This window comes from Lissotriton helveticus, chromosome 4_1 (assembly GCF_964261635.1).
Source record: "Lissotriton helveticus chromosome 4_1, aLisHel1.1, whole genome shotgun sequence".
Taxonomy (NCBI): domain Eukaryota; kingdom Metazoa; phylum Chordata; class Amphibia; order Caudata; family Salamandridae; genus Lissotriton; species Lissotriton helveticus.
Window position 1 is genome coordinate 179,773,844 of NC_136063.1, and position 144,179 is coordinate 179,918,022.

General features: G+C 43.2%; 1 protein-coding gene across 1 annotated transcript; it reads right to left on the reverse strand.

Annotated features, from left to right (window-relative positions):
• Nucleotides 1-22,674: 22,674 nt before the first annotated feature.
• LOC144827970 (eosinophil peroxidase-like) lies at nt 22,675-91,223 on the reverse strand. The gene is made up of 13 exons (XM_078686123.1): nt 91,220-91,223; nt 61,608-61,701; nt 56,183-56,358; nt 54,443-54,563; nt 47,961-48,090; nt 45,790-45,996; nt 41,550-41,865; nt 36,432-36,592; nt 34,492-34,750; nt 32,298-32,468; nt 28,299-28,536; nt 26,839-27,050; nt 22,675-24,287 (listed from the first exon to the last, which is right to left on the reverse strand). Exons 1-13 carry the CDS (start codon nt 91,221-91,223, stop codon nt 24,265-24,267), a joined length of 2,112 nt encoding a protein of 703 aa, XP_078542249.1. The 3' UTR covers nt 22,675-24,264.
• Between the last annotated feature and the right edge of the window lie 52,956 nt (nt 91,224-144,179).

A 144,179-nucleotide genomic window follows, 5' to 3' on the forward strand; every position in this document is an offset into this window, starting at 1 on the left:
AGAGAGAGGGTTGCAATCAATCGGGAAAAATTTAATGAACATGTTTCAAGCATTCTCAAATTAATCTTTGTAATTCAGACATGGCAAGAATTAAAACAATTACAAGATAAGGCAGATGATGAGGAAAAAATTGGATGGCTGAGACAGGGTTGTAAACAAAGAGAAGGTGATAAGATTTGGGTTTACAACGATGACAGATGGGTCATGCCAAACAGCATCATTTCAGATATGGCTCGAATGTATCATGGGGAGGGTCATGTAGATCGAGATGACATAATGAAAATGTTCAGAAAGACATGGTACAATTCAAAGTTCAGATTAGTTGCAGAGTCACTCTGTCAAAGATATCTGACATGCCAGAAACACAATCCAGGTCAAAAGACAATTGAGAGTTTGTAAACTATAGGCCGGGAGGGTGGTCCATTTACAAGTATTCAAATAGATTTCATTGAAATTCCCCAACATAACGTATTGAGGTATGTCCTAGTTATCATTTGTTTATTTTCAAAATGGGTAGAAGCTTTTCCAACAAGAAAGAATGACAAAATTACTGTGGCAAAGTTGCTTTTGCGTGAATTCATTCCACGTTATGGCTTTCCAGTGACTGTAGAAACTAACAATGGAACAAGAATTGGAAATGAATTAAATGCAGATGGTTTGTGAAGCATTTGGTGTTGAACAAAAAATACATTGTGCATAAAGACCGGAAGCATTAGGAGATGTTGAACAAGTAAGTAGCTCTATTAAGAATAGACTTACAAAATTGTGTGAAACAACAGGTATGAAGTGGACAGAAGCCTTGCCACTTGTGTTGAGTACTCTAAGAAACATACCTGACAAGACAGGTTTGAGCCCTCAAGAAAAATTGATGGGAACGATCATGAGGCAAGCTTTTGTTCCAGCAAACAAGTTGTTAAGTATAAATGACAGTGCTATCTTAGACTATTGCAAAAACTTATCTGATGTGGTAACTACTGTATTCAATCAAGTGGGAACTGAAGTGATCTCAAAGGAGAGCGAACAAGGACATGATTTGATCCCAGGTGATTGGGTTAAAACAAAAGTGTACAGAAGAAGAAATTGTCTAGTACCCAAATGGCGGAAGCCAAAACAAATAATTCTGGTAAGAACAAATACTGTAAAATGCAAAGGTATGAAAAGGTAGATACAGGTCAGTCATACTTTGCGTGTACCACAATTAGAAAATCAAGACGAAGAGGATACCACAGATGATTCAGACTCTGAAGAAGATGATTATGAAGAAAATCCAGAACTTGAAGATCGACAAGAAAGTCAACATCTGGAAAATGCTGATGTGAATGAAACATCAAATGAGAAAATAGTAATAGAAGATTCTGAAGATGAGAAAACTGAAATTTTGCTAGATCAAGTAACAGAAGAAAAAGAAGAATCTGATCAAGAGATTCAAGAAATTCAAGAACCAGATCAGGAGAATATCGAAAAGCAGATTGAAAACTCTGGAAATAAGAACAAAAATTCTGAAACTGGGAAGTTAGCAGTAATTCCAGAAGAAGAAGACGAATTACCAAGTACCAGCTATAAGGATGATGTTCCAAACAAAGTATTAAAACTGCTGATTAGAGAAGATCGTGAATCAAAGAAGAAAACTGAAATAATGAAATTATTCAGCAGAAAAAGAAAATCAGCTGAAGACACAGAATCTGAAACTAGTGACAATGATGATTATGTAAATAAGCCGAGAAAGAGAACTTGGAAAATTGAAAGTAATTTGACAGAACACAAGAAAAAAATCATTAATAAAAGAGATGAGAATATGATATACAAACTGGTAAATAAAGAAGATAGTCAAACAATTGGAGTTAAAAGTCTAGAATACAAGTTGGTGAATAAAAATGAAGAACAAGTGAATGAAATTTCAAGTCAAAGCAAAGAAGAGCTAAATGAAAAGTTCCAAAAAGAAGGAAAAATTGAAGTGTTAAATAGAAGAAAACAAATGAGAGTGGTCAAAACAAATCAGAAAAATAAGTCATCAAGGCAGTTCAATATAATATTTCCACCTGTAATTGAAAGTTTAATTGACTAGGTCGAAGAGCTCTTGTTAGTTGACTAGGTCGAAGAAACTATGTTTTAGTTAGAAAAAGAAACTTTGTTGTATGACCTAGGTCGAAGAAAACATGTTTTAGAATTTGAAAACTTAAAAAAAAAAACAAAAAAAACAGAGGGGGTATATACTAATTTTTCAAAATTAAAATTTTTGTTTTGTTTTTTAGAGGGGACAATGCTCAGATTAATATTTGTTTTGTTGGTGCAAGTCAAAAATGTAGATACCTATAAATTCATTGGGGTTGGGGATTTAAAGGTGGAAAGGATACAATTTAGTTGAATAAAGAAAGGGTAAAGGAAATAGAATTAGAAGAATTTAGTAGAACTCAATATGAGAATTGCAGAAATATGGATGAAATTAGGGTTTAAATACTAATCCTGAGTAAGCCTGAAACATGTTCAATAGAAATAATTTGTGAAATTCTTGGGTGGTGTTTGGTGATTTTAAAATCACCAGATGAGGGAGTTGATGGAGCAGGTTAATGAACAATATTTTGTTCAGGCTTGTGAAGCCAAACGTCCATAATGTTTAATACAACTAATATGTTTGCTGCATGTTATTAAATCAACCTAGAATAAACTGTTCAACATGAACATATGGGACTAACATTATGCTATTTGTGCAAAATGCAAAAAGAAATAATACAATAATTATTGTCTATTGTCTTTGTCATACACTAACTGATGCTCTCAAAAATAATAGCATGTGCTTTTAAATGTGCTTTTGTTTTGTCTTTTGTGACAAATGTATATGCTGCTTAAATGTGCTTTTTGCTAGGTAACATAATGAATGGGTTAACATTTAGCAAAGGGGGTGGATAACAGAACAAATGTCAATTCTTTAATTAATTGATGTTTTATGTTTGTTTAAATAATAGTTTTCCAAATGAAGCTTAGAGTTGGCTGCAGAAAAAGAATGCATTTTAAAAAGTGACGCAAGAAAAAGTGGTGCAGATAATTGACGCTTTCTGAAAAAGAGGCCTGCTGATGTAAAGCCACAAGAGAAAACTTATTTTGAAAAAGATGAGAAGCCTATAAACTTTTATTGTGAAAAGTTTTGCAAAGAACTGCCAAAGGCGACTCTGTGGAGAGGTTTGTTATTGTGCCACAGGAAGCTCAGAACGGACAGGCTCAAGGTTGAGAGGAAGAGCCGCGGCATTTTTGTGCATTACATGAACATCTTTGCTACAAAATGTAGCAGCCTAAGGAAGTGTCGCCAGGACTTTGTGCATGAACAATGGGTTAGTGAAAAAGCCCGGACATGAGGTGGAAGATGTCACAATTTACTGTGGCATGAGGTGTTTCAGCCAATGGGGAGCCAGAATTTAGCTGTTGGAATGTGAAAATAGTTAGTTTAGCCTTAGTTTTAGGGTATAAGAATTGGCTCAAGGAGCAGACATTTGCCTACGCTTCTGGATTCCAGAGGGTCGTGTTCTGCTGATGGACGAACACACGTAAGGACAGGAGATTTTGATAAAGACTTTGTTTTCAGGCGATGAGGGTAACAGGAATTAGTTAGGGTTTGGAAATGCTCATTTTCACTTATTTCTATTAATGAATAATATTTCTTAAATTAAGCTCTCTTTATAAATGCTGAATAAACCTTTTTTTATGACATTTTCTAATACATGTTTAATAAAGTTCCAAAACCTAAGTTTTCATGAATATGTTTGAATAAACTTACTAAATGACAAGCAGGTCTTGATTATTGTGGATAATTTAAACAACATATATAGATCTAATCGCCTCATGATTCAGTCGCTCTGTTGTTGATATGGGCCTGGTATTGTATGATAAGTTTGATGGTAGTAGGTAGAGTCATTTATGCAAAATTTTGGTAGGAGCGCTGGATCAAATTTGTTATGTTATGTTATTGGTGTTTTGTAAAGCGCATGAATCACCCGGGGGCATCTCCGCGCTACCTAGTTCAGTTGCCGAGAGCAGCGAAAACCCAGAGCATGTCATCAGTATAGGAAGGCTTTCAGATGTTTCCTGAAGGTCAGGTAAGAAACATACAGCCAACAAGGAAAAATCTTTGCAGAGACTAATAGCATGTGTAAAATTATAATAAAGTATCAGAAAATGTACAGCACCACTAATATCAGTGTACGGTGTAAGAGCATTTTACATCACACATATTACACAGAGAAAATCAATCATAAGTGTGTAAATCACTGCTTAGGAAATGTTACATAAGAAAAAGCGCTACAAGTTGTAGGAGTCATATGACAACCATAATAGTGGGCAGCATAGTGATTGGTATGGAGAAACACATTCTTAGCAGCAGGCCCATTAACCCTCTGTGCTTTTTTTCCATGAGTCAAAAAGTCCGAGATGAAATACCATCTGTCTACTAAGAACATTAATCACTGGAGTTATCATGCCATTTTTATTGTTGCCGAAAATTGGTGGAGGCCAGGAAGGAGGCAGCAAGTGCTCTTAAAAATACATTTTATACTTACAAACACGACGCCCCCACCTGAAGTCCGTGCCAACCGCTGTCCGTGCAGGTAACAGCAGTGGAGTGATGGGGCCGGTTAAGAGGGGATTTCAAGGGACGGTGCAGAGGGGAAATTAATTACTTATGGAATTTTCCCTCTGCATCGTCCCTCGTGATCCCTCTTAACAGCACCCCTCTGGACCACCGCTGTTACCTGCACAGACTGCGGCTGGTCAGCGCCTGGTGTAGTCACACTGCCCGAGAGCCTCCCTGCTCAAGGGCCCTGTGAACTCAGTGACAGTCACCATCAGTCTAGGGTGTGCTGCTTCTTAGGCCTGCCTTTAAGACTGGAGGTGAACTTCTGAACGAATCGTAGCGGACAGGCTTTCAAGGTTAACAACCCACACTAGCCACTGCTAGGGTCAACCTGCTGGTGCTAAGACACCAGGGCTTTTAAGATCTTGCGGGACCTTCTAAGGTCTAGTATGGGAATGTGCTCCCTTGGGGAGAGTGGTCTGGTGGACTGGTCATGAAGTCTGAACATGGTTCCCCAGTTCCAAATTCAGCAGCTAGGGGCAAAGTGCCAATATCCTGTCCCGCACTGAACAGCATACTGCGTAACTGAGAGAAACGTGCACTGCACTGACCCGCTATAAACACCCAGATGTGAGACAATTCAAATTACGCACTAGACAAGAGCAATATGCTGCCTTAAAAAAATTAACAGCATCTTAGAAAAAAACAAACACTCATAGGGAATGTAAGATTAAGTAAAGCATGTGAAATGTAAGCAGGAACAACATGGTTACCTTTTTCTTTTTACACTAATTATTCAGAACTTAGTGAGTGCTTTTGCCTCAAAAGTTAAGGCCATGACTAAAAGGCCCAGAAGGGACCGCTTCAATGCACATTGCTTATAGACCACGTTTGTGTATACAAAGCCGCAGTACACATTTTGTTTTCCAATTCATCCAACAAGCAGGTATTTCAGTACCTCCAGGAATATTACACTTTTCCACCCAGGGGAAAAAACGTTGTTCAAAGAGCGAGGAGACAACAAAAGTAGCGCTTCACTGCAAACACTGTGAAGTGGCGCTAATGTGTTTTGGTGTGAATAAATCAATCTGGCCACCTTGCATCCACTCTGTCTTGGTATAGTTAGTTATTTTTCATATTTTGAAGATTTTATTTCTCTCCACCCTGAGGCTGCACGAAAGGTGGAAAGAAAAGGTAATGCCTGTTTCTTGAAGTCTTGGTTTTTACTACATGCGGAGGAGAGAGACGGGAAGAGAGGGACAAAGAGGGGGGCCACTGCCAGCAGTGCAGTTGTGCTTCCCCCCCGCAGTCTGACTCGGACTCACGGAGTCAATCACGGCCCGAAAATAGGCCGCACTCAGCCCCAGCAAAACCGGCCCCCTCTGAAAAAAATGGCCTCCACACCATCCGACCTACAGGGGGATTGCCCGGTGCCCGGAATCGCCATTCCGGCCCTGGGAACAATAAATGAGCTGGAATAGGGCCTGTAAAAACGAGTGTCCCGTCAATGCATTAAGGTAAAAAATAATCTAATATTAATGAAAGAAAGAAAATGTAGTTAGCAACCTAAATGAAGTGCAAGATCAATATATTATTGGCATTGGGATATGCCGGTTACGGCGGAAACGTAAAAAATTGAGAATTTATAAGCAATTACCTGATAGGTAAAGGGCTTTGAAAACTAGACCCTTAGAAATGGGATTTGAAATGGTATGAAACCATAAAATCCAGATACTCGAAGGGCATTTGATCTACTTGTAAATAAGTTGTAGATATACAAAAACTTTTTTGATTACTTCTTTAGAGTGTAACTATAGAACAGGGTCACCACTCTATCCACGAGGTTGGAGCATCATTGATGGAACTTTAAGAATGGCACAATACAGGGCGCAGGGTTCTCAGTGGGAACACGGAGGTTACATTGAGTGTGTCGCTTTGCATTGGAGGTCTTGGTCCTGGGTGAAGAGTTGGCTTTGGGCACTCAGCATCTGCAGGGCAAGTATTCATTGTTGAAGTCAACAGGCAGGCTGGAAGGTTGGCGCCAGGTCAACTACTGACTCTTCAGTTCCTGCAGGATGCAACTATTCACGTCTTTCGTCTTTCAGGTCTGCCGGATCGGTTGTTCTGGTGCCAGGGGCTCCCTTAATTACTGAATTTAGGGGCATTAGGGGAGTGTAGGGTAGTAGCCAATAAGCTAGTGACCCTTGCGGTCACTACGCCCCCTATAGGACTACTTCCTAAAGGAAGTGGCCATAATCCCGTCTCAGAATTCCTAAGTATGCCATCACAAAGATGGCTACTAATGAAAAGTTGTGTCCACATGGGTTTGGGACACTGTAGGGGTGGTACTAGCCTGGTGGTGGCAGGCCTACCTGACGAACACATTTTCATGCTTTGTCCAGGTGCCAAAAGGGCTCTAAACAAAGTGGGTCGGCTTCCTCTCCTTTGAGGGGAGCCAGATTTACATTTGAAAGGCGGCAGCTCTTTGAAGCTTGCCAGCCTATGGAGGCTATCAGCAGGTCATTTTGTGGGAGGGGTTTTGACACCCTTTTCCTAGAAATGCTTTTGTTCTGGGACTCCTCAGAGCAGAATGCTCTCATGCTAGGAGGTCAGAACAGTGTCTCAGCAGTCAGGCTGGCAGAAACCAGTCAGCGAGCACACCAGAGGCTAGTAGGTTTTTAGGGGGCACCTCCAAGGTGCCTTCTAGGTGCATGTATTGGTAAATCCAAGACTGGATCAGTGTGGGTTTATCGATATGAGATGTTTGATACCAAACATCCCTATTTTCTTTTTTTTAAACTTTTTATTGTTACTTGAGAAACAGTGGTGTGCATCACAATCATACAGTGATAAGGATTACAATTGTACCGTGGGGAATTCAAAGCAGGAAAAGGGTAGTTCAATACAAAAAACAGTATGCAATACAGTTCATCATCATACATTCACCAATGAGAGTGGTTCATCGGCCCGGGAAATCTGGCAGGGTTTGCATATGTGGCCCCTATACTCGTTCCAGCTGGACCAAACATCGACCCATTTCTTCGGGCATCCCCTAGCCACATAAACAGTCTTCTCCTGGAGCATGCACCAGTCCATATCTTTTTTCCAGGAACCAAGCGTCGGTGGCTACGCAGCCCCCCCCAGCCCCCCCACAACCTAGCAATGTTCCTTATCTCTATCGCGAAGCCCAGCGTGGCCCAGGCCCTACCGTGTGTAGACAGATCAGTTGGTTCCCATATATTCAGTAGACATCTCTTCGCCTCAACTCGGAGCTCCACCTCCCTCATGCAGCAGTGTATCCGCTGCCAATAAACCTGGAGCAGTGGGCATTCCCATAAGATATGGAAAAATATCCCAACCTCACCACACCCCCCTCCGGCAGAGCCCGTTCACACTGCGGCCCATCAGTTGCAATCTCGTTCTTGATATGTATACTCGATGGAGGATCTTCAACTGTATCAGGCGAATCCTGGCTGATATGGCCACTTCCTTAGGGGACGCTAGCGCACTCCTCGTCTATTTCTAACCCATCGGACTCCCACTTTCTTTTAAGGGGTTGTAGTATATCCGGGGAGTTGTTGATAATTTTTTTATATGTGAGGGAGATGGCATGTTCGGGGAGGTGGCCGTCAAGTAATCTGTCCTCTAGAGGGGAGGAGGCTGGGGGTAGCGTCCCATGGGGAATGTTGGATTGGAGGGCGTTAGACCTGTAGGTAACGGTAATATTCGGTTTGTGCGAGCTCATATGTGTGTTGGAGGGAAGCAAAGGAGAGAACACCCCCAGTGCCCCATAGGTCTCTTATATGGGAGATCCCAATCAGGAACCCTTTAGTACGGCTTGGAGTGCCCAATCTTTCAGAAGCCCATAGCGTGGTCGCCATAGTCAAAGTATCAGCCCAACCTAGTTTCCGTTGTTCTATGTGCCAGATTTGTACCGAGTGTTTGGTGGGCCCGGTAAGTGGGTACCTGCCTAGCCTAGAGTATAGTGCCGCCTCATAGTTCCCCCCAGGTAGGAGCCATCGGTCCATTCCGAACCCTGGATCATTACCGTTTCAGTATGTGCCCTGATTAATGGCCGTAAGATGGGCTGACCAGTAATACTTACGAATATCCAGGAGCGCTATACCCCCATCATACCAGCCAAACGTCAGCTTCTGAAGGGAGATACGGGGTGCCCCTGCCCACAATAACTCTGAGCGTGGTTTCGAGAGATGCAAAGTACAACTGCGGCACCAGGTCAGGGTAATTCTGCAGGGCATATAAATATCTCAGCAGTGCCATCATTTTGAAGAGTGATGCTCTGCCCAACAGCGACAGTGGGAGCTTCTGCCTGGAGGCCGAGTCCCTTTTGAGCCGTTGCATGGGGGCTGGAGGTTTTTCTCATACCGGGTGGCCGCGTCCTTGGAGACAAAAATCCCCAGGTATTTAAATCCATTGGTTGCGATCCTGATCGGGCAACGACTTGGGATAGTCGGGGGTCGCCATGTAGAATATACATTACAGACTTGCCCCAGTTTATACTGTATCCCAAGTTTCTCCCGAAACTGGTGAAAATGTCCATGGCCACCATAAGTGACTTGCGAGGGTTCGTGATGTATAAAAGGATATCGTCCGCGTAGAGAGATATCCTGTCCTCCCAACCATCTGCCCATCGGAGCCCCCTGATAGATAGGTCTTGCCTGATCCAGGCAGCTAGTGGCTCAAGGGACAGGGCAAAAAGCAGGGGCGGGAGAGGGCACCCCTGTCGCGTTCCCCTTTCCAAACAAAAGACCCCCGAAAGTTTGTTATTTACGGTGACCTGGGCCAGGGACTCAGCGTAGAGGAGCTGCACCCACCTTATGAATTCGGGACCAAAGCCCAGTTTCCAACGGACCGCCATCATGTATGGCCACTCTAAAGTATCAAACGCCATGGCAGCATCCAGCGATACCACTACTGCGTCCTCCCGAATGGTGTGGCAGCGTCCCAAAACACCATGTAGTCGACAGAGATTGAGTGCAGTGCTACGATGCGGCATAAAGCCCGACTGATCAGGGTGAACCAGTGTTGGGAGGACCTGCTTAAGCCCGTTAGCAAGAACCTTGGCCAGGATCTTGGGTTCAGCGTTAAGCAAAGAAATAGGCCGATATGAGGCACAAGAGTCTTTGGGTTTGCCTTCCTTCGGGATAGCCACAATAGTGGCGATACGCTGGTCTCTAGGTAGTACGCCCTGTTCCTTACTTGCCTCAAACATCCGTTTGAGATACAGGCTAAGGCCATCGGAGTTGAGCTTGTAAAGTTCAATGCGGAGCCCGTTGGGTCCCATGGCTTTTTCCGAGTGGAGGTCGCAAATAGCACGACACAGCTCCTCCGTTGAAAGCGGAGCCTCCAAGAGTTCACGCTCCTCCTCTGAGGGCCGGCAGACGAATATCTGCCAGCAAATCAACAGAGTCCTCCTCAGGCCGGTCCGACCCTCTACTATAAACCTTCCAATAGCGCCTCTCAAACTCCGTTACAACCTCTCGGGGTTCGGTTATGATCACTCCAAACATCCCTATTTTCAGTGAAGCCATCATGTAGATGGGGGAACTCGTTTTCACCAGTGTCCAGCACATGTTCTAAAATGACTTCCTTGGTGACTTGCACAGTCAGTAATGGATGTAACCAAACCCAGTGCATATCTAATCATGCAGGTATGCCCTCACATGTAATGCCAAGCACCCTGCCTTAGGGCTGGCGTGCCTGCTCAGGGCTGACTTACAAGTACTACATGCAGTGTTAGGGGGTCTGGCACACAGGGATGTGTGTCAGGTTGTGTTTTCACTTTTGGCTGCACCATAACACACAGCCTGTGATATCAGCACTGAGTTTGGGGAGGGGTCACTTATGGTGATGCAGTTTGTACTGCAGCACTTGGGGGACCCTCTTTAGTACCACCAGCCCTAAATACCAGGAGTACCATTTACTAGGGACTTATAGAGGGTGCTAAAGGTATTGCTAATCTGGGGACCTGGTTAGCAGGCACCCTATGCACTTCCAGTTGAAATCACATCATGGACCAGACAAAAAGTGTTGATGACCATGTCAAAAAAGAGTACTTTCCTAAATAACCCCCCAAACTAAAGAGTATGAAACAAACCTTTCTCAAGAGATGCCTAATTTTCTAAGTGAAAGAACCTTGAAAGGCCATCTACAATGGCATGGTCAGTCCCAGGTTAGTGTTCCTTTGTTAAGTCAATACCCAGTAAAGAAATGGACCATGTCAACAGTTTGTGGTTTTCACCTTTTATTTGCATTGGCTATCCGAGAGGCCTGTGGTTAGTTTGAACAAGGAAGTGAGAGCTAAACAAGTATGGCCTCAACGTCTTCAGGGACATAACCACAGGAAATGCTTCCTTCTCAATGGTACTCCAACGCTGCTCCCTGAGGAGTAACCTCCTGCTAATGAAACCAACAGGTTGGTCATGGCTATCATCATTGATCTGGAATGGGACTGCTCCTATGAATCGCTTTCAGAATAGGTGCGTAACACATTGCTCCCTTCGGAGTGTCAAAATACTTTTGACAGCTCATTGTCCAGTTCACTTTCTTTGGCATATTCTTAGAGGTCAATTCGGGTGGCGGGGACAATGATCCCATATCCCCTCACACACCTCCTATAGTACCTGGTCAAGCAAAGGAATGCCCTGACGTGAGTCTGGGTGGTTGGAGCTACCCATTACACAATTTTCTGTATATTGGGTTAGAAGAGTTGAACTTGAACTACACCTATAAGGTGACCCAAGTATACAACTGACCCTGCTCTAGCTGGCACTTGCTTGTCATGATAGTAATCCCTGCACTTCTCATAGACTCAAGGACCTTACTAAGGTGGATAAGGTGATCCTACCAGGTGAAACTATAGACAGCAATATCGTCAAGATAAGCTGCACAAAAATATTCTAGCCCATTAAGGACTTTGTTCACCAACCTTTGGAAGGTGGCAGGGGCATTTTTTTTGTCCAAAGAGCATAACGTGGAACTGATAATGCCCATCTGGCGTCGAGAATGCGGATTTCATTTTTGCTTCAGGTGTCAGATTAATCTGCCAGTAACTTGACGTCAAATTAAAAGTAATGAGATACTGGCTGCCCCTAACATGTCAATTATTTGTCAGCCCTAGGAATTGGGTGTGCATCTGTCTTGGTTACTGCATTGAGTCCCCTACAGTCTATACACAAAACCTCAGATTATTTCTATCACCTTGGGTGTAAGGTTGGGGACTAAAACAACTGGGCTGGCCCAGTGGTTCTCAGGTATTTCCATGACCCAGCATCTTGCTTACTTCAGCTGTGATGCTCTCTTTGACATGATCATACTGCCTGTAGATCTAATTTTTGACAGGTAGTCTCTGTCCAAGTCACGTGTATACCACTTAGTCTTACCAGGGGTCAAAGAGAAGAGTTCCGCATACTGTTGGCAAGAGACGGGGTCTGAGAAGACAACTCTTTCCACTGACCCATCTTTAGGATGGTTATAGCTGGTCAGGGAGAAGTTTACTCACTCCTTCCTGGTCCTCATCTGTGACCGTCAGCATGGTCATCTCAGCCCTGTCATGGTAGGGTTTAAGGCAGTTTACATGGATGAACCTTTTGGGGTTTCTGCAACTGACAAGGACCACCAAATTGGTGATCTCCCCGTTTCTTTCTAGGATAGGGTTGGACCCACTCCATTTGCTGTGGGCGGCTCCATGCAGTCTGTTTAAGCCTGATAACAGGGGGTCAGCAAATGTTCTTTCACTAGACCTTTAAATGAGGATAATGAGCAGGCAGGTCTGAGAAGCTGGGAAGGATGGAAAAAGAAAAGAACTTTTGTGAATCAACAACATAAAGGCAAGAAAGATGTATTGAATTCTTGTTTTGATCTGGTCACATTTGCTGTGTGATGGCAGACAGAGGTAAGAAGTCAGTTTACAATGACCTTTCCTTCTCTGACTGCAGAGTTCCAGGATTTTGTAAAGTGAACTGTCTGACCTGCAGTAAGAATATGAAATAAAAGGATGAAGGGTATCAGGTTTTTCCTAACACACATTTAATTAGCTAATAAGTCAACTGTATAAACATCGAAATATATTTCAGTAGTTGTGAAAGCCCATTTTTAGGTCGAGGACCGTAGGCTGCGCTTGCGCAGTTCGGTCCAAAGATTTAATGTTACTTAGAATGGGGCTTGAACCCGCCCCTCTTCTCCATTGGCTGGCCTCGTAAATGCTGGTCAGCCATTGGAGGAGAGGGGCGTCACTCTTCAAGCCCCGTCTTTTTCAGATTCGGGGGCGTCTTCTTTGCTTCGTTCTGGTTTGCGATCTCTCCTCTTCCCATTGGCTGGAATTTTACCTTCCAGCCAATGGGAAGAAGAAAGAAAACCACTCCCCCGAATCAGAAAATTACGCTGCTTTCTCCTAGGCATTTCTGCCGCGCCTCGGAGAAAGATGGTGGTGTCATGGCGTTGTGCAAGTAAGTTTTTTGCCATCTGTACCCTTGTTGTGCATCTGTTCCCTCGTGCTTTCCGCCCCCCGTCGTTGTGCATCTGTTCCCTCATGCCGCCCCTAGTTTGTGCTTGCTCTCCTGCCCCCTCGTTGCGCGTCTGTGCCCTGCTATTGTATTGCCCAACGAGTCGCAATCCAATGGAGGCGAATTGTGTCAGGCGCCGGCGTGGGGATCCCCCCTTTCCATGTTTTATCTCCGAGCAGGTGCCTACCCTGCCGGATTGCTGCTGTGTCGATATCTGGGAGGCCCGGGTGCCACCCCCGCCAGGAACTTTCTATTTTTATTAGAACGGGAGCCTACCCGTGTTTTCTTTGCCCAAGAGTCTCACCGGCCGGCCCGCAGGAAGTCAGGCAGCCCCACCGAGGACATATGCGGGGCCACCAGGAGACCGGAAGGAGAGAAGGTGTTGCATCCCCCAGCCTGTCACCACGAGAAGCAGAAGCCGGCATCTCCCACGGGGCTCCCAAGAGCCAGGGAGAGCCCCGTGGTGATCAGCAGAGTAGCCTGCGGCCTGTTTCGGCAGAGGGAGGGGCGCGAGGCACATTGAAAAGAATCCCAGTAGCAGGGACCACAGAGGAGCGGCGCTGAGGAGCCCCCGCCCCAGTGAATGGGGACCCATTGTGTTCATTTGGGGGAGAGGGAGGGCGTCGGGGCACATTCCCGGTGCCCGCCCCCCACTCTCCCACCCCCACCCAAATACTTGTTTATACTTCTGTGTGATGAAAAAAACATTTTAACTGAATAAAAAACAAATCAGCACACTTTACTTGGTGAGTGCAAATGATAAATACATTTTGGAAACCCAATGTTCATAGATTATTGTTAATATCTGAAAGGTAGTGTAATGGTTTTTGCCCATTTCTTGGAAATGTACTGTCTGTAAATAACAGTGCACCACCACATCATGTTATAGAACTATATTTATTAATAGTGAGTGTTCAAACATGAACTGAGAAACACTCCTGCCCCGATGGCTACGCTAGCAGTAAGCAGAGAAGCAAGTCAGGGAACATGTGTACCCTATTTGTGGGCTAGATTCTTATTACACATGGAGCAAACATTTAGCCTAATCAAACAAGAGTTTTTTTAGTACAGCAGAAATGCCGAACTCACACATTTGAAGGTGCACTCATGTGAGAATAAAGAAAAAGGCAACTCTAAAACAAAATATTTGCCAATGGTCACACAATTTGAGACCAGTTTGCAGGTCAAGTAGATTATTCAAGTTACTCAACCTGCAGGTCTAGTAACATTTTTATGATTTTTCAAGGCCTGATTAGCGGTAACAGTGCGACTTTTAGCTTGCCCCTAGTGACCCTCGGTAGTCCACTTGCAATCTGTCCTGAAAACACAGAGGTGCAGCACAGTATTAGATGCAGAAGGTAAATACGATTTGCAGCCCTTTTCAGCTTCAGCGCTGGAATGGACGGTATACACCCGTTACAACGCATCTTTTACTCCGCACTACCATTACAACGCGACTTTTACTCCGCATACCATTACAACGCATTGCGCTGGGGGGCGCTCTAGGATAGGGAATAAGTATAATTTACTATCCAACACCTTCCCTAGGGTCCACGGGGACTGGAGTTAGAATAGTAAATTATACTTACCACTATCCAGCGCCCCAAGGCGCTATGCGTTGTAACGGTATGCGGAGTAAAAGTCGCGTTGTAATGGTCTGCGGAGTAATAGTATGCGTTATAACGTCATACATCCGGAATGGACTGGCCTCTGCTACTGGGAATACCATAAAGCAAACTTCCTCCTACTTCGCTACTAATGGACAATGCAGTTTTCAGATTGTTTCCTGCTCGAAAGGGGTGAGGGAACTGACGAGGACAGAGTGTCGTGGAGGGGGGAGTGGGAGGAGACTGCTCCGAGATGCATTTTAGCAAACGTCTTGTGCCTGTTAAAATGATTTCTCTGGGAAATACTCTGCGTTCTGCTGCAGCGAAACAACCAACAGACTAGAAGAGTAGCAATGAAAGACAGTCAATAAGATTTCATTTTTTAACCCATGATAACCTGTAAATTAGCTGCTGAAAGAAAACTAGTAAACCAGCAATTCGGACCCATTACATTTTTAATTTGCAAAGCCTTGCACATAGAAACTATGTCCCAGTACCCTCTCCAGTTCTGCAACAACAGTTCATCATGTGGACAGGTGCATTAACAACCAGGAAGGCTCTTAGGGGGCATGTGAGGTTTTATATAATCCAGCCTCATGAGTGAAGATCCACCCGGATTATAGACTCAAAAGTCTATATAGATGCACAAGAGTATCACTGACATTGTGAGACCAATCGTAATCCAGCATGCTAAGTGCCTACCCAGTACACCTGCAGCTACTTCTCAGTGAGTGGTTACCATTATGAACTAGAACTAAGCGGTAAATAAAGGGAGGGAACGGGTCAGTCTAGGACCTAGCACCATTGTGTGGCTTGGAAACATTGTGGTTTAACACCTTCGCTGCGGTGGCTATTCCACCGCAGCCCTAAGGGAGCGGGGGGGCCGCGCAGCACGCCTATGCTGGTGACGGAACCACTCCATCACCAGCCTCGGTTGAGCTGTGATCATGACAGAGCGGTTCAGTCATGTCCCCGCCCGCTCAATAGAACACACCGCGCAGGTGCAAAATCTGCGCCACGCAGGGGCGTTCTATTGGGCAGGCGGGGCCATGACGGAACCGCTCCGTCATCAGCACAGCGCTACCGCGGCTGATGACGGAGCGGTTCCATCATCAGCACGGAAGTGGTTAAGGTGTATACCTTGAATATGGCTACACACCTGGCACTTATGTTTCCTTTTTAAGCCTATGATCACTTTCTAGAATTTTACATCTGGACCTGGCAGGTTAAATAATGTACCTCTAGTGTATCGATGCAACTCCGTTTGTAATGTTTGAGCAGCAACTTAACGGTATGATTTAGTTACTTTTTTTATATTTAATATTTAAATGATATTGTATTTTTGTAGGTTGTCAGCGATGTCACTTCTGTTTTACCATCAGGGACAAAGGCCATGTGTTATCATCACCTGAAAGGATGTGTGATGACATCCTGTGATGTCATCAGGTCAAAGGGCTTCTAATGTCACCTTCGCTACCCCTGACATTTTGATGAATTGACGGCCATGACAAATACCAACAAAAACCACACCAGATTATTATTTTTTTAAACAAACTTTATTGAGCACCGCAGGAAAATTTCCAGTTGACATAGCAAATACATTGGAGCAGTTTTCGGTTTTCTTCACGTGTCCTTCATGTCTATTAATGTTCTGCTTGCATAAACCAAAGTGATGTAGTCAGTATGTCTAAGAAACAGGAGTCCATACATGATACCAATATCGCATTTGGTTCGGTATGCAACATCTTTACAAATCACTCCTCTAACATAATCCCTCCCTCCCACCCTCTACCAGTCTCCTGGCATGTTGGTTCCTACTCTTCCCACAACCGTGTGTATTTGGGTATATGCACCGCTTGGCACAACGTACTGTTGGTGTGCGGATGATCATGCCATTTTGACACTGTGCAATTATTTAAATCTTGAACTGCATTCAATGGGTTTAATGTGGGGTAACCGTGATATGCAGTGGGAGAAGAACTAGGGGCATATTATCAAGTGGGGCGTTAAAATTATCGCTGTTTTAGCGGCAGAAAACTCCCGCTAAAGCGGCGATAATGGGCTTAATATGCCCTGGATAATAGCAATAGAAGACCAGAACATGGATTTCTATTGGAATTCACAAGGCCATATTATCAAGCCCATTATCGCCGCTTTAGCTGCAGTTTTCTGCCGCTAAAACTGCGATCATTTATAATGCCCTGCTTGATACTATTCCCCTTAGTAATTTAAAACCTTCTACCATGATATCCCATTCCATGGGGATGGGGTGTTCTTAATCCGGGCACCTCTTCGTGCCTAATTCCTCCACTTTCAGCCCAACACCAGTGTACCACCACCACTTCCTGCCACATACATAAAGTGGTGCATCTAGGGGATTTCCATCTCATGGTGATCGCCCGTATGGCCAATAGGAGGGCTAGATGAAGGAAGCGCAACTGGACCTTCATAGAACTTGTGCGTTTGCCCAACAAACACTCTAGAGTGTTGTCTACGTTCTGAAAATGTAAAATCTCCCCAATTGCGGTTCGGATCCCTGCCCAATAGTCGCGAAGTTGAGGGCAAGCCCATAGCATGTGAATACAGCCCACCTCCTCGGATCTGCAACATGGGCAGTGGTGTTTGGGAACATGTGATATTGTCTCTTTGGAGTTAAATAGGATGTGTGTAATAAAATACTTTGTATGAATTTAAATTTGGCATTGCGGGATACCCGCTTGGGATGCTCTAGGATACTCGCCCATGCTTTGTCAGTTATTGCAACTTTAGTTGTCTCCGTCCATTTTGTCCTGAGGTCAGTAAGTTGAATAGATGCCTGTGCCCGAATACCAACATATAACCATTTAATTAAATGGCGACCCTCCCACATATAATACAGTGAGCGGACCAGAACCACATCCAGCTATGACCACAATATTATATGTAGAAGGTATACAGGGCTTGCAGCCCTATTCAGCTTTAGTGCTGTAATGGACTGGCCTCCGCTGCTGGGAGTACCATGAAGGAAACACCCTCCTCCTTTGCTACAAATGGACATTGCAGTTTTCAGTTTGTCTCTTGCTTGGAAGGGTTGAGGAAACCGACATGGACAGAGTGGTGGAGGGAGTAGGGTAGTCTGCTCTGAAATGTATTTTAGTGAACATTCATGCTTGTTAAATGCATTCGATACATACACAACATGGGTTAATATAACATCAAAAGAATGCTTAATATACTACAGCACAAATGGAGAAAATCAGGAGATTAAGCTAACCATAGCACACTAGAGCTCTATTGCAAAGCCTACAAAAGAGCCATCAGAACCACAAAAATAAACCATTACCACACATGCATATCTGAAGACTGCCCTTCCAAACAACTCCATACAATTATAGCAGAATTCCACAATCCAGAGTGCCTAAGCACAGAAACAACCAGCCACAAGAATTGAGACAAATTGTCCAAATACTTGATCTCAAAATGTACAAAGTCTGAAAGTTACCTAAATGAAAACAGAAACACCACAACAATGCCTAATCAAACAACCATAGAAAGACAATAACCATCCATCAGTGCATACCATCAATACTCTGTTTTAAAACGTTTCCTCAATACGATTATTGCAACCAGACCATTAGGATCACCATCAGATCCTGTACTGCAAGAATCTTTCACTCAACCTGTGCAGGAAAGGTAGCCAGATGCCTACTCAACCAGTCCCTGGAACACTGTTCATTCCCACCGGAATTAAAAACATCTACGTCAGGGCCATATCAAATGGACCATTCTTAGGAAAAGATTTTAAGAGAGCAATGTTTACTCAACTCTAATTTTACCAAACAATATGGCTTACTGTCAGACCAACAGCCTGGTTTCAGACAAGGTAGAGGCACAAAGTCAGCCCTTATATAATTGCAATGATCTAAAACTCAGTGGACAAAAACAGATCAACTGTCTCATTACTTCAGATTTTATCAGCTGCATTTGACACTGGCCACCACCACACCCTACTGTAAAGACTACACAATATCAGAATTTGTGAAAAAGATTTCAAATGGATTGCTTCTTATCTCAGACAAAGTGTAGTGCAAGTACGCCCTTTCACATCGTCCCAAAGAGTGCCTTCTACATAATAACCCCAGCAATATCTTCATACCTTGCATATCAACATAAACTGCAAGCCATCCTTACACTCTCAATCGGCTATGCCAATAACCTATACATTGGTGCATCCGCATTCATTATATGCAAAATACAACTCATCCAAAATGCTGCTACAAGGCTTCTTCTCCACCTTCACCCAAGAGAACACAAACCCCTAGTGACCTATAACTAGAAAGGCAATGTTCAAGGCACTATGCACTGTCCACAGATTTCCCAAGGAAAAGCACTGCTATACCCACAAGTTAAATTAAGCTTGTACCACTTATTGTATCGCCTTACCATAAGAAATCCGTAGGAGGTACTGCTTTTTCTGTACTTGTGCCATGCTCTGGAACTCCATCAGCCAGCATTCTAAGCACCCAAGAGCATAAACACTTCCAAAGACAGATGAAAACTTGCCTATTTCCTAGATAAATGCATCACTATCAGACGGGACACAGATCCCAGAAAACCGTCACAGCCTCACGCTCAGTCCTCAGTTTACAACCAATAAATTGCAAACAACTCAACCTGCAAACTAGACTGCTTTCATTATGTAGGTAAGCCAAAAGGGCTGAACTTTGGCTCGCCATGACATTATATAGTTATGTACTTCTATATATACACATGCGAAGGCCCACAATAATATAAAAAAGCATAACATGCAGTTTTCAGCAACAACTTGTAACTTTTTACTATCAAATTCACTTAATACATACTGGCTATGAGGGTGTCCATCACCAGCACTGTACAGCTAAAATTAAAAAACACCAAATGAACAGCATGGAATAAATTAAGAGATCCGTCACACAGGACAGTTTTGATGGACTTTAATGTAGTCCATACACTGCAGGTCTAACATATCAATATAATCTGATCCCTTCTTTCCATCTCACATAGGCACTCCGGTATAGCATGATAATAAAAATGCTCATAGATTTAGATCTCTCCTCTTCGCTCGTCCTGCAACCATGCCAGATTAGGACCACATCTATATACAGAATTTCAGTGCAGTACACGCTAAGCAGATTATATCATAAAACATTCTATAAAGGGACCTGCAGATCTGTACAAAGGTAACAGCATACTGAAAATCATAAAAATGCATATCTATCTCTTACGCTTAATCATCCAACACACTGTTGCGTGCTGCGTCCATAACACGATAACACACATGACACAGAAACGCTACCCAGATAGGATCAAAACAAAAACATCCTTCCAGCCACACTCTACATGGTGTAGCATGCTACTCAAGTTGGCAGGTGCTTCTGCACCCCACATAGTAGTAAGCAGTATACAAATGCTGCAATATATTACAATTCTACCTATGAAGGCTCTTGTTTCATTGCTTCAGTGACAGGAGCCCAGCAGTGACACCTCTCCACTATGTCCTTCAAATGGTTTTAGTCAGGTTCAGACAAGCCCTGGCTGTGATGGGTGTATAGTGTGCTTGTTGCACTAAGTTGTAATCCATGGTGAAGCACAGGAGCAGCAGATGTCTTTTCAGGCTGAACCCAACACACACATAGCAAACACATCATGGACAACAACAGTGAAAGCTTCCGTCTTGGCACATTCACCCGATACAGCACAATACTTGCAGTGCAAACCTCCTTCCACATACTAGAGGCAAGTATCGACAGCCTGATCACCAGGGGGTAGAGAAATGAAGTTTAAAATATTTTTTCCAGCAGTCACCAGGGAAGCTATATACAGGACAAATGCCCAATCCGCGCTAGGCATGAGAGGGTAGTGAACTCTACTAGAGCTACATGGCCATGAACACTGCACAACAGAGGCACTCCTACAGTCCTGTGAGAGACAGGAAGCAGTCTTGCAAGTGGCTCAATACAGACAACCCCGTAAAGGTGTTAAAACACAGTTGGGAGGCAACAAAACAGCACCCATTCAAACATTTGTACATAGGACACCAGGAGTCAATGAAATGAATACATCCTTTGATTGTTTCTGCGACTTGTTAATTTCTTCTTCACTGTATACAGATAAGTGCAGCTGACATGTTTCACCTAGTTACAAGCCTGCCCTGGGTAAAATCATGTGTCAGGTCAAATGCACAGTTCTAAACAGACATGGCATTGCAATTGGCTTACAAATATTCCAAGAAGGCGCTTACGGCAGCAATAAGCTCCAAAATTCTGTAGGCTGCGGGTAGACTTAGGAACAGGCTTCTTTTGAGTGGGTAATGACATCCATCCATGTAGGGCCATATTCAGCAAGGAGTGTTCCAACAGTCAGCATTTTGCGTGTGTAATACTCAACCATAAAGCCATTAGGGCCAGGAGGGAGGAAAGGCAGTGTTGCGTAAAGAGTGGCAATCCTACACATCACACTCCAACTTTGTTGCTGTCTGACGTGGGCAGCAGGAGCATTAAAGGAACTGCTGGTGTGAGGCCTGAGTACACTTGTGTCACTGGGGCTAGAAGTCAGTGCAATGTAGCACGGAAAGGAGACAGCCTCGGAAGGTGATAAGCTTGTAAAGTGGGTGCATGCTGTGCTGCTCTCTTGTGAATGGCATCACAAAAGTGGCTGCTGCAGGGCAAAGGAGTAGCTCATTCAGACTTAGTGAAGCGTCCAGGCAAAAGCACCTATCTTTTAGCTGCTACAGGTGCAGGTTCCTAGCCAGGACTGGCAATGTCACCCAAGCGTTCTAGGCAATAATGTGCTCTCACCAAAAGAACTCCGCTAAAGAACTAGTAAGCATTTCTCTGAAAGTACCATGCTGCAGTACACCACTCTTTGAAGTCCAACAGCCAAAAATGGTGGAAATAGGTGAGCAGAGAGGCCAACTGACATGGTTTTCTTCCTCAACTTGTTTTTCCATGTTTATTGAATGCACACGCAACGGATCTAACTGCAACGTAACTGCAATTGATTTAACGCTGTAACACGCCTTAATCCTCATGTAAAGCGCTCTGATACCTCCAGGTCTAGCCTGGACTTCCTAGTCTCCTCGCTGTGTCTCCTACCCCCTCCCCCATCTCTCCCCTCCTTCATTCTTTGCCTGCCTCCCCTATTCCTTCCCTCTCTCCCCTGAATCTTTCCGCCTACCTGCTTTGTTTATCCCAGTGCCTATGCTCGACTCCGTCTCCCTCCCGTCACCCTTTTACATTATCCCCATACCCTTCTACACACCTTGAACAAATGGATGTAACTCGTAATTGACGTACCTTCTGAATAATGTGTAATTTGTAACCTATGCAACCCTACCAGCCAGACTCCCTATTATGGCCCCCTCTAGTATGCCCTTGTCCAAAGCACTCCTACTCCCCTTGTTGGGAAGGGATCCAGCATCTATGCCCTGGAGTCTCAGTGACCCCGCTGAGAGAGAGTACACCGTGACAAGGGAATCACAAAATAGAAAACTAGAAATGATCCCTTTACCGCGGGGAGCAGTCTCCCACCCAGCCAGACATCAGACAGATACTTGCTGTGTCTCCTACACCCCCACCACACCCTTTCCCTCCTTGCCTCCCCCATTCTTGTCCTTTCTCCCCTGAATCTCTCTCCCTACTTGCTGTTTTTATTTGTGCCAATTCTCTGCTTCATCTCCCTTCCCGTTGCCCTTTTACATTACCCCCTACACACCTAGAACCAACTGATGTAACTTGTAATGGACATACCTTCTGTAACAATGTAAGTTGTAACCTATGTAATTATCCTCATGTAAAGCGCTCTGATACCACTGGGTCTAGCCAGCGCTATATAAAAGTAAATAAATAAGCAGAGTTCTCTCCCAGCCAAACAAAACAAGCAACGGTCCTTGCATTATCTCATGTCTCGTAGAAAATATTTTTTCCAGAGTGTTAATGCCATGAAGAAGAAAGTGTTAAAATAGAAATCGAAAAGATTAAGACTCAATAAGCATATTTATTAGTAACAAAATAACATTAAGTTGATTGACTTGGAATAATAGCAGTATTTGGATAGTTGGCCCTGAATATGCTGCAAGACAATTAGCTGAGCAGACAACTAGAAATACAGGGAAGAATGTTTCCAGCTTTATCTTGTGCAAATACCGCATAATAAACAATTGCAAGGAAGAACAATATATGCTCTATGAAACCATATGTCCTTCATGATCTCAGTAGTAGGAGCAGGCTTGCAGGATCTTCTGACTTCATGATATGTAAAAAACATCTGAAAGAGACTTTTCCTCTAGCCTACCTGAGGGCCTTCTAGATGCTCTTTTGTCCTAGAATTTGGATTCAAATCAGATAAACTTCATGATTCATATCCTTTTAGATTCTACATGCGACCACACACTGATCCACCGCTCACACAAGTGATGCAGAGGTACTCAGGTGGAGTTGAGAAGAGGAATCTTGTTGCTGAATGGATTATGAGACATGGACATATTGAGGCCTAGGACTGATAAATGGCAGTCTTCACAAAGGAAAGGATTTAAATAGTCTCTCATGGCAAAGGTCTATCAATTCAACAGTATAGACTATAAGTGTGTTTCATTATTAATATCTCTCCATGGACTAAGACCGATCCTGAAATCTCAGGCTTGACATTTCTAACTAGAGTAGACTGGAGTATAGAATAGCTTGTTTCAGTAGCCATGACTCCATGTCGGCCCAGTGGATGAAAGTCTCTATATACACTTCAATGAGGTGCAGTATTTAAGGATGAATGTCACCCAAACACTAGGATTGAGTGCAGGATTTCATAAAGAAGGTCTCTCCACCCTTTAGGATTTGGTGTAGGATCTCGGAGTGAAGTTCTTTCCAAGCACTAGGATTAGGTGTAGGATTTCAGGATGAAGAAGCACTCACTATGCACTATCATTAGGTGTACGTCTCAGAAAGAAGGTGTCACCTCTCTCCAGGATTTGGGTTAAGGATTTTAGAATGGAGGGCTTTCCAAACACTAGTATTAGGTGTATGATCTGAGGATGAAGGCCTCTCCATGTACTCGGATAGGATCTCAGTACAAAGGCCTCTCCAAGCACTGGAAATAGCTGTGAGATGAGGAAGAAGGTCTCTCCATGTACTAGGGTTAAGTGTAGAATCTCAAGCAGAAGGTTTCTCCATCCACTTTGATGACGGCATGAACATATGATAAAGGCGCAAGTATATACTGGGACTAAGGGTAGAATTACAGTAGTAAAAATCTGTCCATACATTTTTGGGATCTTGGTGAAGGCCTCACCATACATGAGAGTAAGTGTGGCTCAAGAAAAAAATCTCTCCAGACACTGGAGTTAAATTGTAGGATTTCAGGATAATGGTCTCCCCAAGGAACATTACAAATGGTGTTAAGATTGTAAGGTTGAAGTTTCCTCCGATGTAATTAAGAGCACCGTCACTCAGAGGTAGAGAACCAATGACAGGAACATGTAGGATCAAAGATAAGATAAGACTTCCTCGATCACAATAACAGATCAATGTCTTGTGGGTTTCGTTCTGGATATCGCTTGCTCCTATAGAGCGGAATCTTCATCCTCTGCGGAAGAAAAAAATGTGTTAATGGAGAAATGAAGAAACATGCCACCAATGCTAAATGAATGAGGGGAGGTAGGTAGGGTTAAGAAATGAGGGGAGAGTGAGTGGAAGGTAAGTGAGATCAACATACTCTAGGTGTGAGTAGGACCGGAGTCTGGTGTGGGAAGGAAGGCAAGCAAAAGTAGGATACATCATATGCCGAATGTAAAAGTGGGCATGTAGGAGGAAGATAGCATGTGTGGTAGTAGTAATAGTTTAATATTGATTACAATCTTACAATATTAAAAAAGGAATAAAAACATCATGAGGGAAATCAATTTAGCCATGATTATGAAATCACTGAATGTCATTATAATTATTATTACATATTTACATTGATCAGAAACCGACCGTACATATTTCTACATTATATTAATTCAGGAAACATTCATTGCTAGGGCTGAAAGTGTGATCACATAGTATATGCCATTTTTATTTCCACTGCCCTCATGAATTTTACAAATGTACATTTCAGTGCTGTATCAGATGATTTAAAACATGTTATCACAGCTTGTCTGCATGAACAAATGGCCCGCTGATTAAATGGTATCCTACATAACCTCCATCTTCGTTCCAATAAGGCTGGGCATGTACAGATTAAATGAATGAGGTTTCTCTTTACCAAGTTCACCCAGCCTATAAGAGGTTGGTCTTGTTTATTGTAACCAGGGTATTGTGTGCACAAGGCCTGGAAGTATTCGAAATCGTGCTCGTGAACCTTTTTTGTAGCGGGGACCATCCAGACTCTAAATAGTAATGCGATTTAAGCATTTTAAATTCATTTATAACCATCCAGGCATGCAACCTAGGTGCAAATAAATCCTTAGCCTTTAGTATTGAAATATTTTTTGTTAAACATTTGATGTTTTTTTTTTTCATTGCTGGAGCCAGATGCTTTTCCTATAAAGAATGAATAAAAAAAACAAAAAACTAGTGCCTCAATTAAATACTTCCATATTGGTGACTATGGATTTGTTTGAACTTCATGCCAAAACGTTTGGTTAAACTGATTTGAAATATTTGATTTTATTCTTCTCCAGATTTTGGCGAGCTATCCTTTTTGTGCAAAAATTTGGTTTAGTGGACCAAAGTCTAATCTGATTCGAGCTGGCGAGAAATTGTATTGAAGGTTAAAAAGATCTAAATATTTTAGCGACAGTTATATTTAATGTTACTGCATCTGTACCCGTATTGTCTCACTTCAATACAAGATCGTTCATAAGTGTTCTGCAGATATTTCTTAGTAGTGGTTGGTGGCTAGGGCCTCCTAGTGACCTCTGTAATGAACGGAATGCCAAGAGTAAGGTGTCTCCTTTCCTCTGTAAATCCATCTTATGTTGCTTCAAGGAGTCCTTCTCATCATATATTACTCCAAGATATTTATATGTTTTAATTTGTTCTAGTTGCCGTGTTTGTAGGTTCCACTTACATTTTTTAGCATGTGTGAAACTGAATGTAGATAAGAGACAAGGGTTGGATGTGAACAGAAATGTGAGTGGTAGAAATCAATGTCTAGATTACTTATTGGCAGTGGAACATATGACTGAATATCGTATTCCAAAATCGATGGACAGAATATTTTATAACAATAGGCCAAAGTACCAAAAGGTCAGTTCATAGAGTAAGGTACGCATTTAATAATCTTAACTCCACATCTATGTACCGTGAAGATATATATCATCAAGGTACGTATATGTGGAATTAGGTATCGAAAATGTATAGAAACGTAACTTTCTGACCTTCACAACTGCAAATAAAAAGAACAATTGCACCAGCAGAAGTGTTTTTTTAATATGGGTTGCTAGGTACCGACTCATCTCGCAAAATGAGAAATGTAACATTAAAACCTTGTGCTAGCCTTTCCCGGCACCACTAAGCGATGGGACTGCGGACCTCAGTGGCTTCCAAGCAGCACATTCGGAGACAAGAACTAGCTCCCTTCCCTAGCCCAGCACATGAGCGGGAACAGTATCTCGGAGCACTGCACTGAAAATGTATCAGCAGTGTGAGATGAAATACAAGCACGTACATTAAAAAAGAAAAAGCGTCTAACCTTGAACTGGAAGTCTTGGAAGGGAGGGGGGTATTTATACCCCTTAGCAATATAAATTAGAGAAAGGATCATACTGTGCTTAGTATGTTTTTTAGACTTTGGGCAAACTGTCTGGGATGGGGCCTCTACACTAGTAGGGAAGCCTGGGATCTGAGGACAGGCAAAGAGGTAATGGAGTACTCAGGCATTTGTCTGGATTCGAGGAATTACAGTGAACTCAGTCAACATGGAAAGAGTGGTGTGTCTTCCATCTCGTATACACCTTGGGACACTCCAGTAATACTAGGACTATCTTCCACTTAGTAACCAAACCCTCACCAGCAAAAGAGTAATATCGGGGATTCTGTTGCCAGTGCCATGCAGCACCAGTTGGGTAATCTGCAAGAATCCCCTATTGTAGAGACAGCTTGCAAACCTCTGGGAAGAAAATCACAAAGATTATGTATCATCCTGAACTTACCAGGCTCAGTGCCTCGGCTCCTCCAGGGACTTAAGTCGAGGATAGGAATCTGGTTGCAACGCACAAAATCTCGTGGGTAACTGTTTGCCATAAAGACATTTCTTGGCACTTCCGTGATAGCTGTGTTGTCACAGATGACTCGCGCCAGTGTGATCCTTTCCAGAGAGCGTTGTTGGGCACTGCTGAAAACACCGGGACTCTCATACCAAAACCTGAGTTGGAAAGAGAGTAACACATATGGTGAAGGTCTGCTTACCATACGAGGCACATTTCAGAGACATTTCACACCAGTGCTATCGGCTACAACTGCCATTATCACATTCCTGCTAGTCCACGAGGAGTACACCAAGTAAACTCCAAACCTAGAATTTGCACTGCATGATAATATGCACATCCAGGTAGCCTATGCCTGAACCAGAAACCACCTGCACAAGCACATGGCCAAATGTATTGCTGCAAGCAATTCACAAAAGATGACTTTGCAGCATTAATGCCTTTACTCATGCACAGTATTACCCATAAGTGTGTAATCTTGCACTCGAGTAAACCCCTTTTATGGTGTGAGTGATATGCTCCTGCTATCAACACCTAGCATTATTGTACAGCTGGGAAATGTCAGATCAAATGGTAAAGTTCTCAGCAGAGTTTTGCCGGATTACCCCATTCCAATACTGGACTAGAGATGAGCTTACAAGAGGAGTCCCTAGCACCACGGACCCCATGTTTGAGATGTGGGTTTCTTTTTTCAAAACAGCGCTTTTAGACATAGTTCAATTGGGTTAGTGGCTGGTTCTGGAAGTTGCACTTTAACTGCTACACAAACAGAGGTCAGGGCGGTAAGAACCAGAGGTTTGCAGAATCGGATACGAACAGTGTTTAACTGCTGTGTCATTGTAAGCATGTGTTTCTTCTCCTTCGTCATTACCAATCATTCTTCTCCTTTGTCATTACCAATCATTGATCACCCACCGGTCTTTAAAGGACAGATCTAAGGAGGTCTATCCTGACAGATATAAGCCTTAAGGGAACGCTCCTCACACAAATTTACCTAAAGAGGTCTATCAGACACAGGCCTGAAAGGGACTCTTTTTACACATATATACCTAGAGAGTTTTATCCCAACAGACAAAAATCTGAAGGGTATTTTGCCAACAGCTATATATCCAAAGAGGTCTATCCCAACAGACACCTGATGGGGAATTCTCTTTACAGATACAAACGTAAAAGGGTGTATGCCAACAGATACAGATCCAGGCTATAATCCCAAAGATAGTTATAGACAGAGGTACACAATCTGTTCCCAAAGACACCTAGCTATCTCTAAAATGTCCCCAAGGGCCTCTCACCACAGATCAAGAGCCACTACATCCTGAGAAAGACAAAGGGGTTGTTTGTTTACAGGGAGTTCAGCTATCTCTTCACACAAACATACAAAATATTCTAAAAAGTGATGCATTTACCTGTCACCATCCCGGGCCACACGGAACTGGTTTCCAATGATGCAGGCTAGAAGAGGTCCAATTTTCCCACCAGGAACAAAAGGTTCTGCCACTCCTCCAAGCCAAATATCAATATTTTTGGGAGTCCCATAGAGGTCTATCAACTTTCTGGCGAGGTCACCATTATTCAGGACCCTTTGGAGTTCTGCCAGATTTTGTGGCTCAGAGAGTCCACAAAAACGCCGCCACGCACCGTAATCTATTGTGAGGGATAGACAGTAGAGGATAGACAGTAGAGTGGTGAGAATAATGTAATTTTCTAAATGTATACCCTGAAACAGCAATCAATTACATTTGTATTGGGTGGTGGGAAGTTGAAAGAAACTTCCAAAATCACTAGTGTTGGTCAACATACCATTGCATTGTTGTGCTAGGGGCACAGCTGTCAATTGTTCTCATGTCATGACACCTTTAATTTGATTTGGCTTCTTACCAAACAAAACGTTGAATTCTGCATTATTTTTAATTTCATACTTTACATAAACTTTTAAAGTGAAACCACATGTCCCAGGATGAAAGGTGCATATAGTTAAAAGCGTGGGCTGGCTGAAGGGATACAATTCTGTAATAAAGGAGTGTCAATGTAAAATCTTAGATCCCCTGTGTTATATGCTCATTTTGAAGCCCATAGTGCGAAATGGCTTTCTGACCAAATACCCACCCGGGTGCATGTTTCTTAATTTTCTCACTTCAATTGTTGATTCTTGCCCATTTATCGAAATATTAAAGTTTCTTCTTTGATTTAGTGGCTTTGTCCTTTGCATAGGTCAGGCGGTTTGTTAAATATCTTGGTGCTAACCATCTTAAAACCATCTTTCATAACCACCGTAGGAGTTCACTAAAGGTTAGAGACCTCAGCCTGCTTTTTAAATGTTATTACCTTAACCACATTTAGGGCTGTTTTTCTAGTAAGAAAATACTTTCTGGTGAAAAAAAAACGGTATGGCACCGTTACTCCGAATTTTTTTCCGCAGACTTCCAGTCCGCATACCATTACTCCGCGAGGTTATTGACCTCGCATACCATCACTCCGCATTTTTTCACAACGCAGCTGCATTTACCATGCATGCCTTTACAACGAATTAAGTTGTAAAGGCATGTATGGTAAATGCACATGCGTTTTGAAAAAATAATAGAATTCAAGAAGATGGAACCAGGACGACCAGTGAGGTAAGGGGGTTTGGGTTAATTTTTTAGGGGCGGGGTCGTGCTGGGGTAGTGATTGTGTAGTGTAGAGTTAGTGTAGAGTTAGTGTAGTGTTGAGATGGTTGTGTAGTGTAGGGTCATGCTGGGGGTAGTGTTTTAGGGATTAGGGAAGTGTTGTAGTGTTTATGTAGTGTCATGCTGGGGGTAGTGTTTTAGGGATTAGGGAAGTGTTGTAGTGTTTATGTAGTGTCATGCTGGGGGTAGTGTTTTAGGGTTTAGGGTAGTGGTGTAGTGTTTGTGTAGTGTGGGGTCATGCGGGGGTAGTGGTTTAGGGTAGTGATGTAGTGTGTAGGGTCATGCTGGGGGTAGTGTTTTAGGGTCGTGTTTGTGTAGGGTAGCGTATGTGTAGTGTCGGGCAGTGTTTTAGGGTTGTATTTGTGTAGGGTAGTGTATGTGTAGGGTAGTGTTTTAGGGTTTAGGGTCGTGTTAGTGTAGTGTGTGTAGGGTAGTGTTTTAGGGGTTAGGGTAGTGTTTGTGTTGTGTAGGGTAGTGTATGTGTAATGTAGGGTAGTGTTTTAGGGTAGTGTTTTAAGGCTTAGGGTAGTGTTGGTGTGGTTTATGGTAGGGTAGTGTTTGTGTAGTGTAGGTAGTGTTTCAGGGTTTAGGGTAGTGTTAGTGTAAGGTAGTGTAGGGTAGTGGGTAGTGTTTTGGTGTAGTGTAGGGTAGTGTTTGTGTAGGTTAGTGTTTTTTGCAGGGTACTCACTTACCTTTAAAACATTTACAATGAGTATACCTTTAACATGCATGCCTTTGCGTTGTAAATTTTGTACAAAAGACCGGAGTATAGACCCTTCAACCTTGTTGGGATTGTGGTAGAGAGATATATATATATAGAAAACAATATCCCAACTGGTATTATTTCTGGACAAGTAAACAGGATATCCATACAGTATTATCCATCAAAGAACAAGGAAACTCATTTTGATTTTCATATGTGCCTACGGCATCATTTTATCAGCATTTATAAGCAAAGGTAGGGCAATTGTAGTTACAGTTGATATCAGCACTAATTAATAAAAAACAAGTGACAGCCCAAAGATGTACAAGGTGCACGAGTGCAAGAAGTGGGTGACAGTACGGCGACACAAGTGACAGTGAAAACAGCGTGGACGGCGCGAAGCGTATGGTGATAGAATTATATACAGTGATTAATATACAGTGATTAAAACCAGACAAAGTGGTTTATCAAACAGTTCAATTTTGTTTTACATTTTTTAAAATTTTTCAAAACCACCAAGTACAGGGCGCCTAATGTCTTGCTGAAAAGTCGACGGCGTTTCGGTCCATATGATTAAGGATCATCATCAGGACTGAGGGGCTGTAAGCAGTGCGATGAAAAACGAATTTGGAAGCAAAGCTGGGGTTCAGGCGGTTGGAGAAGTCTCGAGGGACGTCTCAAGTCTGAGAAACTATTGTGCCCGTAGTATCATCCGAGTGCTAGGGAGCAAGGGTGGAGGTCAAGGATGTCCGGGGCCGTTTGGTCCGATCGGGGTAGAGTAGATCACGGGGTGGGAAAATGGAGCTGTATATGAGGAATGGAGCGTGGTCCGGGTGTTTCTGTAATGTTCGGACCCTCGAAAGTGGTCGGTGACCGATCTCGGGATGGAAAGGTAGTTGAGGCGTTGCATGGCAATCCGGACCACGAGAGAAAGTAGCTTTCTCTCGTGGTCCGGATTGCCATAGCAACTCCCGGACTGCGCGCTTCACTCGCCTCCCGGACAGCATTTCACTCGCCAGACTGAATTTCCCGAGGACTGATTCATTCGCCTCGAACACCTTTGCCACTGGATTCAAGCAAGCCAGGTTGAAAACGGCTGGAATGCCAGAAACCGGTCCTCGGAAGCTTGTTTCCGTCCAGGGAAGGCATGGCTTGGCAGTTCGGGCTGGACTGTTCCCATGAGGTACAGGGTCAGACTGATTTGCATATGGTCATGTCTGAACTGGCATAGTGGGCTAAAGAACGGTGATGGATCAAACCCAGATCTTTTGACTGGGTGTGAGTGTTTGGTTCTGATGCTCCGTCCATCACCACCCCCTAATGTACCGCACATTTTGATGGGCAGCAACACACTATCTAAAAAGCACTGTTTTACTAATGGCAAACATAATGTTGAGCTGGGCAGCCAGTATTACTGCTGGGTATTTAATAATTTTCTAATAGGCACAGTTTTATTTTCAAAAATGGTGCTATAAAAATGTGTCGTTAACTCAGATTGTTTTCTAAACCTGGTTAGAAAATAACCGCACTGACAATGCTCTACTTTACTTGATGCAGTAAGAGGCCGGTATAAGTAGCTGTACTGCACTCCAACCTAACTGAAATGTCACCACCTGCTGCGGTCACCTTCTACACGGACATTTTTAGGTAAAAGCCTTTACTTTCAGCTTAACAAGTCTGTTTAAGGCACATCTACAAATGAGTGCTCTTACTCTGGAGAACAGAGCTTCCCCAGAATTTCTTACCTGAAAACCATGTTGTTGTACCCTAGGCTACTTACCTAGAAGGCTTAGATCTCTATCTTATGGTTTAATGACTGAAGGCTCGAGTTTAGGAATTTTTCTCCCTCCTTCCCTGGTTTTTTACCTGTGAAGCCTTATTCTCTCTACCATTTGTCTTTTACCTAGAATTCATGTTCTCTCGGTCTTCTAGTCCCTTGTCTGTGAAGCTGTATTCTCTTCCATCTAGCTCCTTACCTGGGATACAAGTATTTTCCCACTCTGATCTTTGGGCCCAAACCTTAAAAGGGTCAATACCTGGGATTGCGTGCTCTCGGCCTCGTTGCATGTTGATAGCCGCTAGATCAAGTCCAATCCTCTTCAATTGTTTGAAGAGACGGTCTCGCAGTTCATCCACCACCATTTGATTCTGCCTGTTCAGCTTTGCACGATTTGACATGAGGCCACGGAGGACAGGGTCAATGCCACCTGCGAAACAAAATTATTAATATGATTAATACATCTGTACTGTGATTGTGACAAACTATATTGAGTGAGCTAGGACGTTTAAAAAAAAAAAAAAAAAAAAAAAAACTAGTGTAGCTGAGACGTGGCCTGTATGATGGGAAATGAAAGCTACACTTTCTGGTTAGCTTTTAGTGGTAAGCATACCATGCATGGCCTTCTGATTGGATACTGCAAAAACATTTGCACAATATATGTGCTCATTTAATCACCTTGTAAATTTTGGGGCATGCCCCAGAAAATAGAGATTGGTTTTAGAGAGCACATGTATGGTTTGTGCTTGGGTTATGCATGAGCACTTGCAATTTTTGCATTGGACTCCATGATACTGATCGTTTGGGGCTACTGAATTATCCCTCTTCAACTTGAGACTTGGGTTTACACATCCATTTGCAACTGGACCGGTACATGGTTTTACCTTTTGGGTTTTTGTAATATCCCTTAAACCGCTGACTGGGCCATTAAATGCCGATTGTGGAGTTTCACTGTGGCTGTAAACTAGAAAAGGCACATTTTTAAAAGCGTTCAGTGCAGCCAATCACATACCTCGGAAAGTTAGTGAATACTTATCAATGTTGAATCACCTTCGAACCTACACTTGGGTTTTTATTCCCTACATTTGGTCTTTTGAAAGTTGAGGTTGATTTCTCCTCACTATAAAAAAGCATTGCAATGCAATTCCCAGGGCCAATATTTGACACCAACTGGGTGTAAATGTGCTACACCCATGCTACTTACCTAAATCACAGCTTCAGGTGGGAGAAAACAGACACTGAAAAATTTGCATTAAGACTTCTGCCTGCTTAGCAAATGTTAATGCAGTTAGTCAACAAGTTGAAAATTCTAAATACTTGGGGTGCTTAGGAGTTACGCAACATCTCTTATGTACTGACTGTGAACCCTTAGCTGTGCACAAGAAATGTCTGCCACTTATGTAAATCCTTTTCAGTTGCAGATAGCCTGATGAGCTGTGACAAGATTGACGTTTTCCTTAACTATGAAAAACTAAATTAATAAACAAGTAAATCTACTTTCCATATATATGTTCACCTTTACGATACGTTACAATATTTAGTAATTGATATTCCGGACACAATATTATTGCACATCAATAACATAATACTCAATATTTTGACATTCTATTAGGATGAGGCATTTTTTAGAGTAAATGTCTGGTGGACTTTGCACCAGTAACTTTGTAGGATGGTGGTATTAGCATATGGATTATTAAAATGTACCCCCCAAAAGTGAGGCAAGGAGTCAATACCCGCACACAATGTCTCCCTAGCATTCAGGTAAATTTCCATGAATGTTTTCAAAAGTTTAATTATGTTTTCATGATAGTTCACTAGCCTTTTAAAGAGCAATCCGTCATGATGCTGGCTCTGCAACACTTAGTGGTGCATCTGATCTGTCAAAAAGGGCGCTGAACTAGGACCATTTTTGATGGAGCTAGCTTGGCTGGCTCGGTGCTGGGGATGGAAGTGTGTGTGCCATAAACTGAGCTCTAAATTGGGCAGCTAAGCCCCTAGATAAATTGGGCAGAGCCTTCATTGTCAGTGTCCTGTACATGTGGCTCATTAAATTTGTAAGATCATATCCAGAGATGGCCACCCCTCATTGAAGATTATTGTAACAGGGAGTGGCCTTGTAAGAGGAGTCTTTAAGAGTTACCTTCCCACCCCTACAAGATGCTTTATCACAAATTTGATTCCTATGGCCGGTTTTGTTTAGTAGCCTCAGTTTGACAGAGCTGTGCCTCCACTACCGTTTTTGTCAACATTACTAAGTTGGTAATTACTTATAATTGATAGGTGTAGCCCTCCAAAATAACACATCACTGTCTGCTCATGACTCCATGGACATATGTTGGGCAGCCTTCCAGTAGATTTCCTGTGCAACCCGCTGTCCTTTACCCCCTTGTAGTATACTGTGTGTGGAGGAGTTGTACGTGCTGTTGTGCAAGAAAGATGGGGTACTTTCTTACCTTCCCTCACGATCCTCCAGCTGTTGAAGAAAGTCAGGTGGAGTGGAACTTCAGAAGCTGCCCCAGTCAGCGGGCGGTACCCATCCGCCAGGCGGTAGATTGTGGGCTGGATGGAGGCATGAGCAAAGCGGAAGGCGAGGGTGAACACGTTTGCTACTCGTGGGTCCACCGACTCATTGTATCCCCGGTAGGTACCAATAATTTGTGCAGCTGCTTCATAGCCCAACAAGAGGGGGATGTAATCTTTGTAGGTGATTTTCTGGAAGAAAACAAACATTGCAAGGGTTTTACCCGATCTGGAACTGCATTGTGCCTACAGTGTTGCAGAAATATGCACATGGAAAGACTAGATGTGTCTGGTGATCTTTGTCTGCATAAATACAGAAAGGTGCTGAAGTAGTTTATGCATTAGGATAGCTATAACTGACCCCTTTAGTCCTGTGGTACAGAGTTAGAATGCCTAGCTTATTGACATCCGCTGCTTTTCAATGAGGACACGCTAATATGAGATTCAATTTTCGTAGTCTCATGGTCAGGCATGCTTTGTGAACTCACAATGTTACACAGTATAGTTTCACCAGCACAGACTCACTCACTGTTACACAGGATTGTATCACCAGCACAGGTTCACTCATTCTTGTATAGTACAGCATCACCAGCACAGGTTCATTCTCATATAGTATAGCATCACCAGCACAGGTTCACTCATTCTTGTATAGTACAGCATCACCAGCACATATTCACTCATTATATAGTACAGCATCACCAGCACAGGTTCATTCTTATATAGTACAGCATCACCAGCACAGGTTCATGCTCATTCTTATATAGTACAGCATCACCAGCACCGGTTCACTCTCATTCTTATATAGTACAGCATCACCAGCACAGATTCACTCTCATTGTTACACAGTGAAGTATCACCAGTACAGGTTCAGTAACATTGTTCCACTGTATAGTATCACCAGCACAGGTTCACTCATTGTTACACAGTACAGTAAAGCTAGTACAGGAGCTCGCTCCCCATTACCAGCACACGGTCACTCACTGTTATAGAGTGCAGCATCAACAGCTGTTCATAGCACAGTATCCACAGCATATAATGCCTCTCACTTTTACTAAATACAGTATCACGAGCACAAAATAACTCACTGCTACACAATACAGGATAGTATCTCAAGCACAGAACTACTATCTCGGTTACACAGATAACTCTGAAAATTAGACATTCAATACAGTATCACCAGCAGTGGATCACTCACTCTTGTAAACTATAGTATAGTTTCACAAGGAATAGATCGCTCTGTGTTACAAAGTACTCTCACTGCTTCACAGGCTGTACAGTGTACCCTGCACGGTTTCACTACCATTATTACCCACTACAGTGTACTCAATACTAGATCATTACCATTGTTGCACTTGCGCGGAGGTTTCCACCCCGCTTGGAAAGGATTTAGTTTGCTCTTTGACTCAGTCACAAATAGGACTGTCCAACCAAGAAAGCTGCAGTGCAACAGGCTTTAAAGGTGGATGTACCATGTAGTACGGTTTAGCTTTCCCTGTTGGTCAGTCCTGCTTTTGTGCAATAACGAATAACATTCAACCTGGATACAACACTACAAATGCACCAGTTAATATACAAAACACTTCCCTTCTTCTCCCCGACACCTCTTGCAGAAGTAAATTCAGTCAAATCGTACTGTGAAATATCTGCTGAAGTTGACACTAAAGCTGGTGCAGCTAAAATTGTTGTCAGTATCTGGATGCATAAAACAGCCTCACAATAGTATTAGGTATAGTCAGGCCATGATATTCAATCAGAAGTTCTCTACTTTCAGGCACATTATATGTGCTAAACCCGCACAGATTGTTTTTGGTGTTGCCAACGCAAATTCAACAGAGTTTCAAATTCAGTCAAATAAATGTACTTTTTGGAATACCTGGAGAATGCCTCCTACAACTTTTCTGGCTTCCTGGTAGAGCGTTTCTCCTGTCCATCGCGGGTTCATCCGCCGCAGCTCCCTGGCCACACGGTTGTGTTCTCGCATGAAAAGTGCGTGGAAGACTGTGAGGCCTGGTTGCTCACTCGTCCTGGGATCACCTTGATGTAAAGAAAAGCATTACATACAAGATTAGCAGTCCTGTCATTTAACAACAATAATTCAGAGCAAACTATTATTTTCACCTCCGAGGTTGCATGGACGTCAGACTGGCAGGTGTTGGAAATGCCCATCCTTTGGATGGTATTCCCCCAGATTGGGGCATTGGCTGTAGAACTCTTCGCACTTTGCCCTTGCTAACCAGTGGAAAAAGTGCCTGTGTTCCCTCTTTCAACATGATGAAATTGGCATACCCCTAATTTGCATATTTTACTTACCTACAAGTCCCTAGTACATGGTCCCCAAAGTGTATCCAGTCACGGTTAGTTAAATCTCTCCAGTGGACTACAACCCTTATTGTGCTGCCACTGCAGTGTTACAGCAATCCCGACCCCAGGTCTACCCTTGGCAAAGCAGTTTTAAATCTGCCAATTCGACCTTTCAAAATATACCCTTTGAACAGACCCAAGTCTTCATTTGAAATACTAATAAGTCATCCCTATGGTAGGGCTTAGTGCCCATAAAGACATAATGTATGATATTTAACATGAGGACATATAAAAGTTTAATGTCCCACACGGTGAAAACCCCTAAAAGCTATTTTCATTGTGGCAAGGCTGGCTCCTTCCATATAGAAACATTGGATTACTTCATTAAACTTTGTAATGCTAATTTTGGTTTCGTAACAGCAAAACAAGTATTCCAAAGACTCGTTTTAATAGTTAGACTAAATCAAAGTTAATGATAGAGTTGGATTTTACCTATTAAGGAAAAGGTATTTTTGAAAAATCACCTTTTCACTGCCTAAAGCCTGTAAGGCTGTAAGTAGCCCAACTGTCACCTGCCAGCTGATGGCTCCCTGGTAGTGAGGTTTAAATTGATCCCATGAAAAGGACAGGGACTTGGGTGTAGGTAGGTGTTCTACTTTCCATGAAAGGATGGCTTGAAAAATGTGCCCAGGCACTTGGTGAACCTAAAGGTCGACCTACCCTGTCTAAGGTAGATGTAGCTATCGCCTAGGCCAGACCCCTCTGGATTGACCCTCTAGTAAGGCTGGTCCCAATCCCTGAAGGAGAGGGAGCTGCCTCAGAACCGCAGGGGAAGGGCTGGCCATTTCCATAGCCACACCTCTAGGTGGGCACAGGTAGCTCTGACTAGGGGAAGAAATGTTCTGCCATATAGGATTTAGGGAGAAAGGGCACTGTGGGATTGTTTGCAGTAGACCACAAAGGAAGTGCAACAAAAATAGGTAAGTTGTTGGTAGGGTGTTGTGCACACACAAGAAAACCCAAGGATGTGTAAGGACCAAGGATTGTATTATGTTATAGTGAACAAAGTTCCCTAAACAGAAATACAAAAATATAATTCACTGAAATATAAATAATGCCCAGGAACCATCCAATCAACTTTTAAAATATCATCTTAACAATAAAAAAGTTATCCTCATGGGGTGCACTTGTAAAGGTATCAAAAACACACAGGCAAAAAAGTGAGAGACAAAAATACACAGAATTAAAGTCACAACTCCATAAAACACAACACTGCTGCACCTATTAATTAATTCTATTTAATAAGGATGGTAAGAGTGATTAGGTCGACAACCTTTCCTACCACTCAAACCTAGGGATCAGCACCAGGCCAATACAATGTTTGCCTGGATACATAAACCAATATGACAAGAAAATAAATCAATATGAAAACCCTTAGGAAACATCGTCATGTATCATACAATGGCAGTATGCCAAGGGATTACATCGCCCAATGCAGACTCGCAGGGATATTCCAGTAGAGTGTGCTCCCCCACCAATTAAGTTCCCACACAGTTGATAGCGGGAAAACTATATAAAGTTGTCATCAATGTGAAAAACCCGTACGAATCACTGGAACTAGTAAGCGGGATCGATACGATAAATAAATTCAGTCCTGGACATACCATGAATTCAAAGCCCGCCTTGGCTTCGCTGTATCCGCACAGTTCACAGAGAAGAAGTGTTGTGTTTTACAGAGTTGTGACTTTAATTGTGTATTTTTTGTCACTCAGTTTTTTTCCTGTGTGTCTGTTTTTTTTATACCTGTATAAGTTTTCCCCATGGGGTAACTACCCGTACATATTTTTTAAATGATTTATTAATAAAATGACATTTTAAGAGTGAATTGGACAGCTTCTATGTATTATTTATATTCCCTGTGTGGTATAATTTTCTATTTCTGTTTAAGGGCCTTTGTTCATTATAACAAAAATATGTAGGGTCACCCCTGGGCACTACTACCCCTTTGCTTAGGAAGTTGCTAGGAGTTGCCCCAACCACAGGCTGGTGCCAGTCATAGATATGACAACCTCATTACCTTCCTCGGATCACCTCTAGGGCTGTGGAAGAACAGAAGAGGACTGGACCTTGCATCTGGGACCAGAGAGCAGCTCTGTAGACTGAACTTGCTCGTTCTTATGTATCCAGAACAAAGAAGTGGACTCCAAGATTCATAATGCTGACCTCCTGATTGGGCTATAGGGATACACAAGCTTCAAGATGTGTTTTTCCTGCATTTCCAGCTCACCAGTAAAAAATTAACATGCCCTGGACTCTTCTGCTGAAGTGAGTATTGCTCAGCAAGTGCTATCCTTGTGGTCCTGGACACTTGGCTGGTGTCACAAAGTGTACTCCTTTAAAAAAGTTTGCTGAAGCCTGGGACTAAAAACTTTTTGCTATCTTTTTGCCCTGAGAACCAGCGTGGGACTGGGAACAACCTGCCAAGCTGATCCATTGAGTTTGCTGCAGTCCTGATGTGTTCTCCTCCGCAACAGCAAATCGTATTCAGTGGTACCACCATCGACCAGCATCAGCCGTTGTCCAACCCTTTGCAACTACTGCCTGCAGCTTTTTCCCCATGGAGGAAATCCCAACTCTAGAAAAGTTTGTATGTTCAAAGTCAAAAATATATTCACTGAACCAAGGTGCCACTGTATCCGATAAATTTCAAGAGCTATTAAACGCAAAACCTGAACTTTTCCCACTCTTCACTTTCCCTCCTTAGTCAAATCCTTCACAAAAACGATGGACTTTGGCTTCCCGTTGGTGGTGAGCACAGCTTTGACCACAGGCTGCTGACTTGCTTAAGCGGTTTTGGTCCATAAAAGTTTAAGTGCGAACCTAACTTTTTGACTGAAACAAATTCGGTCCTTGTATCCCAACCTTGCTCCATCACTTTCAACGTTAATACTCACCCTTGTCCCGGTCATGTGCAACCAGATGACTGGTTGGCGTATAACTCTTTTGCAATAATTTAAAATTCTGAATTCAAAAATGAATACCTCTTGTTCTTTTTTTTAGGTTGTGTCAATTCAGTGTCATTTTATTTATTAAATTCACTCTATTTTTCTAAATTAGTGTGGGATTTTGTTAGTATTGTTTTTTGACTTAATTATTGTTTGAATACTGCAAACGTAATTTACACATTGCCTCTAAGTTAAGCCTGTCTGCTCCGTGCCATAGCTGCCAGGGGATTGGGCTCATGTTAGTTTAGTGACTTTAAGGGTTCACCTCCACAAGGATTATGGTAATTATTTGATGTGGGTACTCCTCCCCCTCAACTAATACCCCAATTTCTTATAAAGTTGGCATTTGAATCTGATGCCGAGGTTGAAAACAGTACGAGCATCACAGGTATATTAAAGGAGCACACATTCCGCTCCTAAAGAGGTATCTTGACTGTATTGACAGATAGGATATGCTTGCCATTGCACAACTCACTGTCACTCATCAAATCGCCCTCTGGAAGATTAAAGCCACATTAGACCCACTGGGTATGGTTTAGGTCTGAGCTAGTATGGCTTGGAAAGCAAGTTTCTATCACCCATCATGTAAATGGGAACATCCTCATTGTTGCCAAAGAGTTCTGCATCACAGTATCTGTTCCTTAGTTTTTTATTTTTGCTCCACCTGTCTTGTTTAAGTGCCTCAGACTTCTTGGTGGGTACTACGATCAATTGCGGTCATTAACTGATCGGATTGACTAGGTCACTGTAGGTCAGTTCTGATTCACTGATTTTGTGTAATGGTTGAGAAGGTCATCATTACTATAGGTGCTAGTTTCATGCCATCCCAGTTAACACCAACAAAAAGATCCAGCTATTTCGGTCTATCCAGTTTTACAAGGTTCCGATAGAAATAAACACGAGACAGATTAACATTTCTGCAGTCTGACAGTCACTAAAAAATGCAGGTTAAAGTCCTCTCCAGGGCCAACAGGTCTATCATGGGCATTTTATATAAAAAAAAAAAACAGAAAATCAGGAAACTAAATTGGCCAACGATAAATGTGACTATTGGTAACATGGTTGTCGCCACAAAACATCAGTTCCAAAAGTGTTTTTTTTACTTTGTTCCTTTATTTATGATATGTAAGTGTATTCATTCATCCATTTGTTCTCATATATCTAGATAATAAATGGCAAAGAAAAGGAGTCCTTAAATGACAGCCATGAAACTGAGCTCATAGCACCATAGTTAAAGATATTCCTGAACATTGGCTGTTTCCCAAAGCCATTTTGTTTTGCTGTCTCACACAAGACTCTTGTTTATTTCCTTCATTTCACAATTAGACCTCTATTTTTCTCGCACTATAAAAATCAGTTGAAATTTTGGACAATCTAAAAATCGTAAAGAAATAAATAAAGACAATAGCATGGAGGAATGAGAGAACTAAGGAGATCCAGGACTGATTGTACATTGATCACCCCCTAGAGGCCCCATGATATTGTAAGCTTATGGCAACTGGCAGAACACTGTCTCTAAATAATGGTAATAAGGGTTGGGAAGGAGACCTTGCATTTCTGGTGCTCAATAATAACACCGACACAAGTGAATATTTTCAAGCACATAAAGATACACTTCAGTGTTTTCAGAAATAATGAATGTAAATGGAGTCTACAAATCCAATGAAAGCACAAATGCTACTTACCACTCAAGAAACATGGAATGCCCGAAGATCTGTTGGTTTGGACGCAGAAGTCTTCTCCCATGGTGTTAAAGGGAAGATGCTCCCGGCCGTTATCAGTAAATCTCTGGTTAACAGCCAACAGCCCAAACTGGTTTGTCGGGTCCCTAAGTCTGGTTGCCAATGCCATATCACTTCCATACACTTGGCTTCCATCAATAAATGATGTCAAAATGTTAATCTGTTCACGGACAGTTGATCCTTCGTTGCAAGCTGGAGCAGAGCGAAATAAAGGAATGCAGTCACTTCTGTTTGAAATCCTTGGATCATTGGGAGGAATCTGCATTAACAAGGACAAGATGGTCTGTTATTCTGATATATGATGGCAATTTATTATAGGACTATATGACATCTTAAGGTAAATGCACAAAGTCAGTTGCAATCGGAGTATAAATGCCTCTGAAGGAACTGGATATTTGGTATGTACTTGACCGATTTATCTAGGATAGAGCTTACCTGATGAGTTGTTAGAGGTAGAGAAAGGGCAGAGGTTTAAGAGTGTGGTTATTAGCAGTGGAGATATAGAAACGTCGTACAAAGTAGTGGTAGTTTGTGGGTTGCGTGGATTGAAGGAGAAGACTCTGAACCTCGAACGAGCCTGGCTCCTCAACCGGACCACCGACCACATGACCGCCCTCAAACACGCTACCCGCAAGCACCACCAGCTCATCCGCACCATCAAGAAGAAATCCCTGATGGAACAACTGGACAACAACACCCACGACAGCAAAGAGCTCTTCACTATCGTCAAGGAGTTCTCCAACCCCAGCACCGGCACCAACGACATCACTCCGTCACAAGACCTCTGCGACTCCCTCGCCTCGTTCTTCCACCGCAAGATCGCTGACATCCACAACAACTTCGGCGCCCCACCCACGCACCCAACCGTCGAACCAACGCCCCCCTTCGCACCTGGACCACGGTGACCACCAAAGACATAGCCCGCACGATGAACACCATCCACTCCGGATCACCGACCGACCCCTGCCCACACCAAGATCGCCGACATCCACAACAGCTTCGGCGCCCCACCCACGCACCCAACCGTCGAACCAACGCCCCCCACCGCCACCCTTCGCACCTGGACCACGGTGACCACCGAAGACATAGGCCGCACGATGAACACCATCCACTCCGGATCACCGACCGACCCCTGCCCACACCACGTCTTCAACAAGGCAGACTCCACCATCGCACCCCAACTCCGGAACATCATCAACGCCTCCTTCAACACCGCCACCTTCCCGGAGAGCTGGAAGCACGCCGAGATCAGCGCTCTCCTGAAGAAAGCTACAGCGGACCCCACCGATCTCAAAAACTTCCGCCACATCTCGCTCCTCCCTTTTCCTGCTAAGTCATCGAGAAGATCGTCAACAGACAGCTGACCGCCTTCCGAGACGAACGGATCCCTCGACCCCTCGCAGTCCGGCTTCAGAGCCAACCACAGCACCGAGACCGCCCTCATCGCAGCCACCGACGACATCCGGACCCTGCTCGACAAGGGGGAAACAGTGGCCCTCATCCTCCTGGACCTCTCCGCTGCGTTCGACACGGTCTGCCACCGCACCCTAGTCCAGCGCCTCAGCAACATCGGTATCCAAGAGAAGGCACTGGAGTGGATCATCTCGTTCCTCGCCGGAACACAAAGAGTCCGCCTCCCCCCATTTCGCTCCGAGGCCACCGAAGTCATCTGCGGCGTCCCGCAAGGATCTTCACTCAGCCCCACCCTCTTCAACATCTACATGAAACCTCTCGCAGCCATCGCACGCCAGCACAACCTCATCATCTTACGCCGATGACACCCAGCTGATACTCTCCCTCACCAGAGACCCCGACACCGCCAGAACCTGCCTACACGAAGGGATAAAAGACGTCGCCGAGTGGATGAAGGACAGCCGCCTGAAACTGAACTCTGACAAGACGGAAGTCCTCATCCTGGGATCTTCGCCCTCCGCCTGGGACGACTCCTGGTGGCCCCCAGCCCTGGGCACCGCACCCAAGCCAACCGACCACGCACGCAACCTGGGCTTCATCCTGGACCCCTCCCTCTCGATGACCAGACAAGTCAACACCGTCTCCTCATCGTGCTTCAACACCCTGCGTATGCTTCGCAAGATCTTCCGCTGGATCCCGACAGAGACCAGGAAGACTGTCATCCAGGCACTCGTCACCAGCCGACTGGACTACGGAAACGCCCTCTACGCCGGAACCACAGCCAAGCTACAGAAAAGACTCCAGCGCATCCAGAACGCCTCCGCCCGACTCATCCTGGATGTCCCCCGACGCAGCCACATCTCCAGCCACCTGAGGAACCTGCACTGGCTCCCCGTCGACAAGAGGATCACGTTCCGGCTCCTCACCCACAAGTCTCTCCACGACCTGGGCCCCAAGTACCTCAACGACCGCCTGACCTTCTACACGCCCACCCGCCAGCTACGGTCCACCAGCCTCGCCCTCGCAGCCGTACCACGCATTCGAAGAGCCACCGCTGGTGGAAGATCCTTCTGTTACCTGGCTGCCAAGACTTGGAACACACTCCCCATCCACCTTCGGCTGACCCAGGACCATCTCGCCTTCAGGAAACAACTCAAGACCTGGCTGTTCGAGCAGTAGCATACCCCTCCCCCCAAGCGCCTTGAGACCCTCCCGGGTGAGTAGTGCGCTATACAAATGGCATGATTGATTGATAAGTAGGTGAGGTGTGGGTGATGATTCTTTGCATGTATTAATTCAGGAGATTTAAACATGCCTCTATGGGAAAGAAGAGAGATCTTGTATGGCTTCTATGGATAGAGCTTTGATTGTGGTGATCATAAACCTCCAAGGATGGATTTTAAGAGGTAGATATATAGTGGATTGGTGTTCTTTGATTAGGCTACCAGAGATATAGGGGCATCAGTAAGAGAAAATTGATGTACAACTCGTATGGGAAGCTTTGTAAGAAACATTGAAAGCAGAGCTCTGAAAGCTCTAAGGTAGTTCCATGGATAGGGTAATGAAGAAGAAGACCTTGACATCTTAGATGGCATTTATTTATTCAATCTTAAACCATTCTTTATTAGCATACTTGGCTACATTTAAATGTAGTTTTGCTAAATGGGAGATTCAAAGACTGTTCGATTTTGATATGAGATATTTCAGATTCTACAGATAGGTTGTCCCAGGTGGCAATATATTAATGGTTGTATGGATTGGTTATTGGCATTGAATGTCTGGAAGGTCTTTGATGGACATTTTTTTAAAGTAACATCTCAAGGTTCCTTTGATGGAGCAACATTGGAGTGTTACTGGAGGTGAAGACATACTGGTGGTTACTGTGGTTGTTCATTGGCAAAACGGTCAGATGACCCTTATACTTACAAGAGGGAAGTGTCTGACAGATAAACTATAACTGGGTTGTCCAACATAAACCCGGAATGGCTGGATCAGTGCACATTTTCAGGATAGCTATAAAATACGCACATTAGTTCTGTTTACAGTCAATATATGTAGATTTGTGGAGATTCTGAATATCTACCAACAATCACACCCCCAGATTATAGGTTGGGCACTCCTGACTTATCATGCTTGGTTGCAATTTGAAGGCTTGACATCTTCATTTTCTTACTTCAAAATCAAATCTGGAATCTCTAATAAACAATTTGTATTTACTTCACACACTTTGTAAATTCAAGCAATCTCCAGCAAAGATAGAGTGCTGTAAGTAACAATGTAACAGTTGGGTTCTCAATATAACAGTGAAGATTGTGCAGCCAGATAAGTCATGTCCAATGCATTAGAACCCTGGTTTAAAGTTTAAAGATATTTTAAGAAGGAGAATTTTTGCATTTTCTCCGAGCACTATCAGAGTGGAGGCGATCCAAAGCTCTTCAAGTAGCGCTACGTAATTTAAGAGCTGGTTCTGAGAAAGCCCGAGAAACTGTTATGCATCATTTTAGCCATTAGGAGAAGGAATCGGGTGCAAATTCCAGACCCTCTTCATATTGAAAACTTTTTTGTTTGTGGATTGTTCCATTACAGCGGTCTTGAAGATGACAGCCTTAATTGTTCATTTAATTGTTGCATTATTGGATAGCTTCTGGAATAACTCACTTAACTAATTAAATTGTTAATTGATTGCATTAAGCATAGGTGAGCAGCTAGAGGAAGCCTAATCCGATCATGTGAACAGATATAGTACAGTAAACATTGGTCTGCAGAATACCCTCAATGGGAAGCAAGGTGGTGCCTTGACACAGGTGTGGTCACAGTCCAGGCCCTCAACAAAGGTGGCTCTGGCTGGAGTCTCTGGAGAAAGGTCCAGGTCATGGTCTGTCCACTGACCAAACTGCATGAAGGTGAGGGACCGCTCATTATCCAGTGTGATTTCTTGGTTGGGAAACTGGACAATCTGGTTTGAAACCGCACGTGCCTGGAATAAAGAACAGAGAAAGGTGATGGCCCTCCTTCTACAAACACAAATTGCTTAAACACATTCTTAATTCTTCAGACTCATCTTCTAGAAATGAGATCAACCCTCTGCTTACAGCTAGAAGGCCACTCCTTCCTAATCTAGAAAATAGAACATTTCCACTTCCTCTCAAAGTCACTTTTTCCTTTCCTCGTCTAGACTGGAGACCCCACACTCTCTGAAAGTGAGACCACAAACTACTCTCCTGAAAAATTGATCATCTCTATTCTTCTGGAAGAGTGACCCACCTTCTCTAATGAGACCCCCCCACGCACGTTTTTGAAGTGAGACCTATATTCTTCCACAACCAATAAGACCTCATTGTATTACTGACAAGAAGCCCACTTTCTCATTCTCTGGAAGTGAGACCGCCTTCCCATTTCTAGCATGGCTAGACCGGTTACTCTCAAAAAGTGAGAACACTGCCTTCTCTGCTGGGTGTGTGAACACCCATCCTCTCCTTTAAAAATATTCCCTTGTTTTCAGGAAGTGGGTCTATCCTTTCCCCTTTTGGATGCATCATAATCTCTCCTTTTCCAAGCGTTCTCTGAAAAAGAAAGCACACCATTTGAATGTGTTGCCACTTATCATATTCTTCTGGAAATAGGATCACCACATCCTGCTCTGAAAAATATTTTCCTCCCCTCACCTGAAAGTGCGGACACCCTTCTTATTCTGGAAATGTGAACTTCACTGTTTTTCTTGAAGTGCGACACCCCTGCCCCATATCGGACATGAACCTAACATGCCATGCCATGAAGAGCCTAAAGAAGATGAAACTTTTCTTTGGAAAGTGTCATGCAGTTCTATGTGCAGTGCCAAAGTTAGTAGCGAAACGCAAAAAAACGTTTTCAATGGAAAGTCTGATACTTAACCAAGACTACACCTCACGATAAAATATACATGTATAGGTGAGTGAATATTATATATATTTATGAACCTACATGTAGATTTTCTAAATGTATCAGCTTTAATAAATTCTTTTTTTCTCTTTATTGCTGTACTCGTGTTATGCTTGATTCTCAAAACGTTATATTTCAACATAATATTATGTGTTCACTTAAATAGCCATTTAATCTAGTTTAAATAAATGTTAATACTATTTATCTCCTTAACCCTTTTCCTATGCTTTCATTATTTGTAAAATACTTACCTGCACTGATATGTGGAGCAAAAAGGAACCCAATGTAATGAATCACAATATAAATGTAGCAACTCACCAGCTAAGTAATGATACTTTATATATTTTATGAGCGTTGTCATGGAGGTACACTGCTTAAGCGGTGATGTGTGCATGGAATATTGTGAGTGTTGTGTATGGAATGTTCTCTGTGAGAGTCAGTAGGATCGGGAGGTTTGCTCCAAGTTGGGTGTCCTATCTACATTTTACTGACTACTTTCCCTTGGAGCATATGTGGCACCGGATATACTGCAGTAACCTGCCTGATTTGGTGATCCGTACTATGTACCCACTACAGAAAGTGGTATGTACAGCCCCTTTATTGTATGGTCTCCTGCCTTAAATCCTTAATCCGCACAAACACCACGCCAGTTTACATCCTCAAACTTGCTAATACTCTCCGTTCACGGATACTTCGAAGCTAAGACGTGCACAATCTCAAATTGATTCTTATTGCTCAGAACAATTCTCTACTCCGCTTGTATTCCTCGAACTGTTACGCTTTGTTACTTGGTATGGTTTGTTTTTGTATGCCATGTTTTTACTAAATGTGCTATTCATACCTTGCTCCCTATGTAAAGCGGTCTGATACCGTACCTTTGGTCTGGTTCCTGCTATAGAGAACTCTAAAAATAAAATTATGGTAGGCAGACACCTTCCCTCTTAACCACTGGCTCTACCATCAGTCATATCACAGAGCAGAAGCCCTCCAACTTCACCATAGGTCCAGCCCCTCATACTCTACCAGAGGAAGTGCAAATCCATTTATTCTTCTGTTCTCTGTCCATCCTTTGGGGAGGGAATGTCCATCTTCATATTCCGCTGGAAGCCAACGAGCAAACCCCCTGTTTGAAGCACCGAGAAGCGGATTCCTCCTACAACGAGAATGTAAGACAAATGCAACGAATGCTGGGATTAGGCACTGCTAATCTTGGTGTTAAACATTGCAAGGTCAACCATATTGAGATACCCACCTATAAAATGCTGCTGTGAAGAACAGTTTTTGAACTGAAAGTTTTGAGACATAGTAATAAAATAGTATTGGGTTGAAATTAATTGAACAGAATGCAAAAGAATGTCAGGGAACACCAACTTCAATTCCATTAGCTTAGTAAACACAAAATTGGTTCGGAAGGTAGAAAGTAAGAAAAAGGAACTGGATAGAAAACACTAAAAAAAGTGAGTCTATTAGAATTTCAGAAGAAAATATTTATAACCACCACTATTAGGGTTCGAGACCCATTACTCTAAGGAGGCCTTGGATAATTGTTTGAAAGAGCGTGATGCACAGCTGTCTAGTTCTTTTGTTAAAAATATGGATTATGCAGTCATTTTTTAAAATTTATTTTCCAATATCCTATAGGGCAAACGTGGCCCAAGGAAATGAGAGCGCTGTACAAGAGAATGCTAACTAATGTGGACAAACAATGGAAACCAAAAGCTGCAGAACAACAGTCAAGAAGAGGCAATGGCCATTGGGTGGTGGAGTTAAGAGCAGTCGGTGACCAAAGAGTCTTTGGAAGAGGAGGAGGGCTTTAAGATCCTATTTTAAAGTAACCCTGCATGGGGGCTTTGTGTTGAGTTGGGTAAGAGAGTTGCAGATACTAGTAGAAATACTGAAGAAGGACTGCCTCTTATTTGAATATCAGGAGTTTGAGTAGGAGGGATTCAAATGTCCTTGATCACAGTTGTGCGCACTAGAGATTTGCAGTTTCTTAGCCTGATAGGATTTGGAGTTGTGCATGACTCAGAGCAAGGCGCACCGTCTTCAATAGTGCCCGTTCTTCAATATGAAGCCATTCACAAGTGAGAAGGATAAGAGATTTGGTCAGTTTGTTTGTACCCTGAAACAAAGAAAGATGCAGTTTGAAGAACAGCTCTGTGGGAGGCCAGGTTAACTTTAGTGAAAATCAGATAGAAGGAAGTTCCCATAGTCCAATTTGGAGAGAACTAGTGTCCTGACTAGGGACTTAAAATCTTAGTTTGTGATGACCTGTCTGATCTCGAAGTAATCTAAGGTGGTAGCATGAGTTCGTAGACATCATCCAGATATGAGATTGTAGATTAAGCCAACTGTCAAACATGAATCCTACTCATTACACGTGCAACCCAGGAAAGACAGATTACATCCGCTCTTGGACAGACACAGGACTCTGTGCAGCATCATTAAAAAGAGTTATGTTTTAGTTGGGTGTGTTTTAGGTTGTGGATGGACATCCGCTTTTGGATTCTGGACAGGGTGTTAGTAAGTTGTCATCAGCATGATGGTGATTGAGAAATCCTCAGTAATGATGGTACACTCTAGGAGTCTCTAGATAAACAGAGTATGAGACAATATTAATTCCTGAAGGATAAGGTTAACTTCACTTGATATGGAACTCACTGTTTTAATCACTTGGAAGTGGTTGGAGAGATAGGAGGTAATCAAATTTTAAATTTTTGCCTTGGTGCCCATTTATTCCTTAAGGATATTAACCGTATCAAGGTCATCTGAAAGGTATAGTAGAAGATGATGGCAGGGGTTTCTCTATTCGATGAAACAGAGTGCTTCCTCAAGCACTTGTTGTATTAAGGTCAGTGTAATGCAGCCCTGCCCAATTGCAATAGTCTAGGAGGTTGTTTTTCTGGATATCAAAAGTTGTGAGACTACCCAGCTTTCTCTCATATTGCCCAGGAAGGAATGGTTTATGGCAGGCCGGTAGTGGTTTAAGGTCCTGGAGTCTGCACAGGCTTTTTCAGAAGCCTGGAAACTGTCCAACTTTCAGACAATCTGGGAAGGTGTCTTGCATTGCTGACATTCACTAAAGTGGTCCAGAAGGGTAGCAGCTCTTTGGCAAACTCCTTACTAATGGATCGTTTCACAGTGCATTGAAGTGACTTGGCAGTTTAGTTTTGAATAGCTCCGTGTTCGATACTGCATCAAAGTCAGACCAGCATGAATGTGCCTTACAGGTGAGCTTTTGGTCATCACGATCAACAGATCGGGTGAAAGAGACCTCAATAGAATGCATTTACTTTGCAAAGAAGAAAACATTCTTCACACTTATCTTTCGGACCATGAGCAGTGATGGAGGGTTGGTTGTTTGACTGTTTAATCACTTGGAAGAGAAGCTTTGAGTGATTCTTGAAGTCATCTGTGATATCAGAAGGACTCATGGGGTTGCCAAATGGACAATGGCCACCATTTCCTGCATGAGGATTGGAGAAGGGCTGAAAGTGTGGGAAACAGGGCACTTCAGACTGGGAATTTGCTTGTAGAGAAGAGGAGACAAGCTCAACCAGGAGTAAAGTGGGCATCCCCAATAAAGTATAGATTAGTCCAAATATCTGGGTCCATGTCCTCTGTTCATCTCTGCTTAAAGAACATAACATCATTAAGAATAATTTAATGAGAGGACTTATAACTGAAAATTAGAGATTCACAGCTTCCTGTGTCAGCCCTAAGTTACAAGAAAGCAAAAGACACACAAATGATGGACGGAATGTGGAACAAATAAAACAATCCCCCCCAAGCCAAGAGATCTGGCTTATTTTGCTCACCATGCCACCCCAGTTTAGACCCACCCATATGCAAATCAGTCTTGACCCTGCTCTTCTTGGGAACAGTCCAGCTCAAACTGCTAAGTCAGGTCCTCACTAGACCAGAAACAAGCACCCTAGGAACTGTTTGGGGGTATTACTCCAAATCAACCAGGCTAGCATCAATTCAGTAGCACAGTGAGCCCTAGAAACATGTCGGGGCATGCCCGGCACACTTCAGGTGAACAATGCAAATACAAGGAGATGATGGACAGGGTGCTGAAACTTTTCAGACACTCACCCCCAGCGACAGATCTAGGGTAAATTCATTGTTCTTTTGCTCACCATGCCTGCATTCCGTCCATCAATTGTTGCTACAGCATTTTTTAGACCTAAGTTGCAGCAGAATAACTGGGGAGGGGGGGGGGGGGGGGAACGTCTCAAGACCTTCTTGAGTTTTCTTTGGGCTTGCCTTTGTTCATACAAATATTTTGAGAAGCAGGTGAGTGAAGGGTTCCGTGTTTTTATTAGCTTTTCAATAAAACAAATTCCTCAATTGAGTCCTCATGCACTTGTTGTATTTCACATGAGGACATTTTCCATCTAGCCCTATTAACAAGAGCTGTAATGTCTATGTGTTTGGTGGCAGGAAACTACATTGTCCCTGGTTTCTGTTTCTGTTTTCATTAGGTTTTCCAGTGGCCAAAGGCCAGAGTGAATGAAATCTGAAAATGGTCAGAACAGTCCACCAGTACGAGGACTTGGTGGACAAAGGGGTATCCTTTGAGATGAGCAGATCAAGAGTGTAGGCCTTAAAGTATGAAGAGTTTTAACAGCTTTGTATGAAAATGTTGTCGACAAGGAAAGAAGGCAATTGATTGACAGATTGGCCCTGGATGTCACCCCAATACAGATGAAACAACAAGAGTAAGATGCTAGCCTCAGGAAACAACAGTTAAAACATAATGAAGTTCATGCACTATTCAATACATTTGGTATATGTACTAGGGGGATGGAAGATTTTGTCTGAGAATAAATGCCTTATGAGTGAAGATCTCATTTGATGGGCATGGGAAGAGGTGGTACTAAACAGCATGACGTTTTAAGAAGGCTAATTCACCACCATGCCTGTTATACTGTTTAGGAAAATACTGCTATTGGAGAAAGACGTTGAAGGACTTGGGTAAATGAACTGATGCATCAAGCAGGCCACCAACTTGATGGCATTGTTTCTGACTGCCTGTATTTATCTACATCAGCAGTCTTACCCTTGCTATGGTCTGATCGAACAGTTATGTTTAACATTTAATTAGCCCCCCTTAATGCATCTCATAATAAAACGTGTCCAGTAAGGCTCTCATGCAATTGCCATTTGATAAAGGAGATAGAGCAGGACACCATCTTGTCAGAAACACAGCCTTGCAAAAGATCAGATCCTGATAAAGCGGCTAGTCTATATTACGGTTGGTTGGAAAATTACGCTGAAAATTTGCACCGACTAAACCCCTTAGGAGGTACCTTGGCTCACAGAAAACCTAAGACTGCCTAAACAAGCATGTCGTAGCCAGGAAATAAACGGAGGCGTCATTATGAGCATTAAAAAAAAAAAAATACAAACTTATTTTAGCCTCATAAAAATCCAAATACTTCATTCAGAAGATAGAAGCAGCCAAACATTCCACAAAAGGACTTTTTGCAACTGTTAAACAGTTATCTAAACCTCCTGAAATGGGGTTTCAGGGAATGGACCAAACAGTATATAATTCATGGTCTTCCTTTTTTTCAAGATAAGGTCAAGTCTGTTTAATCTTTTTTCTTCTAATCTTTTGACTAATCACAATGATTCGCAGACTAAAAATAATTAATGTCACAGTGACTCCCAAACTGTTAATAATGCATTTAATTTCTTTTGCTGAACTCTCCCAGGTTCAAACTAAAACCATCCTTTAGTAGCCAACACTCTTTCGGAACACTGAACAGAAATCTTGAATCTTAGGATTAAGTCAGGAAAATTTCCCAGTTTCATGGAAGATAGCTTATAGTCTTCCTTTAGTTAAAAAAGCACACAAAGATCCTTTAGATCCTGGGAACTACCATCCAAGTTTCAGATTGCACCTTCCGGCGAAAATAATTGCAAAAGCTATTAATTTGCCGTTTACAGCCTTCATTGAGGACCAAAGCCACCTAGACCCTTGTCAATTCGGATTTAGGTAACATCACAGTACAGAATTGTCATTGAGATGTGCTTCGGAACAGATTAGATTGATGTTGGATGCAGGGGGGCGGTGCAGTGTTGATCCTCTTGCGGCATTGGACACTGTAAACCACCAAATTGTGCTGAATAGGCTGGAGGATATTGGGGTAAAAGATAAAGCCCCCTGCTTTGGTCAAATCATTTTTGTCAGACAGAATTCAGTTTGTTGCATTTGGCAATTTTAAAACCTCATCCTTCTCTCCCTCTTCCGGCGTCCCCCAGGGTTCGTCTCTTATCCCGACCCTATTTAACATTTATGTAGCCCCTTAAGCCAAACGTATTAGATCTTTTGGGTTCTCTGCAGTCACCTATGCAGATGATACCCAATTAGTGATCTCAGTATCATCTAATATTTCAGAGACAGCAAAGCGTTTTTACAACTGTATCCAGGAGATCGGAAAATGGATGGTCCAAAACTGCTTAAGTTGAATTCAGGCAAGAATGAGGTACTGCTTTTGGGCAGGACCCTTCGTTTTGGTCCAAAGACTGGTGGCCATCTGAACTTGGCCAACTTCCATCACCAGTTAAGACGGTAAAAAAATCTTGGAGTTATCTTTGATAATCAACAGGCCTTCGAAGGGCACATAAATGCATTCACGTCTGCCTCCTTTACTATGAATCTTTTAAGAAAGATCTTTCCCTTCATTCCAAAAGACCTGCAGAAAACTAATTTCCACTCCGATACTCTCAAAAATTGACTATGCAAATGCTCTTTTCATAAACATAGGAAAAAAAGTATAAATAAGCTTCAGGTCCTACAGAACTCAGCCGCTCGCCTTTTACTTGCCATACTCAAAAGAGAATCAGTATAAGCTGCACTTCTGCTTCTCCACTGGTTACCAATTGAGAAGCGTATACAGTTTAAGGCCCTGTGCATTGCTTTCAGGGCTCTTCACGGGGAAGGCCCACAAGTGTTTAAGCTTTCGTTTCATTGGTTTTGTCCGCCACAATTCCTTTGCAAAGAAACAGCATGCAATATCATTATTCCAAGAATAAAAAGAGCAAAATGGGGCGGGAGAGGTTTTATAGGCAGTACCTCCCATCTCTAGAACAGCCTTCCCTTATTCCTGAAAAAGGAAACAAACCTCCTCTGCTTTAGAAAAAAAACAAAAAACCTGTTTTTTCAACCTGTAGGAGTCTCTAAACTTTGGCCAGCCTCCTAACCGGGTACTGCCCGGTTAGCAAGCTTGCGTGCCTAGACACCTTAGGGTAGTAGTGCGCATTTATTATACATTTTTATTTCATTCAAATTTCTGAACCGTTGGAGCTAGTTTTTTTTTTTGTTAAAATCTGGGGAACTATACAACAGATGATGGATTATGTAACAACTGTGGCAGATCCATAATTATGCGGAAAAACGGAACAACCACAGTTACATAACTCCAGTGGCCCTTATAGCTCAGAATGACCCACATGCATTATATGTCAAAGGAAGCCATGCTGAGCACAGTTACCTGTTGTTGCATTCGCCAGTGATGGTTCTGTATCGACTGTTCGGACAAGCTGTCGGCATTGACTGATATGCACACCCAGTGACCTTGGAGACGGAGTGAAGCTGTTCGGCCGTGAGTATATCTGCAAAATGTTACAGCAAAAGTAGTATTAAATGATTACTAATCCTCCCACCCTAATATTCCTCAATATATACTTTTTAACTCACTACATTTGCCAAAACCTTCCAATCTCGGTTTTGTTTCAATTCTATTTACCATGCTTGCCTAACTCAAGCACTTTTATCAAAATATTTTTTCCAAAAGAATCCTTAATTGGTTCGATTTGGAGCTGTTTTACTGGTCATCTCAAATTGTACCTTTATCTGCGAATAGTTTTGTCTTCTTTAAGTATAAAATGTACAAAGTGCATTCTGGGCAATGAAGAGAAATGGGGCACTGTACAAAAAGAATTCAAATAAGAATAAAAAGGATATATGTTCGATAAACAAATGGATAAAAAAAACTTTGGGAAAATGTTAAATGGATTACAAATTAAAAATGCAAAAATGTACACAAAATCACAAATATTGAGTAGAATAGATACTTCAAGTGAGAGATAACTGGACGATAAAGCTGCAAAAGTCTACCCAAAGAAGTGTATTAGTGCATTTCAAGAAACAATTACTGAGGAGATTGAGGATTTCAACTGACAGAATTTTAAAATATATAGTTCAACATCAGAACATGCTTTATTTCAAAACTTTGTTTATTGAAATGGGGGTATGTCAACACAATATATGCCCTTACTGATGTTGTTATACCTCAAATGCACCAAACTAAATTATGGAGGCTGCGTGCCAGACCGACCCAGCTCTCTTCCCAAGAGCAAAGTCTTTTTCAGAGACATTGTCTTCCACCCACCAACAAAGGCTTCTCTACTAACCCTTGCTAAACTCTGGGAAAAGAGAATTGAAGGAATTTGGCTTTCAGGAGTTATGTTGGTCATAGGCTTTGGTCGCACGTAGATGATTTGGGTCTCTCTCTGCCCACGATTGCTGGCACAGGTTGAAGTGAGGCAGAGTCTACATTACAACAAGACAATAGTTGCAGTGAATGTCAGGTCTTCTAACCCATTCCAAAATGGACACTGCTCTAACAGGGACTCCCTGTTAGGAATTACATTCAGCTTCCCTACATTCATATTTATAGTCAACATATTCTGTTCTCTTACTGGTTCCACTGAACAGAATGCTAATTGTTGTACTTCTTTCATATGCAGTACAGTCTATTGTTGGTAGTACTCGGTCTCTTCTGGTTGGGCACACTCTGAACATTGTCTACCTGGTTGTATTGAGCCTCCTCTAGGTGTTTAATATCTAAACATTCTCTCTTTGGTTGCAGTAGACTGTCTTGTGGTAGCTTTACTGAACTTTATCTAGTTGGCAATAGTTAACAATCTCTTACTGGTTGCACTAAGCAGTCTGTCAGTGGTGTGTTACAATGAACAGACGATCAGTGGTTGCATCTGACATCTTGCAGTTGGATACCCTCTGAAGAGTCTCACTGGTTGCAAAGGGCAGCTTCTTTCCATCTATATTATATAATATCTGATAATTAATACTAAACAGTCTCGAAGTGGGTATACCAAACAGTCTGCCAGTGGCTGCACTTGGCCCTCTCTGGTTGGTTAGACCAAGCAGTACTTTGCTAGTTGCTGGTTAGTGAACAATCACCTCCTAGGGCTATCCAACAGTCTCTCACCTGTGATATTGAAGGGCCTCTGGTAGGAGTTCTCCACCCTCTCCTTCAACAACTGGAAGGTGGTCTCCATATAATCCGCTGCCCGGATGGCGGTCCTACTGCCTGCCACCGGCTGCTTGAAGAAAGCCATGATGTCCGAAGGCGAGAGGCTCCCCTGCTTCAGTTTGTTCTTTAAACTGGGAAGGAAAAATATAATTTGGTCTAGTCAATTTGTTGTGTCTTCAATTTTTAGTTAAATGTGTCAATTGCCAGTGCTGCAAATGAAGACATTGATCCACACAGACCATGAACAGCACCGCAGCAGTGCAAACCTCGCGGCCGAGGAATAAAGCTACATGTCTAAAAGTTCGGATTCACTTTTGTTTATCAAAGAAGTGAGCTTTGTAGTGCAGTTACTCATTCCATGGTTAGATATGCAACTAACGAGTGTACCGCTTTTCCCCTTGTTTTATGAAACTAACTTTTCTAAAACAGTGTGTTCCTTGCATGCTGTAGCTCCCCATTAGGAAAGATTTTCAAATTGTGAGCTTCGACAGAAGGTTCTTGAAGGCAAAACTGAAAGACAAACATTTATCCTAAAACTAACGTTTTCCAGACAAGTGTTGACAATTTGAATTTCTGATGTGCGAAGAGTGTACACATTCTTAACCAGTTTAAGATATGTCACCAGACTGGGAACCAAAACTGGCCCTGGCAAAGTGCACGGCCGGCCCTCCTTCCCCCCCAGCGGGTTGGAGGTGCTGCTGCGCTCTTTGCCAGGGCCGGTTTTCGGCCGATTTTGTTGCAGGGCTGCAAAAACGGCCCTGTAACAAAAACGGCCCCCAGGGGCCCAAAACTGGCCCCCACCATTGCAGCGCACCAGGGGATTGCCCAGTGCCCGCAACGGCCAGTCCGGGCCTGAATGTCACTGAGAGCTCTTGAACAGTCCTCCTCCGATCCTCCAATGGAATCAAATATTAGGAGCAGATTATCTGTGTATTATAGTAACAGGACTGGATCACTAAATAACTTTTTTGCTCGGTTTCTACAGACCACCATTAGTCTAAATATGTGTTTAAAAAATTGGAATAGTCAATACTAAGGCCCACGTTGAGTGCCCTGCAAATGCCGATTTGTGCACCAACAGGAGTTTATGCCTGAATCAAGATGCCTGGTTTTGCAATAATTACAACGCCCACTTAATTTTGCCCGCACAATTTTTTGCAGTTAAAACCTCAGTGGAATTTGTGAGGTAAATACCATCAAACTCCCACTATGTTTGAGATGTATTTTATAAGCAATGTAGCTCTCAGATGTCGGTCTCCTATCTCTATCACTCCTTGCTTTCTTGCTCCTTTCTGTTTTTCTTTCTCTTCTTGACTGTTATGATATGTAGGGCCTGCAAATAATTATTTGGTCTAAAAGCGAGTGGATTAATCGATGCAAACTATGTAACCGATTTGCCAATGTGTTCTTGTAAAAAACATGTTGAAATTAAAAAAATACCATCAAACTCCGAATTTGCAGCGCTAGAAAAAGGCGGCAGCTGCACGAGTTTCAAGCTAGCCTGGCTGATTAGGGGCGATACCCCAAAACCGGTCCCAGGATGCTGGTTTTCCGGTCCAGGGAGGACCTGGCCTGGCAGTTCGTGATGGACTGTTCCCTTGGGGAGCAGGGTCAAGGCTGATTTGCATATGGATGGGTCTAAACTGAAATGGCGTGGTGAGCAAAATAACGACAGATTATACTTATATCTGAGACTAGGGGTGAATGTTTGACAATGTTCAGCATTCCACAAAGAACCGCAAGATGGCAGTGAGGAATAACTAGTTGCACTACCCAAGCTATACACCAAAGTCACGGCAAATTCTTATTTGCATATGCTGCCCACCTGTTAGGTCCACTGCCAATGAACCATGAACATACAAGAATTAGGAGAATAGAGAGGCAACAGAAAGAACAGGCGAAGAGTATACAAAAAAAAATAATATTCTTTCATAAGACAAGTGATAGTCCTTCAATGACATACACAGGTCACTTTTATTGCATCCTTGAAAATTCTCTTGATAAAAGATGATCTGGGCGAAACGCGTTGGCTGTTTTGTCTGGTTGTAGTGTACATTCTGATATGGGACACTAAACGAAGTAGAATTACGTTTCCGACCCGGTCCTCCATTAGACGCCCAGTTGTTCTTCCCATCAGTGGCAGTGTTAGACAATCACATTACTCTTATTGAGTCGAATTGTCGTGTATTTCTATAGGTTCTGAATCAGTCCCCCTATTCCTGACCCTATTCTGGTTAAACTAACTATCAAGTTAACTAACAGTCAGCCCATGAGGCATGAAAACCCCCATGATGCAGATACCGTTATCTGACGCAGTCACACTACGGCACAGGAACGTGTTATCTGATTAGGTCATAACGCTTGAGATCTAATTAGACAAGCGACATTCCTCCAGCCCCTGATAAGGCATACGACGTTCTCATAACAAATCAAACCTATGACAACCTGGATAATCCGTGCGGCCATTGTTTTGATTTCACAGAGAACTTTTGCAAAAGAATGTGCTAACGAGCAAGTCGTATGACATCTTTATTGACGTACCTATGTCCATCCTTACGTCAATCTCGGCACCTTTAAGGTATAAATATTGCCGACCTTGCCCTATGCAAACACACGCGTGGTGACAAGACGGAGCAGCCATACTTGCCGAAGCCGAGAGCAGAAGCAGACCCCGCTGGCAGCAGCCCCGCCTTCCTGACGCGCTGAGAGACGCGCTGCTATCTCAAGCCGAGAGACCCAGCACCGGCGCTTTCGGGCAGCCCTCGCAGGCAGCCTGGAATATCGAGAGCAGAGAAAGAGATACCATTCCTCATTCATCCTAACTTCCAGGTACAGAACTGAATAACCCCTCACAGAGAATTCTTTAGTTATTCACTTGGCAAAAACAAACTTAACTTAAACTGTAACTATCTATTCCCGCCCACGCATTAGACTTAGGTCAGGTACACGGGGTAGGCGTATTTAGAAACACCAGTTGAGTACGTTTAGTCAAATGTATATGTGTATGTAAATATATTTTAATCATTTTAAACATCATATGGCTCAGAAACCATATCAATGTTTTTACAGTATTATTTTATACTATTGCTTTTAATGTATGCACTTTACTTAACTATAAGTATTGCAATAATATCGATCCATTTCTCATGTATGAGAAAAGAGACTGATCAATAAATAACATCTTTTATTGAACACGCCCGTCTCTTCCTTTTCTCTACATTCTGATGAGACTAAGAATGCACGTACTGACTGAGTAAAATAATTGCCTTGTGCTCACACGACTCTCGAGATTGACTCTTGATTAGGGGAGAGCAAAGTTGTCATGTTCTATGGTTGTCAGAAACTAAATCCCTTCTTGTCTAATCAGGGGAGGTAATTCTTTCCTGAACATTCGAGAAAGTTTCTAGCGAACTCTGAGCTTAGCTGGCAAACCCAAAAATTAAGTCTAGTATCGACAGTAGTAGACCTAGTTAACGTCTGGCCTAGGCCTTTACTGCTGTAGGTACTATTCCAATGCGCAGAGCCTATTGGGAAGATAGGAACTACACTACAGAATCGAGATACTCAGAAGACCTTGAAACTTTGAAAAGATATATTGCGCCTATCACTGGTGTATTTTTCTATTCCTTGTCCCAACACAAGGGTGTTTCCTTAGAAAGTATTGGATACTTCTTTCTAAGGAAAGTTCAAAACATTGTGATCGACTTGTGAACTCAACACTGCTAGACTAGCGATTTCCTGTGCATTTGCCCTGAGGAAGCCCAACCTGGGCGAAACGCGTTGGCTCTTTTGTCTGATCATCTTTTATCAAGAGAATTTTCAAGGATGCAATAAAAATGACCTGTGCATATCATTGAAGGACTATCACTTGTCTTATGAAAGAAACATTATTATTATTTTTTTTGTATACTCTTTGCCCGTTCTGTTGCCTATCTATTCTCCTAATTCTTGAATGTTCAGCATTCCGTCCATCATCTCTTTGTGTTGTATATCCTTATATTGTGCCCGAAAATATCAATACCATGGGGTTTGGTTGTTACCAAGTGTGATGTTGCTGCACTTTTCTGATTTTCACACCACAGAATGAGGACTAACATGGTAATACTGCATATTTTGTCCTCATGTGTGGTTTGTAAACTCAGTTGGTGCAGTGTTTTTGCCGGCACTAATTCCACTAGATTTTACTGGGTAAAAATGGTGTGGTGAATCACAGTAAAACTCAAAATACCAATTTGGTGCAAAGTGCCCACTGGTATTGAGGGCCAAAGCAGGTCATGTCATGAAACGGGTGTACAGTTACTGAATACTACAAAGTTGGAAAGCTGGCCTCAGGAAAAAGACGGTCCTACATAATCTCTGCGTGGTCTCTTTAGGTGTGAGGAGTGGAGTTAGCAGTCAAATTATCAAGATCTGAAGTAAAGTAGGAGTGGCATACTTCACCAGCAGAGATAAACGAGGCACAACACATGACGGATATCCCATTAACCTTATAAGTACCTTAGGCTATCCTACACTTGTAATAAGGTGAACGGGATAGCCACCAACTGTGTGACAGAGTAATCTGTCCTCTACACTAAATTAGGCCCATAGTATCACCAACAGCAATGAATGCTTCACGATCAGAGAGAGGAGAGGTGTGACACATGGAGGGTAGACAAAGCAACCCCACATCACATAACAGACAGTATCACCTGCAGCAATGAATGCTTCACCACCGGAGAGAGGAAAGTTGTGAAACACAAGGGGAGGGTAGACTAAGCCACCCTACATACATAGAACAGACATAGTATCACCAGCAGCAATGAATTCTTCACCATCGGAGAGAGGAGAGGTGTGACACCTGGAGGCTAGACTAAGCCACCCCACATGCACAGAACAGACCGCAACAACAGCGGTGGTGCACACTTCACCAGCAGATAGATAAAGGAAGAAGTGGAGCTCGTTAAGGTGGCATACAGAGCAAATCTTGTGGATTTATGGGAATTCCGATTGAGGAATGACAGATTCAGCCAGGATGGAAGCTCTAAAGGGCTAAGTTAGAATTCAGGCAGTCAGGATTGCTCTAAAAGGGCAGGTCAGAGTTCAGAGTCTTAGCAATGATAGGATTTCTAGCAGTGATCTTTGGTGAATTCTCTCTTCACACTAACAGTGTTGGCAGCTGTAGAGGGACGAGTTGAGAGATTAAAGGCCAGACAACGGTAGTTGCCTATTTTGAAGGGGCAGGTTCTAAAACCTGTTATGATGGCAGCTCTGAAAGAGCATCTTGGGTAGAAGTGGCAGCTCTGAATGTGCAGGTCCGAGAAGGTCAGAGACCAAAAGACAGGAAGTGATGTCAGCTTATGTAGATATAATCAGTAATACCCAAACCTTCGTGACTCACGTTTGGCGCGTGTGCTTGTAGGCGGCATCCACCAGGTGCTTGGCTTCTTCAGCACACCTCAGAATGAAGGAAGTCTCCACCTCTTCATGCCCATCTACAAAGATGAAATTCAAATTAAAAAAAAACACAGAGTGGTGCCATTTATAAGAAGAGCCTACAGTCTGACACTTATCTGCAAGTGCTGCTGTGAAACTAACAGTACCTACCCAAATTCAGCCTGGGTAATGAAAAAACAGCCTTTTAATTTGCCCAGTGTATCACGCTATATCCAGCAGAAAATGAAATTTTCAATAGGCTCTCACAGTTGCCGTGGAATTCTATACACAAAAGCGTGGGAAGAGTGAGGGAGTAAACCTTTCCAGTTTATTAATAAATGTATCCATAGGTCCTTGAAATCAAAAAAGACAGGTCAAGAAAGAGCGAATTAAAGAAACAGAGCAAAGCCAGGAGAAAAAGCAAAAAGTTGGAAGGGAAAAGGTGGTGTGGAGACAGGGAAAGGTAAAAAATGCTTAAGGAAAAAAGTCAGGTGAGAAGTAGGCAAAGCTACATGGGGTCGATGGGAAAGAGAGTAAACAAAACAACCAAGGGAAAAGGAGACACATACAGCAGATTTTTAACAAGTGTTGAAAAAGCTCACCGGTCTCAGTTTTTTTAAATAAGAATTGGAAAAGCCAATACATATGGTTGTAACTGAAAATTAGCTTTGCTAATGCTGGTTACTAGCGATGTCTCCAATCAGAGGTAAGACCTTTCTGTAGAATCCTGCAGTATCTTAGGTAGTTACTAGTGATCACTTGAGTCAGAGAAAAATTCCTCCTGCAGTAGTCTTCATGGATTCAAAAACAAATCATGTTTCTGTTGCAGACTGGAGTACCTTTGGTCATTTGTAGAGGTCACTGTAGTAAGAAACAGGACTTCTCTAGCAGGCTGCAGTACCGTAGGCGTTTACAAAATATCAGGCTACAGGAGCATGGGTTAGTAAACCGAGGTTCGGGACTCTGAAACAAATTATTTCAGGAGCAGGTGGAGTATTTTGTGTTATTACTATAGGTTCTGGAATCCATCACAAATAGTTTTCTGTGGCAGTTTGCAGTACCTCAGATCGCCACTAGAGGTTCACAGAGTCCCCCTTTTCTGGAGTAGACTGCAATACCTGAGAACCAGTCAACGGTGGTCACTGTACACGCTTCGGCGTGACTCAGGGCACTCATGAGTCGTGATGCCCCGACCAGGGATGGCCTTGGGCATGGGCGAGCTGAGCTCAGGGCGCCGTTATTCAGAGGGACTCATCTGGGAACTGCCTGAATTAATGTCATGCAAAGAGCAGCACGTCCATTCCACTTGATCTCAGTCGAGCGAGTCCCATTTAAGACTTTGCAATCAGCCCTTAATGTACATCAGTGCAGCCATATATCACCCATTCATAACAGACACCTCCCTCACTCATGGCAAGCACATCTCACCGACTCATAGAAGGCATATCTCACCCAGTGGTCGAAGTGGGCGGGAACGGCAGGGCACGGCGTGCCCCTACTGCTTTAATTCTGTAGATTCAGTTCCCCTACTTTTTTATTATGAACATGTGTCCCTGGATGTCAGAAATATTCTGTTCGTAGACGGGTGGGGAGCAGAGAAGGAAAAGGTCTGTCTTACTTCCTGCCCAGACAAAACAAGGAAGGTGTCCGCTTCTGCTCTGCCCCCTTATTTACCCTCCTATTCCCTCTCGTTCTGTCTAACTCCTTCTCACTTTTCCGAAAATCATGAATCAAGAAATGGTTCTCACCGTCTCTTCCGGTCGTCCATTTTTACCCCTGTGAAATGGATGCAAAATAGAAAACAACTTTTGCTGAAAATGCAGTTTTGACATTTTTCTATTCCAAAGTGCAGCCTCAGAAATAAAATGTTCAAACTCTTAAAAATAATTAAATAAGCAAGTGTGGGTTTGGCTTCCCTGTTTACATCACCACACCTAATAAATCGCTCCCATAAGACCGTCATTTTAAGGGCATTGTATGATTTATATAGTGAAGAGCGGGACAGAAAGAACCAGACTAAATGCACGGTTGTAAAATATTTGGCCTACTCTGAACCACACATTAAAAAACCTGGCCCACCGTACAGATATTTGCGTTTGCATCTTGGTAGATGGGTAAGGGGTTTACTGTTTCGTTTCCGAGAGGGGAGTATAGTTAATCTACTGAACTTCCCTCTGGGATACAATAAACATCTCGAAACCTTAAACTGCCCCTGTAACCCTGCCATGAAGCAAAGTCTTATGCATTTCCTGTTCTTCTGTGGTTTTTATAAAAAACTCACTGTACATTATCTTATGCCCTATTGTAAGAAAAATGAATTGACTAATTTTAAATTGGCACTCCGGTCTTTCCAGGTATTGGGATCAGACGAAGTTATTTTTAGGATGAGCTGTTTTTTCAAAGCTGCTGTCAGATCGAGAGTCACCCTTAATATCGATGCATAATTATCGCACACTGCACTTTCTATTTTGCACTTTCTTGATAAAAAATTTTTTAAATCTACTTCTCTTTATCTTTTGTAATTATGTGTAAATAGATAATATTATAACAATGTGATGTCCGTCCTTTTTTTAACAAAGGTTTTAAAATAGTGTTTTTAAACAGTGCTTTTTAAATAATATTATAAGATATTCTTTTCTCTTAATAATTTTTAAATCTATCACTAGGGAGGGACAAATCTGGTATAGTTGTGAAATTGTAATGGATTTTGATTTGATTGTGCTCGTTTTTCCTCGTACTATTCTCCAATTGTAACTATTGAATTGAATTTTTTTTAAATGTTTTTTGTTTGTACTTTTATGGATGTTTTTTTTATTCCGAATAAAGATCTTTTGACTTGACTTGAATTAAATAAAGCAAGATGGAGTGTTCTTAAAGTGGCCAGATAATTTTTTTCAAACACCAACACATTAGCGCCACTTTACAGAGTTTGCCAGTAAAGCGCTACTTTTGTTTTCTTGTCTCTTTGAACAGCATTGTTTTCCTCCAGTACCTGCTACCTGGAGGCAAACCCGGCGCTAGGCTTGGGCAGTGTGGGCTGTTGCCCAGGGCCTGGCACTCTGCCTGCCAGGATGGGGCCCCCCACAATGGCAATTAACACCCCACTAGTCCTAGTGTATGTCTGGCGATCAGAGTGAAAGAAATGCTTCACAAACGGGCTCATGGGAGGGGCCCCCCCCCCTCATGAGGCCACTGAGGGATGGTGAGTGAAGGCCTAGGGGAGGGTACACCTCTCAGGCAGCCAGTTCAGAGACTCGGCAGGGCACCCATTGTCAGCACTTTAGCCCACACAGGTTTAACTCAGCCCCCAAGCAATTCTCACACCTTCAGTTCGAAATGGGCTGTACAAGTTGCTTGGAGTGGTGGCTGAGACGAGGAGCTGCGGCCCAAGTGGAGTCTGCACAAAGCAGCTTCCCTGAGATCAGGTGTCACTTCTGTAGATTTCAGGGGCCTCCCACATTCCCTTTTGCCCAGGGCCCCGAAAATCCTAGGACCGGCCCTGCCTGGAGGTACTGCAATACCTGGTTGATGGGTGGATTGATAAACGAAATGTGTACGGCGGCTTTGTGTTCACAAATGTGGTCGTTTGAAACCATAATGTTTACGTTTTGTAAGCATATAGGCAGTGGACACTGAAATGGGTCCTTTCTGGGCCCTGTAGTTATGTCCTTAACTTTTCAGGCAAAAATACTTGTTGATTTCTGAATAATGACTGTAAAAGCGTTACGTTCACCATGTTTCTGCTTACATTTTACATTCTTTATTAAATCTTTCATTCCTTATGAGTGTTTGCTTTTTCCAGGATGTTGTTACCTTTTCTTTTAGGCAGCATATTGCTCTTGCCTAGTGTGTAATTTGAATTGAGTCGCATCCAGTTATTTATAGCAGGTCAAATTGGATTGTAGCTGAAGGCAGTAGGAGTTTCTCTCAGTGGGGCAGTATGGTGTTCAGTGAGGGAGCAGATGTAGCACTGGGGGCAGAGCTGCTAAATTTAGAACTGGGGAACCAGGTTCAGCCTTCATGAACAGTCCCCTAGACTGTCTGCTGAGGGAGCACATTCCCATCACAGACCTTAGAAGGCACCAGAAAAGCCCTGGTGTGTTAGCACCAGCAGGTGGACCCTAGCAGTGGCAAGTGTGGGTTCACCTTGAAGGCGTGCCCACCACAATCCATACTGAAGTTCACCTCCAGTCTTGCGGGCAGGCCTACGAAGTAGCAGATCCTAGAGCAAAAGTGACTGTTACTGAGGTCACAGGACCCCTGAGAAGTGAGAGGAGCTGGCTCTAGGGCGGTGCGAATGGTGTGACCACAACGCGCGCTGACTTTGAGCGGGGCGTTTTATATTATGGTTTTAAAAGCACTTGCTGCCTCCTTCCTGGCCGCCAGCTATTTTCAGCAATAATAAAAATGTCATGATAACTGATGAATAAACTTCTTCCTAGAGCGAGATTGGAGATTTTTCTAGTGGAAGTTTTGACTCATGGAAAGATAGCGCAGAGTGTTAATGTGCCTGCTGCAAAGAAAATGTACCAGGCCCATCACAAAGTGCACATATTGTAAATAGGTCAGTGGGTTACTGCTTTTGTCAGTGAGATCCTTTTGCTCCTTGCAGTTTATAAGTCAAAATCCTAACAAACAGTGAGCTATTCACTTTCATCTAAGAGCTGCATACAAACTGCAAGGTATAAAATAGAGTGGTATGGTTTTTTTACCTAAGCCTTTGATTATCCTAATGTTGCAAATAGTGTTATTTTTGATACAAATCAATAATGATTTTTAAAGAGAACCCCTAATCATGGTATTAAGTTTTAAATTCTGAGTTGGTGTTTCTCCAGGCGAATCACTATTAAACTATACTGTCTACTAGTATGGTGATCATGTGACTCCTACACCTTGTAGTCCTTTGTCTTATGTAACATTTCCTATACAGTCATTTACACACGTAAAATTGATTGTCTATGTATATTGCGGACGACAAACTCCATGGCTCGTAAACAAATGGCTCGTGCTTCCGCTTTTATGCATTTTTGGGACATTCTGTGATGAAAATAAATTCACAAAGTGGAATATGTTTCTAAGGTCAATAGCTCATATTAATGGTTATATAATCCTGTGTTACCATTGGTTGAATTACATAACATAATAAGCTGTAACTGGTCAGTGAAATGCCACACAAATACTAAAGATTGGGATGTTTTTCCGCATCCTGGCCACACCTCTAACTCCGCCCACTGATCCAATGCTCAGGTTAATCCCGCCCTCTGATTCTCCACCCACAGTTCCCCTAATTTTTTTCCGACTTCGACCACTGATCTCACCCACCCACAGCAAAGCAGACACATCTCACCCACTCTTAGCAGCCATACGTCACTATCAGGCGCGCAGCACCCATTGGACTCACAGGGCTTCAGCCCCCCCTCCTCTCCCCGTCGTGTGTGGTAGCCCGGGATGAGACAGCTTCCCGGGTGCACACACAGCCGCACCCGAGCATTTCACAGGTCTTTTAAAGACCATTAGCATGTTAACGAGGCTTTGTTGTTGTTTCACCCCTTCTAAGAACCCCTGCTGCTCCACTCTGCCTATTGCTTAAAGTTTCAGCACCCCCGAAATGTTTTCTTAGCCACCCCCCCTCCCGCGCCTCTGGTCACCATTCATATCAGACACCTCACTCACTCATAGCAGGCACATTTTACCCACCCACAGCATAGCAAACATCTCACCCACTCATAGCAGGCGTATCTCACCCACTCATAGCAGGCGTATCTCACCCCGACACCGCCTGTCTCTGCACTATCAATCCCTTTAGTATCCATGGGTCATCCACTACCAGACCCGACATGTCCCACCGTGCCACTGCCGGCCTCGAGGAGACATTAGCTCTTCTCACTGTAACATTCATTGTAACATTCATTGTAACTGACAGTCAGTGAGTCCCCTCCTGCCGGAAGTCACGGCTGCCTCTGGCCTCTACCCTCACACTGTCACCTTTCCGCTCAGGAGCTCAGTCCACACAGATCTCACCCACGTCCAGTAGTCTAGAGCCCAGAGTGTCCTCGGCAGCGGTCTCACACCCTGACACCAACAGCACAGGGCACTCTCCAAAGCGGGTGCACTAACTCGGGGGACACCCTGTAGACTATAGGGTAAAAATATGGCAGGGCCGACTCCACCTTTCATTCTGCACAGTTTTAGCAGCATGTTTCAGGCACGAGCGCTCAGGGGCGAGTAGGGAAGAGGGACAGAGGCTGCAGGACAAGGCCTTACCGTAGAAATTAGATGCTGCTGTTTGCAAGAAGCCCAGTGCCAGCAGCAACCGGAGGGCAGCTCTCAAGGGACCCATGGCTGAAAGAAAACAAGGGACAGAGTTAGAGGCGACCTTCCCAACACCCGACACCTCACCTACCCCCGGCAGCCTGGAAGAGTGGGGCGCTCGGTCCCCAACACCCCAAGCATCCCCGCCTCCACCTGACCCCAGTGCCTGGCAAGGCTCGCGCTGCAGGGGGCACGTCTGCTTTCCAAGAAGGGTCGTGACCTCCCTGATGCAACCTACCTGCCGTCACTTGTGCCCTGTGATGGCCGTTAAAGATGGTGCGCATATCGAGAGAGAGGACTAGAAAGCTAGTCCGAGTCCCTGTAGTTTATATGTGTTATCAAAAGAGACTAGCTTAAATATGACCAATATTGTTAGGACTCTGATTAGATTTGTCATGGGCACCTTGTTGGTGAGTTCATGAAGCCCTCACCCACCAACCTGGTTGGTGGCATGCTTAATCATCGGGCCCACCCAGTGACACCTAATGTGTCCCGGGTGTGCTGCGACGCCTTGTTACAGCAGAGCTGGTATTTTACTGAGAGTGCAGTGTGAGGTGTAAAATGCAGTGCGAGTTTGGCGAGGGTCCCAGTATCCGATGGTAAATTAAATTTTAATAACTAATCACAGGGCGAGAGGATGTGCCAGCCTGGTACAACCCTGGCACAGGGCCAATGCGCCTTGAACCAGTGCTGGAGTTGCATACAACGCTATACAGAAATAGGTCTATACCATAATAATATAAAAGGGGTAGGGGGGGGGCTATGTCTATGTCCTCTCTCTGACAGTCTCTTATCCCCGCTGCTCTCGCTCAGACAGGGTACAGACAGGGCGAGTCTCTTACCTGCTGGAAGGTGGACTATACAGTGTATGGCCTCAGTTGCTGTGCTCTCTGACTGGCGCCGTGCAGAGACAACGATTCCCTTTGTTTTTATGGACCCAGTGACTCGTGACTCAGGCAAGAGACCCCCGCAGTCACCCCCTCCCCTTTCCCAGGTCTCCGGGGGTCTTGCATACCGGAGAAAGAGGAACACACTGACCAGACTTCGTGACACAATCACGACACGCGTGTGAATACACACTACAGAAGCTGACCGTGAACACACCGGCGCTGACCAGGTCGGCCCAGCACACGGCATATTCACCTCACAGGAGCGACGCTATCATTAGTGCAGTAGGTGCAGTGGCACAGGAGCCCAGTGTGAGGGGCCCATTGAACCCACTATGACTGTCTGTTACTATCCGCTTTGGGCTCGAGTGGCATTTCCCTGCTTGCACTAGTGCCCATGACACATTTGTAACTCATTGAAGCCTCAGAGCTATGTGGCAGGTTACGAACTCTCATGATCGGGCTATAGAAATGTTGCAAATAATTAATACATCGAGTTGAGGCAGCAAAGAAGGAAAACGCAAAATTATACCATTTCCACCCCCTTCCAATAAGTTTACATTGGAAATTGTTTCTCTGAGGTATCTTCTCTTGGTCCGGGGGAGGGCTTGGTTCCTGGGCAGTATCCCTCCTCCGCTCCGTTGTTTCCCACAGTTCTTCTGGGCCCACAGGTACCATTGCCCTTCGAGTGGATTACCAAGTAACCCCTGAAGGAAAGTAGTATCGGCTTCTTATGGTTACCCCCACTTCTTGCTTTTGTCACACTGTTTTTGGCTTAGTCTAACTGGGATCCTGCTATCCAGGACCCCAGGCTATCTGCTTTCTCCCTTAAATTGCAATGCATGTACTTTAGGTACACTCCAGATTGGATTCTGGGGTGCCCTCATCAGTCCCTAGTATATGGTACACCATGTACCCAGGGCCTAGGTACCCCAGAGGCCTCCCATGGGCTCCAGCATGTATTATGTCACCCATGAGAGGCCATCAACAATGACACAACAGGCCTGCTGCTGCAGACTGTGTAATATGGTACTTGCACCACTTACTGAGATATAGGTTCCCTATATCTCTCTAAATCACTACAATGAAAGTCTGCATTGGGGACACATTTGGTGTCCCAGTGCATAGTCTGCCTCAAACCCGCTCTAGGAGCCATTGGTTGCTGCTGTGGCGCAAAACTGGACAAAGGACGTGTGTAGCCACCCCTCTGTCCTGCCCCTCCCACAGGAGGGTCCATAGAATCTATCCAACCCCTTCCCATGGGTAAAAAGTTGGTTACCTGCTCACAGGACTTTAGATTTTACCTGTACACAATTCTGCTAAGAAGAGACCAAATACTTCGACTGCCTGCATGACTGAAAAATCTCCCTTGGAGTAAAGGATTTACTTCCCTGCAAAAGCGGGCACCTAAACGCATCTACCCAGTTTGCTTCTCCCAAGCTCCTGCGGACTCCAAGGATTTCAGCAACACAGAAGGTGGGTTCTCGAATGTCACTGAGGTCAATCTACCCTCTCTTGACTCCAGGGGTTCCTTTGCTAAACAACACAGTGAAATATCACTAAAAGCCATGAACCTTCAGGTGACTTTCTAGGCTCTCAAAAAAACTGTCCGGTCCAAGTCTATCACCATTACTGGAAGGTATGAGAGCATAAATCGGGCCAACTTTGTCGTATGGTATTGAAATATTTAGAGGAAAACTCAATGCTAACCTAAAACAACATGTGACCAAAATCTATTAAAAAAAAAAAAACCTCTCCACATGCCTAAATCTGCTTCTGCAGCACAGATCAGAACTGGGTCTTTTAAACTACAAATTTGAATACTGGCTCTTATTTGAATCTGTGCCACAAACTAAGGCAAGCAGAGCCAGGTACCCTGGAGTCACTACTCTGGTCAGACATTTCTCAGAAAAACCCAGGAGGGGTCATATGGCTGTTTCTTCAGGGATGCAGTTAACCAATTATCTGTGGGCGAACTATGGGATCTCAACCCTAGTAAGGCAGTTTTTAAAACCAGTATTAAGAAACGTACCCGACTGAGGTCCCGAATGGCTGACAAAGCTCATTTTGCTAAACGCAAGCATGCCTGGGCAATAATGAATTCTTATGTGCTGGCCACTCCCCTCCCCTATCTGTCTTGCACTTATCCCTTGTATTTAAAGCTTAGCTTCTTGGCTCTTAGACTGGGTGACTAGCAATTTCTAAAGGATTTACCTCACTGGCGTCGTACGTCAGGGGATGTAATGTGCAGGGGGTGTGGTAAGGTGGCCGAGACTTTAGAGCACGTGGTCTGTCTTTGACGAAAATTTAACGTCGAGTGGAATAGGCTGGGAATCCGGACCTGCAGGCAGGCAGTAATTGCAGCTCTGAAGCCAGAGAACACAGTTTTAAATATAGGCCTCATAACTTATACGCTACGCATACCTCAACGGGCAGTGCTGGTCAACTTTTTTATATTAAAGGTATACAGTCTACTCTAAACCGCACTTTTATTAAATGCTGCTATAACTGGTTATACTTTACTGCATCTTCCTACAACCTGCTGCTAGTAGTTGTCTTCCGACTGTACCCATCAGCATAACACCGCTATTGTTAAGTCCTCAAACTTCTTTTTTGCCCAAATGCCATTGTGGTTACAGTTGCTGTGTATATTTTGCCTTCAACACATAACGTTACTGAAGTCCGCAAATGGAATTCGAAAGTTGTACATAGTGTTTTTATGCTTTGCCATTTTAATAATTTGTACTGTCGTTGGTATCTTCTGACCTGTACTTTTATAGATATTTTATATCTAAATAAAGTTATACTTACATACCCTATCAGAGATTCTGAGACCAGCATCCCTCGTGGGGACCTTGCAACCAAAACCCCTGTGCACAGCATATTTTTGCAGTTTCATACCCAGAAGTTGGAAGCACGTCCAGGTCAAACCCATCTTAAAAAAGCCTTCCAGTGACCCTACTCTCCCGACTAACTACCAACCTATTTCTTTACTGCCCTACTTTGGGAAGGTACTAGAATATTTGGTGAACAAGCTTCTCACTACCTACATTGAAACGCACAAGCTCCTGGACCGGTCTCAGTCGAGGTTCCGCACCGCTCATGGCACAGACAGCTGTAATGGGGATGGTGGACAATATTAGACTCACTAGATAAAGGTGATTCCGCAATTTTTTGTTCTATTGGATCTGTCGGTGGCCTTTGACATCATCTCCCACAGCATTCTGAAACATCGGCTGTGGGAGATAGGCGTCAGCGGCAAGGCCCTATCCTGGTTTGAAAATTACCTGGCGGATCGCCTCAATTTCATTAAGGTTGGTTGACACCCTCATATCTAGTAGTCAGCCTCTTACCGTAGGAGTCCCTCAGAGGTCAATTCTCAGCCGCATGTTATTTAATTTATACCTAACTCAGTTGGCCAATATAATAAAATGTCATGGTTTTACAACAGTGTCGTATACCGACGACACTAGGGTGCTTATCACCTGTAGCGCTGATTTCTCCAAAACATGTACTAGATTCAAAAAGTTTACGATTGACATCAGCAAATGGATGTGTGACCACAAACTCCAACTGAACAACAGCAAAACGGAAATCATTCGGTTTGGTAAGGCCAATGAAGTTTGGTCACAGGGCTGGTGGCCCCAAGAACTGGGACCCTGCCCCGCACCCAAGGAGGTGGTTCGTGATCTGGGAATCATGATAGATTGTTTTCTCCATGAATACCCATATTAACCAAGTATCCGGCGTTTGTTACGGAATCTTGCATACATTTTTTAAATGGCTACCTCTGGAAACCAGAAAGCCACTGGTGCAAGGTTTAATTATAAGCCGCTTGGACTACGGCAACGCCCAGTTTACAACGATCAATGAGTGTTTACTCTCTAAATTACAAACGCTGCAGAATGTTGCAGCGAGACTGGTGCTTGGCCTTACCCCCAGATCAGCCGCTATGCCGAGCCTTAAGCAGCTACACTGGTTGCCAATTCGCCAGAGAAGCCATTTTAAAGTTCTAAGTCTGACCCACAAACTTCTTTACAGCCCCAGGCCAGCATATCTTGCAAAAAAACTGGTCTGGTATCATCCTACCAGATTATTAAGATCTAGCTCAAAATCTCTCCTAGTTCAGCTACGGGTTCAGACGTCGCGTAATGGATGTAGGTCCTTCTCCTATGTGGCTTCCCAACTCTGGAACAAACCGCCCCCCGTCCCCCCCCCCCCCCTCTTTTGTCAATTACCAACCACCGAGCCCCTGGTCACCAGAAGTGACCCAGACTGTCCCCTCTGCTTTCAGGTTCCTCTCCCCTTGGATTCAGGCTTGGATTCCACCGCACACTCTTCGCAGTCCTGGCAGCAGTACTTCTTTGCAGCTCTCCATTGAAAATGACGAAGGTTTCCGACACCACTTGACACCTATGCACCTGGCTCCTCTGGGATAGGTAACACTGGTACCTCGGTACTCCCTGGTGGGTTGGCCTTAGAACCTCCTATGTTCCAAAGGGTTTGTTTGAAGTCATCTTAGAAGTGTCCTCAACTTGTAATTTTCCAACCTCGAATTTCCCGTAGAATTGTACAAAGCACACGTCCGTGTTTCCTCACTGCACCCATCCTCCAGGGGCTCCCTGTGTCAATCCTCTGGGTGGTTCCTTGGGGTCCAGCAATTCTATGTGCTCTAGGTACTGTGTCTAGTTGTTGTTGTACCATTTTTTTTTTTTAGTACATGGTTCGGTCTCCCCTGGAGCCCGCTGTGTATTGAGCTATTTACAAATGTTCTATTGATTCATTATTGTGTGCTTTCTGCCCTAGTCTCGTGTAGAAACTAAGAGTGGCATATTAAATACATATTTTTATATAAACATTGTGCGTTTCCCTTTTCATTTAGTCATTTAGGAGGTGAGATTCTGGTAAAACAAGCTGCTTTCATCCCTCCAAGATTAATCCCGAAGGCTGCTCTCCATAGCTACCACTAGGATAGCTTTCAATAAAGGTTATCTTTGACCTCATACATCATAAGGGTTGTGTGGACTGGTACCCACTTTAAGGACCTGTGCAAATAAAGGGCAGATAGGGAAATCCTTGCACCATGCATTGGCACTGATCCTAGATACACAAAGCAGATACTGTTGGGAGCTCTGTGAGGGCAAAGGGCCCACTTCATAGGCTTTGACTCTCAAGGGAAACAAGGTCAATGTGCACTCTTGGAGGGTGGTGGGATGAAGGTCGAGCAGCACATGCGTCACTCACAATAATAAACAGATTGTTACAGCAATGGTCTTTCTTTTATAAGCAGGGAGGAAACGTTTATTGATATTAAGCAAACAAGCTCGGTAAATTAAGAAGTTCTGTGGCTCTTATATTAATTCCGGTATCCTCGTGATCAAGTTTCTCCGAAACCAGGGCTCCAATCATACATGAATTTAACCTTGGATTTAGCCAGGCACATGCACTCTAGAGCCCTCTGGGGATCCTACAGAGGAATCACACGGTGTCAGTGTTGGCCTTGGGCGGGTCTTAATTGCAGCTTGCAATAGTCACATGAGGGATGCCGGATCCTAAGTGCAGTTTGACTCAGGTTGCAGGAGGCTCAGAGTGGTGAGAGACCACTAAGCGGAGGGCCACTTCAAGGGTTGTACACAGGCCTCACATCTGTGGGGGTGGATGGTTCCATAATGAGGACGGCCATCTCACAGGGGGCCTCTTGCAGGGTGCAGGGACTTGCAGTGGTGTCAGGCACCTTGAGGGGTGTCCCTCCCATGGTCACATGCCAATTTCAGGCCAGCACTGGTTTATGGAGCGGAATGCTTTGGATGATCAGCTTCGAGAGGTCCTGGACCATAAAGGGTCAACCCCAATCTCTGTCTGAGACAGTAGCACATAGCAGCATAGCAGCCCAGGTTTTAAAGCTGTGCCAGTGGAAGACAAGTTCTCAATGCACACCACAGTCTAGCTCCTTCTCAGCAGTGATCAGCAGCACAGATCTCAGAGTCCTAAGGATTTAGCCCGTGCCTTTTAAAGGAAGACAGCCATTCATACTGGGACTGATTATCTCCTTTCTGCAAGAGTGGCCCACTTATATCCAGTCCTAGGCACAGGCGTATTTACAAATGCCCATTCAAATGCAAAGTTAGCCCTAAACGGTTGGTGGGACCCAATCATTGTATGCTGAGGGCTAGATTTCTCAAACTTTCACGCAGCACAGCACAAGACACCTTGATGCTCTGTGTGAAAGAGGGAGGGCAGGAACGCGCCATATCTGAGAAGATACGGCACATTCGTGTGCATCTGCCTGCACTGCCGCGCAATTAGCAGCCCAGAGCCAATGCAGGCACCCATGTGCCATAGAGCAAGGGTGTCTGCATTAAAGGCAGGATTGCTTTTGCGTGGGAAGGGACACCTACCTGCACATAAACAATCCTTTTGGGCATTTTCCTCTTTCTAGGTGTGCTGCAATTATAATGATGGATGCAAGTGAGCATGAATTAGCTGTGGTTCTGTTACAGCAAAGAGAATCTACAGAGGAAGTAGTTGCTTTTGCTATTCATAGGCTTAAAGGGCCTGATCCCTCATGTTCTGTATTAGAGCGTGACGGCCTAGCTTGCTGGTGGGTTGTCGACTATTTCCATCAGTATTTGTGGAGATTGGAGTGTGTTAGGATGGATAACAAGCCTTTGGTTGATTTGTTTACCACAATAAGTGGTAGTAGGTTCATGACCAGAATTGCCAAGCGGCAATTTAGGTTGCTTGAGCTGCATTGAATACACACCTGGAATAAAGAATATAATGGCTGATTGGCTTTCTAGATTGCCCTTGAAGGACGGTGAAGAGAGTGTCATTATGGATGATGAGAGAAGTGAGCACCATTTTGACAATTACCAATTATTCTATTTCAGAGCAAGAGTGGACGGTTGTGGATTATGTGAATCAGGGATTGCCAACTGGTAAAATATCTAATGCTGAATTGGATTGTTTCCATCATATGGTTTCGAAATTGGATATTGTCAAAGGATTACTTCGTTGATTGGATGCTTTGGTTGTGGATATAACTTTCAGGACTGTAGAGCTTGTTCATGAAGGACTTATTGGATTGCGAGCCATGAAAAGGAGAGTGAATGAACTCTTTTGGTAGCCAGGAATGGATAGGTAAGTAGAACAATTTGTTATGCAATGTAGGTCTGTGTTGGTAGAGATAAAAACCCAGATTACTGTTTCTAGTCCTGTGAGTTCAGTCCCTGTGCCGGATAAGGCTAGGTCCAAACTGGCTATTGATATAATAGGACCTTTACAATATGGTAAGCCAAGTGAAGGAGGGAGACTACACCATTCAGTTGTAAAGGCGTCTGAGGAAGGCCCCAGAGGCCGAAATGCATTACGCCACGCAATGTGTGAATAAAGGACTCCAGAGAGAATCCCCGCTGTGTCCTTGGGTCATTCAGGAACAAGTGGCCTCTCCTGTGATATAAATATAGATATATATAAAACCTACTGGCGGTCGCCAGTAGGTAGTTATAGTTAGGACCTATTTTCAATAGGAAATCCGCAACATTCTATTTTGAATAACTTTGGCGCCGGTTGGCGAATCTTTGCGAAATTTTCAAAACTTATGGTCAGCTCCGGTCTGCTCCTATCCGGAAAGTTTCACGGTGATTCATCAAGCGGGATCTGAGAAAAAAGGGGAGTCCGAAGACGTGTTTTCCCCAAGCAATTTCCCATAGAACCTTTAGCCACAGCTACAGCCCGAACTGCTGAACGGAATTGCACCAAATTTGGCAAAGATGTAGTCCTCGGTTCAGACTTGTGCCTTTTGCTTAAATGGTGTCAATCTGCTAAGTAGTTCCTGAGAAAATTACAGTTAAAAGCATGTATATATTTCTATGGGCGCGGTCGAACCGCAGACCCTGATTGCACCATGAGCGCACCCTTCTGATCACACGCTGAATGCTAATTGGCTGTCAAGTGGTTGTCAACATTTGAAACCAGGAACTGTTGGCAGCCATTTTGTGCCTCGGTAGAAGCGAGGCTTAAGAAGTAAGTGTAATATGTGTGCAAAACGTAGAAAGGGGGCAGGGTAGAAATACTTTTACCCTCTAGACCGGCTTAGGGGGTCCCAGAAGCACCCCCAGGGCCCACATTTTTTTTAAAAAGACCCAGCAGGTGCGTGTAGGGTGCGCGGACTCTAGCGTAAAAACCCCCCAAAATTAAGCTTTTTTTAGAATTCGCACAAAAAAAAAAAAAAAATGGGAGGGGTCCAAGGTCCCCAACGCTGCGGGGACCACCACACCCCCGGGGCTTTATGTATTGTGGGAGGGCCGGCTCCTGCAGTGTCCCGGGGTGTCCATCCCACCCTCCCATAGCAAGGAAATCTGTGCTCTTTCAAAATCTAAATCGGATTCCTTTTTTACATGGGGAGCTGCATGTTAGTAGCTCCCCAAGTGGAAAAACAATGCCGGCTCCCAAACGCGTAGAAGTTGTGCAGCAAAGGCGCTGGAGTCGCGCAACCTACAGATTATGAGTCGTGCATCCAGCGTGTGCACACCCGGGGGCTGCACTGAGCGAGTGACTTCTAATTTTACTGAAAAAAATAGCTCCTATAAGTAATTTGTAATATCCCTGGGGACCCTATACCCCGGGTCTTATAAAAGATGTTGGGGACCGTGGGGGGAGCCACAGTGCCGCCGGCTCCCCGTGTACTTCGGGAGCCGGCATTGCTTTTCCACATGGGGAGATGCTAACTTGCATGTGGAAAAGCAATCTGGTTTGGATTTTGAAAGTGAGAACAGATTTCACTGCTCTGTCTTTCAAAATCCAAACCAAGGGGCATATTATCAAGCAGGGCGATAAAAATTATCGCCGTTTTAATGGGCTTGATAATATGGCCTTGTGAATTCCAATAGAAATCCATGTTCTGGTTTGAACATGGGCTTCTATTGGAAAGTGGTGCAAGGGTGTTGTAAATCTGGTTTGGATTTTGAAAGAGAGCAGGGTGAATCTGTAGGGTAAGTGCAGGTTAGTGTAGGGGTAACAATCACTATTCTAACTCCAGGGGGGTGCATCTGGACGGTATGTGCTGGATAGTGTATCAGTAAAAAAAAATATTCCAACCCCAAGGTGGTGCACAGGGCCAGACTGCGAAATAAAAGCAGCCCTGGCAAATTTTGCCAGACCAGCCCCCATCTGGCGCATAGCGAGAGAGCGCAGCAAGCAGGCCCGACCGCTACTAGGGGGGTTTGGGGCGGTTCTCCCCTACCCCATCAAGAAAATTTTTTGGGAAAACGACTGACCAAAATTGTGAATTTTACAGCACATTTTTCATTACATATTCAAATTGTATCAACTTTCACAGCACAGTAAATAGATGATGACGTTACATAACATCAGGTTACTCACCCAGTCATATGAACACAGACAGTGTTTCAGAGAGCATCAAAAATAGACAAGTAGTGAATCAGAGAGAGCATCAAAAATAGACAAGTAGTGAATCAGAGAGAAGTAAAAGTGAGACCAGCCCCCACATGGTGTGTAGCGAGCAAGAGCAACCACTACTAGGGGGTGTTTAACTTCACCCCCCAAGAAAATTTGGGAGACAAATGCCAAAAAAAGCATTTTTCATTACATATTAGATTGTATTAACTTTTAAAGCATAGTAAATAATTATCTTATAGAGCACCAGGATACCCAGTTATAAATCACAGACAACATTCCTACAGAGAACACTACAAAATGGAGAGCGAGAGACTGCGCGAGAGAGGGAGAGCGAGAGACTGCGCGAGAGAGGGAGAGCGAGAGAGCAAATGAGAGAGAGAGGGAGAGCGAGAGAGCAAATGAGAGAGAGAGGGAGAGCGAGAGAGCAAATGAGAGAGAGAGGGAGAGCGAGAGAGAGAATGAGAGAGCGAGAGAGAGAATGAGAGAGAGAGAGAGAATGAGAGAGAATGAGAGAGAATGAGAGAGAATGAGAGAGAGAGAGAGAGAGAGAGAATGAGAGAGAATGAGAGAGAATGAGAGAGAGAGAGAGAGAGAATGAGAGAGAGAGAGAATGAGAGAGAGAGAGAATGAGAGAGAGAGAGAATGAGAGAGAGAGAGAATGAGAGAGAGAGAGAATGAGAGAGAGAGAGAATGAGAGAGAGAGAGAGAGAATGAGAGAGAGAGAGAATGAGAGAGAGAGAGAATGAGAGAGAGAGAGAATGAGAGAGAGAGAGAATGAGAGAGAGAGAGAATGAGAGAGAGAGAGAGAGAGAGAGAGAGAGAGAGAAAGAGAATGAGAATGACCCTCTTCCCTCTTTTCACTGTGTGATCTTTGGGATTTTGACTAATAGTGCTTCTGTAGCTTAAACACGTTTCTTATTCAGCAGTGCACCTGGCAACAGCTTGAGGGGACTATTGTAGTTTCTCAATATTGATGTATTTATTTTATTGAGCAGTGTGTGATATACAAATACAAACTCTTCAATAAGCACATGTCATCCCTAATGACATCTTCTGGTCTTTAGATCAATAGAATTAATTTAAATGCATCATCACTAAACACCACCTACAGTTCAGATTAACTACTACCCATAAGTGCAATTTAATTAGTGAACATTATAGTACTCAGTCACAGCTAAACACATCTTGCAGTGAAACAGGTGAATAACGTGCTTTCACTTTCTTAAAGGGGAAAGATTAAAAAAAATCAAAAAGTGGAAGCTGGAATAAACAGACGCTCTTTCTATATATTTATTGACCATTTTTGGAGTTAGTGGAACGTTATCCCGCAAAAGACTTTCTATAGGAGCTTTGCCTGGGGCATATTTTTCGTATCATTCCCCAGTTTCTTGTAAAATAGAAGAATGTCGGCCCCTACACAAGAGCCAGGGATCGTTCTGAACAGAGGAGATGTTGTGGTAGAATTGGAGTAGAAAGTGGCTTGTGGTTCTATGCTATGGAAAAAGTGCACTTGAACACTTTTGTTGAATTTCGAATATTAAAAATATCCTCCTATCACAAATATTTTCCGCTGTCAGGCAAACTTTCCTGACCATGACGATTTCTTTGGATTATATTTAATGTAATCAGTAAAATCCAAGGCACACGTGATCTGCATAATTGTGATGCTCTAGTTCCTGGGTTAGGAGCACAGTGCGCCCTTTCAGTTCCAATGGATTTCAAGGGCACCAGGTTATTTCCAGGTGTGTAGTGCTTATGAAAACTAACAGTACCTGCTTATATGAGCTACCTGCACACAGACTAGTAGTTTTGGATAACGGGGTGCAATAAGGAGCAGTGGTCCACCCCAAAAATGTCTAGGACCAAATGTGCCTATATCTGGATACCTCACTGAATTTGCTTAATCATCTTAAACTTTTTTAATTATCATTGCATCGCTATCAATTTGCAACATTTCCTCATTTTAATTCTGGGGCAGAGTACCTGAAAGTTCATGTGAAAATGGCTAGAGTACCTATTTTACAAAGTAGATTAATGCATGAGTTATTAAAAACAGTTATTATGTACTCTTTGAACAAGAATACCTTTTTGACTCATGGATTAAGTTGATATATTCACTTATTTACATTAGTAGTGCCCAGAAACTCTTGTTAGGTAACAGTTCCATGCCTTGTAAATCGTGTATTCATTAATTTATTCCGTGCTGATTCCACAAAAAGTTGGCCCTGTTATTAGATTGTCCACAGGTGGTTATTTGTGTGAATTGAAGCTTGGTCTTAACTCTAGTAAATGTGTCATACAACTCACACACAAGTGAGCAAGACGTGCTGGTTTGTCTATTCTGGTAATTACACACTCCCATATTTGAGGAATGATTATCATGAACCACATGCACAAAGGATCCCTGGGTTGTGTGCCCTGCTGAGGATGCACATTGGTATTACACATGGAACGGAAAGTCCATTCTAAAACACCAAATGCACACCCCTTGTTGGCGCAGGTGGGCATTAAAATGTGATTGCTCCCTCATTTGCATAGGTGCATGGTCCCTTACTTAAACAAGTTCCTCTACCAAAGAGAATGCTCTAGATAGCTGAGGTGTGCATACTGGCAAAAATGCCATTGGTTCAAACTGGGTTTCTGCCACCCAGGGGGTATACATCTGGGATGGGTAAAGAGTCTCACAAAGACAAGTGCCCGAAGGAGGATGGGGTGTGCACACACACTCCGAGAGTGCAGTAGGAGCTTTGTGGTGTAAGAAAGAAGTATGGTCGGGATCAATTGTAGGCAGCCTTTGTACCCGGCAACTTGCCATTTGGCAAACCGTGCACAGTCTCCTAAGACAAATAATGGACTCTGGCACCCACACTCCCCGTCAAATCAAGAAGGCAAAAGCGATTGGCCACCCCTTGCAGTCAAAAATAGCCCCAATGAGCCTAAGACAATAGTTCATCTCCTTTACTAGTACATCTTATAGGGCTAAATCCACATCATGATGCTACCATTTTGGGTATTCAAACCCCAGGCTCAATATTGCCAGGTTTAAGGAGTCCGTTTCAGAAAATACAAAGCATTCATGAGTGTTTCAACACGTTTTCAAATTAGCATCTAATAGGATTCTATGTGAGAACTAGTCTTGGTGCCACGACACATACTAGCAACGCATGAAATGGGATACAGAACTGCACGGTAGTCCCTGACCCAGTGTATCTGCTTGCGCTTGAGAAGTGTCTGTACTCTCCCATTACACCTGATTACACCCCTGACAAGGAGAGCCTTTGGTCTCACTTTAAATTAAAGTAGTGCGGGTACTAGGTACCTGGCTATACTGTAACCTGCCCATTTAAAACAGAGCTTTAGACCTTCGGTTCATGTGCGGCTTCCGGTTAGCTGTTCTAGCCTAGGCCTCCCATATCCAAGACTGACGCTCCCAGGCCTAGACAGTGCACCCATAAATCAGATCTGGCCACAGCAAACAAATCGCACTCTGTCTGGCAGTGAGATAGGGCTTGGAACCCCTAATAGCTTGCGGTGTACGTTGGGAGATGGCCACTTGCCAAGCTGCATTGAATTCGAACTACTACCTGGGGCCTTATTTATGAAGGCCTTGTGCCGCCGGTGCGTCACTTTTTCCCCATTTTAAAAGTGGCGCACCGGCGGCGCAAGGCCTTCCTAAATAAGGCCCCTGGGTTTTAGTATTGGTTTGCGAATTGTTTTAGAAGTCACGTAGTAGGAACGGTTGTATCGTAGTGCGTTGTATCCCGGGCCAGGAGGCTGCTTGGCACGAAGAACGTCGATTAAATGTGAATCTTCTCTTCACGCATTAAATAAAGTGTTAAGCCCGTTTTTAGGCACTCTCAGTTCTGGGAATTGAAGCACGCAAGCAGAAGCCGCATGTACGGCTCTGGTAATCTAGCAGGGCACAATTTAAAATGCCACGTGCAGTGTCGGTGAATGGTCACTGAATAGAAGAAAAAAACACGTTAACAAAAGGTTAAACCGCTGTACTAGCGGGAAATACCGGTGCACAACCATGCCTGTGCGTATGCTGAAGTGTATAACCTATTAGATGAGGAATCCTATCCGGCTGGGATTTTACCACTGGTCAGTTTGCCCGCAGTGGGCCTGCTAGTTGCCAAGTCTCATCTCCTCGCAATGAAACTGAATGGTGCAGCCCCAACCCCACGAGGTCAGGGGTGAGCAAGTGGCTGCACAATTTTCGCACCCCGATATCAGACGCACATACTGCAGCAATTATCTGGGCCACATTCCTTCGCATTTGGTGTACTCACCTGTGGACGGCAGTCTGCAGACAGGGGACATTAACTTACGGGGTGCTGCTCTCTCTCCTGGCTGTCCCCGTCTGTCTCCCTCTCAGGCCTCTAAATACCTGCCTCGACCTCCACTCAGAATCACGCGCACTTTTCTACCCAATGAGCATGAACATCACTGCGAGGCCGCCAGCTGACCATCCCACCCGAAAAAAAAAGCGGCGCGCAGACGCAAAGGCAGTGACATCTGCGTGCTGCGCGCCGCACGTGTACAACAACATCATCATGGTTGGTCAGGTGACAGTCTCAGGTCAGGTGGTGTAGTGGCGTGAGTGTAATTTAGATTACAGTGTCTGCCTGTCACAGCCTGTAGAAGGTACTGAAGGAGAGGTGTGGCGCAGCAGCCAGAGCCACTGGCACCGAGCCGTGGGGCTAGCAGTTCGATCGCTGGTGCCGGCAGCTCACCATTATGTGACTTTGGGCAATAGATCACTTAATCTCCCGGTCGCCCCCAGCGCCTGGGAACCCTTAGGGGTGATACGTCGCGATTCACAAATATAGGATTTGGCTTTATATTATTTCGGTTTTACGTTCCTTTTCTCTGCCAGCAAGGAGGTTACATCTTCGTCCACTATTCAAAAAGGATAACATAAACCATGTAATAGTGCTGTGAACTTCTGCTTTAGAGTGGACACCACCTGCATGTTTAAGTCCGTGGTCTCTTGTATCTATGCAGCATGGAATATCACGAGGGCCTTGCCCAAGTAGTAGAAAGCTCAAAGTGCTGCTCCTAAAGTTGACCCGAATCTTACGTCATATGCTTTGTGTAGTGTTTCACATGCATATTTGGGAAGAAGAGCAGAGCAGGGGGGTCATGTATGATTCTCGAGTTGTTGACATTTTGTTATGAAACCTCAAGTATGTTATTCCTGTTTTTTTGAGGTTTAGTCACAGAAGTGCTTTCATTAGTGTCCATCTCAATGCATGAAGCCCTTTAATGGGGACTTACGGGGACCTCCAGTTGATGTAGAGAAAACAGCAATGTTTGTCGCTATTTGATTCATCCTGGCTTCTGTTTTGATGTTTTAACAAAACTGTACACATGAATGACCTGTTCGCTTAATGTACAGTTTAGATGGCCTTGTTCGCTCAAGGGAACAGGGTGTTCAGAACAATTACTGAGAAGAAGGTGTGTATTAAGGGATTTTAAGTGTGCCCTTTCATTGATTTGAACTGGAGTCATGAAATTGTGTCAACTAAACAACAGCCAATGCAGGTAACATTAAAGCAGGGTATTATGGCGTCATTTAGATGTAAAGGACAAGACTACATCATTTTGCATGTTTCATAATTGTCCCTGGTACCTACTTCGTTACATGCATAAAAGTGTCTTTTTTGTCATTTGCTTTTTAACAGATTGTCAAATGAATTCCCCAAAGTAGATTATTTTTGATGTTATGAGGTATTGAACTGAGGATTTTATTGTTTTTATATTGTGTGCCTTAGAGTTATAAGCTGCAACAATAAAGTTGAAACACGTGGCATCATTAACACTTTCATTGACACAGTGGACAGGTGTTCAGTCTCGCTTTAGGAGGTGACACGGGCATATAGGCCAGGGCAGCAGCACAGGTTCACTTCACCAAATAACACATGGAATTAATTCTACACTGGACCGAAACACATCACGCAGCAGAACACCGGGAGTACAAGCAGTGATAAATCGCAACAAACTGAAAAGGCGACAAAACCCTGAACGTGCTTGGAGTCGGTTTAAAGGCTCTGAACAAATAGTGTTGTTCTAGATTTTGGGACTAAGGGTGATCTTTTACTGAGAAAGAGTCGCTGCCACTCGAGTCAGCAGACTCATTTTATTTGGTATTGCACGGCCCGACGCGGCACCAGCCTGACGTGAGCAGCTTATAACAAAGCTTCTAAAGGCTCAGTCAGGCTGTATATTTAAATGATATTTACAAGTTGTACAAGTAATACAGACCTGAGTAAGTCATGGCCATGACGAGTCTCCGGCCCTCTCTTTGTAATGAAGATTTCGTGTGTGCAGACAGTCTCTCTGAGATGAAGACTACGAAAGCTCTGACTTTGGTCAGGGCGCTGCCTGCAGCAAAATGAGGCTGGCACCAATTAACGGGCCGCACAGGCAGCAAAGCGAGCAGTGTGCGCCTCACGCACACACGCACACAAGCCCGCCTCACGAGTGACTACTTCCTGTCTCCAGGATCTCCACTATTGGCAAATCAAATGTACATTGTTACAGCGACATGTGAAACCATGTCAAGTGAATTCAGCCGCCGATGAGTGACTCATGTTACTTCACGGAATGAAAATCGGCCCCAGCCACAAAACCGCCCCTCTGGCAGAAAACCGGCCCCCACCCCCTCCAGCCTACAGGAGGATTGCCCAGTGCCCACAATTATCAGTCCGGCCCTGGTGGTGCATTTGTAGGGTATGTGCTGGATAGTGTATAAGTAACAATTACTATTGCAAATCCAGGGGGTTGCGTCTGTGGGGTATTTGCTGGATAGTGTATGAGTAACAATTACTATGAAAAAGAAAGGAGTTAAAGGAGAAGGAGACACGCACTTTCACTGTCAACCTGGACGAACAGAAAGTGACGAGAGATGATTTCCGACGTGTTTAGCTTGGTGAGCCTGAATTAATTATTAAATGGGGTCTGGCAGAAAAATGCGTACTTATTCTGCAAGAAGTCTTTCGGGGTCTTGCGAAAGCAAGTCATCCTCAATAATTCGCATCGCACTACACTTGTTATGCAAATGTCGCACATGTTCTTTTTAACTTTGCAAGTGAAGTAAGGAGCGGCAGACAGTGGTGAAACGTAAGTCAGGTGATTGATTGCTAATGCAGCCATAATGTTAGTGCCGTGACTGATAATTTCCCCGTTAATTTTTTAAGGATTTTTGATTATACTTCACCTCGCAAACTTTATTTAATCAAACACACGTGTGTTTGATTCCAAAGCGTTCTTTTAAACTACCCTTTTTTATTGTTATTATTTATTGTAAGCAACAATTGCTTCCCCCTGCGTGTACTTGCAAGGTCATCTGATTTACTCGTATGTTAAAAACAGAAACTTTCTACACCTCTTTTTCATTGGTTGTGAAGCATTGTAAGAAGACGTATTACTGACCAATCCCTTTCCTTGCGCAGACTTTCAAAAACATTTGATTGGCTGTTGTGTGGTTAACTCTACATTACTGAACCTAAGGTTGATTGGCTTGTTTTTTCTACATGACGTTACGATACCCTCACCATGTACGTAGCCCATTTTGTGACGCGCTTTATTTTACAATGCGTTTTAGAAACTAGATGTGGTAGGGTGTTTTTAACTTAAACTGTGTACTCTGTTTACAAGTTTGTTGACTGTAAAGGTATTTAAAAATATTATTCTATTTTCTATTCTATCATAAATGTGCTGACTTTTTCCTCTTTAGCGTGGAGTACTTTGTCCTTTCATTAAATGTATAATTCTTCAAACCATCCTTGAAAGAAAAATGCACAAGATTTCAAAATGTTTTTATTGAGTCTTTTATATTCATCACATGGGTGTAATGCAAAATCTTTTTTTCATTCATTGGTATCACGCGTTAGATCATATTTTATTTCATTTTATCATAAGCACTCATTCCTTATGTTTACATTATATAAGTGTTGCCCCATCATCTTTATTTAAATGTTTGGGCTTGTTTTACTTTCAGATAAAGTAGAATAGAAGTGCTATGACAAACACTCCCTCACTACTTCATCTTTCTTTTTTTATGTACAATTTATGTCATTATTAAATTTTCTTAATCATATTTAAAATTTGAAAGCATTATTAATTAATATTTGAAGACACAATTATATTATTATTGTTATTTTTTTAAATGTGCTTACAATGATAATCCTCCTGTTCTTCACGAGTAAAAATTGGTAAAGGCACTACTCAATATAAATACTTTTATCCCATTTTCACTGTAGAAGTTACAGTATTTTCCTTTATTAAAAAGTATTTTCTTTTTGCATCAGTAGGGTATTTATAGTACATTGTTCAATCATTAAGAAATACTTGCATGCAAAAAAATTATTATTTATTATTCTTTCAAATCCTCTATTGAAAGTCATCCAACTCCACTTGAAGGATCATAAAGTTGAATGTAAATGAAAATATACATTAACAATATGATCCCTCTGTGGAAATGAAAGATAAACTCAAGATGATACCATCGTTCCTAATCATTACCTTGCACGTAGTAATTCCTTAATTAACCTATATTTCTTGTAACGGTTCTTTCGTCAACTCGTTATCATATTCCATTTCAACCTAAACATACTACGTTTTATAATCATTTAAATATTTTTGCTTTCTTTTTAAAAAATATCAAACATATACCCATTCACATCATTTACCTCCCTTCGATATTCTTTCCTTCCTCTGTCGTAATTCGTCAAACTCGTCTGGAGGGGACATAATGTTTTATGTATTTTTAAATATACATTAACAGTTCCCTCTGAGAAAATGAAAGATATTCTCAAGATGCTTCCGCAGCCCCGAATCATTACCTTGCTCGTAGTTTCTTCACCCGTATTGATTCTCTGAAACAAAACTAATAATCCCACGGGTGTGGTTTATATACTTTTTGGTTACTTAACACTCTATGGGATCAATTAATTGCTCCTCCCACTTTTAACTCACGTTTTTCAGTTGACAGGTGTTCTCATTTCCACTGTTTTAGTACGTCACATGTTTATCTAAACGTGCCTCTTTCCATACTTTTTAACTTTCGTATAATTTCTAAAATGCTTTTTTTAACCTTGTTTTTCTTATTAAAGCATTTCTATAGGTTACTTTTTTTGATACGCGTATTAACATTCATTCCCCTTTTTTTTCCGACTTATTATTCTAGTAACTTCCATTTTTTTAAAACTTTTTTTTATTATTCTTCATTACCTTAAACCCCTATTTTCCCTGCATCCCGTGCCTGAGATACTCTCTATTAAACTTCGAGTATTCTAGTGCGTGATGCGTACAAAAGAGCACGTTTCTTTGACAGACAGCATCTACTAACACCTCAAACCAAGGAGCCCCAATCCAGAATGGTCTTTGTAACTAGACATTCTACTATGAATGCGAAGCTCCAACAGATCATTTTCTCTAACTGTCATATTCTCAATGCAACAAAACCCAAAGAAAGCCAACTGGCTAAGCCAATGTTTGCATACCGGAAAAACAAAAACCTAAAAGACTTGGTAGTAAGATCAAGAATGGAATCTAACACCAAAACAATCCCTAGGCAAAGAACGCTTACTGATCAACAACCCTTGATAGGCAACTATAAGTGCCTTAACTGCACTGCTTGCCAATTTGCAGTTGAAACCAAAGAACTGAATTTCAACAATAGGAATATTTGTTCCCAAACTCTAACTAACTGCAAAACCACCAACGTAGTGTATCTCTTACTATGCCCATGCAATCAGGGCTACGTTGGTGAAACAGCTAGGATGATGTCCACACGCCTATCAGAGCATAGATCAGCCATTCGCACAGGTAAACAACTAGCTCCCTTAGTCAAACATTACCAAGAGGCCAAACATAATCCTAATGATATTCGTTGGTTTATTTTAGAAAAAATCAACAAAACATCTGGCACTCTTAGCACTCAGGTGCGCAAATGTCGTGAGGTATACTGGATTTTTACCTTGGAAACATATACCAAGGGGATGAATAACGAAATTCCATGGGACCAAGTACTTAAATACAATCATGGCTAAAACTAGTCATTGCCCCTAAACTGTATGGACATCTTCTAGAATCTTTAATATTCCCACACTAAATTTGCCACTGTTCAGCATGTACTATCACTTATTGGTTGTCCTCCTTGAATCAAGTTGGACAGTCCTATAGTAACACAATATATCCAATCAGGAACCACTATGTGCCTGCCACTCCAACATGTCCGCCGACTCTTAGTGCCACATCAAGCAACATTACCTCGAACAGCAACCATTATATAATACAGCACATGTCCAAGTAGACATTCAGACAGTGACCTTTTTGACCTTATCACGCCTAGAGTCATGCATTTGAAAGCCACTGGTATGTTTATTAATCGATCTATTGAACCAATGAATATATACTCTACCGTTCCAATATGGCGGCGAGTTTACCACTAGGACTTAGGACGTCTACAAGCATAGTCCTTCCTCTACCTTCATGCCACTCTAAACACCCACACGCATTGACCACTCACAGTGAGCAGCCCGGCTTAAATTCAGTTGGCGCCATTGTTTCTATCCCTCCCGTGATCGCATGCAGACGGACGCCGACCAGACCCCACGATTGGAACACGATTAAAATAAAAATACCAGGTAAGCACTTAGATGCACAAAGGCACGTTTCACGAACTGGTGCCCCGACATGCCTTATATGACACAGCCTAATACCCACCATCTGGCTCCGTGTCTCTTCCCTCCCCTTCAGTTACCCCATACGCCCACGTACTGCTGACAAGAGGACGGCAACCATCGGCTCACACCGTGAAGCCGACAGACCCCGCGCAGGATAACGCGCTGACGCATAATCAAGGTAAAAACGCTTACAATAATTAACCAGCCCGTAGTAGGGAATAATAATCTAACAAGAGGAGTCCCCACTAAACACTTTACCTTTCCATACCCCCTGTTGTATTTAGAGTGCCAGTGCGACGACGTACTGCTAATAACGGGACGGCAACTGTCGGCGTCTGCTCTGCAGCTTCCAGATTCCCTCTGCGATACTTCGTTGACGTACCTTTAGGTAATAACGAAGAAGTAAACAATTAGCCCCGAATAAGTGAATGACATTCTGACCAGAATAACCTCCACTAAATACTCTAATCTCTCCATGTTCCCTCTAAATACTTAGATTGCCAATGTGACCAGAACCGTCAACAGACCCCAATTTATAGAACTACTAGATCGATTCACCAGGTACTTATTTGGCTCTTAAATACCATGTCTGTTCCCCTCTGCACGAATCTAACTTGTCTAATCTCCTAATATATATGTATTCTGATACACAGGTCATCTATACATCAGCTACTAGATACCCACAGCATGTAGCTTCTTGCCAATTAAGAGCAACTCCACAGGTATTATTTCAATTTAGTTTCTTTCTTACAAGCCCTGACACTAATAGTAGAATTTATTTAAATCTCTAAAGCGGTCAATTTCTACTCCATAGCTTAAACACCAGAGGCTACTCCCAAATAACAAGATATGTGAAAACTGAAGTGCAGAACATAGACTAACGATATACTGCACAGGTACCCTCTTTATTTGGCGAATTTTGCATAGTCATCACTGCTATTCATTTGGCAACTTGTGTATAACATGCTTGAACTCTCACCCTTTGGGTCATTCATAAATACGCCCCCTTATTGTTTTAATTTATCATTTAATCATAGCTTAAATCTTCAAGATAGATCATCCTTCATCCTGCACAACCAATTCAACTTTACCTATATGAGAACCAACATTCAACCACATGTTCAGGTATTACTTTCATCTATCCTCCTTCTCCTTCTTTATCTCTGCCTCGCATCCTCCCTTCACTGTTATATCCTCTTACATATCTCACGGGCCCTTCCCTCCTTAGTTTTAATCTCTACCCTTAACAAAGCTATGCTACCTTAGAGTGTTATCTCAGTTACCACTTGAGTCCTCTTCCCCACTCTCTCCCATCGTCAAATATGCTAAAACTTTTTTGTCAGATAAACAGCATAATTGTGTTTGTTTTTGTTACCCAGTAAATGCTTTAATCCAAAACTGGTAACATATTGTATATAACTGTAAATATTAGGTCGGGTTCTTGTTCTTGTTCTCTTTAAGGCATTTATTGCCCTATATTTTATCACTGTATAAATGTATCACCATAAAGTGTGTATTGTATTTTTTGGAAAATGTATATATCTAGGACTTTTCACGGACATTGACAAGCACTACTATTGTTTATATCTCTTAATTATGTACAGGTCCACTTGGATATCTACATGGCTCCCTGATGAAGGCCTCCAGCCGAAACGCGCGTAGATGATATATTCAGCCATGTTTTAATGTATAAATATCTTTACAATAAGCCTTCGCATAGATCCCAATTCTAGCTACACTATTATGAAATCTGTATAGGATCTGACAATATAAGTCTGTATATGTAGATAACCAGTCACATATATAATGAAGGCATGCACACAACAATCATGTACATCCAAATGACAACTGTGCTTTTTAATTATAATGAAAATTTAATAAAATAATTTTGTATCATGCTTTTTGTCCTACTATAGTCTGTGCTGTCACTTGTCCGTCTCTGTCCATGGTCTCTAACACTAGTTCCTAATTGCTTTTTTCAAACACTGTATTTATCCCGTATTAGGAACTCTAGTCGGGGATACCCCCTCTTTCTTACATACATTGTCTCCACAGCCTGTCTGTGCGGGGGTTTAGTTAGTCTTATTTTAGTTGGTTCTTGTTTTGCCACTTTGAACCTGTACCTTTTTTATCCTACTTCTGTGCATTATTGACACTGGTTCTGTCCTAACCTTTTTTTCTCTCTCCCCCCCACCCTTTCATCTGTCACTCCCACACACCCTGGGCCCCTTGTTCCTGGGTTCTACCCCCTCCCTATCACTTACCCATTATGGATAAATTACCTACGTTTGGGTTCTCTGATGAGGATTTCATATCCATGGTAGGTGAATTAGCCACCACTGATACACCACTGTGTTCCAATTTACAAAATACTGAATACCAACAACTGCTGGCCCTAAAGAAAAAAACAAAAAGAATAGAATTGCATGGCCACTTCATGCTTCAATATTTAAAAGCGGGAGTTATTCCACAAGGCCTACGGGTCAAAAATATACCGGGGCTTTTTGTTCAGATAAGAAGATTTCTAGAGAGATGGTCCCTTATAGCAAGTAGATGCTCACGGGATCTCATGATGCTGATTGTAGAGACTGCTAAACACCTAGTAGAGACTCTCCTAACAGAAATAACAGAATTAGAGCTCAAACTTAAAAACAATACAGCAAAGGACGACGCAATTAAAAAATTGGAGGAAATGGAGAATGACCTACAGTCATATAGTGACTATCTCCTAAAAAGGAAAACAGACAAACTCAAAAAAGATATCCAATACTTTAGCAATGAGAAAGTCTACCCCTATCTAGCAGATAACTACTACCAGCCAGAACCACTTGGCGATAACAGCTATGCCTCCAATCACTCCACCGCACCTAAAAAGGTCACTACTTTTTCCAACACATCAGGGTCAGACAATGAGAGTAACACCAGTGACCCAGACCAGGGAGCACACCAAAGGGGAGGACCAAACAGAGGCAATAGGCCTTTTTTATCCAGGCGAGGGAATCCTCAGGGACGCTGGAAACCCAGATACCAACAACGATACAGAGGCAATTCCCAACAATACAACCAACATTACCCGCCGCCTCTGAACCATCAATACCCAGGCCCCCTCATGCAGACCTATCCCCCTCCACCTCAGAACTACCAGGAAGCTCCAGGAATCTATCCCAACCCCAACCAATTTCTAGTGACCCGCCATGCACAGTACTGGCGCGACTAGAACAAATACCCATTTTTAATTTGAGCAGTAAGTCCTTAACCCATGCAACAGAAAAACTACTAACTAAAGGCCTCTCTTTCGTGCCTCATTGTAATATCAATAGATTTGAACTCTTCAAAGATCTTATGGCCTTTTTCAGGAAGATCCGACTTCAAAACTTTTTTGAATCAAGAACCACAGAAACGGAAATCACCACCAACCTATCAGGCCTTAAACCCGCTTCCACTTTCTTACCAACTTTAGAGCAAGTATCGCCGGAAATTGCCACATTTGAACATGTAGTGTATAACAAACTCACAGCAGCAACTAAATACATAGCACCCCCCAACTTTAACATCTCTTACGAAGAACATTTAGCTCTTGCACAACTAAAAACAGATAAAACCATCACGATTAAATGTTGTGATAAAGGGGGAGGCATTGTGGTGATAGATACAAACCAATATATATTGAACATGGAAACACTATTACATGATACCAATCATTATATTCCAGTTCAAAAAGATCCGACCAAAAGAGTCCAATCCATGATTCTGTCCCTAACCACCAAGGCCCTTGACGACAACGCGATATGTGAGAAGGAATGGCAATTTCTTAATGTTTGCCAACCAAAAATGGCAGCAGTATATGGGGTCCCAAAGATACACAAAAACAGTCATGATCCACCGTATAGACCCATAGTCTCTACTATTGGATCCATTACGGAACCCCTATCGAAGTATATAGATACCATCCTAAGGCCTCACATAGCAAAAACTGCATCCCACATAAAAGATACAAGAGATATTATCAATATCGTGGAATCCCTCACGTTTGACCCTGAAAAACAGTGGTTAGCAACAATGGATATAGAGGCACTATACTCAAATATTCCGCAACTAGGAGCTATTAAAGCTGTCTCATGGTTCATTGACACATATCACATTGACTGTCCAAAACTATTTATCCTGGACTGCCTAAAAATAGTTCTATCAGAGAATACTTTTGACTTTAACGGCTCACTCTACCAACAAACCAAAGGCGTCAGCATGGGGGCTTCATGCGCACCGACGGTAGCCAACATCTATATGGCTGAGTTCGAGTCCAAATTTATATATAATGAGGTTGCCCCCTTTAGCGAGTCCATCACATCATGGGCTCGCTATATCGACGACATCTTTTTTATTTGGACCTCAGAAACAGAATTTCTATCTACGTTTGTATCATGGCTCAATTTATGCGACACAAACATGCGTTTCACTGTCACATCCAGCCAGAAACACGTTGAGTTCTTAGACATTAACATCATCAGCAAGAACAACCATCTCAGCGTGGATTTATATGTCAAGCCGACCGCCCGGAATACATTGTTAGACTATACCAGCTATCATCCTACAATGCAGAAATCAAGCATCCCCTTCAGTCAATTCCTTCGGGTTCGAAGGAATTGTTCTTATGTCACAGATTTTGACACAAGGGCAACCGACATGAAGCAGAAATTTATATCTCGTGGATACCCTAAACGCCTAGTGCGTGATGCGTACAAAAGAGCACGTTTCTTTGACAGACAGCATCTACTAACACCTCAAACCAAGGAGCCCCAATCCAGAATGGTCTTTGTAACTAGACATTCTACTATGAATGCGAAGCTCCAACAGATCATTTTCTCTAACTGGCATATTCTCAATGCAACAAAACCCAAAGAAAGCCAACTGGCTAAGCCAATGTTTGCATACCGGAAAAACAAAAACCTAAAAGACTTGGTAGTAAGATCAAGAATGGAATCTAACACCAAAACAATCCCTAGGCAAAGAACGCTTACTGATCAACAACCCTTGATAGGCAACTATAAGTGCCTTAACTGCACTGCTTGCCAATTTGCAGTTGAAACCAAAGAACTGAATTTCAACAATAGGAATATTTGTTCCCAAACTCTAACTAACTGCAAAACCACCAACGTAGTGTATCTCTTACTATGCCCATGCAATCAGGGCTACGTTGGTGAAACAGCTAGGATGATGTCCACACGCCTATCAGAGCATAGATCAGCCATTCGCACAGGTAAACAACTAGCTCCCTTAGTCAAACATTACCAAGAGGCCAAACATAATCCTAATGATATTCGTTGGTTTATTTTAGAAAAAATCAACAAAACATCTGGCACTCTTAGCACTCAGGTGCGCAAATGTCGTGAGGTATACTGGATTTGTACCTTGGAAACATATACCAAGGGGATGAATAACGAAATTCCATGGGACCAAGTACTTAAATACAATCATGGCTAAAACTAGTCATTGCCCCTAAACTGTATGGACATCTTCTAGAATCTTTAATATTCCCACACTAAATTTGCCACTGTTCAGCATGTACTATCACTTATTGGTTGTCCTCCTTGAATCAAGTTGGACAGTCCTATAGTAACACAATATATCCAATCAGGAACCACTATGTGCCTGCCACTCCAACATGTCCGCCGACTCTTAGTGCCACATCAAGCAACATTACCTCGAACAGCAACCATTATATAATACAGCACATGTCCAAGTAGACATTCAGACAGTGACCTTTTTGACCTTATCACGCCTAGAGTCATGCATTTGAAAGCCACTGGTATGTTTATTAATCGATCTATTGAACCAATGAATATATACTCTACCGTTCCAATATGGCGGCGAGTTTACCACTAGGACTTAGGACGTCTACAAGCATAGTCCTTCCTCTACCTTCATGCCACTCTAAACACCCACACGCATTGACCACTCACAGTGAGCAGCCCGGCTTAAATTCAGTTGGCGCCATTGTTTCTATCCCTCCCGTGATCGCATGCAGACGGACGCCGACCAGACCCCACGATTGGAACACGATTAAAATAAAAATACCAGGTAAGCACTTAGATGCACAAAGGCACGTTTCACGAACTGGTGCCCCGACATGCCTTATATGACACAGCCTAATACCCACCATCTGGCTCCGTGTCTCTTCCCTCCCCTTCAGTTACCCCATACGCCCATGTACTGCTGACAAGAGGACGGCAACCATCGGCTCACACCGTGAAGCCGACAGACCCCGCGCAGGATAACGCGCTGACGCATAATCAAGGTAAAAACGCTTACAATAATTAACCAGCCCGTAGTAGGGAATAATAATCTAACAAGAGGAGTCCCCACTAAACACTTTACCTTTCCATACCCCCTGTTGTATTTAGAGTGCCAGTGCGACGACGTACTGCTAATAACGGGACGGCAACTGTCGGCGTCTGCTCTGCAGCTTCCAGATTCCCTCTGCGATACTTCGTTGACGTACCTTTAGGTAATAACGAAGAAGTAAACAATTAGCCCCGAATAAGTGAATGACATTCTGACCAGAATAACCTCCACTAAATACTCTAATCTCTCCATGTTCCCTCTAAATACTTAGATTGCCAATGTGACCAGAACCGTCAACAGACCCCAATCTATAGAACTACTAGATCGATTCACCAGGTACTTATTTGGCTCTTAAATACCATGTCTGTTCCCCTCTGCACGAATCTAACTTGTCTAATCTCCTAATATATATGTATTCTGATACACAGGTCATCTATACATCAGCTACTAGATACCCACAGCATGTAGCTTCTTGCCAATTAAGAGCAACTCCACAGGTATTATTTCAATTTAGTTTCTTTCTTACAAGCCCTGACACTAATAGTAGAATTTATTTAAATCTCTAAAGCGGTCAATTTCTACTCCATAGCTTAAACACCAGAGGCTACTCCCAAATAACAAGATATGTGAAAACTGAAGTGCAGAACATAGACTAACGATATACTGCACAGGTACCCTCTTTATTTGGCGAATTTTGCATAGTCATCACTGCTATTCATTTGGCAACTTGTGTATAACATGCTTGAACTCTCACCCTTTGGGTCATTCATAAATACGCCCCCTTATTGTTTTAATTTATCATTTAATCATAGCTTAAATCTTCAAGATAGATCATCCTTCATCCTGCACAACCAATTCAACTTTACCTATATGAGAACCAACATTCAACCACATGTTCAGGTATTACTTTCATCTATCCTCCTTCTCCTTCTTTATCTCTGCCTCGCATCCTCCCTTCACTGTTATATCCTCTTACATATCTCACGGGCCCTTCCCTCCTTAGTTTTAATCTCTACCCTTAACAAAGCTATGCTACCTTAGAGTGTTATCTCAGTTACCACTTGAGTCCTCTTCCCCACTCTCTCCCATCGTCAAATATGCTAAAACTTTTTTGTCAGATAAACAGCATAATTGTGTTTGTTTTTGTTACCCAGTAAATGCTTTAATCCAAAACTGGTAACATATTGTATATAACTGTAAATATTAGGTCGGGTTCTTGTTCTTGTTCTCTTTAAGGCATTTATTGCCCTATATTTTATCACTGTATAAATGTATCACCATAAAGTGTGTATTGTATTTTTTGGAAAATGTATATATCTAGGACTTTTCACGGACATTGACAAGCACTACTATTGTTTATATCTCTTAATTATGTACAGGTCCACTTGGATATCTACATGGCTCCCTGATGAAGGCCTCCAGCCGAAACGCGCGTAGATGATATATTCAGCCATGTTTTAATGTATAAATATCTTTACAATAAGCCTTCGCATAGATCCCAATTCTAGCTACACTATTATGAAATCTGTATAGGATCTGACAATATAAGTCTGTATATGTAGATAACCAGTCACATATATAATGAAGGCATGCACACAACAATCATGTACATCCAAATGACAACTGTGCTTTTTAATTATAATGAAAATTTAATAAAATAATTTTGTATCATGCTTTTTGTCCTACTATAGTCTGTGCTGTCACTTGTCCGTCTCTGTCCATGGTCTCTAACACTAGTTCCTAATTGCTTTTTTCAAACACAGTATTCTAATTTATATCCGAGTATTAATTTATTTAATTCCATTACTCCGAATTTTAGTACATTTATTTATCTAATATTTTTAATTCTTCTTTATACACTGCAAGGGATACTGTTATTTGTCTAGAATCACACTGTGAATCAGTGTCCATTTGGGAAAATTGAGAGAGAGAACATAACTCACATAAGTACATGTACTGTTGCAGTGAGTTAGGCTTTAGGGCATGTAGTGCTTGAAACTCCTATGCACTATGCATGTAGTAGACTAACGACCTTCACACTTGTGTTTCAGGCCTACAATTCCACAATTAGTATCCTTACACTCCAGCAAACACTCTGGGACTGCTTTTACAATCCCATAGTGACTATTTCAGTAGCATGTAGTATTCCTTTCAGTGAAGTCCAAGGGATACTGGTATTTGTCTAGAATCTAGAATCACGCTGTGTGACCTGACCTCAGGACACCCCCCACGCCGCACGGCTCGTCAGCTGTAGTGCGTCGCCCCTAGCATCGGTGCCCCTCACTGCTGCTCGTGGTTCTCCCCGCTGCTGCCCCTCGTGACTACTGCTGTTCTCCCTTGTCTTGTTGCCCGCATTTGTGAATTCCTGATTTGTGCCCTCTTGCTCTCTCTTGTCTTGTAGCCCCTTTTGTGATCTCCTGGATTTGAGCCCATCACATTGTTGTTCTCCCTTGTCTTGTTGCCCGCATTTGTGATTTCCTGATTTGTGCCCTCTTGCTCTCACTTGTCTTGTAGCCCTCATTTTGTAATTTCACGGATCTGAGCTCGTCGCATTGTACCCCGGTGTGCCCCCCTCCAGCTTCCCGCCGCCGCCGCTCCCACGCCGTCGAACTCTGGAACCTGCTCGACACAACATCACCAGATGTCGCCTTCCTTACAGAAACCTGGATGAACGCCTCCTCAGCGCCTGACATCGCCATAGCCATCCTGGACGGATACAAGATCACCCGGAACGACCGTGTCAACCAGACTGGAGGAGGCATCGCCATCATACACAAGAACACCATCTGCATCACGACCAACCCCGACGACACCTTCACCGCCGCCGAACACCTTCACTTCCAGATACACACCGACCCCAAGACCACCCTCAGTGGCACCCTCCTCTACAGACCCCCGGGTCCACGCACCCAATTCAGCGAAGACATCGCCGACTTCATCAGCCCGCACGCCCTCCCCTCCGCCGACTACATCCTCCTAGGGGACCTCAACTTCCACCTGGAGAACAACAAGGACCGCAACACCGCCACCTGCTGGACAACCTTGTTAACCTCGGACTCAAGCAACTGGTGAACACCCCCACCCACTACGCCGGCCACACTCTTGATCCCATCTTCTCCTTCAGCAAGCACATCTCCTTCAGCCACTCCACCGGACTCCATTGGACAGACCACAGCTGCATCCACTTTAGCTTCAGAAGAACCACGACCCACCACCACCCGCAACAGGGTCCTCGCAGGAGCTGGAGCAAGATCAACCGCCGAGCAACTCACCTCCTTCCGCCAGAACCCTCCCGCCAGCACAACGGACTCCAACGAAGCAGCCAGCAACCTCACACAGTGGCTCACCAACTGCACAGATGACCTCGCACCACTGAAGGACCCTCCCAGCAGACCCGGCAGCAAGAAAGCCCACTGGTTCACCAACGAACTCAAGATCTCCAAGAAGAACTGCCGCACCCTCGAGAAAGCCTGGCGCCACAACCAGACCCCGGACAACATGACGGCCCTCAAGCACGCCACCCGCAAACACCACCAGCTGATCCGCACCACAAGAAGACAGCATTCAAAGAACGACTGAACAACAACGCCCACAACAGCAAGGAACTCTTCAACATCGTCAAAGAGTTCTCCAACCCCAGCGCCAGAAACAACGACATCACTCCCTCGCAAGACCTCTGCGACTCACTCGCTTCGTTCTTCCACCGCAAGATCGTCGATATACACAACAGCTTCGGCGCACCAACCACTCACCCAACCACCGAACCAACGCCCCCCACCACCACCCTCTGCACCTGGACCCCGATCAGCACAGAAGAAACCACCCACACGATGAACACCATCCACTCCGGATCACCAACCGACCCCTGCCCCCACCACGTCTTCAACGAGGACGACTCCATCATCGCACCCCAACTCCAGGACATCATCAACACCTCCTTCAACACCGCCACCTTCCCGGAGACCTGGAAGCACGCCGAGCTCAACGCCCTCCTGAAGAAACCAACACCGGACCCCACCGACCTCAAGAACTACCGCCCCATCTCGCTCCTCCCTTATCCTGCCAAAGTCATCGAAAAGACCGTCAACAGACAGCTTGCCGCCTTCCTCGAGACGAACGGATCCCTCGACCCTTCGCAGTCCGGTTTCCGAGCCAACCACAGCACCGAGACCGCCCTCATCGCAGCCACTGACGACATCAGATCCCTGCTCGACAACGGGGAAACAGCGGCCCTCATCCTCCTGGACCTCTCTGCAGCGTTCAACACTGTCTGCCACTGCACCCTAGTACAGCGCCTCAGCAACATCGGAATACGAGAAAAGGCACTGGTGTGGATCATCTCGTTTCTCGCCGGAAGAACCCAGAGAGTCCGCCTCCCCCGTTCAGATCCGAGGCCACCAAAGTCATCTGCGGCGTACCACAAGGGTCATCACTCAGCCCAACCCTCTTCAACGTCTACATGAGCCCCCTCGTAGCCATCGCATGCAAACACAACCTCAACATCATCTCCTACGCCGATGACACCCAGCTTATCCTCTCCTTTACCAACGACCCCGCCACCGCCAGAACCAGCCTACACGAAGGGATGAAAGACGTCGCCGAATCGATGAGGGACAGCCGCCTGAAACTGAACTCAGACAAGACGGAAGTCCTCATCCTAGGATCATCGCCCTCCGCCTGGGACGACTCCTGGTGGCCCCCTGCCCTGGGCACCACCCCCATCCAACGGACCATGCACGCAACCTGGGCTTCATCCTGGACTCCTTCCTCTCGATGACCAAACAAGTCAACGCCGTCTCGTCATCATGCTTCAACACCCTGCGCCTGCTCCGTAAGATCTTCCGATGAATCCCCACCAAAACCTGGAAGACGGTCACCCAGGCACTCGTCACCAGCCGACTGGACTACAGAAACACCCTCTACGCCGGAACCACAGCCAAACTTCAGAAAAGACTCCAGCGCATCCAGAACGCCTCCGCACGACTCGTCCTGGACATCCCCCGACACAGCCACATCTCCGGCCACCTGAGAGACCTGCACTGGCTCCCCGTCAGCAAGAGAATCACGTTCAGGCTCCTCACCCACGCACACAAGGCCCTCCACTACCTGGGTCCCAAGTACCTCAACAACCACCTGACCTTCTACGCACCCCCCCGCCAGCTACGATCGACCAGCCTCGCCCTCGCCGCCGTACCACGCATCCGCAAAGCCACCGCCGGGGGAAGATCCTTCTCTTACCTGGCAGCCAAGACATGGAACTCCCTCTCGATCCACCTCCGGCAGACCCAGGATCATCTCTCCTTCAGGAAGCTACTCAAGACCTGGCTCTTCGAGCAGTAGTGGACCCCTCCCCCCCCCAGTGCCTTTAGACCCTCCGGGTGAGTAGCGCGCTATACAAATGCCCATGATTGATTGATTGATTGATTGAGTCAGTGTTCATTTGGGAAAGTTGAGAGAGAATGATTTGGTTGGTTGATGTGTTTGCAGTTATATAAGTGCATGTACTCTTGCAGTAAGCCAGGCTTTAGGGCATGCAGTGTTTCAAACTCCTATGCATTATGCATGTAGTGGTGTAACCACGTTCACATTTGTGCTTCAGGCCTACAATTCCCCAGTCACTATCCATATACTTAAGCAAACACAGTGTGGCTGCTGTTGCAATCCCATTGTGACTCTTTTAGTACCATGTAGTAATTCATTCACTAAAGTAAAATGCAACCAATTAAGAATTCCCCCAGTGTTTTTCCTTATATTACTGTAATCATTCAGTCAGTAGGCATGTACTCATGCAGTGAGCCAGGCTTTAGGGAATGGAGTGCGTCAAAGTGCTATGCATCATGCATGTAGTGGTGTAATGACCTTTACATTTGTGCTTCAGGACTACAATTCCCCACTCACTATCCATACCAGGGGTCTCCAACCAGTAGCTATGTTTGTTTCCAAAAAAGAAATTCAGGTTTACAATGAAGAAAAAGTGACGTTCTTTTCAGGACAGGACTTCTCCTAAGGAAGGTCTGAGAAGAGTAATTAAAATGGGTAGGGTTCTTCAATAGTTAGAACAGTAAGTGTTATAAACCAATCAAATCTCTTTTTTTTTTGTCACATGGGATCCGCATTGGGTGCGTACACGCAGCACGCACCTAGCGCGACTTCGCGAAATTGCATTTAAAAGTAATATAAATGTATTAAAACGAAAAGAATATAAATTTTTGTTGCCGTAATATTTTTTATTAAATACATATATATATATATATATATATATTCACTGAAAAAACCATAGGTTATAGACCATATATAGTTAGGAATTAGCATTTACAAAACCTTGAAAATTCACTGAAAAAACCATAGGTTATAGACCATATATAGTTAGGAATTACCATTTACAAAACCTTATTTTACTCACACAAAACCATTGAAATTCCATATATAGTTAGTTGCACTAACTATATATCGCGCACCCGCAATCCACTGCTGATGATGTCACATATTACATCATTCATGACATGGTCAGTGACATCACTGATGACATCACTGATGACATCTCAAATGACATCACTGATGACATCACTGATGACATCACTGATGACAACATCCAGTGACTGTATGTTTCTGTAAAGTTAAAATGTGTCTTACATATTGAAGAATGAGTGGAAGTATAAGTGTCTGGACAAAGGATTTAGTAGGTGCATGACTGAATGTATGAGTGAGTGATTAAATGTGTCTCACTGAGTGCATGGGTTAGTGACTAAACTGTCTTAATTTGTGCATCATTATGTCTGTTGTTCTGTAAACTGCTGCATGTGTTGATCAGTAGCTATATGATTAACTATATGGGTTACTGATTGATTGTCCAAGTATTTGTATGGGAGACTGAGTGTGTGTGTAGCTGGCTGGGAGGTGTGTGACTCTGTGCAGATCAATGTGTACTTGTATCAATGATTGTATAAGAAGGTAAGTATGTGTTAGTATATGTTTGAAAATGTAAGGTGCTCTATGTTTAACTGTATACACAAGAAAATGGAAGTGTCATTGATTCTTTACAGGACTGACTAGGTGTGTGAGTAACTCCATGGATGAGTGGCAGACTGTGAGTGTCTGTATAGGTGTATGAGTGCATATGATAGTGTTGTAAAGATGAGTGATTGTATGTATGAATGATTGTATGGGTGAATGAGTGAATGTGTGTGTAGACATAGGAATCAGTGAGTGCGTATGTAGTAACTAGTATTGGTGTGTCAATGGTTTCAAAAATTATACTCTGTATTTAACACTGGGTGAAACAGAGGTTATATTAAAATGTGAGGAGATGCATTGTATTGTCACATGAATGATATCATCAGTGATGTGGTCATTGATGTCAAATGAGATGTCATCAGTGATGTCATCAGTGATGTCATTTGAGATGTCATCAGTGATGTCATCAGTGATGTCACTGACCATGTCATGAATGATGTAATATGTGACATCATCAGCAGTGGATTGCGGGTGCGCGATATATAGTTAGTGCAACTAACTATATATGGAATTTCAATGGTTTTGTGTGAGTAAAATAAGGTTTTGTAAATGGTAATTCCTAACTATATATGGTCTATAACCTATGGTTTTTTCAGTGAATTTTCAAGGTTTTGTAAATGCTAATTCCTAACTATATATGGTCTATAACCTATGGTTTTTTCAGTGAATTTCATTGGTTTTTTAACAGCTAATATCTGTAGCTGTAAAATGTATTCTTCTTTAAATCCAAAAATATATTTTATATGTTTATGAATAATTTTTTTTTTAAATATTTTTTTTTCTTCGTTCCCGCTTCGCGAATCGGGAAGCTTCCCGTTAGCTGACCTTGATGCCGCGAAATAGACCGCGAGCCGGTAAACGTTTCTTTACCGCAACTGCCGCGTTAGAAAACAACATCGTGACGCCTCCCGTCTGCATGACGTTTCACGTTGTCGCGTGATACGTCATATGACGTGCTACGTTAGCGAACTGGTACGCGAAGCGAGTCGCAAAGCGCAGGTTTCTGGAAGCAAACCGGGAGGCCCTGCAAAGCGCTTAACGTAAACACAGCAGGTCATGTGACTTGGTAATAACACTTTTCATTGGTTCATTTCACTTTTGGTTTCCTAATGATGTAAGACTAGGTCATATAATCTAAAATGAACACTTTTCATTGGTTGAGAACTCTTGTTTTTCCCAAATGATGAAAATCCCTCCTTCTTTCCTCACTCTGACTTTCATCATTGTGAGAGAAAGACCCTTTGTTACCAGTGAGCAATGGCTTCTTTAGTAGCTTCAGCTGGTGCTTCCCCACCACCTCCACCACATCCAAGGAAGAGTGGACCACCTGCTCAAGTTATAATTCAACAAGAAGAGGAAGAAGAGGAACAGGACGACGAGCACGAAGAGAGGCAGTTTTTGCCTGAGGAGCCCAGGACGTCTCACCGGAAAGAAAACTTCATTTGGCAATTATTTAAAATTCCCAAAGGTCAGAAAAAAGTAAATGCAAGATACGTAACTTGCCTTATATGTCAAGATAGACTGTCCAGAGGGACCGACAAAAAATACAGCTTCGGAAACTACACAATGCATCGCCATATGACTAGGTGGCATCCTAACAACTACAGTGCTGCACAGTTTCGGAACGACCTAGATAATCTCCCTATTATGGCCAGAAGATCTGTTGTACCGGAAGTAACGGGACCAGAGGGCAGGGAGATGGTGCCAAATATTCAAACGAGATTTCATGAAGTAAAACACGTCTGCGTACATTGCAGTGGATTCATTTGCTACGGAGAAAGAAGCATCACTCTGATCAACAGAGCTATTGACTATCATATGCAAGTTTGTACGAAACGCTCCAAATAATAAATACTTTTTTTTTGTTTTGTTGCTCCTGTTGAGCCCTTTACAATGACTCGTTTTCATTGCCCCCTGCTCAGAAAAATTCAAAAAAAGTAAAAAAATGTTCAGAAAAATAATAAAAAATATATAAAACAACAAAAACAATAAAAAAAAAAGTTCTTTTCAGAACTACCTCCCCGTTATTAAAAAATTGGTACAATATTTGGAACTGTGCCAACCTCTATTTCTCGTAGTACGCTTCCCAGTTCGCTCGCCGGTACGCGAACCGGAAGCGAACCAAAAACAGTAAGTATAAGGGAAGGAAACAGACACTTATGTTAAAAGAAAGACAGCTATAGGGGAGTAAACTAGAGATACTATTACCCGTAATCCACTGCTGATGATGTCACATATTACATCATTCATGACATGCTCAGTGACATCATCAGCAGAGGATTGCGGGTTTTTTGGCAACGTGCCTTATCCACGGTTTAATAACGCTGCCTTTTGCTTTATATAAGTTTTCAAATTGTATAAAATATATACCAATAGGTCGTTATGAACCTTTAGGTAGTGCTTTTCTTCATGAGGTCTGGTCGCTTCCATACACATACAGATGTTTCAAAGATGATCAAGAAGTTTATCTGAATGGAGAGGAATGCACTGAGACGCCAGATCATTCACTAATGTGTAGGCACATACAGTTACACGGTTCATGCAACAAACACCGACCAAATATGGCTTGCGTGTTGCAAGGCACGCCGGTTCCTGCTATCATCCCCACGTTCAAGTTGTTGGAAAATGGTAGTTATTTGATGCTCAATAATGAAGATTGTTCTGGGTTAATTAAAAGTATTCCTTTTATCGTAACAGTAAGTGAACGGGTTATTTGCTGCAGAAATGTTCTATTTCCTCCCACACATGAACATAGGGAGTTTTCAATCTCGCCACAAATACCAACCTTGGGAGCAGATTTCAACGGCATGGCAAGAATAAGAGCTCTTTTGTCTCAGAGAGAGGTGGCCTTGAGTTCGGCCCGTGAAACTTTCGTGCTTCACATAGCGAACACCCGTACAGAGGTGCAGTCCCTTTTCAATACAGATTTGCCTTTCCATTTCAGCAAGATGGTTCGGACTATCTTTAACGCATCCTCCACAAAGGCCCTGGCGCACTTTTTTAAAGTTGTTACCAGTGGTCTCGTGACTTCATTTGAGAAAATCTTTGGAGTCATCCCTGCTTTCTTTCATTCTATTTTTTCCACTCTGCTTCGTGGATTGCCATTTTTACTTGCATTACCAGCGGACGCTCTTGTGCTTTTTTACATTTTTAAATATGGATGTCCCTCCTGTGCATGCTCCCGCCCTGCAGCTGCTGACACTGTTCCGCAATCGCATGCTAGAATATTATGGCACAATGCCGTTGGCGATATTAAGCACGGCATATGGATTATCTTTTTGATTCTCCTACTTCACCTGTGTCCAGCCTGTATTTCACTGCCTGACCTGTGATTTCGATTGGGCCATTGATTTGTGTCTCTGCGGACCGGTTTCTCCTGACGTCGACTTTAATCAGCTGATGACTCCTATCATTACTCACGAGTTGGTTTGTCCTGGCGAAAGGATTATGGCTGTGGCATTGATGCATGGACTAATTGGTCCCTGGAATTTACTGGCGGCAACACAGTCTTTCTTGGAACAGAGCTTTCTTGAAAACCCACCGAGCTGTCCTCTGATGGTGATAGAGGATCCGGTGCTGGGAGAGCACGTATGTTCTTTTCCGCTTTTAAATTGGATGGCTGAACTCTTTTCGGATGAAGACGGTGACTTCCTATTGGAGGCTGTTGCAGCTTATTTTGCATACACAGTTATGTCATAGACCTTTTTCATGTTTGATATGCTGAGTACTAGCATTTCATTGACAATTCATTGACTTATTTGTCAAGTTTTTATTATTTAGCTTGCCTATTGGCTTAAGACTCGATAAAGTACTTGGCTGTTTTATTTTTCTTTAGCATTAAATTTTCCTAGTTTTTAATATTTTACCTTGCGGACCGTCCACATATAAAGTTGCAATCTGCTCTCATGAGATGGCACTTCTATTATCTTATTCAGTTCGTTTCCGGATCATGGGGAGGTGTCATCTAGGTCCTGGATATCTTTACACCGTGTTAAGTTAGCATGGGCTCATTACCGGTTTAAACGCCATTTTTCCTTTTTTGCAACTTCTGCACACGACACTTAGTTGTTGCTTTAGCTTTCAACCTAATAGTTCATCGTGATTTACATGAGAATAATATGTTATTGCTCTACTATCTGCTTTACTTGTTGAACTATATCTGTACAGCGAGTGCTGAAGTTTCAAGAACAACACGATACAGAATTGTTATGAGGTCTGATCTCCACGACTTCATACTCATAACATAAGTGCAGCTTCTGCCAATTCTGGGCATGAGGCGGGTTTTATATTGCTTTGCCGAACACACATACACAACACTTGATGCGGTTCACATGAAGAGAGAGCTGGTGTATGCTGATGTGATTCCTTCAAATCTAAGACACTAAAGTATGGGCACGCCCTAAACCAACACAAAGAGACCTTCTTAGCAAATAATATAATATGTGTATTAGGGAGGGTGAGATATAAGCAGCCGCGGGCCGTGGAGGGAGTTACGGTGGGGCAGGGAGGCGGGGAGGGGGAGGGGCAGGGTGGAGCCCTCTTCACCCTGCCCCTCCCCCTCCCCGCCTCCCTGCCCCACCGTAACTCCCTACACGGCCCGTGGCTGCTTATAAGTGTTGATAACTCTTATTCATTTACAGCATGTTAACATACTGTCACCATTCGCTTTTTATGTACTAGTAACTATGCTGGTAATTTTGCTACTGATAATATGTGTACTTGTATTATCTAAGATACTACGCCTGAGAAGACGGCATTAGTAAATAAACATTTCAAATACACATGTGTTCTTCTTAACTCCATGTTCTGGTTTCTAAGAAATATATAACGACCGACTGTTCATGAGTTCCACGTATCCTGAGGTACTATAAGTTCATATTCTGGATTGTCTAAACATTGAGAGTTTGTTATATCCAATGTGACACTGTACCTAGCTTGCGATACAACTCCAGCAATGGAGGCACAGTTACATCACGCATCTGTGCTGTTTTTGCCCCATGATGCGCCGCATTGTAAATGCAGCACACCATAGGTGACGGAACAGCGGCACAGAATGACTAACACATCCCTGGTGATGCGCCAGTCATCATAAATCTATCCCTATGCTTCTTATCTTGTTCGAGATGAACCGCCATATGTATCATCAAAGTTTTTTGCATTTCCTAAATAGCGAACTTTAAGGAATAAATAGCGATTCTTTACCATTCCTAGTTTGCGATGAGCTATTTGCTAATTACAAATTACCCATTCATTTCCTTCATTTCCATAGGGCGGTTGGACTCACTTTTAGCTCGAACGGCTGAATGGATTTCCACGAAACTTGGCAAAATTGTAGGGACTGGTAGCCCGATGTGCCTTTGCTATGTCTCAAGATATATGCTCCAGTGGTTTTTACGAAAATTAACTTTGAAAAATATATATTGGGCTACATTGGCCTATATATATGTTGGAGCCCAAATGTAGCCCAATGTAGCCCAATGAAGCCCAATGAAGCCCAATGTAGCCCAATGTAGCCCAAAGATGGCCGCCAGAGACAAAAAAAACAAATGTAGCCCAAATATCAGCCAGATGTAGCCCAACTATAGCCCAGTGACAGAATGACCAATCAGCTTCGCAAACCTCCGTTACGCGAAGCGGAGCGCTGTTACAGATATATATCTTTTTTTGAACGTTAATTTCTCAAAATCCACTGGAGCACATATATTGAGACCTAGCAAAGGCACATCGGGCTACCAGTCCCTAATATTTTACCAAGTTTCGTGCAAATCCATTCAGCCGTTCGATTATTATTATTATATTTTTTTTTTGCCCCGCGGGGCCCTTTTAAAACCTCCACATCAAACCTAGGGGGTCAGCGAGGATCTACTATGCCCCCTTATGGTCATTTGCCCCTTCGCTTTGGCCTCCTCTTGTCTCTCGATCCTACCGAGAGACAAGATGGCGGCCGCTACGGACTGTTTGGAATGTTTACAGACGCCGGAGAACCAATCAGCTTCGCTTCACAAAGCTCCGTTGCGCGAAAAGTCCGCGAACCGGAGCGCTTCCCGGTCCGCTGTTACAGATATATATCTTTTTTTGAACGTTAATTTCTCAAAATCCACTGAAGCACATATATTGAGACCTACAAAAGGCACATCGGGCTACCAGTCCCTACAATTTTGCCAAGTTTCGTGCAAATCCATTCAGCCGTTCGGGCTAAAAGTGAGGCCAACCGCCCTATGGAAAACTCAATGTTAAAAACACGTTTTGGGACCCCCCTTTTTGCTCGACCCCCCCTTGACGAACCCCCCCCAAATTTTCAAGGGCTGCTCAGAAACAAAATGTGCCATTTTCCTGAAAATTTCAGCCAATTCCGTCCACAAACGCCAAAGTTATTAGACATAGAATTTTCAAAAATCCCATAGAGAAAAAATCCTAACTATATATACCTACTGGCGACCGCCAGTAGGTAATATATATATATATATATATATATATATATATATATAAATTTTTTTGTATGTCGAAAAATTTCGCGGAAGTCGCGCGCCCACTGCGTTGAACATGTAGATGACGTCATTGGAAACGTGCACTCATGGTGTGGTGTGATACGTAAATGTTGCGTATGCGCTTGAAGTCGCTTGCGGGTCACATAGCAATTGCGAATGAAAATACGCACCCATCGCACACCCCTGCAGAGGGATTGTAAAATGGCAGTTACGTTCCGCACAGTAGTTGAGAAAGATGCGTTTTGCATGCACGACTCCACAAAAAAATTGAAGAAAAAAGAAAATGTTATGAAAATATTAAAAAAAATATAATAAATATATATATATTACATTTCTAAAAAAAATATTAAAAATGTGTAATGTAATCTAAAAAAGTAAGACATCTAAAAATAAATAGATTTAAAAAATGTAGTAAATCAGTATCAAAGAAATAAATATAACAATTGATACATTTAAAAATTGTCATTGAAAAAATCTTTCAAAATCACTGAAAAAAACCCATAGGTTTCAGGCAGGTTACACTAGGGAATTATCTTTTAAAAAACCTTCGAAATTCACTGAAAAAAACATAGGTTTCAGGCAGGTTATAGTTAGGAATTATCATTTAAAAAACCTTCGAAATTCACTGAAAAAAACATAGGTTTCAGGGGTGTTATAGTTAGCTGGACATTTAACTCGTTCAAAACCATTGAAATTCCACTGTTATAGTTAGTTCAGCTAACTATAACTGGCGCGCCTGCAATGCATTGCTGATGATGTCACATATTACATCACTCATGACATGGTCAGTGACATCTTTCATGACATCACTGATGACATCTATCACAAATGACATCACTGATGACATCACTGATGCCATCATCTAGTAAATGTGTGTTTTTCTGAAAATTAAATATGTTTTATATATGTATATTTCAATGTCGATGGAAGAATAAGTGGGTATATAAGTGTCTAAATGGATGATTTTTTAAGGGCTGCACAGCCCGAAACGCGTCGTCGTGAGAGGTGATTAATAAAATACTTTTTGCCTGAAAACTTTGCTGCAGAGGCCTGAGTCTCCTTCCTCGCCAGGGGCTTTCTGGAAGTGGTTGGGGTTTTCTTCGGATATATATATATATATATATATCAAAATTTCAAACGGGTAAAAGACATCACTGCAAGCCGGTCTGCATATCTCATGTCTCGATATAAAGCCTGACGCGTTTCTGAGCCTTCGCTCGTCTTCTGAGGCTCAACTTGAGTTTCTTTGGCACTTTGACACTCCCACTATTTAAACAGTTAACCGCCCTCAGATGGGCAAACTCCTATGAGTTGAACGTACTGCTTTGTGGGACTTGTAGTCTGTGTCTCTTCCCTGTATGGGTGCGTCTCATTCTGCCATTTCACATCCCTGGATGGGCCCCGGGATGCGGGTGTCCATTAATCCCTCGGCTGCTGCTTCACTACCGAGGCTCCGCAACTTCCGACCCCCGTAACCCCCAGTGTTCTCGGGGGGGTGCAGACCTTCGTGGCTGGGCGACCACGTGTAAATGAAAGCTCCAAGGTGCCCACAGGCAAGGTAGCACTCATCCAGCAGCACTGCAATTTCAAAGAAACTCAAGTCGAGCCTCTGAAGACGAGCGAAGGCTCAGAAACGCGTCAGGCTTTATATTGAGACATGAGATATGCAGACCGGCATGCAGTGATGTCTTTTACCCGTTTGAAATCGCAGTGCTGCTGGATGAGTGCTACCTTGCCTGTGGGCACCTTGGAGCTTTCATTTACACGTGGTCGCCCAGCCACATCAAATGTATGATTTTCAAAATTGAGCTATTATAAAATTGTATATGTTTATATTGGCCCTCTAGTGGGTCTTTTCCGATTTTTTGGTGAACGTGCTTCTAAGTTGGGCAATTTCTCAATGTATTGTTCCCTCTGGTGGGTGTGTATCATGACTTTAGTGCAATTTAAACTCAGGGGTGGCTGGTGACATTTGAAAGTGGTGGGGCGTAAACTAATTTGCATATTGCACCGCAGCGAGCGAGCCCGAACCACCTTGCATCCATCCATACATCCACCCATCCATCCATCCACCCACCCACCCATCCTGCATCCATACATCATTCATTCATGCATCCACCCATCCATCCATCCATCCTGCATCCATCATTCATGCATCCACCCACCCATCCACCCATCCATCCTGCATCCATCCTGCATCCATCATTCATTCATGCATCCACCCATCAATTCTGCATCCATCATTCATTCATGCATCCACCCATCCATCCATCCTGCATCCATCCTGCAGCCATCATTCATTCATGCATCCACCCATCCATCCATCAATTCTGCATCCATCCTGCATCCATCATTCATTCATGCATCCATCATTCATTCATGCATCCACCCATCCATCCTGCATCCATCCTGCATCCATCATTCATGCATCCACCCATTCATCCTGCATCCATCATTCATTCATGCATCTACCCATCCATCCTGCATCCATCATTCATTCATCCACCCATCCATCATCCATCCTGCATCCATTCCTGCATCCATCTACCCATCCACCCACCCATCCTGCATCCATCATTCATCCATCATTCATTCATCCACCCATCCATCCATCATCCATCCTGCATCCATTCATCCATCCACCCATCCATCCATCCATCATTCATTCATGCATCCACCCATCCATCCACCCATCCATCCACCCACCCATCCATCCACCCATCCATCCACCCATCCATCCACCCATCCATCCTGCATCCATCCTGCATTCATGCATCCACCCATCCATCCATCCATCAATTCTGCATCCATCATTCATTCATGCTGATTTTTGCAGAGCCCCAATAATAAGTTCATAAACCGTTTTTGCTGTGAGTAACAAAGTAAGTAAGTAAACAAAGTGAATGGGCGCCGCTGCGCCGACTTTTGCCATTACAATAAATATTAATGTTGTTAAATAACCCGGAAACCAATTTGAAACCAATCCTCTGAAACCTCTCTGGTCAGTGGTCACCCATAAAAACCTCATCACTGTTACAGTGAAAATGTGGCGTCTAGGATGCAACGTTTATTAATTCCCAGCAGTCGGAAAAGGTGGCAGCACTTACGTTTAATCTTGGAGTATAACTATGTGTCGACTCGCCACATATCGTACCTTGTGTGTACCCACACGCGTTTCACACCCTAAGCATATGCAAATGACCCCCTGACCCGTCACGGCTGGCATGAAGGGGCGAGAGTTAATTTAATTAATAGAATTTACCATGCATCTCCTCCAGTCCTGCGAACTAACTTCTCCCCGCTCTTTTCTTTTGCCGCTCAACAGGAAACTAACTGCAGTGCCTAATCACAAATCAGGAGATTGGATGCGACGGGGGGAGAGGGAGGGGGCTGGCATTTGATAGGGCATGGGGCGACATAACGAAAAACACGTCACCGCCCCAACATGAGCCTATCTTTAGACGCCTGCACTAAAGTAGGCATGCGCAGCATACCTAATGGGTCGTGAATGTGAGTGAGGGGCAACGCTCCTCACTCACATGCGCAGTCAGATGGCCCATCTTCTGGACTCCTGCTCTAGCGGCTTGCTTGCCTACGTGCGCTGTGCGTTGAAAGGCGCACTTTCACAAGTGAAGCACGGGCCGGCCTGGAAATGTAAACAGAAGAATTCTGAAAGCAATTCATCTGCTTACATTCCTGTTGCCGGCCGGAGTGAGCTGTTTCGTTTGCGGGGCGCTGCCCCGGCGCCCCAATGGACCAGCCGCTACTGTTTAAACTGGTCACTATTCCACTACCTTCTGAGGAACCTCATTTTAATGCTCCAGTGCCTGTTCACTCGGAGACATGGTGTCCTATTATCCTCCCAGCTAGCCCTACATAGCCCAAAGTGTGTGTAAGAAAACAAAAAGTGAATTAAATTAAAATTAAAATTATGTTCTGAAAATGCGTGAAGCTTACTCTCAATTAAAGAATAGGGCGTATTATGAGAAATTGAAATACAATCCAACAAAGAGATGGAAAGAAGAATTTGACATCAAATTGGATAATTGGTTGTAACAGAATTTACTAGGTGACGATGAAGTAAAGTATTTAAAAACAGAGCACCCAAAAATGGCAACAATATACTTTCTTCCAAAGGTTCATAAACACCCCACTAAACCCCCAGGGAGTCCGATAATATCGGCCAAAGGAGCATTATTGGAACCCATGGCCAACTACCTTGATGTCTACCTCTTACCCTATGTGAAGGGTTTAACATCATACCTACAGGACACAGGCGATCTATTGAGGCGTCTACAAGAAACCCCATTGCAGACCACGTACAAGTTAATCACCATGGATGTTGTATCCTTATATTCTAGCATTCAGAATGACATTGGTCTTAAAGGATGTGAATATTTCTTGTCCAACAGAAACATCCAGTATGCAGAACACAACAATATGTTACTGCAAATGATCCAACTATGCCTGGAACAGAACACATTTTTATTTGGTGATGAGATGTTTCGCCAAGTGAAAGGTACGGCAATGGGTTTTTCCTTTAGCCCTTCGTATGCTTGTCTAACGATGGGCCTATGGGAAATGACCTGGGCATGGAAACATGAAGATGATCAGTATGTAAACAAAACGATAGCATGGTTAAGGTACATTGACGACCTGCTACTAAGTTGGGATGGAACCAGGGAAGAATTTGCAGAGTACTTCAAAATATTGAACAACTCAGATTTCAAATTGAAATTCACGTATGACATGAGTGAAGAACATGTTGTGTTTCTGGACACAGAAATTTACATCCTTGATAATGAAGTACAGACCACCTTGCACCACAAGAGCACTGAGACAAATGCAATGTTACATGCTGAAAGCTTTCATCAAGTAAGTTTGATTAACAATGTACCCTGTGGCGAGTTCATTAGGATAAAGAGAATTTTTCTAAAGAAGAAGAATGGTTGAAACATCAGAATCAAGCACCAGAACGCTTCAAGAAACAGAAGTATAACTCTGGGGCAATTGAACAATCTTTGCAAAGAACTTTGAATAGAACTGATCTGCTAAAAGCAAAACAACCTAAACAAGAGGAACATAAGATACGATTGATAACCACTTACTTCACAGCCAATCAACAACTCATGAGGATAATGCGTAAGAACTGGCATATTCTACACATGAATACAACAACGGCAAAAATAGCAGGAGACCATCCAAACATTACTTATCGGAGGGCAAGGAATTTGAGGGACAAACCAGTCCACAGCCACTTTCAATTCTGGAGCCAATGGCACGGGCTCACAGACAGTGTGCAAGCCACCAGCATGATTTGGTGAGCAGGTAGATACAGGCAAGGGTTGCCGAGCTGCCACACACCATAACAAGCACACTGCAAAATCAAGTGAACACTTGCAGATTTATAGATGCATGGGTGACTATGTACAGCTTTACTGATATTTTTCCATATTTAAATCAGCCCCTGTCTAAGGCAGGTGTGGGTGTGTTTTCTAGGTGAGATGACACAAATTGCCCTTGTATTAAATGGGGATGGAAAGCAAGGAAATATTTTGTGGAAAATATATTGAGGGTCATTTAAGGTTGGGCGGGTGTGGGAAGACCGAGAATGGTGTGGATAGGCAGGAGCATCCACAAATGATGGCAACTGTCCAGCTCCATCAACTTCTAAAAGAGCCGCTTTGCCGGTGGCAAAAACGTTACAAGGGCTTAATCCCATCTCCTTTACACCTACGCATACGCCTGAGGAGAAAAGGTTATTCTCCATCAAGGTGATGGAATAAAATACTCTGTCACCCTGTGAGAGGGCCCAACCTCCACATTAGAGATGTCAGCCACCCCTGGGGACATCTCTTAACATTGGCAGGAACCACTGTCGCACTTCCTGTCACTGTATTAAACGTTTGACAGGCGACTCAGTAAAACATGGCGGCCATCAGTAAAAATTTTAACTTGCTTTTTCGAAAAAAGATCCCGAAGCAAAACAAAAACTAAAGCTGATGGCCCATACCCTATGAGAGTTTTCACACATGCTATAGGGGTTATTTAAAACAGTTTACTGACCCTTACTGCCAGGTTTTTCACAACAGTAAGAGAGATTGAAAACTGTCCATTCGACTGATCACTCTAAATTGGGGAGGTGATGGAATGGCCAAACTTTCGGTGGTCTGTACTCCGTTGGGCCAACGGACAAGTATGTCAGCAACAGAGCTGGAGTGGACTCCATCGCTGACATACTTAAGGTCTGACTGGCTGCAAACCAGGCAGGGGCGCCAACAATTTGACGGAGAGAATTCTCTGCCACAAAGACGATGGAGTATCCTCTATGCCAAGCTCTAAACCAGGGCTACTGAATTTACCATCTGGTGGAAATCCCACATTTTTATATTTACATCCCACATTTTTATATTTACACATCAAAGTTTTCCTGGGATTGTTTGTGAGCTCTAGAGTAGTTGTATAGATGTTTCAAACACAGGAGAACTTCTTTTGGAGCAGATTTCTCAGGCTTTTTGCGGGGGTAATCAGGCACATCTAAGAATACATAGATAAAAGGTCTGCCTATTTTTGTCATGTAATTTTACACATTTCACAGTATTTCCATAAACAATTTGCAAAATGAAATGCAAATATGCTATTATTTTGAAAAATGATTTGTCGTTATCTTGCATGACATTTTTACACGAGGACACACTCGCAGGTGACAGATGCATGCAGAAAAAAAATGTCTCTGCAGGGCATTTGCTGTTGAAGCCAGTCTCGTACATGTGAACATTACACAAAATTTTGTAACAAGATTTCAAAAATTTTTATGACTTTTTCATAACACAAAATTTGGGAAACACACAAACAAATTTTGCCTGCAAAAATTCAAATGTCATGTAGGCATAAGTAAAAGGTGAGATTTGGCAGCAATAGACTAAATCACAGTTAAAGAATATAAAATCATATAATGAAGGTGTATGATACAATGTGATTTGGAGCAGAAGTTGGCATTTCACTGAAAGTATTTTTGTGCTTCAATATGTTTTAATGTGTTTTACATCAGTAGCACGAACAACTAAAGAAAGGTGTTGACAATACACCATATGCTTGCAAAATCCCATGCAGAGTTTATGAAAAAGCAGTCACAATTATAATATATGTTGTAAGAAACTGGGAGCATTAGTTGAGGAGGGTAACTACCCACCTCTAACAATAGTCACAGCTCTTGTTAGGGTGAATCATTAAAGTCACTAAATTAACCTGAGATCAATCCCCAGGCAGCAATGGCACATAAAAGCCACGCTGAACGTTGAGACAATGTTTAATGTATTTATGCATTAGCAAAGCAGTAAATGAAGTCAAAACACAATACCAGGCAAAGTTCTACAATATAGGGAAAAATAGGGTAAACAACATGGTATCAAAACAACAAAAATCCAATAAGTGGAACTAGAGATGTGATTTTTTAAAGTTTATGGTTCAAAATAACGCAAACAATTGTTCAACGCCAACCATGGTCATCTGGTTGTGCTTGACTGGCAGCTAAGTTAAGACTGACTGCGATGGACTGAGAGTCAGATACACAAACTAGGTTCAACCCAGTCAGAAGCTTTATCTTCTGAATTAGATTCTGAACTAAAAGTAAAAAATCATCAGTGGTGCAAGTCAGCAGGCTGTGTCCAAAGAAGGCTCCACGGATGTCGGGTAGCCACTTGATGAGGTCCTGGTAAAGCTGTTTACTTTTTTGGTGGGAAAGCTCTAAGAGGGGGGAATTTGAATTTCAGCCAAGGAAGGTCCCTCACCCGTCATATACTTTTAGCACTTCTTCCAGTAAAGATTTCTGCATTTGGACTTACTAACTTTTTTAGAGCTTGGATTTTTCTAGCAGGACAAGGCTGCAGGCTTTACCTGAACAGGACTCCACAGCTGGGTACCTTCTCCACAAGGTCCATGTGAAACGGATTTGCTCCTTTGATAAAGCTTCAAGCAGGAGCAACCTGAATCTTGAGCCAGTGGCAATGATCCTTTGTCAGATCGGCTCAATAGTTTGGTCCCAGCTGGCCACCCTCCCCGTGATTTTAACGATTCCTATGAAGGCGCAAACTGTGACCTACCTCATTAGTATTAATGAGGTAGGTCGATTTGCGAGCCCCTACGTATCGCGAAATGAAATTCTAGGCATTTCATACACTTGAAATAGTGATTACCTACTTGCAATTCGCTGATAATAGCAATTAGGCAATCACTATTCCAAATCTTGATACAAGTGGCCCTAAATGCAGTGAGGCATAGTCACAAGACCCAAGAAGCAACATAGCAAAGAAAGAGTCATGAGTCATTATTACATTTCACAAAAGTAGCATAGCGGTACATCCAATGTAAATCCGTATTTGTAAAGCACAAACTACTCACCCTGATGGGCCTAAAGGCGCTGGGGGGGGGCATCATGGAAATTAAGTGACCTATTGCCCAGAGTCACATGGTGCTGAGCTGAGCTGCCACTGGAACTGGGGATCGAACCTTGAACCCTGTGATTCGAAGTCAGCTGCCCTGGCCACTGAACCACACCTCTCCATTGGGATTTCCCCTACAGATATAAGAAATATTTATGTAAGAAAGTCCAATTGCTTGTCCTACCAGCGTGTTGCCCCAAAGCATTGTGGTCCATGAAGTAAGCATCAGCGGGTGCACCTCTGCCAGAGTCTTGAGGAAAAATCACTGTCGCGTTGGCCATCCCTGGACACGTGTTTCGAGGTTGTTACCTCTCGTCAGCAGGGAATAGATATATATGTAGGGGTGCTGCGTAGGCTGGCAAAAAATATTCTCAGGTCTGGTACTGCTCGTGGCACGCAGGTGCGTAACCCGGGCTCGTCAGCCCCACCAGCTCAAGAGAGCTTGAATATAAAAGAAAGTCCAATTGGTCGCACACTGCTTGTCCTACCAGTGTGTTGCCCCAAAGCATTCTGCTCCCTGAAGTAAGCATCAGCGGGTGCGCCTCTGCCAGTGTCTTGAGGAAAAATCACTGTCGCGTTGGCCATCCCTGGACACGTGTTGAACTCTCCGGTTTCCTGTGCTACTTGCACTACTAATTCCAGAATGCTGAGGGGCGACCCGGTGGAGAGGCCAGCAGTGTCGCGCCCATCTTTGCTTTTTACTTAAGGGCTTTTGCGAGCCTCCAAAGCCAACGGGCTTTTTGGGAAACGCACCTGCATGCCGAGCAGGCAACGAAGCCCTTGACGGATCTACGGCGGCTTTCTTCACCACCCCTGAACTTTATCTCTACTGATGAGGGATATTAATCCCGAAACCCGGGCCATGTCTCGGGTCTAGAGATTACCGTACTTTCTAGAGCTGATTTGCACCAACCAAGGTGATACACTTGGAACTCTCCGGTTTCCTGTGCTACTCGCACTACTAATTCCAGAATGCTGAGGGGCGACCCGGCGGAGAGGCCAGCAGTGTCGCGCCCATCTTTGCTTTTTACTTAAGGGCTTTTGCGAGCCTCCAATGCCGACGGGCTTTTTGGGAAACGCATCTGCGTGCCGAGCAGGCAACGAAGCCCTTGACGGATCTACGGCGGCTTTCTTCACCACCCCTGAACTTTATCTCTACTGATGAGGGATATAAATCCCGAAACCCGGGCCATGTCTCGGGTCTAGAGATTACCGTACTTTCTAGAGCTGATTTGCACCAACCAAGGTGATACACTTTGAACTCTCCGGTTTCCTGTGCTACTCGCACTACTAATTGCAGAATGCTGAGGGGCGACCCGGTGGAGAGGCCAGCAGTGTCCCGCCCATCTTTGCTTTTTACTTAAGGGCTTTTGCGAGCCTCCGAAGCTGACGGGCTTTTTGGGAAACCCACCTGCGTGCCGAGCAGGCAACGAAGCCCTTGACGGATCTACGGCGGCTTTCTTGACCACCCCTGAACTTTATCTCTACTAATGAGGGATATAAATCCCGAAACACAGGCCATGTCTCGGGTCTAGAGATTACCAAACTTTCTAGAGCTGATTTGCACCAACCAAGGTGATACACTTTGAACTCTCCGGTTTCCTGTGCTACTCGGACTACTAATTCTAGAATGCTGAGGGGCGAACCGGTGGAGAGGCCAGCAGTGTCGCGCCCATCTTTGCTTTTGAAGAAATATTCATGTAATGGACCTAGGTACTCTCAATGGACTTCTCCATCGCTCGGTATGACTGCCATGAGGACCATATATTCTCCCATTTCCTTGGTCACCCGCTACTCGGGTAAATCGTTTTAAAATATTTGCTCGCAAATAGTCCTCACCATTCGTAATTGCTCTGGGTATCATTATAACTCATTGTTGTTGTCCATTGTGCCACTTTAGCAAGATGCCTGAATATGCAGATTAGTACTGTTTGCTCCTGAACACAATCCCTCCAATACGGTGGGCCAGCTACGCTGTCAAGAGTGGGCACAGAGGGTGAAAAACGATGGATGGCAAAGCTACAAACAAAATAAATAATGCTGTGTGTCAAATAACCTGATTTATTTCCCAAAATTAAGGACAACTCTGCAAAATTACTTCACTTATTTGAAATATGGTTTGAAGGTATCTCACATGCAATTTTCAAAAGCAGGGATGCCTTGTGGAGAAAAAAAAGTTCAATGAAATGTCCGAAGGGTGGTTCTAGCAGAAAATAGTTCTTGATAAATTAGGTTCTGCTTGAAACAGACCCAAAAATGAACTACGGTTGGGTTATACAAAACTTTGTGAATTTCAGCAATTTCCAGCTAAATGAAATTAGTGAAATTCACAAAAGTAGCTAACATTTTGTATGGGCCTAGCCATAATACTGGTAATGAATTGCTCAGAAGGAGGCATCATGTTATGAACTAACACAATCCCTCACAAAGGAAGGTGTTCCTAAAAGAGTACATGTAAACTGAAAGGTAACTGGTGCTGTGCGTGGTCATCATTCTCATCCAACATCTGCACTAGAAATAAACATTAACTTTAATGCCCTCTGTATACACTTCACATCCACATACCAAAAGAATGTTATGAAAATAGGAAAATAACTCCCTTCTGTCATCATCAAGCAAGGGCTAAAACTAGAGGTGGAACAATCATTTAATCAATTTCTTGTTAACTTTGCTTATGTAGGAGCACCAAGCTGTTAAAATGTTTTATTACTCGGGGCCTCTAGAGCTAACTAGTAAAATGTGTGCCCGGCGCAAAAAGCATTCGTTTCATGTGTGTTTGGTGCTTTTGCCCGATTTACAGATTAGCACTGAAATCGGGAATGACATATGCAGCTGGTAACTGCGCCAATTTTCAGTGCATTGTTTCTAGTTGCACTGCGATTTAGATATTAAAATACTACAGCCTGTAGGTACTTGTCTGTGCAGAGTAGTTAGTGCAATTTTCAGTCAACTCCTGGTAGATGCTAATGAGACAATCGGTTGGTCAAATTATGTTTGCAGCTGCTTAAACACAGGCGTTTTGGATTAAATGACAATTTATAGATACTGGGAAACAGTGGCTATTTCCGTGTTGTACAAACTGTAAATATGTCGCTAATGATTTATTTATTCATTAGCTGGATGGCTATCAAAATCAACATACTTGGTATCGCAATCAGTATACTTGTGTTGTCTCAATAATGATCTTGGTAGAACCAATCGTGAATTATCAGAAAGTAGGCAGGAGTTGTAGACCATCTGAGAGGTTCCAATGTCATATAGAAGAGGTAAGAGATGCATATTAGAACACTACAAAGAAGTACCTTTATTGCCGCTCCAATACCAGCCCCCTTGATTTAAAAGGGGGTGTGCTTATGTTATGTAAATGATGCAATGACAGCTTTTTGAATGGAGCACCAAAAGCGAAAAGAAAAGATACTGGGGCAGATTTACAATAACAGGCGCATCCCTGCATATCAGCAGGGATGAGACAGTTATTGTGCGCCGCAACTCCGCCACCCTGAATGCGCAGCATTTACAATGCGGCGCACCATGGGGCAAAAACGGCACAGATGCGTCACGCATCTGTGCCGTAAAAGCGGCGCTTTGCTGGAGCTGCGTCGCGCTTGCAACGCAGCTCCAGCAATGCTCTGGGGCGCCATATCTCCACAATGCTGCGTCAATCCTTACGCCTGCTTCAAGCAGGCGCAGGGTTTTGACGCAGCATGGGCCCAAAAGTGACTGAGTGATATCTTGTAGATTTCACTCAGCCACTTTTGGGAGGCGTTCCTGCGCCGGAACGCCCCCCCCCCCTATGATGGTACGCCTCCTTCTGGTGCAGGGCTTTACAACGTGACGCATCTGGGAGATGCGTCACGTTGTAAATACCCCGCACCATGGCGCATCTTTTGCGCCGTCGCTGCGTCACAAAGTGATGCAATGGCAGCGTAAAAGAGGCGCAGGGGTCTTGTAAATCTGCCCCACTGTGTCCATACGTAGTAGGCCAGCACTAAAGATGCTGTGATTGTTGGAATAACTACCTTAACCAGTTGTAGAAACCGACCCCTCACCACGGGCACCAGCTGCACCCAACTAAAAGTGAAACAACACAGAGCAAACATGTGGGTTGACTATCTGGAGACACCTTTGGTAGGAATAAATTCAATGTCAAAATAAGTAGAGCTGCACATGGGGGCCTAATCTAGCGGAGTTCTTCACTGTATTGTCTCCAGGATGAAAAAACCCACAGATGCATTCTTACCTGGATTTAACATAAAAACATCAATTGAAGGACGCTCTATTATGTCCACATTCTAAATCACTCCCTCAGTGCTGGCTTCAAACCTATCCAGAACAGGCTATATGGACACAGCTGTTTTTCCAGCGATGTTCCATAGAAAACGGCGATACTGTTGATGATAGGGGCCTGTGGTCTTAGCCACACAATCGACCCCTCATGTTAAGTATGCCTTAGTCAGGAATTTAACAGGCGTTAAATTCCTGCATTAAGGCATACTTAACGCTATTGCATATATCGCTACCCTTCCTTGATAATATTGCGAAGCTGCCTTCGCGATATTTTACCTGGTTGGTTTCACAGCCACGCCTACTTTGTTAGTCATGCTGGAAACGGGGGCTAAGTCAGCAAAACACACGGTAGCTTGTCCTTGTTGATTAGGTGATAAACTTATCACCGCTTTATGCCCGAAAACGCACGCTAAAGCTGCGATAAGTTTATCGCCTGGCCTTGATAATATGCCCCTTCGAAGGCAACAGACTCTAAGATCCTTTGGCACAAAGGGCCATTTTATCAAGAATGGCTATAACATTATCGCTGCTTTAGTGGCAGGAAACTGGTGCTAAAGCGTCGATAAGGGGCTTGATAATATGCCCTTGTGAATTCTCATAGAAGCCCTGGTTCACACCAGAACCTGGGCCTCTATGGGAATTCACAAGAGTATATTATCAAGCCCCCTTTATCGCCACTTTAGCGGTAGTTTCCTACCGATAAAGCAGCAATAAAGTTATCGCCGTTCTTGATAATATGGCCCAATATTCCTTGGCAGCACTGAGTGTTGGCACTGCTGTTAGTCTTAAACATTTATGCAAGAAAAAACGTTTGCTTGTTACTACTGAGGTCACACGTCAATATTGGCAATAATAGGAAAAAAGTGTTTAACTTTTATATTATCTAGCGATCACAAGGGCATCACAATTTCCAGGAAGAAGTATGAGTCACTCATCTGCGCACTCAGATGCATTCGTACAAGTGTATGATGATGTAAAAACATTGCAATTATATGAAAGAAGAGAACGCTTATAGATACTCTCGCCTCGCAGCACAGAGTCAACTTGACAGCATCGGAACAGATGGAAAAGTGGAAGCACTGAATGAAGCATCTTTTGTCACTAGACTGAAGCATGAACCCGTGGTACTCACGCCATTGAAAGTGACACCTATTGAACAGAGGAAAGCGAAGACCTCTTTTGTACAGTAAGACGTGGCTCATGTCTGAATGTGTACTTTCAAAAATGCACCAAGGTCACACCAGGCTCACAGGCGCATGGAAAGATGCAGCAAAGAAACAGAATAATGGAAAGCTAAGAACGACAATGACACGAAGATGGAATGGAGAGAGATAAGAAATAGATGAACAAAGCATAAAGCCACACATATTAGACACTTTGCTATAAATAAATAAATAAATAATACAAAATAGACGTGATTGCTGGGTGATCAGTGCTATATTGGGCATATATGTATATTGACCTTTGTTTTGGAAATAACAAAAAAAAAATTAAATCCCAAAGTAGTAGTTTACCAACTATACTGAGATTGATGCTATCATGAATAAACCAAAGTCCCTCTGTAGCAGTAGCATTTCCACTCAGCATCTTGAACTGTGGAAAATCTTCCCACATTTGGACTACAGTCCCACAACTTTCATAAGGCTCTCGAAAAAGGCACTGACAAGGTGGAAAGTCTGCAGAACCAGATGCATCAGTGTGAATGCACCTTTAAAAGGTCACCGTAAGGAACCACTAGTGAATTTCAAAATACTTTACTTCTTTATAATAGCAAATGTGTGGGTAGGGTAAAAATATAAGTTATTCTGTAGAGTGATGTGACAAAATACCGAGTTGCAAATATCGTAATACATTAGTATTGTATCAAGAATATAATTAAATAAATTGTGTCACAGAATATCGCTGTCAAGAATATTGGGGCAGATTTATAAGCCCCATTGCCAAATTTTTTTTAATAGCGCACTGCATTACATGACTGCATGTTTCTATCACACGTGTGGCCTTTTCAAGCTAAGTATAGCGCGCAACATGACCGCATGTTAATTTACACGTGTGGCCAGCACTTGCCACACAGCATGCCACTTGACCGCATGTTGATATTACACATGTGGCCATCCCTTGCTATACAGCGTGCCACTCAACTGCATGTGTGGGCATCATTTGTTCAAATCAGCGCGCCCAAGTTCACCAAGGCTTCACATGAAGCCAGTTGCAATTCATTTAACGCGCTGCATGTCCCGAGCCAGCGCACTACGTCGACAGCATGCGCTGCCACTTCTCCTTGGCAAAGTAAACCATCACTGTGGTAGCCACCAAGACAACGACTACAGCATCTTTTAAGATTGCATTTTATGTTGCTAAAATGTATGTGTCTTGTCTTGTCCTTTCTTTCCCCAACAGGTTTTTTTGACAAGTATCTGTAAGTAGGCTGAAACTCAGACCACACACCTTAGCAAGTGTGTAGGCACTTCACTTTTTTCACATGGCTATTTTCACCTTCGCCACCCACTAGTCTCACTAGCCCGGTCCTGAAGAAAACCCTTCCATACATTCTTTTATGGGCTGAAACATGTAGACCACATCACATAGTCAACTAAGGGTAATACCCTCCTGGTAGTTGCACCACATATGTTTAACCATATCCTGAGCCACCATTAACACATTTCACAGACAAGGATTCTCAGAGATATTTTTGATAAATTTCCTGACACATCACATATTCACACCACCTTCGCTGTAATCAGGCATTGTAGCACAACAGGGGGGCCCTCGGCCTCCTGGCTGGGACCCCAATGATGACGCATGACACCAACCAGGTAGGTGTGTGAGGGGTCTTTTAAGTACACCTCCATGTACTTACCACATAAGTGATTGTAACACATACATGTAGTGGGTGTGTCCACATTGTTTAGTCTAGCATTACATCGGGGATAAGGACGTAACCCGCATCTCCCTTGCTCTCTACTTGTTTTCCTACGGGAGCCCTAATGCCCCCACGGTCCCAGCCAGCTCCCCACTGCCTGCGGGAGCCAGAATGGCTTTTGGGCAAGGGGAGCTGCTAACATGCAGTTCTGCTTTGCTTTGTTCAAGCGAGAGCAGGTTTCCAGCTCTCACTTCAATGAAGCACAGCAGAGTTTGTTATGACAGGGCGGGAGCTGTGCTTCTATCCTGTCATAGCAAACAGTAATGTCCTCCAGGGGGTGGGCACCCCAGGACATTGCAGGAGCCGGCCCTGGGGGACCGTGTTCCCCAGGGCCAACAAGGTCTCCAGGACGGGGTCCCCCATCCCAACATGCATATAGCTCCAGGTAGGTGGCGATCCCCAGGCTGTGGCGTCTGCTACAGACCCCTGCATTTACATATTCAATGCTCCCGGGAGGAGGTAGTCCCCTAGGCTTGGAGGGGCCCATGAGGCCTCCCACATTTATTAACTCAGTGCCCCGTGGAGGTGGTGGTCCCTGCGGGGGATCACCCGACGGCTGTGGGGGCTGTGTGGCCCCACTGCATTTCATGATCAATGCCCCGGGAGGTGGCAGTCCACGGGGCTTTGGGGGGCCTGCAAGGCCCCCGCCCTTAACAATGAATGCCCTGGGGAGGTGGCAGTCCCCGGGGCTGCGTTAGGGGGGCAGCAGCCCTCCCATGCTTTAAAAAATAATAATAATAAGCCCTGGGGTGGCAGAACCTGGAGCTCCGGGGGCCCGCTAATTAATTTGGCATTGACCCCGCGGACCTGGCCCACCCGGGGTCTTTAGGAAACGAAGCACAGGTGCCTGCGCTTCATTTTAAAAAAATGTTTTGGGTTGGATTTATGCACCCAGCGTGAATTTGGCTAATTTAAAAAAAAACAAAAATGCTTTTTTTGGCCCTGTTGGTCCCTCTGGGACCTTGTGAGTAGGCCTAGGGGGTCGGAGTGTTTCGACCCTGCCTCCTTTTCTTGTTTTTAATCTTTTTTTTACTGTTTTCTTGTGGCTCGTTTACCGAGTCACAAGATGGCTGCCAACACAACCTGGTCTAGCATGTTGGCAGCCAATCAGAATGAAGCTCGTGCTCAGGAGGAGTCGCAAATCCTCCTCGGTGCTCAAATATCGCTATTCTTAATTTTTGAATTTCTCAGGAACTACTGAATGGATATACACAATTTAGAAGAAAGCACGCTTTCTGGACCAAGACCTACCTATTTACCAATTTTGGTGTAATTTCATTCAGCAGTTCGGGCTGTAGCCGTTTTAAAATTAACATGGAGAAAATACGTTTTGGGACCCCTCTTTTTTCTCAGCCTCCACTTCACGAATCACCCCATAATTTTCAAGACAGGACTTGACCAGAGTGATCCTTTTTTGGGAAAATTTTGCGAAGATTCGTCAAACGGTGGCAAAGATATTGGCAAAAGAAAAAACTTTTTTTGAATAGAAACAAGGTCCTAACTATAACTACCTACTGGCTACTGCCATTAGGTTACATATATATATATATATATATTCACAGAAAAAACCATAGGTTATAGACCATATATAGTTAGGAATTAGCATTTACAAAACCTTGAAAATTCACTGAAAAACCATAGGTTATAGACCATATATAGTTAGGAATTAGCATTTAAAAAACCTTATTTTACTCACACAAAACCATTGAAATTCCATATATAGTTAGTTGCACTAACTATATATCGCGCACCCGCAATCCACTGCTGATCATGTCACATATTACATCATTCATGACATGGTCAGTGACATCACTGATGACATCACTGATGACATCTCAAATGACATCACTGATGACATCACTGATGACAACATCCAGTGACTGTATTTTTCTGTAAAGTTAAAATATGTCTTGAGTGGATGTATAAGTGTCTGGATGAAGGATTTAGTAGGTGCATGACTGACTGTATGAGTGAGTGATTAAATGTGTCTCACTGAATGCATGGGTTAGTGACTAAACTGTCTTAATTTGTGCATCATTATGTCTGTTGTTCTGTAAACTGCTGCATGTGTTGATCATTAGCTATACGAGAGGCTATATGTGTTATTAATTGGTTGCCCAAGTATTTCTATGGGAGATTGAGTTTGTGTGGGGGTGGCTGGAAGGTGTGAGACTCTATGCATAGATGTGTGAGCAGTTTATTCACTAGGTGTATGAGTTCAAGAGTGCATGTGGAAACAGCTACATGGGCAGTTGACTGAGTGCATGAGTGTATTGATGAGTGAATGGATATCTCAATGCTACATGTCATAGTAAGTACATATGTAAAACACAGTACATGTGAGAGTTGGCATATATAAATAACTGTGCATGAGAGCCACTGAATGAGTGAGTGGTTGTATCGATCATTGTGAACTTGTATCAGGGATTGTATAAGAGAGTAAATATGTGTTAGTATATGTTTCAATAAGTAAGGTGTGTTTAACTGTATAGTTGAAGAAATGGAGGTGAGATTGTTTCTTTGCATGACTGACTGGGTGTGTGAGTAACTCCATGGATGAGTGGCAGTGTGTGAGTGTCTGTATACACTGAGTGTATCTAAGGTTATATTAGAGTCTGAAGAGGTTTATCGTATTAGCACAAGAATGATGTCAAATGAGATGTCATCAGTGATGTCATCAGTGATGTCATTTGAGATGTCATCAGTGATGTCATCAGTGATGTCACTGACCATGTCATGAATGATGTAATATGTGACATGATCAGCAGTGGATTGCGGGTGCGCGATATATAGTTAGTGCAACTAACTATATATGGAATTTCAATGGTTTTGTGTGAGTAAAATAAGGTTTTTTAAATGCTAATTCCTAACTATATATGGTCTATAACCTATGGTTTTTTCAGTGAATTTTCAAGGTTTTGTAAATGCTAATTCCTAACTATATATGGTCTATAACCTATGGTTTTTTCTGTGAATTTCATTGGTTTTTTAACAGCTAATATCTGTAGCTGTAAAATGTATTCTTCTTTAAATCCAAAAATATATTTTATATGTTTATGAATAATTTTTTTTTAAAAATATTTTTTTTTCTTCGTTCCCGCTTCGCAAATAGGGAAGCTTCCCGTTAGCTGACCTTGATGCCGCGAAATAGACCGCGAGCCGGTAAACGTTTCTTTACCGCAAGTGCCGCGTTACAAAACAACATCGTGACGCCTCCCGTCCGCATGACGTTTCACGTTGTCGCGTGATACGTCATATGACGTACTACGTTAGCGAACTGGTACGCGAAGCGAGTCGCAAAGCGCAGGTTTCTGGAAGCAAACCGGGAGGCCCTGCAAAGCGCTTAACGTAAACACAGCAAGTCATGTGACTTGGTAATAACACTTTTCATTGGTTCATTTCACTTTTGGTTTCCTAATGATGTAAGACTAGGTCATATAATCTAAAATGAACACTTTTGATTGGTTGAGAACTCTTGTTTTTCCCAAATGATGAAAATCCCTCCTTCTTTCCTCACTCTGACTTTCATCATTGTGAGAGAAAGACCCTTTGTGATCACTGAGCAATGGCTTCTTTAGTAGCTTCAGCTGGTGCTTCCCCACCACCTCCACCACATCCAAGGAAGAGTGGACCACCTGCTCAAGTTATAATTCAACAAGAAGAAGAAGAAGAGGAACAGGAGGACGAGCACGAAGAGAGGCAGTTTTTGCCTGAGCAGCCCAGGACGTCTCACCGGAAAGAAAACTTCATTTGGCAATTTTTTAAAATTCCCAAAGGTCAGAAAAAAGTAAATGCAAGATACGTAACTTGCCTTATATGTCAAGATAGACTGTCCAGAGGGACCGACAAAAAATACAGTTTCGGAAACTACACAATGCATCGCCATATGACTAGGTGGCATCCTAACAACTACAGTGCTGCACAGTTTCGGAACGACCTAGATAATCTCCCTATTATGGCCAGAAGATCTGTTGTACCGGAAGTAACGGGACCAGAGGGCAGGGAGATGGTGCCAAATATACAAATGAGATTTGGTGAAGTAAAACACACCTGCGTATTTTGCGATGGATTCATTTCCTACGGAGAAAGAAGCATCACTCTGATCAATAGAGCTATTGACTATCATATGCAAGTTTGTCCGAAACGCCCAAAATAATAAATACTTCTTTTTTTTGTTTTGTTGCTCCTGTTGAGCCCTTTACAATGAATCGTTTTCATTGCCCCCTCCAAGAAAAACCCAAAAAAATATAAAACTGTTCCGAAAAATTCAAAAACAGTAAAAAAATGTTCAGAAAAATAAAAAAAAAAGTTCTTTTCAGAACTACCTCCCCGTTATTAAAAAATTGGTACAATATTTGGAACTGTGCCAACCTCTATTTCTCTTAGTTCGCTTCCTAGTTCGCTCGCCGGTACGCAAACTGGAAGCGAACCAAAAACAGTAAGTATAAGGGAGGGAAACACACACTTATGTTAAAATAAAGACAGCTATAGGGGAGTAAACTAGAGATACTATTACCCGTAATCCACTGCTGATGATGTCACATATTACATCATTCATGACATGCTCAGTGACATCATCAGCAGAGGATTGCGGGTTTTTTGACAACATGCCTTATCCACGGTTTAATAACGCTGCCTTTTGCTTTATATAAGTTTTCAAATTGTATGAAATATATACCAATAGGTCGTTATGAACCTTTAGGTAGTGCTTTTCTTCATGAGGTCTGGTCGCTTCCATACACATACAGATGTTTCAAAGATGATCAAGAAGTTTATCTGAATGGAGAGGAATGCACTGAGACGCCAGATCATTCACTAATGTGTAGGCACATACAGTTACACGGTTCATGCAACAAACACCGACCAAATATGGCTTGCGTGTTGCAAGGCACGCCAGTTCCTGCTATCATCCCCACGTTCAAGTTGTTGGAAAATGGTAGTTATTTGATGCTCAATAATGAAGATTGTTCTGAGTTAATTAAAAGTATTCCTTTTATCGTAACAGTAAGTGAACGGGTTATTTGCTGCAGAAATGTTCTATTTCCTCCCACACATGAACATAGGGAGTTTTCAATCTGGCCACAAATACCAACCTTGGGACACGTTTCAACGGCATGGCAAGAATAAGAGCTCTTTTGTCTCAGAGAGAGCTGGCCTTGAGTTCGGCCCGTGAAACTTTCGTACTTCACATAGCGAACACCCGTACAGAGGTGCACACCCTTTTCAATTAAGATTTGCCTTTCAATTTCAGCAACATGTTTCCGACTATCTTTAACGCATCCTCCACAAAGTCCCTGACACACTTTTTTAAAGTTGTTACCAGTGGTCTCGTGACTTCATTTGAGAAAATCTTTGGAGTCATCCCTGCTTCCTTTCATTGTATTTTCTGCACTCTGGTTCGTGGATTGGCGTTTTTACTTGCATTACCAGCGGACGCTCTTGTGCTTTTTTACATTTTTAAATATGGATGTCCCTCCTATGCAACCTCCGACCCTGCAGCTGCTGACACTGTTCCGCAATCGCATGCTAGAATATTATGGCACAATGCCGTTGGCGATATTAAGCACGGCATATGGATTATCTTTTCGGTTCTCCTACTTCACCTGTGTCCAGCCTGTATTTCACTGCCTGACCTGTGATTTCGATTGGGCCATTGATTTGTGTCTCTGCGGACCGGTTTCTCCTGACGTCGACTTTAATCAGCTGATGACTCCTATCATTACTCACGAGTTGGTTTGTCCTGGCGAAAGGATTATGGCTGTGGCATTGATGCATGGACTACTTGGTCCCTGGAATTTACTGGCGGCAGCACAGTCTTTCTTGGAAGAGAGCTTTCTTGAAAACCCACCGAGCTGTCCTCTGATGGTGATAGAGGATCCGGTGCTGGGAGAGCACGTATGTTCTTTTCCGCTTTTAAATTGGATGGCTGAACTGTTTTCGGATGAAGACGGTGACTTCCTATTGGAGGCTGTTGCAGCTTATTTTGCATACACAGTTATGTCATAGACCTTTTTCATGTTTGATATGCTGAGTACTAGCATTTCATTGACAATTCATTGACTTATTTGTCAAGTTTTTATTATTTACCTTGCCTATTGGCTTAAGACTCGATAAAGTACTTGGCTGTTTTATTTTTCTTTAGCATTACATTTTCCTAGTTTTTAATGCTTTACCTTGCGGACCGTCCACATATAAACTTGCAATCTGCTCTCATGAGATGGCACTTCTATTATCTTATTCAGTTCGTTTCCGGATCATGAGGAGGTGTCATCTAGGTCCTGGATATCTTTACACCGTGTTAAGTTAGCATGGGCTCATTACCGGTTTAAACGCCATTTTTCCTTTTTTGCAACTTCTGCACACGACACTTAGTTGTTGCTTTAGCTTTCCACCTAGTAGTTCATCGTGGTTTACATGAGAATAATATGTTATTGGTCTACTATCTGCTTTACTTGTTAAACTATATCTGTACAGCGAGTGCTAAAGTTTCAAGAACAACACGATACAGAATTGTTATGAGGTCTGATCTCCACGACTTCATACTCATAACATAAGTGCAACTTCTGCCAATTCTGGGCATGAGGCGGGTTTTATATTGCTTTGCCGAACACACATACACAACAGTTGATGCGGTTCACATGAAGAGAGAGCTGGTGTATGGTGATGTGATTCCTTCAAATCTAAGACACTAAAGTATGGGCACGCCCTAAACCAACACAAAGAGACCTTCTTAGCAAATAATATAATATGTGTATTAGGGAGGGTGAGATATAAGCAGCCGCGGGCCGTGGAGGGAGTTACGATGGGGCAGGGAGGCGGGGAGGGGGAGAAGCAGGGTGGAGCCCTCTCTACCTTGCCCCTCCCCCTCCCCGCCTCCCTGCCCCACCGTAACTCCCTCCACGGCCCGCGGCTGCTTATAAGTGTTGCTAACTCTTATTCATTTACAGCATGTTAACATACTGTCACCATTCGCTTTTTATGTACTAGTAACTATGCTGGTAATTTTGCTACTGATAATATGTGTACTTGTATTCTCCACCCTGCTTCTCCCCCTCCCCGCCTCCCTGCCTCACCGTAACTCCCTCCACGGCCCGCGGCTGCTTATAAGTGTTGCTAACTCTTATTCATTTACAGCATGTTAACATACTATCACCATTCACTTTTTATGTACTAGTAACTATGCTGGTAATTTTGCTACTGATAATATGTGTACTTTTATTATCTAAGGTACTACGCCTGAGAAGACGGCATTAGTAAATAAACATTTCAAATACACATCTGTTCTTCTTAACTCCATGTTCTGGTTTCTAAGAAATCTATAACGACCGACTGTTCATGAGTTCCACGTATCCTGAGGTACTATAAGTTCATATTCTGGATTGTCTAAACATTGAGAGTTTGTTATATCCAATGTGACACTGTACCTAGCTTGCTAAGGAGTTTTTGATTACTAACGTGAGTTTTGGGACACCCTAATTCGCCGAGGTTCCAATCCTCTGTCCACAGTTCTGTGTGACAACAGAAACCCTGCGACAGGGGCCCCCCCGACCCTTGCTGGAGCTTCATCACACTTGCGATACAACTCCAGCAATGCATTCGCCGAGGTTCCAATCCTCTGTCCACAGTTCTGTGTGAGAACAGAAACCCTGCGACAGGGGCACCCCCGACCCTTGCTGGAGCTTCATCACACTTGCGATACAACTCCAGCAATGCGCCACCTTTACGGCACAGATACATCACGCATCTGTGCTGTTTTTGCCCCATGATGCGCCGCATTGTAAATGCAGCACACCATAGGTGACGGAACAGCGGCACAGAATGACTAACACATCCCTGGTGATGCGCCAGTCATCATAAATGTATCCCTATGCTTCTTATCTTGTTAGAGATGAACCGCCATATATATCATCAAAGTTTTTTGCATTTCCTAAATAGCGAACTTTAAGGAATAAATAGCGATTCTTTACCATTCCTAGTTTGCGATGAGCTATTTGCTAATTAGCCGAATGTAGCCCAATGAAGCCCAATGTAGCCCAATGTAGCCCAAAGATGGCCGCCAGACACACAAAAAAACAAATGTAGCCCAAATATCAGCCAGATGTAGCCCAACTATAGCCCAGTGACAGAATGACCAATCAGCTTCGCAAACCTCCGTTACGCGAAGCGGAGCGCTGTTACAGATATATATCTTTTTTTGAACGTTAATTTCTCAAAATCCACTGGAGCACATATATTGAGACCTAGCAAAGGCACATCGGGCTACCAGTCCCTAATATTTTGCCAAGTTTCGTGCAAATCCATTCCGCCGTTCAATTATTATTATTATTATTTTTTTTTGCCCCGCGGGGCCCTTTTAAAACCTCCACATCAAACCTAGGGGGTCAGCGAGGATCTACTATGCCCCCTTATAGTTATTTCCCCCTTTGTTTTGACCTCCTCTTGTCTCTCGATCCTACCGAGAGACAAGATGGCGGCCGCTACGGACTGTTTAGAATGTTGACAGACGCCGGAGAACCAATCAGCTTCGCTTCACAAAGCTCCGTTGCGCGAAAAGTCCGCGAACCAGAGCGCTGCCCGGTCCGCTGTTACAGATATATATCTTTTTTTAAACGTTAATTTCTCAAAATCCACTGGAGCACATATATTGAGACCTACAAAAGGCACATCGGGCTACCAGTCCCTACAATTTTGCCAAGTTTCGTGCAAATCCATTCAGCCGTTCGGGCTAAAAGTGAGGCCAACCGCCCTATGGAAAACTCAATGTTAAAAACACGTTTTGGGACCCCCCTTTTTTCTCGGCCCCCACTGGACGAACCCCCCCCAAATTTTCAAGGGCTGCTCAGAAACAAAATGTGCCATTTTCCTGAAAATTTCAGCCAATTCCGTCCACAAACGCCAAAGTTATTAGACATAGAATTTTCAAAAAAACCATAGAGAAAAAATCCTAACTATATATACCTACTGGCCAGTAGGTAATGTATATATATGTGAATATATATATGTATATATATATATATATATATATATATATCCAAAACTATGCAGAAACCCCATTGAGAGTGACGCCTCATGAAGATGAAATATTATGCCGACTTTATTGGAAACATCAGTATCCACAAATTGCACGCCAGACGCATTTCAGGTAAAGTCCCTTTCATCAGTGACGTTTCAATAGCAAATGCTGGCTGAAGGCGCATGCTGAATAGAGCTCCGTTAGTAATCCCCTGCGCCGGTGGGCGTTGCCTCCTGCGAGGTCTGCTGGGCGATGTAGTTCTCTTCTATTACTCCCAAGTGGGTGCGCCTGCACGCCAGCATGAAAATAGGCCAAATAAATGTCAGTTTCCATGAAAGCACCTGCCCTGCTTTATGTGCTGTTCACCCGGACTTGGGGCTGGAATCCCCTGCAAGAATCCAACTCCGTCTTTGCTCCACAATGGCAGCACCACCTGGACGCTGCCATGGATCCGCTAGTGCGACAGGCTCACTCTCGCGACCGGGACGGCCGCTTCAAATCCAAAACTATTCAGAAACCCCATTGAGAGTGACGCCTCACGAAGATGAAATATTATGCCCACTTTATTGGTGTAAGACAGCCTGCCAACAGTAGCTGTCTTGGAATATATATATATATATATATATATATATATATATATATATATATATATATATATATATATATATATATACACAAGCCCTTCCGAGGGTGAAATGCGTCACAGCGGGTTTATGACTTGAATAAACCTCCCATTTTGCTGCCAAACTCTTGTGGATTCTTGACGTCAGAAATGGTCTGAGAGCACGAGTGGATATCCATCTTCTTGAGTGCCTGGCTGAACCAGTCCGGTATGGTAAGCAGGACTGTTATGGAGCTTTCAACTTTCGTGAAGGAGAAGAGAAACAGAAACGATATTGTAGAGTCAACGAGAAGGACAGAAGGTAAGCTTCATGAGGAATGTGCCACGACTCAGAGACAGAGAAAAAGAATAGGCTGCTGCAATCATTCATTATGACTCATGCATGATTAATTGAGATGTGAGAGCAATTTTACAACCAATCCCAGACAAGTAGCTGCATGTACCTGCCTGATCAATCTCACAACTGTCATCATAACATTTAGCTGAGTGCATGCATCATGTGATGATGTGAAAACACATGTCTGTCTCCATTTAAATTACAACAGCGTCCCGACCACCACAACATAATAGAGGAGTTTCATATATGAGCCAGCACACACACTCAGTAGCATTCCCAAATCAACACACCTCTCTCCAGTCCACAAAGCTGAATAGGTCTCTTAGAGTCATCATCATGTCGGTTTTCCTTTGAAGTCTATAGCTTCCTTCTTTGGGCTGCTGAGGTAGTGCCGCCTTGGGTCCTTTTTGATTCCAGATAATGAATCAGTCTAACTCCGTCCCAACCCAAATGAGATTGAGAGAGATAGACCTGCAGTGCACTGCTGTCGATGAACAAGGAGACAAAAAGTATTTGAGTTTTTGTGTAGGTTTGCATTTGTTAACTAAACTGACTGGTCTAGTGTCTGAAGAACCAGAAAAAAGACAGCAAGGAGGAGTAGACCCTGAAAGTAAATCTCGTGTGAAAGGGGCTATCACCTTCAGGAGAAATCCCCCAACATGCCCCAAACATTGCAAACCATCAAAATTAAGTTAACAAATTAGTTGAACATACTCTCTCACTTTCTGCTGGCACATGAATCAACAATCATCACTCACAATTACTCAAAAATATATCACTCATTGGTGCAATAGTTACCTGCACCATTCCAAGCACAGTGGCACACAATTGTATGCTCTCATTTGCTGGAAGCAACACATTGGCAGCCTTATAAGTCAAATGATGTTTACTAGAGCAGCTCTGCTAGCAGATGACATAAAGAAGGATAGGCATGGGGCGGAGGCAGGCAATGCTACAATGTCCTTGAAGGGAATTGGGACACTTCTTCACTGCACACTGGTCGCTCCAATCCAGCCATACATATGCCTAAAATGGTGGGCCTGCATAAATCAGACACAAACAAAATATGCAATGTTCCTCTTGCTGGGATATGTGGGTCACATGGCCAAACAAGAAGCAAGGAGGCATGGACAACAAAGAACACATTCAGGCCTATGGCATAAGCACACTAGCTGGCTGCACCAAATGGTTGCCGGCCACAAAGTCAACCAAAAACTAGCAGACAGGCATGGATGCAAAAAACCCCACATGCAGGGCGATGGCAAAATAAACATGAGATCGGTACACAAAATAGCCATCAGCAACAAGGTCAAGCAACAACAACAAGCAAGAAGGCATGGACACAACAAAGAACACATGCGGAAAGGAACACTGTCGAGCTACCCAATATTGTTGCCAGCCACATGGTCAAACAAGAAACAAGGAGTCTAGACAACAAAGAATAAATGCAGGCCAATAGACACAGATGATACAAATTGCCACTAGCCACATGGCATTAAGAACAAAGCCGAATGGTGGCCTGTGGCAAACACACCCACACCAACTGGCCAGACAAAGGAGGGATGGTAACCCTGAAGAAAACACTACGATTATTTTAGCAATGTCAAAAACAAAAATTAAGTGAGCTGTACAAATTTTACTACAACACACATCCTCCCAATGCATCAAATATTAACCCACGAAAATACACGTTTTGCCCTAAATAATGTGAAAAACTAAAAAAACACATTGTGAATTTAATCCAATGCCATCCCTACCGTAAATTATGTTTTAAAACAAAATATACTACAGAAACAGTTGTTTCATGTATCCACGACTAGTACTGGGTCTTTTGGCTGGATGACCCATGGGCAGAACTATGCAACCTTTTTTCCTAACAAAAGATAACAAATTAAATTCAATAAAATATCAAGGCCCCTACTGTAACTCCAGGCCACCCACCACAATCAAATTAATGAAATCTTATAAAAGTACAAATAAATACGGGTGCACACCCTCTATCAAAAAAACAGCTCCCTTATACAAAGGTTTTTCAACGTGTGATATCACAAAAACAGAGTCCTTAACTCCAATGGTATATATGCAGCAGACAAAGTGAGTGTTCCTTCACCTTGAAATCTAAAGACAAAGTGACCAGAAGAAAGCACTGGGAGGAGCCAGCTTTACAGAAACAGGAAGTTGGAGTCTCTGGGGCACTTCTTTCTTGTTGAGAAAAAAGTAAAATGTAAACAATGCTTCTTGCACAAGAAAACAAGGTCCATTGGAGTAGAATATTAACTCGAAAACGTCTATTTGAGTAGATTTGGCTGCTTCTCTTGTTTAGAATCTGCTTGAGATGCAGTGACTCGTGCTCGCCAGCGCCATGAAAATGGCATTGAAAGGCTATATGGCGACTGGAAGATGCGCAAAAGGGCAACAAATCTTCCATGCACTCGCCAGAGCCCGTCAAATCTCGTCCCACTTGCAGGTGCCCACCAAAGCAAGTCTTAGATGTGCCAAAGGAAAAAAATATTTTGCCAGATGGCAGAATTTAGTGGGAACTCCACGTTACATGCATAGCACAGACTTCCCGAATTCCACCACCTCCGCGAGCGCAATTATATTTCTGCCCACACTACTAATTGTTACCAGCATTAAAAGAATGGTGAAAGAGGAGGGGAATAATCCAACCATTAAAATTATTCCAGTGATTATATAAATATATATATGATAAGGATACATCTACCTACCACTACCTATACTATAGAGAGCATAATGTGAAAGCGCACTGCCAGATCGCTTGGAGCGAGCCTAACCCTCCATGAACTGTGTGTGATGTCTTTGGAAGCCAGTTTGGTGTAGAACAGGCCACCATCCTTTGCAGGATAGTGATGAGAACCAGCAAGGCTGGAAATCAGTCATGGGCAAACATCCAGTATGATCCATGGAAGTGCTCCTTTGGCGAGCTAGGCTCAGAAGCAGTTTATATAATAAAAACTGGCACCATTTCTACTGTGCCTGAGGTCCACTGCTAGTGTTATTGTTTGTCTGTCTGATTCTGAGCTGTCTCCTAACGGAGCACAAAATGCAAGGGCAACATGCTCAGTGTACTTTAGCCTTGAACAAAATGTAGTGTTGTAATAAAATACTTACAAAGAAAATGTGCTTGCAAGGAGAAGACTTTCTGAGTACATTATCATGTACATGTAAAGTATGTAAAAGGTTAAGGTCTAAAAAGATGTCAACTTTAAATGTGTATGTAAAGATGGATCCTTTTGTGCACTGATCCTATTGAACCCCCTGTTAAACCCCACAACACCAGAGACGGTTAGAGGCCCTAAACGGCAAAGGCATAAAAATGCCGAATTTCTAAGAGTGCCATTTTCAAAATTGTAATTTAAATTCCGACTTCACCATACGTTAGGATTTTTCTTGCAATTCCAAAGACACCAAACATGAACTGATTCAATGCTCCCATTCGGACATTAGAACGTATTCAATATAATGAAGTAACTCCAATGTAATCCTATGAGAGCGGTAGGCCTTGCAGTACTGAAAAATGAATTTAAGATGTTCTACCTACCAGGAAATGTAAAACTTACAAGTACATGTCCAAAAGCAAACAGTTTATTTTGCCAGGTGAAAATAGCAGTTTAAACCCATACACACACAGGCTGCAATGGGAATCCTGAGACATGTTTAAAGGGCTATAGGAATGACTCTGTCAATACCAAATAAACTTATCCGTTTAGGGTCTTGATTATGAACTTTGAGCCAAGCGATAGTTAACATCTAAGTTTTCAATTGCCTTCAATTGTTCCTAAATAATATTCAGGGTAGGAAAAATTGTGCTCCCCATGCACTGCACTTTACATGGACATTGGATTACATAGACACAGGAGCAGCCCATGCAGGTAAGAGCGGTGAGGCGTTAGGCCGTGTTGGGGGGGATTCGACAGATGACGATGAGGGAAAATTAAATAAATAATTAATGTGTCTGTCAAACTTCCTCCCCCCCATCCTGCCCACCGCTCTTACCTGCATGGACCACGGCTGTATAGACACCAAAATCACTATTAAAAGTAATACATTTAGAAATATTTCTACACCTATCATTTGGTAACATATATCCTTTCTTGCTTTCTGAAGTGGTGCATGCTTTACAGTGCCCACACTTTCTAAAGCCTTGCATCCTCATTATCCATGTGTGTTTTTCAGTCCGGAGCAGTATTGGACTGGTCTGTCAGGTACTCTGGAAACGACAGAGGGGACGGCTAGAAACATACAGAGTGTGAGCCGGTTGCTTTTGTCCTGTGGGCTATGATGTGACAAAATATATTGGCCCCCATACTGAACCTTTCAAGCTGGGCCATCTGACAGTGCCAGAGTGCAAGAATGTCCAATAGGCCAGTCCCACACTTGTAATGAGTTGTAACCGGACAGGACTGTGCTGATGACTGGTTCAGTGCCCTATTGTGGACGGAAGTAAGACTAAAGTGTGTCAAGTAGATTGTTGTCCGCATTATATAGATTTGCCATTGTCATACACCCTGTTCATTTGGTAAGCCTAACTTGCGATTGTGTTATGCGTGGTATCAGAACAGTATGTTTGCAGCAAGGCTGCACAGAGCCTAAAGTGAATAGTTGATGCTTTTTTCTATATTATATCAATACACTGAAGAAGGTAAAGATCTTAAAACATGCTTAGGCTACATACTTAATTTGGTATTCTGGAAAGTTTAGTGTGATGTGCTGCGGTGCATGACCCCTTCTCTTTTGTGCATGTTTGTAAAAACATGTTTTAAGAGCTGGTACTGGTCCCATGTAGTGGTCCCACAGACCACTGCCTACTTCTTAAATAATGCGAAATTTCTGAAATCACGAGAATTACGCTGGCGCCATTTAAAGTAGATAAACACTGAAAGAGACATACACGCAGGAATTCGATTTTCTGTGCAGTGTTGTACTTTGAGGCTTATTTACTGAAGGGGTGCGATATCCTTACAAGTGGTTTTCGAGGGTTTGGACCAGCAAACTGCAAAAGGGCCCTTTGTACAGTCATAAACACAAGTATTTATTTTCACTACATTAATGTTCATGCAGTCAGCTCATAAATTTAAAGTTATTAACTTTGTTGCCCTGCAGTACAACCTTTACCATTCACCTGCATTTTGTGGGGTTGAACCCTCTGACTTTGTCGTAATCCTTCTCTAATTTTGGAACCTTGAAGAAGTATGTGCGAGAGTAGTGTTTGTTTTAGAGATGCATACTGTCTATCGTTTGATAGGCCCGCAGATGTTGGAAGCGTGATCACAGATGTTTATTTGTGTCTATAATTCGTTTTACTGATGGCAAGCTTGGGACGCGCCAGATGGACAGCAATGTCTGATTGGAGATCAGGACGTTTTATTGACGCTCACTGTGCTACAATTACAACAGCGAGTGTTTTCGTTCCCTGGCCTCAAATCCTGGGTACCACATTTAAAGGTCAACTCTTCTGCTGCGTTTAACTTCCTTGAAGCCTTATTCAGGCTAAAATGCAGGCCCCAAAGTGATCACAATCCATTGATTCTGCTTTGAAACCTCCAGGACCAGGCCTCTATGAGTCAAATTCTACTCGAATGGTCCAAAGCCATAAAATCACTTTAAATTGAAACAGAAAAAATATCATAAGGTTACAAGATTGCAAGGAAACAGATGTCTATCCTTCTAGTTCAAAATGGACAATATTACATACTATGATATTAGATGCACCTGCCAACAACTTGGAGCAACAACAGTTTAAAATGCATAAGTTTGAGGAGCTATTGTTACAAACAACTCTAGAAAGAGAGTAGCAAAATAATCCTGTTTCTGTGAAATTTGTTAAGGATGGTCAGGATTGGTATGATGAGGAGTGTGCAAAACTGAACAAATTACTGTCTCTGGTCCTAAAGAACTGACGTGTAGTTCAAGCAAATAAACAGCTTTTTCTAGAGAAAAGGGAACAATATATGGGGCTTCTAAAATAGAAATATAATTATTTCTCACATAAGTTATGGCAAGAACTGCTGAACGCAATATCTTCACGAAATGCGAAGAAATTCTGGGAAATCATTAGAAGCGGTTGTGAGGATCCCCCCAAAAACCTGGAGCTGAAAATCAGCCTGTAAACTTGCGTAGACCATTACAGCACTCTGTACAAAAATTACGCCGAGCCTCTGTACAGTGGGCCATGATACTAGCACCACATTATCAAACATCAGCAGCTCACAACCAAAGTGCCAGTGGGAAATTGGGAGGTGTAGATCAGAAACGGTATCTAGAAAGAAAATAAACACCCATCAATTATTCAGGCTTAAAAAGGTTTATTTTATACCAGAGATTGCCAATGATATATCCTGTATATCTCCAGTAAATCCTACGATCCGAGGGCAATAGCAAGAATTTATTATAGAGGTAGTCGTGCAAGCAACCAAGGTGCAACATTCTCATGAAGCTGAAGGCCTGGACAAAATTCCATCAGATCAATTTGAACCTTTAATACCATTTGGTCCCTAAGAGACATCCCACAATCGTGGCTGAAATCAATAATCATGCCTATTCATAAAAAAGGCACAAGAGACCTTGTTACTTATTACCGGCCTATTACACTACTTGATGGCGTGGGTAAAATATTTGGAAAATTACTCTTATCCCGCTTACACCAATGGCTAGAAGAATTGAATTTCATAACACCATGCCAAGCTGGTTTCAGGAGGGGCCAGAGTACGATGGATCAGCTTTTCAGACTGAATATAATTTTCTCTAAATATACACGCCTCAAAAATTCACCAATCTACCTGGTCTTTGCCGATCTTCAAACAGCCTTCGACAGCATCAACCACCCCACGCTATGGCAAATGTTAAATAGCATGAGCATTCCTGATGACATCTTGATGCTCTTAACTGCTTTGCATTCTGGCAACACCACAAGAATTAGATACAGCACAAGAGGCGAATATTTAATTGAAATACCAATCAAGCGAGGTGTTAAACAGGTCTGTGTCTTAGCTCTGACTCTTTTTAACTGCTATATAAATGATATTGTTGCAGACCTGAAAAACCTCAATCTGAATGTACAGAAAGGAGGCAATGACTTCATCCCAATCCTGCTATTCGTGGGCGATGCGGTATTGTTGGCCAGAATGGAGATATCAATTCATTGTCTATTGGAAGGTTCTGAGTCCTTTTGCACGGCAAGGAAATTATCTATTAACATTGATAAAATAAAATATATGATCTTGAACCAAAAGAAAAAATTGTGAGCCACTTTCAAGTTTTACAATACATACTTGAATCAAGTATCCACTTATGATTATCTTGGTATCCGATTGGATGCTAAATTTAAGTGGTCCCAACAGCAGTCAAAAAGTACCATCACATTGGCCCTGCAAGCTGGAGCAGTAATGAGGTTTGCAAATTCATCTGGTAAACATTCAGTGAAATCAACAATGCTGGCATACAAAATGAAAGCAAATGCTTCCTGTATAAATGGCACTGAGGTCTGGGGATACAAGAAAAGCACCGAAATACAAACCACTGAAAACAACTTTATTCAATGTTTACTACTTCAGGGGCCTGGTACACCATTGCAGGCTTTGAGGACGAATTTAAGAATAGCAAAAATTGAGGAATACTTTGCATTGGCTCCACTAGAATATTGGCTTCACATATGGTCCAGGGATGAACTGTTATCATATAGATTTACTTTGCAAGACATTATGAAGTACCAAGATTATCATAAGCTACTGTGGTTTGCTCATTTGGTAGATGTTCTGAACAGAATTGACCTAAATAAATATTGGCATCATCCTGAAATGTTCACAAAGGATAGGTATGATGTGGTAATGAAAGCATACTTGCACCACAAACAAATTTGAGCCATCTAGTTGACCTGTCAAATCGCCACCTTTCTTTTAACCAAGATCTGGCCCGATTGATTGCCTCAATGAGACCTTTATCTCAAATTTAGATGAGGTACATTACCAGTGGCTTCCGTGACTAAAGGACGTCTGAAAACATCAGATGACGGATTGGAACAGTACCCCTGCCCCCTGGGAGGCTGGGAAAACGCTATCACATTTTCTTCTGCTGTGCCACTTTACGTACCGCATTCGTAGATACTATTTGTGACCAATCTTTCCTACCTTTAAGATCAGAACCTGCTAAGAAGCGGAGGCTCTCTGTGTGAGAACCGATGATAGAGCTATCGTAGAGGCTGTTTCATCCTCTATTGATACCGCATGGAAACAAATATTAGATGTACACTCAAAAATGAACATTGACAGGCAAGTCTGGACAATCTCCAATGGATTCGCATCAGATTAGGATAGCACCCAAGCACTTATACATCATTATGTATTTACTGTGTATTTATTAGCTTGATTGTTGGAAGAATGCGCATTGAAAAATAATGGGTCTAGCAAGACGAAAGCTTGCCTTTAAAGCCCATTGTTTTTTACTGTACCAGGGAAAGATCTGAAGATATTTAATATCCGCATGAGGAATAGGAGGTAAACTTTTAACGTAGGAATATGATGATTTTAAAATAATAACACAATTTTTGAAGGAATATTAACTGCATTGTAGTATTTTATGCGTGGAAATGCTGATGAAAAATTGTGTTGTATATAGAATTTTAATTGTTATGGCAGTTAAGCTGAAAACAATAAAAACATTGTTGTTGTTGAGGTCAAATTAACCTTCGAACACTGCGTTTTTCTTATTGTATCAGTGCCGCCAACATCTAAAATAAAAAATGAATTGCAGCAGGTCCTTTAAAAAGTGTAAAGTAAATGTTTCATAAATTTGGGTTCCATAGATATTATTCATTCATTTTTGGATTTTAAGGCCAGACGAATCACGAATAAAGACAAACTAACATATTTAACCTTTCTCTGCTAGGAACGCCGGAAACTGAACAGTATATTCCATTGTTCAACAATTCGCTGCCTGTGCAGGTTACAGACTTCATTACTTCCCTGCCTGTCAGTTTCCCCTGATATGGCGAGTGTCACCCTCTTTTCAGTCCTATCCATTTTCCAGACAAATGAAATGTATTTTTTTACTTCAATGGGGTCACCCTATTTTCACACATTTATCAATAACTCTCAAAAACTGTTCTTTCACCAAGGACTTGAAGGGGATCACCCTCTTAAGCAGCTGACTTCGCCCTCTTTGGAGAGGCAACACTTTGACAGGTTAGCACTTCATAAGGATGCCAGGTATAGTGAGGGACAGTAAACCTAATCACTTCCGGGTCAGGGTGCTCTGGCTTTCGTTCACAAATGTTTGACCTTCTGTCGAGTTTACTTAGGCCGTTAGTGCGCCTGACAGAGAACAGGTAGCACTTGGGCACCAGCCAACCTAGCTGCCCTCACATTCAGAACAAGCACAGCCTGGTCAGCAGCACTGCATCACTTTCACACACACACGTCAGTCATAGTCTGAGGAGCAGCTCTGCAAACTATGGTCGCCAGCGTTTTGGATGTGGGCATCTGTGAAAGGCTATGTTGTCTCTCAGTTGGCCATCCATGGCACCTTGTGCAATGAATACCCCCTATTGCTATTAGCAGCTGAAAAAGTAAATGCCTTGATATTGCTGCTTTGTTTAAAGAAAAGTAATCTTACTGATTAGAAAAATCCTGCCTCCCTGTCACAGTTGGAGAGGTGCAGGCTAACAGCGGCTGCGAAGTCTTCTTGGCGGATTAATGCATTGCCAGTGTGTGGTTGACTGTACAGTTTATGATGACTTCTC

Excerpts from the sequence above, each read along its gene's own strand:
- LOC144827970 (XM_078686123.1), bottom strand. Across the intron at positions 54,564-56,182 it reads GAGGCCCTTCAATATCACAG|ATATACTCACGGCCGAACAG; the intron begins GTGAGAGACTGT and ends AACATTTTGCAG. Across the intron at positions 32,469-34,491 it reads CTGGAGGATCGTGAGGGAAG|GTGGCATTGACCCTGTCCTC; the intron begins GTAAGAAAGTAC and ends TTTGTTTCGCAG.